General features: G+C 40.4%; 1 protein-coding gene, 1 long non-coding RNA gene and 1 other non-coding gene across 5 annotated transcripts; 2 read left to right on the top strand and 1 right to left on the bottom strand.

Annotated features, from left to right (window-relative positions):
* Positions 1 to 3,954: 3,954 nt before the first annotated feature.
* On the bottom strand, positions 3,955 to 38,673 carry LOC120409862. The gene is made up of 5 exons (XR_005601679.1): positions 38,308 to 38,673; positions 16,662 to 16,788; positions 11,955 to 11,985; positions 9,700 to 9,755; positions 3,955 to 6,840 (listed from the first exon to the last, which is right to left on the bottom strand). It is a non-coding gene; the product is annotated as an uncharacterized LOC120409862 (long non-coding RNA).
* Positions 38,674 to 41,148: 2,475 nt separating this feature from the next.
* On the top strand, positions 41,149 to 51,540 carry NPY2R (neuropeptide Y receptor Y2). Of its 3 annotated transcripts, none has more exons than XM_039551608.1 (3): positions 41,149 to 41,240; positions 41,476 to 41,651; positions 48,962 to 51,540. In XM_039551608.1, exon 3 carries the CDS (start codon positions 48,998 to 49,000, stop codon positions 50,153 to 50,155), a length of 1,158 nt encoding a protein of 385 aa, XP_039407542.1. In that variant the 5' UTR covers positions 41,149 to 41,240; positions 41,476 to 41,651; positions 48,962 to 48,997; the 3' UTR covers positions 50,156 to 51,540. The 3 variants fall into 3 exon arrangements, with proteins under 3 accessions (XP_039407542.1, XP_039407541.1, XP_039407539.1); XM_039551607.1 differs by lacking the exons at positions 41,149 to 41,240; positions 41,476 to 41,651 and adding exons at positions 45,934 to 46,047; positions 47,814 to 47,891; XM_039551605.1 differs by lacking the exons at positions 41,149 to 41,240; positions 41,476 to 41,651 and adding an exon at positions 45,934 to 46,047.
* A 13,484-nt stretch (positions 51,541 to 65,024) lies between these two features.
* LOC120409991 lies at positions 65,025 to 65,149 on the top strand. The gene has a single exon (XR_005601888.1). It is a non-coding gene; the product is annotated as a U6atac minor spliceosomal RNA (small nuclear RNA).
* The last annotated feature ends 48,742 nt before the right edge of the window (positions 65,150 to 113,891 follow it).

Genomic DNA, 113,891 nt, shown 5'->3' with positions numbered 1-113,891 from the left:
AGCTGGGATTGTTCAGCCTGGAGAAGAGAAGGCACCACAGAGAAACTATAGGAGCCTTCCAGCACCTAAAGGGGACCTACAAGAGAGCTGTGGAGGGACTTTTTACAAGGGCACATAGTGACAGGACAAGGGGGAATGGTTTTAAACTGAAAGAGGGTAGGTTTAGATTAGGTAATAGGAAGAAATTCCTTACTGGGAGAGTGTTGGGAACTGGAACAGTCTGTCCAGAGAAGTTGTGGATACTCCATCCCTGGAAGAGTTCCAGGAAAGCTTAGATATGGCTGCATCCCTCCCCGTGTCAGGAGGTGGCAAGTCACAACTATGAGATCTTTAAGGTTCCTTCCAACTCAAACCATTCTATGATTTTGTGCTTGTATCATGACTAGAAAATATCAGTGAAATAAATAGATTGCAAGCTTAAATTAGTTAGAAGAGCCCTCTCCTATATTTGAATACTAACCAGTTTTTAAATTAGTGTTCTACCAAATTGAAGTTCCTTTTAAATGGGAAATATAATAATGGTATTGAACCAGGGGAAATTGCAGCTATTAATTTTGCATATCTGGACACCTACCTGAAAACTATTAGTGTGACTTTGTACAACTGGGACAGAAGGAACCCCCCAAAATATGAGGCATAAAATTAATGTTTGATACAGTTAAAGGAACATTAACAAGCAAAAAGTATTAAACAGATGGTTATTCTTTTCGAATGAATAGTTGCTAAAGAGCAGAAGTCCAAGGAAAGTCACACCAAAGAATTAACCCCTCAAGCATGTTGTTCTATACTCTCATTTCATTTACTTTGCAAACATTTTATTAACTATATGTTACCCCAACTACATCTTAGTTGGCTAAATAACAATTAATGTAACTTTTACATTAAGATCATTAAAGCAGTTCTGTTGGTACAGCCTAACCTTGCACTCTTCTGGTCAAAATATCCCTGTGGCAAATTAGCCTTGAAACCTTAGCCCACAAACAGTCCAGTCCAGCGAGCAACTGAATCAATTCACCCCCTCTCCTCAAAAAGCTGTAGTAGTTTGCCTTGGTCACTGTATGTGTAATACACATACTCAGTGCACCTAAGTAACAAGACTTCATATCCTTAGCACAGCCAACCAGGTAATATTTCATCTTTGCTGATATTTGCTATCACTTTTCAAAGGCTGAATTAAATTAGGTGTCTGTCAGACTTCCACAGACAATGTACCTGAGCTATCTCATGCTTCTGAAGGACAAACCATAACTCTCAGCTAATTACTCTCTCCTCTTACACCTCTGACTCACACCTAATGGGACATGAATTGATAGAAAAATACAGGATTTAAGGAACAAGACATAGCTTCCCAAGCAGGTATCCAATGCCACTTTAAATTCCTAGGGTATCCTACCTGGCACAGAGCTATCACTGCAGAAAGTCATAGGCCTCCCATATGTTGTGTGTCATACCTGCCAGCTCCTTGCAGATGTCTTAGGCACTCAAGGGATTCTAAAATATCTCTGGGTACTTCAGCTTAGCCACTCACTTGACTTTGATATCAGAAAAATCTCACAGAAGTGGAAAAAGTACCTTTCTAGTTTAATGTTTACAAGTATTACTATTTCTGACCATCAACTAGATTTTAATACTAAACTCCTCAGAATTTTTTACTTGTTTTCATAGTGTTGTATTAGTTTTGAAATCTATCAGAATCCATGTTATTGTTTTTAATCCTACACATAATATTTTGAAACTGTATGGATTGACATTTCACTGTACTATAACTCCAAAACCTTAACATGTTTATGGTTTAGCTGCTGTTTTTCTGGCAAAGCAATGGCTGGAAACTAAAATAAAAAAAGGGATTTCACTTTTTAAGGATGCAAAGCTGGTTTCTAGGAAGACACACCAGAAATCCATTCAATCCCTAAGGTAGGCTAAAATGGAGATGGGAATGATAAATTTATGTATAGACATATAGGATTTATTTCTCCATTTCCTGTTTTCTTCAGTGAGATTTATGCTTGACTAAAGACTAATCATATACAGACAACATTAATCTCACTGAAATCAATCTTCCTATATGCAAACAAACCCATAGCACAAGTGGTCTGGGACATCAGGCAGTAGCTCTTAAATCTGCTAGGTCTCATCCGTGCAGGAGAGAAAGGTAAAAAAGGCACATGTGACATTAGGTTGTTCCAAAACCAAGGGAGATCCAATGGAATGTGCAAGAAACTTGGCATGGCAGCAGCAACTGTTGTGGAGTCACACCACCACGTGCTACCAGATCTGTGTGGCAGGGACACAAGGGTACGAGATTCATGGGGACTGCTCGGGCACCCCTGCTTGTTACTGCTGCTGCCCCTGAGAGCGTGTATGGAATTGCAGCATAGCACAACAATCTGGTACTCACAGGCACAGCTGTATCAAAATGAATTTTGTATTGTTGTTTGCCTACTAGCCAGTGTGGGTTGCAGTGTTGAGTGCATGCAATAAACAGAATGGGTTTGGAGGTACTGACTTCTGATTGCACACTTACATTCCTCTTACAGGATGGTCAGAAAGATTTTCTTCTTCCTCACCCTTATCACACCAGTACATCTCACAGAACAAACTTTTACATTTCTTTTCCCACAACATATCTTGTTGGTTTTTCTTCATTTTGTTTATGGTTTTGCTTTCAATAGGAGCAAGAATGTAATTAATTTCACATGTGCAGTTTATTTCCACTTCAACAAACAAATGATGTTCAAGCGCTGCACAAGAAGCCTCTAATTAAGTCATACAATTAACATCTATTACATACCGTAAGTTATTAATGGTAAGTTTTCAGGATTCAGAATAAAGTGACACTGAAGGTGTCTCATCAGGGCGAGTGTCACTAAAGTGACACTGAGGGTGTTCTCACTAGAAAGCTGTGCTGTCAAGGTCCTCTCAGACAGCAAAGGACATGCTGCACTCAGCTCATGCTTTGAACCCAACAAAGCAGAAGTGTCTCGATTCAAGTAAAAATGATGTGAACGTTAATGTTATCAAAGTACACCACGGTTTTTCCTTTATAGGGGCTACCTCATCGCTCTAAGAATTTAAATCACAGGAGTGTCTATGTCAATACAAAATTGCTTCATTTCCATAGGTCTACGTCATGTCTTAGATTTCTCATACAAATTCATGTACACTCGAGAATCAAGTTACTCTGCTGTTCCCAGTGAAATCAGTTCTGTTGAATGACTGTACTCTCGTACCAGAGACAATTTTGACTCTGTGACTTGCTTGCTCCCAGACACAGGCATAAATTGACCTTTTAATTACCTCTGTGGGATTCTGTTTAATATATCTAAAGTAGTGTAACCTACAATAGAAGCCAGTTTTGGCAAATCTGTACATTTCTGGCATTTCATGGTTGCTTATAACATGCAAGTTTATGAAACTGTGGGTGCACCAAAGCAAAAATTTTATTCAAGCCTTGTTAAAGTACCAGTTCTGCAGGCAAAATCCAACTTTGGCTCCTTTATTTGAAATTTTTGTGGTTTTTGTAAAAAGTTACTTAATATAATTTTTACAAGTTAAAGTTTCATTTATCAATAAAAGGAAGGGGTGCACTTACCCAAAATATTTTCCATGATTTCCCACTATAACTGGAAGATCCTCTGTTTAATAGTTGCTACAAATTGTTATCAGTACCATATATGTGTGTTCTTCTTTTCATTAATTTAGTAGCATGCAGTAATACTTTTAGCTTCCTTCCTCTCATCCCCTGTGATGATTTTTACCTAAAACTGTTTAGTCAGCAGACATAAAAACAGCTCTTTCTGCTTTAACATTATCTATTAGAACTCCAAGCCTATTCATGAAACAATTATAGGAAAAGCTGGCTTATGCCCTACATTTTGTCCAGTAGCAAAGATCTGTTCCCTGGGTGTTCTGGGTGCTACTGCCCACCCCCAGATCACCTGTGAGATAGTCTGCTTTAAAAAAACCTAACAAAATCATGAACAGAAGGTATTACTCCTTTTATACTCCTGGAATGGACTTCAGAGAGGAGAATGGGAGTTCTCTCTTTTATTCGTTCAAAAATGAAAGCTCATTTTTGCGGGAGACAGAGTCCTTGCTTTGACTTCGGTGTCAATCAAGAGAGAAGGGGCACTAATCAGTTCTGATTAAGCTTCGAGTTCTTTACAGGCTCTGAATAAATCACAGGAAAAACATGATGCTGTAAGATTGCTGAGAAAGTTTAATCATGAGCTATTCACAGCAGATTCAGGAACACACCACTCCCAGATATCTGTATTTGATATACCTCCTACAGCTAAGGCTACATCCAGACCTACTGCGTCTGTCTTCTTTTCCATCTGCATCCCTGCAGGCTCTGCTGAGCCCCCGTGCCCCAGCACCTCGGCACCCAGTCTGCTGGGGATTGTCTGCCTCAGCAACCCAAGAGAACTTGTCACGTCATCCAGCTACTTGGGCTTTATACTGTACAGCAAGGCAGGATATTTTGTCCTCCTCAAGAATGAGAGGAGGCAGGAGGGGCTCCCCTCACAGCACCAGAAAACCAGCATTAAGAGCAGCATTGTTCCTTGGTTTGTCTTACAGTTTTAAAAATAATCTCTTGATCAAAGTCAAAGAAGGAACAGGTTCAGTGTCACAGGATCTGAAATTCCTTGCGAACAGGAGTTTTGGTTAAAGCAGGAGCACTCCCTCCTTCCCACATATACACTTGCAGTGATTAACACAGCTGTGCCTCCTTGCCTGTACATCAGTCCAACACAGCTGCTACATATGCCTGCTGCTTTCTGAAAGCTGCCCCTGTCCAATAAGTACATTAAACCAGCCTCATCCCCCAGGTTTTTTATTTTCTTTTCAAAAGCAAGGGGCAGAAGGATGCACAACTTTCTGCCCTGGAAAAAAGCTAGGCAAAAATTGTCTGCTATTCCCTTATCATACCTCAGGGAAAAACTACTTAGGTTGCTGAAGAGAACCTTTCCAGAGCAGCTGTAACTGAGAATGCAACCCTGGAGATACAGGTAGCCATGAGAGTGCTCTTCCACATGGACCTAAAATCTCTGAGTACATTTGCATATCTCCCCTCATCACATCCACATCTCCAGCTGACATCCTCTCCCTCTGAGACTGGCAATGTTCCCTATGCCTCAAACTACAGATACCCCTAGTTCAGTTGCTGTTTCTGTTTGATGTTGTTTGCATAGAAGGTGTCTGGAACTGAATTTCTGGAGGTCTCAAGCTGTGAGTATGCTTGATCCACGTGTCCCTAAAACTGGCTATCTGTAAACTAAACTTAAAACTCAGTTTGAGGGCAGAGATGGTGGGGTTGCAGCTATAGAAATTTGGACCTAACATTAAACTGTTCCTGGATTTCATCAGATAAACACAAGCCCTGTAATGAATCCTGCTGGCTTGAGGTTTGAGGTGACTCTGACTCATATTTTGCTGAATTTCACTGCAAAGAATGTTATGCTCTTTTAGTCTGAGTTGTGTGTGATCGGAAAGCCTGTGCTACAAATCCTGTACCCAGTGGTCTTGTGAAAGCTGATAGAGCTAAAAGCTCATGGCTTTTGGTCTGCAACCTCCTGAAGAATCAGCCGTGAGAAGATCCACTCCATGCTTGGCAGACAACTGAGGACCTAATATCCAGGGCATCCAGAACCCAGGGCTATACAAGGGGCTGAAGCAGTGGTTCTGGACATCTGTTGGAGCAGGCTTGTGATGTTTCCAGAGAAAGCTACTGCTGTGATTCCTTCTTCATTTAGAGGAGCCAGCAAAACAACAGAACTTCTCTTGCATTTAAATGTCCTGTAGTTTTTGACAGACCTGCTGCTTATAGCAGGTAATAAAATGCAGAGAGTAGTATTTCATTCGCAGCTCCCAACTATTTTATTATTCACAAGACAGCTGAAAAAATCCACACAGGGGAAGATAAGGTTACTCTGGCCATGATCAGCCAGCAAATCAATAGCCATGCCAGAGATAGTAAATGTGTGTGCTGATTCACATGCACTATCCTCTGTCAGTGGTTGTGATGCCTTTCAACCTAACTGGGATTATTAAAATTAGAGGTGTGTAACAGAAGCAAATGATAGCTTATCTACATAATAGACCTGGAAAAAATGAATGTTTCAAAGCCTTTATGCTTGGGTGAGGACCATTACTGAAGTCCTACTTACTGCAGGGAGAGAATATTGAAAAAAATCACCAGTCCCCGCTCATTAATTTACCTTTTAATTTTATCTGTAGACAGCTTTAATTTTTAATTGCTAACATAATTTCCTTGTTTGTTTTTGAGGTGACGAATTAGATGTGACCAATCCTTATTTGTTGCAAGGGCTAATGTTCCTGACCCTTAATAAAATTATTCAATAATAATGTAACTGCTCATGGAGCCACCATCTACTATGTATTTCCTGTTTTTAAAAAGATCTTCTTTGACTTAGTATACAGGAAAGAGCCAAGTTACAAGTTATGTGAGGCATCTTTCAAGTTTAAATTAGGTTTACATCTTAAAGATAACACAGGTAAATCAGAATAAATTTAAATATAGCCCATGTATTGAGCCAAGCCTGTCCCTCATCACCAGTGACCTATGAATGCAGGAACAAGATTCTGGTACATCTTTCAGTCACCATGCACTCCAAAACTGTGGCATTAGGGCTAGAGTTTGGTGTCTTTCCTCTTGCCCTTTAAGTTGCTGGATCCAATTTTCATAGTTAGCTTCACACATTAGCATACACACCTGTATTCCTTCTTTGGTGATGTAAATCCCAGAGTCACAAAAATATTTTTTTACCTTTGAGAGGTTCAGGATATTGATCTTTACCTCATCTTACTTCATACACCCTGAAAGAAGGAAAAGTTTAATCAGAATTTATTTTAATTGTGGAGGAAGAGGGAGAATGGGCTGATTGATGGCAATTAGTGTGACTTTTCTTGCATAGCCTTCAATGGATATCTTCTCTCTCAAGTTTCAGTATTTTGATTATTTTTCACCCATGACTGTAAATTGTTATTAAAATGTCTTAATTTCACTGACCTATTTTAATAGAATTTTCTATTTATATCTATCTATCTATACATACTACTTATGTATCTATCTATACATACTACTTATGTATTCAAATGAACCCAAGAAATGTTTCTGATTGATAGAAAAACAATACATCTTGCAAGTAATGACTGCAGTTCCATCTGTTGAATTTGGGTGTGAAAGACATTCCCTTAAGAGTCATTGTAGTTCCTATTTGATATTTGAACCAGTTGTAGATTGACAAAAATCATAGATATTTGCACAATAATAAGGAGAAAAGCAGATTTTATGCAAAACCACAAGAACATGAGGCTCTCCACTGCAGAGGACCAGCTGTTTATTTGGAATGCATGTATTTTCTTGCAGAAGTGTTTTATATCATCAGATATAATATAGTGTTTCCTTGAGTATTTTCAATTGATACCCCAGAAGGTCATGTTGCAGGGATTGTGGTTGTAATGTTTTACCAAGGAAGAAAAAGCTTAGGAAGAAAACAGGTAATTGTTCTTGATCATTTTCCTGCTTTAGGTTACTAATTTTTGCTATATACACTATTTATTACTCATTTACAAAGAGTAGAATGAGAAAACAGTCTTGTATATTGTGTCCCTTTCAATCATGTTCCAGTTTAATCTCCATTTCCCTGACTAGCCATCCCACTTTATGCACTGAAAGGTGTTCAGCTGCTGACAGGAATCAGCCACGTGCTGTGTTGCCAGGGCAGCTCTGTACAGCATTGCCCTGCTCTCTATTTCTAAAGATAGCCCTATGTTGATCTCAAAATCCAAAAGCCTGTTATTTTAAAATGTCATTTACAACATCTATGTTCTGAATATTTATATTCTGGATGTTTTCTCCTATTGATTTAATAGCCAAAAAAATGACCATTTGCCCTTTGTTTCTGTCATGCTGAATTAATTAAATTTCTGTTAGAAGATGCATCTGGATTTGTGCAGAAAATCAGCCCATAAACTGTAACAAGCAACTGTGCTGAGTTACACTTTCTGACAACAAAACCCAGACTTTATCAAAAGAAAAAGTTTATGTACATTTAATCTCTAACTTGGCATATACTGAAATGCCAATCGAGAAACTGTATTTTCATGTTCTATTACGACTGCACTATGTTTCTGCGTATAATTGGATTCATCCTGAATCCAATTGGATTCGGAGGCTGGAGTTGTTGGAGGCCCTTGTGGAAGATAAAGCTTATCCAGTGTTGATCTCTAGCACCAAAGCAGCCGCTGTGTTGACAGAGGAAATTATATTTCACAAAGCCAAAGGTGAAGTGAGTTCCTTCAATCCAAATAAATTCATGTGATGCTGTGAAGGCCTCCTCCCTTTCCTGTTGCTAAACATGAATAAATATTCCCTTCTGGGATGACTTTATCACATGATAGTACTTTAAAATGAATCACTTTTGTACCCAAAGTCATTCAGTATATAAGCCTAGAGTGGCAGGTTTTACATAAGGCATGGATTTAGTTTGTTGGAAGGATAAATAATTGTAATAATAAATTGCACTGACCTTTCAAACAAAGAGGGAACAAGAACATCTACAGCCAAATAAAATAGGAACAGCAGAAAGTAAACACTGAAAATACTTGAGAATGTTGAAAAACAATTACCCAATAATACTAAAATCATTCAAACTGAGATTTTTTTCCATGCCTTGGCCTAAAAGATTAGTTTCATTTAATAAGTAGCATGGGATGTAAAAAACTTAAGTCCTGTGTCTATGATGGTTCACATCTGTTTCTGCTGTATTACCCACAAGTACTAAATTCCTTTCCCTTTAGACTTTAAACCAACATTTTCATCATTATCCTTTATTCCAGCCTGTCCCCTGATCATGACATTTCTTGGGAGATGAGGGCTGGGGATATCATTCCATACTAACTGTCTTCAAGAACAGACAGTTTCCCTTCAGCAGCAGTTACTGGGTGTATGCTTTGAAAACCAGTCACATCAAAACTGTATATCTGAGTTACTTAGTCCAAGCAGCTTAGATCTATCTCACTTCTAGTGGTCAGGTTAGCCAGAGGTTCTCAGGCTACACTGAGATTCACACAAAAGGTATCAGAGGCCAGGCCTTCATGTGGGTTCTATGTTTTTGCTAAGACTCAGCAGTTACAGGACTCAGGAGATGAAAAATCTTGGTTTACAGCTTATTTCGTCTTTTATAAAATAAGGAGTTGGATGCAGTTTTCTTAGAAATGAGCAAAGTTCTGCAATCACCAGGAACTGTTGTGCTAAGAGGAGACAATCACAGTCTTTTCTGCTGGAGATGGTTAACTTTCTACTAGTGATTGAATATGCATTGAGTCAGATTTTTAAAAAGTACAAAGAAGAGGTTGATTCTGTATACCAGAGAGTTATGTTCAAGCCTCTGACTAAATGAATTTCCAATTATTTTCTCAAAGTAAACAAGTACAACAAAAACATCAGGAAGAGCATTTACTCTAACTGCCCCAAAAGTATAGGCGTAAAGATGCTCTCCTGGCTCCTGGGGGACCAATGGCTAGTCCTGAGGTGAACTTCAGCACAGTGAGGGCTAAAAGAAAACCTTCCATCTCTGAAAATAGTGTAGCAATTAATGTCTCCGATTTTCTTAATCATGTCCTTTCATGCCTCCATGACAAGATGGCCAAGAATCCTCACCAGATGCTTACCTCTTCTTATGTTGCTGAGGCCCAACTGAACTTCCATGGCTTCCATGTCTCCAGGTCTAAAGAGCCCAAGGAATTCAAGTTATGAACTTTCTACTCTTCTCTTTCTCTTTCTCTTTCTTCCTTTTCCTGATATATTTTCTTAAGTGTTATTTTTATGCTTTTATATTGCTGTACTACTTTAGATAATAATAACCAAAATGGCTACATACATGCTTTCCATTGCAACCAGATTGCTCTAAAATAAATCCATCCACATATATATATAAAAATATATACACACACACAACCATGTACGTATTTATAAACACTGAACATTCAATGTCGTTTCACTCTAATCCACCCCAAGGGATCTGCTAACAAGGACCTGAGTTCCCCTTGCTTTCTGGGGTGGGTTAGAACATTGACACTCACTGTTATTCAAAACCTAGAACAGGAAGCTAAGAAGTGAGTTATACAGAGGAGGAGTTTTACAATTCCATGTGTAAGAAATTACTATTTTTTTACAGAACAATCCTTTTCCAGTCTTTGCTTTCCTTACGAAGCTTATCTTTTAATGCAGTTGAAACACGAATGCTGCCTGAAAGACTGTAGTTATGGGCATATGTTTGAAGAAATATGACTTTCTTAAAAGTTATTGTAAGAAGAAATTCTCAGTTGTCACCATAATAGAAATGCCTTGGTTTATACATAAGCAGTTGACAACAAATCTTTATCACTTCTTTGCACTACATTTATAGTTCTGTATTTGGCAGACATGTTTTACACATTAAATAAGCCCAAGCATGGTCAAACTTTATTCTGTAAACAATTTGGATGGGAATTTGGAAGAAGGATGGAAACTTGAAGAATATCTTTCCCATAAAAACATCACAGTTACAGTCTGACTCTGAAGAAAGAAACAGATCCTTAGAGCAAAACTGTGACTAATATATCCCCAGGAGCACATAGCAGCAAAATGTAAATCTTGGGATAAGTATTTTGTATATAAGTAGAAGTATTCTAGGTGAGTCATTATCTGACTCACCTAGAAATAGTTTTGGTACAAAAGCAATTACAATGTAAAACATATGTTTATATGCAGCTTTTTGTCTAAGTTATTAGGCACCACTAGTAGTGATTCAGAAGAAAGTTCCTTTGGTGTGCGTTATTTGTGGTCTCATTTGCAAACAGCATGACTCATGAATAAGTCATGAAGCTGTATTGGAAAGCTGCTTTGAGCATTTATTTGGTGAGATTGCTTCAACTACACGCACATGCATGTGCCACCACAGGAACATTAATACAACGCTACGCTTACCAAAGCCATGAGAAAAAAGCATGTGCTAAACAAATATAAAAATTCAAGAGTAACTAGCGGAATGGCAGTTCGTACTTGAATAAAGATTCTTGACCTTTCATTTTTCTGAGCCATTAGTATTCTTTCCACCTGGATTTACTGAGTGTTCTGTCACTCTTCCTCATGTGATATCATAATTTACTGTCAGAAGACCTTATTTTTTATTGTAGGGGAAATCTCTGGAATTGTAGGTGAAATCATGGCAGGCAAAATCCCTACCATGCTGTAGGATCCTGTGACTTCATCATATATAGGAGGTAAAAACCTGAGTCTCATGAAGTCAAGGGAGGAATTCAGGTTGACTTCAGAGGGATCCAAACAGCAAATGACTTCAGTGTTTGGTCTAGCAAAGCACGCACTGGCAGAACAGCAATGGTGATGGTTGGGATATGCTGAGTTGAACTTATAGTTAAGCACCTGTTCTGTCTTCACATATATTTCAGTGCCTCTCCTGAATCCCTTGTTTGAACTGTGCACTGCCCACTTTGAGGATGCATCTGCAAATATATTTGTACTTTCTCATGTGATAAGGGGCTGGAACATGACAGCAAAGAAATTGCTGTGGTATCTTATGCATTATAAAGGATATTTACCAAATTGTTTTACTTGTCAGAGTGCACATTTTAACTAAAAAATAAATCCACTAAAACTAAAGGTGTGGAAGATCTCATATTGTAGACAGTGGTTTAACATTAATGACTTGCTTTCTACTCCACCTTAGAAAGATGTGACTTGGTTATTGAGTTGGTTTGATTGTACTGAGAGATGATGGAGAGTAGACATGGAAAAATCTCAGCAGACAATTTCATGCCCTCTCGAAAACGTGAAAGATAAGAGTTGTATACATTGGTGCAGGCAGGCAGCTGGGACATCCACAAACTCACGGATAAAATACAAAGAGTAAATTTATTTTGATTACCTTGCTAACCAGGGAATCCCTGAAGCAACACCTGGGCAGAAATACAAAAGCAGAAACACAGGCACTGTTAAACTTGGTCCATGCTGGAGGATCACTGGCCTGCTGTTCACACAGGCTTATCAAGAGTTACTCCCAGCTGCAAGGTCACTGGACTGACTCACAATCTTTCTTGTCAGTCTTCTATATTTAACCCATTTCTCCCAACATTCCACACCTTGCTCAAGAGACCAGTTAAAAAAGCATATAGAAAAAAGTATAAACCAATGAATGGTCTGAGTTAAGTGTCTCTTGTCAGTGAACCAAACTTTTCAATTAGCCATGCACTACTGATATGTTGTATTATTCCACATATTCAGTCCTGAGGACATTGATTACCATCCTCCATGCCAGTTGATCCAGCAGTCAGGTTGAAGCAGCACATGCCTTCAAACTCAGGAAAGGGTTTATGATGTCGAAGACAGAGGTATTTCTTCAGTAATCAATGCTGTGAGTTTCCTTGGCACACAGCAGTTGCAGTCCTACCATGAAATCCATCAGTGTAAACAATTCCACTTTCCCTGTGGCTAATATTTTGGAAGAAATGCCATATGGAAGAATTTCAGTCCTCACTGTATTTTGGAGGATATATACTGGAGAGGTACAGTTGTATTATTTTGGCCTCTGATTCTTTCAGTTTCTTGCAATGCCCAAGCTTTTAATTTGTTTATCCATCAGAATGTAATGTATAATGAAGCATTGTAATGCCTTTTTCACCCAGTTGTCTGCCACAATCCCCACAAGACTATATAATCTAGAATTGTCACTTCTAATTTAAAAGGATTTCCCTGTCTAGAAGTGTATAATTGGGCATGCTCAATCAAAGCATTTTTGCAGGTGCCAGAGGCTTCTTTTTATTTCTTGATTCATTGCCAAGCAACATTCTTCCTGGTCCATTTCTCCTGTCTTGGCATTTTCCAGGTTGTCCCTCACTGTGGGGTGGCACATGGGATAGAGGGGAGAGAACTTTTTATTTGTAGGCACCAGCTTTTCCAATGAAAAAAACATTTCTGATGTTGTGATCCCATTAATTTCTGGCTGTGGGACACTATCTTGTATAAGATCATTTCACACTTGTTTGTTTGGCACCTGTGAGGTAACTTTTTTGGTTTTGACACCTTATATTCCTTCACCACCTGCACATCTGGTTCTGAAATTACACAGTGTTTGCTACGGCACCTAACAGTAGCACTTGTGACTTCTGGCGTAATCAAAGGTTTCAGAGAAATAGATGCCCCTCTCAAAACCTGCACTTTGTTACTTTTTGTTGCTGCTGTCCTATCCAGACTAGATACTGTAATTAGCCTATGAGCCATCCCCATCTGCCACAGTAAACTAATACCATTTCCTACTGTGCACTGATTTCTGAGGGATGACACTAATTCAGCAATTATCCACAAATTCTGTTAAAACATATCCATTGATATATCATAAGTGCACCACATCCTGCCCATTGGGACCCCTGCCATTTAGTAATTGAGCATATCCCTGGCTATAGGGCTTAATAGATTTTTTTTCACCCATTAATAAGTAGATTGCTGCAGTGCCACTATCCCAAGCTCACAAAATCCTTGCCAGGATGGCTTCCCTGCTCTTCTCCTGATAGATCTCTAAAAATTTCCTTAGCTCTTTCAGAGTCTGTGTGATCTGTATCCCTTCATCCAGCAGATTGCTCTGCTCCTCCATTTGTAGGAGGGGTTTGCTACTATCCCCTCTCTACTTGTTAAATCTGGCTCTGAGTCCAAGGACTAACCCCAGATGTTTTCACCCCATTCCTTGGGATCTGACAAAGATTTCACGGTGAGAGCATGAACTTGGGAAATTGAAACCTTACTTTTCCCATCCTGGGTCTTTGTTTGTGAGCAATACAGGCCACCAACTGTTCTGCAGTGCATTGTTGCTTATAGCACTGCTCTGCTTGAGTGGTGATTACTTTTTGTGGGATTGCCTTTACGTCTTGTAAAGTCCCAGCTTCCTTTTCCAGCTCTCTAACTTTGCTCTAGGGTGGTATAATTTTGTGGTCAGGAGCTCTAAGACCAGTAGCTAATAGCTATCCAAATCTCCCTGCTAACTCACAGGAAGACTTTGATGTCACTTTCCATGGAAATCAGCACACAGCCGCCTGAATCATCTGAGGGATAACCACCATCCCATCATCTCTGTCAGGCCATGCTTTTGGTGGAGTCATTGTAGCTAGGAAGGCAGCCAGGGGCATCCAGCACTCAGTTCATCCTGGAATGCAGGGCATCATCATCACAGCGTCACCAGTTCCCAACTATTCTGTTAGCTGTAGGAAGGCAATACTGCTATCAAATCTGAGAATAAACACCAGGAAATAAGAAACAAGCCTTGCTGCTCTCCATAAACATGAATTCCTGCAGTTCAGTGCATTGGTCTGTGAAAGAACTCATTTAGGTTTCTCTCTTGTTGTCATCATCAGTAACACATTTTAAAGATATTGGAGTTGTGCTGATCTCCCTTAAGTCATTGTGAAATTGCTATAATTTTTTCCTCCTTGTATTTGAAGCTGAGACACTTCTCATTATAGTCACTATGATATTTACTTCTATTGGTAACATCCTTTGGTTTTTGGTCAGTAAGTTAAATAACTAAATAGTATGGGTACAGCCATCAGTGTTTTATTTTCCTGCTAAATTATATTTAATAATGTTTCCCTTTCCTGACTTTCCCTCACTCCTAAATCTTTTCCTTCCAAGTCAGAGGAACGTTTAATTTAACAGCTTTCATTCCCTAAATTTCCCTAGTAATTACCCTGTCCAATAAGGCTGTGCTCTTCTTTCTCCACAGTGTTGCATGAAGATCATATGCTAGGCTTTAGTCCTTTGGAATCAGTTTAAAGAGCATGTCAGAGAAACGGGCAAAAGGGAAGACGTCAGTTTTCAGTGACACTATTACAGAGCAATTCAAACTTTTCAAGACAGCATTAGTAAAGAGTAATTCACCAGAGCCTATCTGCAAACACAGTCTGAGCTTTGCCCTCAAAGGAAAGTCAATCTAATTTCTACAGTAGATGGTTCTGGAGGGCTCTTCAGCCTAGTCTTGTCCTCTGCTGTTGGGAAATCTGGAGGGGAGTCACAGTTGGAGAGAAATGGGATGCTGCCCTTCTGTCTTGTACCAGTGGAACATCTTCCTTTTACATGTGATGAACTTGATAGTCCTGATGCAGAAGGGGAATCAGTACCCACTGTGAGCAGGAGTGAGAGTGCCTTGGGGCTGTGCACTGGCTCTCATGCTCTTCTCCTCAAACAACAGTACTTGAACTTCTTCCCCTGCACTCTAAGGTTTTGAAAGCCTAAAATATCCTGCTGAAAGACAACAGAATTTCACTGAAAAGCAGCTTTTCAGATGTTCTTTCACAATGTTTTTTCATAGTATGCATGAACCCCTGCTATTAGAAGAAGTCCTGTGGGCTGCTCCATCTGGAATGGGGCAGGCCAGCTCTGTTCAGCATGGTCTGCAGTGCTGATCACAAGGTGCCGGCGCTGGGGAGCCACAGAGCTATGGCTAGGTTTCAGAACTGGCTGATTGCTCTCTGCTGAGAACTTTGGCTGCTGGAAGTTTTTGTGAAGCACCCCCTGCATTGAAACCAGAGGTGGTGGTTGAGCACAAATATCTAGAGTTGCTGTAAAAATGTGACTCACCATTCACATGCACACCAAGGCCTCTGGGCCATGACCCCCCTTGAAATCATGCTGGCAGGGAAAAGCCACAGTGCGACAGGGCACATCACGCTGAAGACAGCTGCAGAGAGGGGAAGAAACACTGTGGTCTAGGAGTTTGCTTTTAGAAGAAGGTGGTTTGGAGAAGGAGCTTTTGACAAGCCTGGTAAAAGTGCATTGCCTTGATTCCTGATCTTTTATTCTTCTCACTGCTTTATGCAGTCATAACATGAAAACCTCAGCTAAGCAAGGCTCCCAAGACTGTTCCTCTTACAGAGTTTTGCTTTTCATTACTTATGTTTACATGACATGGCCATCCTGTGATGGTGAACAGAAATGCTGTTCAATCTTACCAGGTCTCAGAATTTTGGTGGAATCTCAGCCTCTTGATTTAATGTTCAATAGTTACTTGCAGGGGATTAAAAGTCAGGTCAGGTACCTCCTCATGTAAATGTCTAGAGTTTTCCACAGATAAAATGAAGTGCAGTCACAGCATCAGAAACAGGACTGTGGAGCTGTCACTCAAGAGAAGAGTTGACTTAAAAGTAACGTTATGAGGGCAAGAACATTTCTGGCCTCACAATTTCTAGAAGAATAGAAGGGGGACTTAAAAAATTTATTATTCCCTTCTTGCTGCATCATTCATTTGCTTGGGGCAGGATGTCTATTAAACAGTAACCATGAAATAATATATACATGATCCACAGAAATTCATGCTGAATGTTCTCTCTACTGGAAGGCAGAAGCAAGCTGGGGGCTATTTCTGCTCTGAGGCTCCTGTTCACTTCTCCAATAGACAAGCTACAGAAACAAGAACGTCACTTCCACAGGATTGAAGGGATAACTCAATGCCAGCATTTTCTCTTGCCTTTCTAACATAGTGCAATACTGTTGATTTATCACAATAAATAATTAAACTGTTCAACTCCTGACAACATGGTGATTACTTTGGAGAATTAACTAACTGAAACGATTTGTGGGAATTTCTTACCCTCAGCAGCAGCAGTTCAGGAGCATCAAGGAGAGAGTACTGTGGTTGACAGTAGAAGACACAGGATTTCAGGTGGGAGTCACAGAGAAAGGGTATTTTTCTTCCGACTTGCATGCTTTTATTGCACCTACATGTGGACGATAATAATTAATCTGCTGCCATTAACTAATACTTATCCACAGCTAGGTTAAGCTGGTCTAAAGACATCAATAATAGAAAACAGCAGAGGAGAAAAATGCTCTTGCCTGGAGCAACATTAGCTCACATGAAGACAGAGTTCTTAAATTTAAACTCTATGTGTTCAGAACCATATAGATTATGTGTAACTTTCCTGGGCTCGAAAAACAAGCTCAAAATTTATTCCATAGAGTTAAAAACCCCACAAAATAAAGAAAAAAAAAAGGAAAAAAAAGCTTCCTCAGTTGGTGACTAAGTCAGGTTTTACTATACACCTTAACTTTTCAGAAGTAGAAGCTTGGATATGTCTGTATCCTCCAGCCACAGTTCCTGACCTGCTTTACCTTGCTGCATGCTAAAGCACTTTGATCTATTCTGCAGCACAACACAGCATCCAAGTGCCAACATAGCAAGTGATATATTAAGAAACAGCTAATTGTGTCTCGAGTTTAGCACTTCACAATTTTATGTCCTATCTTGAATGATAAGTCATAAGTGATGGACCTGGGAATGAACAATGAGAACATTCTCCCTATGACGTTAATGGTAAGCAGGGATTTAAACTCCAGCTCACATCCACAGCCCTGCCTTTTCTTTACCACACCTCTTCCCTCAGCAATACTGGAAGGTGTTTACAAACAACTTGGTTTCACTATCTGGAAACAAAACATGTTATTCAACATGCAACATTTCACAATGGTTTTTATTTTGCAAATTTGTTATTTTGACTTTGCAATGGCAAATAAAACATCTACTCCTAGCAGGAAAGTACAGTGTTCTGCTTATCTAATTTCTAGAAATGGAATTAAAACATACTAGAGTCAAAGATGAGTTATGTGAGACATGCAGCATCAAAAGAGGTCTCTCAAATACCTCTCCAAATAACTTTTAGATAGATACAGCAAAAGAGAGACAGAAAATCAATTGAATTTGGACTAAAATGTTCTTTTTAGTGTTATATAATGAAAGCACCATTCTGCAGTCCTCCATCAGGTAGACAGGACAGACTCTTGAAAAACTATAGACTGAAAAAAGCTTTTCAGTGTGAAAAAATTCCAAGTTTCTCAGACACTTATCCACCATCTCAAGGCTCTCCTCCCAAAACTTTTCCTTGCTATTTCCTCAGGTTTTCTGCTTGGTAAATCTTTCAAACTGAAAACTGCATAAGGACTTTGAAGTTACAAGTCATAAAATGCAATTATCTCTTAATAAACATGTAAACTGTAATAAGCATAAAGGTATTTGAACCATTATTATCATGGTTTTCCTCATCAGAGACCATGAGCTGCAGGCACTGTGCACATGAAGCAGATGAGGCAGTGAGCTGCTTCCAGCACAAGCCCTCAGTACATGATGTGTTCCTGGGCATTTACTTTTAAGAAAACACTTAGCTGATGTATCAGAGCATTTGGTAGGACAAACACAGATCCAAAGCTTCACAATTCAGGAAAAATTTTAATCAGCATTTGGATCCCTGTTTTACTGTGCGTGCTCACTAAAATGAAAAATAAAAAAGCAAAAGCAGAAATATAGCACTTTCCCCACCTTCAGAGAGAGCAGTGGGAGCAGTTCCTTTTGTTCAGGAATCTGTCAGGTCCAAGCAGCCACCAAAGCAGTGTACGTGCTGTCAGTCCAAACCTTGGAAAAAAAACCTCCAAGGTTTTGGGTTTCATTTTAGACTCGACATGTAGATTGTATCTGAAAAGATTCTCAACTCTTGGCCGATCTTTCAATGGAAACTGATTATCAGGGAACTGATTTGTGATTGCACTTTGAAATTGTCATGCACTTGCATTTGTTTCTTTGTTTTTGACATGGAAGCAGGTGAGGCCCAGTGGTTTTACCTGGATTTTATTCAGAGGTTCTGTGGGTTTTGAACCTGAAAGAAATGCAAAGCAGCAGATGCATAAGCTTTTGTGAGATTTACACCACTGGATATATGACATAACACAATTGTTATGTAACATGCTATATTTTGTGGAATTTTCTGATACTTCAAATTCATAGTTTTCCTAAAAACAAGAATTTGTTAATATTCAAACATCTTTGAAATAATTGCAGTTTGTAAGAAGCCAAGGCATATGCCTAGTTTTGCTTTGCTTCAACAGAAATCTGGGATCTGGAAAGGACAGAAGCACACTATAATGGCATTAAAAATGCAACATGCTACTGAAAGAAATATGTTTCTAAAATATATCTATTCTATCTACTTAAATAAAATGTGCTGATTGCCTTTAAATAAGAAAGACTGCCACTTACTTACACATTTCTTTAATGATGCATGTTGCACATTAAGAATAGCATAAAGTAAGAAACTTCAACACTTGCTAGCTCATTAGTTTCTCTGTGTGCTTAGGATTCAGCAAGGATGTTCCCTCCCTGTGTTCTGAAATACAGACTTGGCTGCAGCCGGGATCCCCAGGGCTGGGGCAGAGTGGGAACACGAACTTCTTGTGGATGCTCCTGGGCCCAGTTTTGTCTTGTTAACAAGTAAGAATCTATTGAGAGCAGGGTGTCTCTGAGACAGAGACTGTCTCCAGCAGTAGGTTTGTTTGCATGGCACTGCCCAGCATGACAGGATTCTTGTTCCCTTGGCTTTCTAAGTACTTGTAGATAATAGCATTGCACTGAGAGTCATGCGCTGATACACAGAATAGGCAAAGGTTTTGTACAGGCTGCCTACATAATGCTATCTATCTACCCTTAGAAAAAGACTCAACAGCCAATCTGAAATGAAAATTTGTAATCTTATTATTGATATTTTCCTCATGCCTTCTGAAATAAGCAAATTCACTTTCTAAAGCTTATACTTTTGTCTGTTTCTGCATTTGTTCGCAGAAGTTAGTTGCTCATAATGAGTCATATTCAGTGATTGGCATGATGAAATTAGCTTTTTCTCCAAGACAGTTCTGATCAGTAGGTTTAATTAGTACCTGTGTTTGTTGAAAGGATTTACTTTGATGCTGTGTACCTGCTCTCCCATGCTATTACAGTGGCTTTAGTAATGAAGACAACCCTGGCAGAAACCATCCTGTAAAAAGCAGTATCATGAGGCAACAAAACAACTAAGTGACCTTTCTTGATTCCAGCTAAAATCAACAATTCCCTAACGTGGCTAGCATCAATAAATAACCCCCCTTCACTGAAGTTAATTTCCCTTTGATGTTAAACATCACTTGCTTGATTAGCTTTTAAGTAACAGTACTAGCAACCATGATCACCTATCACTGTTTTGTCTTTTTTTTTAAAATCTAAATTAGAAACTTCTGATTTTTATTTTATAAATAGCTTTGTTGCATTCCTGTCTGTTGCTATGCTAAAAACCAGAAAGATCACTACCTCATAAATAAAAATAGAAACAGCATAGCTATTCAAATGTCTCAGCAATATTGGTGAAGAGCCATCATTGCAACAAAGGCACTGAAGAAAGTCTCAAAAGGACTTGAATAAGTTGAAAAAGATTTGTTTTATCCATCCTGATCATTCTATTAGAAAATGGTAAAGCTGCATGAAAAGGGAACACATTACTGAGAAGAAAATATATTAGTCAATATTTGTAAGAAAGATGTCGGAAAAAGATTATTTTAAATAGCAGGGAAAAAAGAAAAAAAAATAAACACAAAAGTAGGCCTCCAGAAGAAAAAATGGTCTTCTTTCCCCAGGAGGATTAATAATTGACATGTAGCAGCTTCTGAGGCAGCCACTAAGCAGATGGATGGATAGGGTTATTCCCTGTCATATATTTACTAATGGAAAGTTCCCAGTATAAACATTAACGTAGTAAGAATTGTTTCATGCTCTTGAGATTTTTAGATCCATAAATATTTCTGGCAGCTTGGATAAGGGGACATAATTCTTTGGCCTTTGATTTATTTCATACTTTTAAAGCATGGTTTTTTCATTTCTCACAGAGCAGCACACCGAACGCACAGAGCCTGTTGCCTCTTGTCTGAGAACACTGGGCTGTCTCACTCCCGCACTGAAGAAACACAGTGCATGAAGATTTCCTGACTCTACTTGCCCATGCATTGTAAGAGCAGGATTTCCTGTAATATCCTTGATTAGAGGGGGCTCAGCACTTGCACTAAATATATGTCTGTATTTTTATAGTGTTTACATTTTGCATTTCATCTCGTACACTAGATTTTTCTGTGTTCGTCTACAAACAGGTAAATATTATTCTTCTGTTATTTCCTCATACAGTAGTATTTCTATTTTATTTCTATGATACTAGATTTCAATTGAAAAATATGTTCTAAAACAGTACAAATTGCTTGTAGCTTTCAGGCTGCTTTGGTGGAAACCCATATTTCCAGGGGAAACGACAGTTTTTGCAAAATTCTGATCTCTTAGACATCCTCTTTCCTCATACATGTATATTGATCAAAAAACCCTAGAAATACTCTTCCTTTCATTAGTTAAAGTTTAATTCAGAAAGTATTTGATTATTTGCAAAATTAATATGGATCCTATTAAATGGGACACTTTCTAATGTCTCACCGAGCCCCCCACCCCCCCAAAATGTATGGAGCGTGTTTCAAAACTCTAGCTCAAATAGCCCAATAGAAAAAAGAATGATCTAGCTCTTTAGCAAGAGAGGTCTTATAAATCTATGGATAACAGCCTCTACTTTGTCTCCAAGTCTCAGATATATAAATACAAACCACAAGCCTTTAGTCTATAATCTTATTGTTATCCTTCTACTGCTGATAAAAATCCACTCTCTGTTCTCTCAGCCTTCATGATGCATCAATTTTTTCAATGATTAGGTTTTCTAAAATACTTCCTAATTCGTGGATTGTAATATTATAAAAAATCAAGCAAGGTGTGCAAGGGCAAGTTGCACTCTGTTAAACCAAATGTGTAAGAACGCAAGATTCCCTCTTTTCCTAGGTGGTATCCATCTAGTCAAATATCTTGTACTTGATGGGGGCCACTACAAGAGGCGCAGGAAGGAGAGATCCAGCTCTTTCTGTTGGGGCACCCACAGTCTCCCAGTCTCTAGCAACTCATGTTGTGATAATGCCCCACGCTCGAGATGTCACCAGGACAAATGCCCATCTTCACTTTTTCCATTTGGCAAAAGACATCAGTTCCTTCCAACTCTCTTTGAAGCACAATTTCTTACTCATTGGATCACCCTCATGTGTCTCTCTTCTGTATTCTTTCTAACTGGACCCACAGGAGAAGACACATTAATGTTTTCTGAGCCGTGGGGAGTTAAGATGCAAATATCTCTAGTATTTTAGTAAAATTGCATGTGCAGTGTTTTCTTCTGTTAAACTAAACGTGTTCTCTTATATGGCTTGGGGTTTTGCACAACAGGGTTCACAAAGCAGGAGTATTCTTAAGATAAGATTGTCAAGTTTATTGTCAGAACAAGAAAGAGGCTCAGATTAAGCTATGAATAATTTATAGGTTTACAAATACCAGAATATAGATTAGGGTAAGATTTTTTTCCCTCCTTGCATCTAAGAAAGCATTGATCCATTCAATAAGGGGTTGTTACTCTGGTACTGATCCAACAGCTTCTTCCCCCTTTCTTTCATTCTTCAGCCCAGTGTTCTCAAAACAGACACTGCTGAGGGAAGTTCATACCCTGGAAGTTCAGTGTTTCATGTTTGGCCAAAGAAAAGTTAGGCTATTACAGTAAAACCTCTAGATAATTTGCTTTTTAATGATCTAACTTAATTGGACATAGGGCTTCAGACAGGAACCAGCTTCAAAGTTGGTAAGAAAAGTAATCGCAGCACAATGGTGCTATTGACATATTTTTGCTTTCAAATACTTTTCATGAATGTAATAATGATGATTTGAAAGTTTATAGGGATTTGCTGTAATTACTGACTGAAAGCATGGAAGTAATGGTGAATCTGCAACCTTAGGAAAGTCAGGATGGCCCCCAGCAATGGGTAACTTAATTGCAAAACTGGGAAAATATGGGCAAACAAATACTCCATTTCAAATTTTTGCATTTTACTGCTTTCAATTTTTCATACCAGTGTTGCATTAAATTAGGAACTTATGTACATAGTGCTTGGCTACTACTGAGGTGAATGTGTGCCTAACAGAGAGGTTTTGTGGTTGGAAATAATCCTTCTTAATAGACCAAGCTTTTTAATTTTGTTTGCTTGAATTTCAACCAGGCACTGAACTCATGGCATATTCAAATAACCTTTTTTTTCCAGTTCTGGGTTAGGTTTCCTTTGGTTTGCTTCCTTCTACTGAAGAAGTAAATATAAAATTGGGATGAAAAAATACCAGGCACCTGTAAAACAAGGAATATTCAATTTTCACCTTTCCTGCACACCTCTTTGTTTTTCTAATAAGGTATTTCCCTTGATTTAAATGACGATATATATATATATATATATATATATAAATCTGGGACTGCAGCTCGATTTCTTCAAACCATTCAAATAAAAAGAAAATGTATTATTTTCTTCATTTCTGCTTAGTGCTGGCTTGGGCTCCCACTTAGACCTTCCCTTCTACTTCTGGCAATATGTACAGAACATGTGGCATTTTCTCACATTAATGGCTGGGTGGGAAAACTATCAGCCCTTGGTTTTTTGGCATTTTTTTAGGGAAGAAAAGGCACTAGTAAAACCTCTTTCATTAAGCCCCAAGTCAATATTTGTTCTGCTATAGGCACACTTTTAGGAGAAAAATTTTATTTCTTTGATTTCCCTCTCTACTAGAGCATATCTAGTGGTCTAATGTCCACTACCCACTGTATTACCTTTCCCATGTGTAAAATTCTTGCCAAATGATAATCCCTTTCATTTCCTGCTTTTTAATGAATGGATTTTATATAACTGTTCATTAGCGTAATCGTTGTTGATTTTTCTTTTTCACTTCATTATTTCGCCAACAAAACTTTTGCCACAGCTACTTTGTTAGCAAAACAGAGGAAATTAATCTCAGCATCTGGGAAAACTGTTTATAGGTGAGCATAAACAAGGTGTATGGCACTCCTTACCTCAGAGTCCTTGCTTATGCTCACCCACAAACCAAGCTCAGGATGCCTGAGGATACATTTAGGGGATATTTAGCTGACATCTAGAGACATCAAGCTCTTTAATTTCTACAAGACACCTCTCTGACAAGACAGTCAGTTCACTCTAGAAGTGCTCTCTGATAGTTCGATAGAAACGGACTGGGAGGAGGAGAGCTCTGCTTTTTGCCACTAACGAGTTTCAGTAACTACCAGCTTAAATGAGAGCTGAAAGAGCAGTCTGAATTACTCCAGTGCTAACAACCTCAGTTACTCATTCCTTCCTAATTGATAGCCTTAGAAATTGCTTGAAAACTAGAAATAATTTGAGCATCAAGAAAGTACCATAAAGAAGCACTCTGTCTCCCTCAAGGCTCGTTACAATTTTCCCACTTGTTTTTGATTTACATATCAGTCACAGAGATGCTGGTGCTGATCTCCTGAGCAACTTCTGTGCAACTTCAGAAGAGTAAAAAAGGGATGGTAGGGCTGAAATAAAGGCAGACACTTCAAAGCCTGAATGTGAATAGCTGGGAGACCAATAAGATGAGAACGTATAAGGATGTCTTTATGTTAAGAGATGCTTAAGCTTCTGTGACATATTTATTATGCAGTTTGAATCTCCAGAATGAGCCTCTCATGGAGATGTCAAACCAGCAGCAGAAGCTCTATTAGAAGTTGTGGCTGTTTACTCTCTGTCGATAAAGGCCAGTCACAAATACCATGAATTTTACATTGTTGCTCTTTCTAATCTCTAGTAGGGGATTTAAGAGTTTATAAATGGAATCTATTTATGCATTTCTAGCAAGGCTATTACAATGGAAAGCAGCAATAGAGTTCTATTTCCTGCTTTATTTCTATATTTTCTCTATTTTTCTCTCTATTATTTCAATTTCCACTGACTTATTCACTTCTTATTTATTCTGTGTAAGCATCATTTACACATGCAATGCTGTATCTTGACTTGGGTATCAGATGGCATCTGAATACATGCCAAACCTCTTCCACTGCCTCAAAAACGACAATTATTTAAAGCAAAGTTAACTTTTACCAGAATAACATAGGTATTAAAAAATGGAATAGATTAATTTCTAAAATTTCCTTGGGCACTTTGTTAATCAGGATTTTCATCAAAATAGGATGAGTAATTTAAAAGAACTTCCAGCCATTACAAGGGTATGGTTAACCCTATTCATGCTGACCACTGGGTAAAACATTGCATTTTAACTTTGAAGCCTGGTATTGGACAGAAGACTATCACAAAGGCAGCGTACAGAAAAAACACTTGTCTTATGAAAAACTTTACAGGATGTCATTATTATGGGTTTCTTCTCTGTAAGACTGCAGTGACAAAGAAGGGTAGCACTGAAATTTTTAAAGACAGAAATACTGGAATAATCACCTTTGCCAATACAATTCTATGGGAGGGAGTGGGGAGGTGCTACATGAGGACTGTGAGAGTGGTGATGATGATGGAGGACAGGAGGTGTGGAGAGGAGGAATGGGTTTGAGTAGATGGAAAGAGATCACTAGTGACCTCAGAGGTGTGAGAGTGGGACTGGAAGGGGTCAGTGGAGACTTCAGCTTCCTGGAGAAAGAGAATGACAGTAAGTAAGGGTCAGAGAAGTCTGAAGAGCTCTGAGTGGATGAAGACAAGGTATCAGGGAACTGGAAGCTTGGCAAAGCAGAAAGACCTCATTGCCACTTTTTTCCTCCCCTCCTCACCATGCCTCTTCTTGGAATCCCTGTCTACTCTTCCTCTTCCCTAGACTCAAAAGCCACACATCCCACTCATCCCCATCCCAGCATTTGTCCTCAATCACCCTCCAGGCCTGCAAGATGCAAGGGACCTGCTGCTTCCCTGCATCTGGGCCCTCCTTGATCTGCTGCACACTCTGGACTAGGGGGAAGGGATGGAGCAGGGCTGGTTTGCCAGATGGAGACAGGAGAGTGTCTTTCTGCTGCTGTCATCCCCAAAGAAAAAGCTGTGACAGTGACATTTCTGCTGGGAAGGGCTAGTCCTGGTGCAGTTGCTGCTGCCCCACTCTTTGGCCCCTGCTTTAGCAGAAGCATCCAAAAAACATGAGAGCTTTGCAAGCAGGAGGTGGGATTGGCATAGGGAAAGAACAGTCTGTCACTGAATCCAACCATTCATGATCTATTAATGTCCACAGAAATCAGTAGCAGTTACTCCACATGTGGGGTAAGTGTAAGAATGGGAATACAAAAACCTGTCAACCCAAAATTATTTTTCTCTGCATGGTGCCTGTGCTTAGTGGGTTGAATATAATTAACGATTCCTGGGTATCTTCTACTATTTTATTTCCTGTATAGGAATGCCCAACCCAAAGAGACTTTTTGATGTTACTAAACTCCACTTTTCTGCTCCATGCTGAAATCTCTCTGCTCAAGCAAGGTCATTTCTGGCTGTGGAAAAACCTCACACTTCAGCATGGTTCAAAGAACTTACTGTGGCCCAGACTTAGGTATTCAGACGCTTACAGATGGAAACTGGCACAAAAGACTTCAAAGCCCCAGACTCCCACTGATTCACTGATACATTTTTAAATATCTCCAGATCAAAAAGACTAAATCCACCAAGGAACCTAGATCCTGCTTGCAAATTAAGATGTGTACTTTCAAAATTAAATTGCTAATAGAAATTTCAGAATTTTTAAGTAACTGCTTCCTTACCCCCAAGGTGCTTAAATTCTGCTGGTTTGCATCCATAACAGCCCCTCCAGGCCTCTTTCTATCTGGCACTCACAAAACTTTGGGCATGCCAAGGAGATCCAGATGTATTTACCAACTAAATATCCAAAATATTTCTTAGATTAGTTGTTCTCAGACTGCACATTACTCAGGCAAAAGAGAGGGGATGTGCACCTTCCACAATGGCACTCTCCTGAGGTGAACTAGTCCCCGTGGCACATGGGAAAAAACGGTTCAGTCCCTTCCCCTGCAGAGCTGGAATAGATGCTGAAGCTGCATTTGTCTTCACTCAAGTGAATACACAAACAGTGTTTTCCAGCCTGTGGCATTCTTTGGCTCCATGGTGATGCTGGGAAATCAACTGTCTGTCATGGCAATTTCTTCCTGATTTTTGGTTGACTTGGTGCCTCCTGGGATTTTCTTCTGCGTGCACAGTGTGGTTCCTACAGGTCACTGCTCTGTTTAAAGATTAGGCTTTGCAGTGCACATTACTGAGTTTTCCAAATCCCTTTCAGGCATTTTCCCAAGTGGCCAACATTAGCACTTCAGCTTCCTTTGCCTTTCAACTCCCAGCTTGAAAGTTTCTCAGGCTATCTTCTCCCAGGACCACTTCTTGTGGGTGTGCTTGGCCCTCTCCTGACTATCAGGTGGAGGGGTTACCAGGGTTATCTGACAATCCTGACACAGAGACACTGGAAGCCACCTGCCTCTTTCTCCTAACCCCTTCCAAAGAGTGAGACACTCAGTGTGGGAAATAGAGCTTTGTAATAAGCCTCAGCATTCTGCCAGGGTAGGATTTAGGGTTTTCTCTTCAATACCTGTGGGATTTGTCTACGGCCTCTGGGAGCTGATAAACATTTTAACTGCTGCAGCTATGTCCAGCAGGGATGATAAGTCAAGGCATTCTGCTCCCTAAGCTCATAGCACAGCCAGTCAATAATGCAAGCTGAAATCAATGCCCCAGGTCATGAACAGAGCACACAACCTGCTAGCCTTTCAACTGTCTCTGCTGCAGGAGCAATTACCTCTGCAGAGAGAAAGGATGCGCAGCTGGGGAGGATAAACTTTCAAACTGCTCTAACATGCATTTGGAAAGCCTATAAATCTGAACCCCTAAACACAAATTCTCTGCCATGAAGAGTAACTGCAAGTGCCCAACAGAGGGTTGTTTTCTGTACTGCAGACTGCCAAGGGCAGACAGATCACTCAGTCTTTAAAGAGGGACAATCAAACCTTTCGACCTGTGGCTCAGTGCAGTTTGCTTAAAAGAAACTGACCCTGGTCACTGTTAGGAGCACTGAATGGGATAAAAATGTAGGGATTGCAATGCTCTCCTCAGGCACCCGTTCAGAGCCATGTGCCAGAGGCTGGGCACATATTTCCTTCAAGTCAACAAGTGCACAGCTGTCCCTTCTCTCATCTTCACTCTTTTGGGTCAGAACAACCGAGCCACTGGCTCTGTAGTTGGATGAATGGCTTTTTGTTGCTCTGGTCAAGACATAAGCCTTGACCATTTCTGTCTAGATGAGGAATTCTGCTTTGGAAACATTTTCAGAACAAAGTGAGTTAATTGAGCTATCTAACTGCATTTGATGTCATGAAATCTGAGTTTTCGTATCAATTACAAATTTTTTGTTCTCTGCATGTGATGCCTATATAGGTGGACATATATTTATAAAAATGCTTTGTGAAATCCTGACATATCCCTTAAAGTAGTTTAACATCTAGTATTGGGATGTAAAGGTCCTCTGTAAGCAGTGAGGTCCTCTGACAGCAGTGATCAATGACATGTTAAGTTGTAGTCCCTGCTGTTACAGGCCTGAAATAAAAGGGTTAACATTGTGCAGGATCGCCAAGAATTTTAATTTCCTTGGGGATAAGGCCCAAACAAACTGTTCTTTAATGTGCTCCACACAATCTAATACAATATCAAAATTTTTACTTTGGTGCCTGTTCAATAAATTAGAAATATCAGTGCTTCAAAGGTTGCTTCATAGCTATAAAATATTAAAAAAAGTGTGGACTTGAATAGTGACTTTAAAAGAATATTATAAAGAATAATAGAGGAGAGGTGTTATTCAAGCACCAGTTCTATTATTTTACAGCTACAGTATAATTCTCATATCCAAGTGCACACAGAACAAACACACTGCGATTCCGTACGTAACAAACTCTTCCCGGTATATGTTTAGGAAATCTGGGTTCATTTACGTTGTTTGAATTTCTTTTTATTTATTATTAGTTGTACTGTCAGACAAATTTAATTCTTGATTTCCCCTGAAATCACTTGTTTCTTTTGGGGTTTTATCACATCTTTGTGCAGTCTTGTTTTCAAAAGGGCACCACTGTCTCCTGACTTGTCTTTCCTGGTACATAAAGCATTTTTGTGATGAAAGACCTAATAAATGAATTGCATGACAAAGTTAAACCAGGGGCACTCCACCCTCAATACAGATTAGTATGGAGGCAATTACAATGTTACTCTTAACAGTGGTAATTTATTTGATTTGGTTTTTTCTTGTGTGCAAAAATCAACAAAGCTATTATCATTTTTCTGAGATTAATTTTGATCTTAATTTGAACCATTCTTCTCAGACACCATGAAGTGCAATAAACACTTCTGATAACTTGCCCAGTCTGGGGGAATTGCTTCTGTCTCCATTTAGATATTGATCACCTCCATATAACAAAGAAGTATAATGTACTGCCAAATACCTCAGTTTATGAAAGAGATAAAAATGGCCTTGCTGAGTCCCTAAGGGCAAGCCTAACCTCCAATAAACATAATGTTTCCCAAAAGACAAGAACAAACATAACAAAATCACATCCCACCTATTTCACTGCTGGTAGCTTGAGCTGAGTTTCAGCCTGTTTCAAATGTCCATGTTCATAGACATTTCTTGAGGAGGGATGAGATGCAAGTCTGGGGCAGGTCTGCTACTGTAAATGAAGAAAACCTCTGCTACCAGTATTTGCCTCAGTGTCTGTCTCCATTAGTAGCCATCACCACTGTTGAAACAAACTACAGTTACTACTGTCTTCAATGGAAACAGGGCAGCTGGGAGGATGACCCTTGTAAAGGAAGAGTTGTACAACAGGGGGTAAGGGGTTATCCCTAAGCTGTGGCTTACAAGTGCTCAGTGTCCAGGAACAAAGTGGAATTCACCTCCACTGATAGCCTGAGGAGCAGTCAGGAGTCCTCCAAAGGAGGACCAGTGCACTGCATGGCAGTTTATTTTGCAGCTGATGCCAAAGGCATCCTGAAAGAAGAATCTGGGATACAGCCCAGCTGAATGGTTAATGCCTCTCAAACTGCACACGGGAGAACTCCTGCCCAGAAGCAGCTGAGTGTAGCATTAGTAGATTGGCAGTTTTCCTGGGCTATTGAATAGGGGCCATTCCATGCTCATTTGTGCAAGGTAAGTAACTTCTTTTGGAGTCCTGTTCAGGTTACAAACATAGAGGGGTCTTGAATCAGAAGAGTACCTGAACATAAAAGATTAAAGTAATTCTTAGTCAGGACAGTGTTTCCTGTGTTCTAAGTAGACACCAAACAGGTCTATTTTCTTCAACTGGATTAAGTCTATGATGCACAGTATTGCCAATCCCATCTTCAAAATTCATGCAGTTGGAAAAACATCACAGTTGTTTAAAAGTCACAAGACTTTAAGCCTTGCATTTTTATTTACTTCCTATTTTATTCTTTAGGCTACATTTCTGAAGCAGCTTCAAACCTTTGCTTGAGATCAGAAGGACTCAGAATGTACTCAGAAATGTACATTCCTTTGCAATGTCTTGCTGGTAGCATTTGGAACTTGAAGAGAAAGCATTAACAGTTGTGATACTTGCAATAACATTACAAGAATTGGCAAAGCTGCCTCTGCCTCTGTCTAAATTTCAACTTTCCCTATTTCAAGTTTTTCAGCCTAAAAGCAAAAAGAACTGGAAAAAAAAGACATAATCATTTCACGGGTGTGGATGTGTTCAATCTACGTTATAGATTTTGCTTCTGAACACTCTCAGCAACCACAGCTGGCTTGGCTAATGGTCCTTTATAATAGAATTACTTATTCTCCTTCCCATATCCACAAAAGCTATTTTAGAGGTATCTTTTCTTTCTTTTTACAAGATGCACTGAGTGTATTACCTTTTAAGAGAAGTAGATCAGCCGAAAACAGGTACATCATGTCATGGCTCATGTAAAAAAAACCTATGCTTTTTGAAGAAGCCTGTATATTCCTTCAGTCATCTGAAGTTAAAGCGAGAATGATAAAAGACAGTTTCAGTAGAGGAGAAGACAAAAAAATCAAAGGAAAGAACACAGGTTGACTGTACAATGGATATATATATTGACAGACTTAGAAAATTTGGGCTCAGGATTCACACAGAGAGAAAAGGAGGGAGAATCCATCTGATTGTAAGAATAATACAGTTTTATTGATCATTCCTTAGGATTCAAGCTGTGATTTCCACTCTGGACTGAATCAAGATCAGATAGGGAACAGGGAGATGTAAGAAAATTGCTGATGTCTTGTACGACCTACTGGGTTTATGAGCCCAAGAGCCAGCTACCTCCCTCGTGTAGTGTTGTCAAGGATGTAAAAGCACATGCTCTTGGCAGCTTCCTAAGGCACTCTGCCAGCACTGATGGGGAGAAAGCTGGAGAATGTTCACAAAGTGTGTGAGGGGGAGATGTTCCCCAATCGACTTCAGTAAGCTAACTCAGGTCTCTGCAATGATGGCTTGAGGGATGCAGCCAGTGCTATGGATACTGTCAGTCATACCCAAGAATCTGAAGGATATTGAGCCTTCAAAGGTGATTTAAATACTGGATGTTGCTGAATTTCCTCTGGGGGATACCAAAATCGGTATTTTTCAGTGCTGGTCCCAGGGGTATCTGTAAGCAAAGAATGTGAGGGATAAACATTTTGGCTTCTACAGCACTAGAGGTGCTGCTATTCTGCCTGTGGATTTGCTCCTGGACAGCTTAACTGTATTCTCTCTCATGTTTCATGGCAATGCCATGATTTATTTGGAATCGTGACAGAGGAAGATTTATGGTTATATTTCCGGAACATGCAGTGCAGAAAAAGCACTGAAAGCAAATCGGAGGAGTTGAGCTGTGCATCTCAGCAGCCTTTAGTCAGTCCCTCGTGAAGCTGAAAACAGGCATAGAGAACAGCTGCAGTTGCTCCAGCTGAATTCACTGCGAGATGTAGGGAGTGCTGTGGGAGGGGGGAGAGGTCTTTAAACTGGTTTTAGAGAATACTGGCTTTCAAATTTTGATTCCTTGTTACATGCTGGGTAGTGATGCCTCCGTGCTAGCAGTGGGAAACATCAAGCAGCTGAAATCAATCAGACGTGATCAGAATTATGATTTGATTGTCCAAGGACAGTGCCAGCAATGCATTATAAGAACACATCAAACAAGAAAACAAAAACGTTCATACCTTGAGTGATTGCTCCTCAACAATCTCCAGCTCACTTGATCCCAGATTTCAACTAACACATCCTGATGTACCCTCTAAATACCTGCTAAATTTCACAGTGCTTGAAATAAGCAGTGGATTTTTGAGCACATTGAAACAGAAACAAATTCCCATCTTTAATTACAGCAATTTTTTTCTCTCCTGTGTGTGGCTACAACAGACCAAGTTAAGGCTGCTGCAAGCAACAGAAGATTAAACTTAAAAGCAGTAATAATAATAATAACAGATAATAACTGATTTTGGTCCTTACTCTTGCTGTTATATGTAGGGATATATAGAATGTAAATTACATGAAGACCAAATTGTCATCCATTAATTCAAAAGGCAGTTAATTAGCCTGTGAGATTTTTCCCCCTCCAATAAGCTATTTGCTCTCCTACTTTCCAGGGGTAAAAAAAAAAAAAAAAAAAAAGAAGAATAAAAAATAGACCCCTCACCTATTTCAACCTTTTTCTCAAATACAGCACATTTCCAGGGGATGTGATTCGCTTGTCTTCTCTCAGCATTGTGATACAGTAAAGTGGTATCAAAACTGCAACTGATAATTGCCTCAAGAGGTTGTGATAACTGATGAATATAAATAAGTACTCAAGCCTCCCTTGGAATGGTTAGCAACATAGAAAATAAATATTTTTTCAGTATTTTCTCCAACACAAAGTCACCCTCTGGTGAGGGGTTGTGGAGAGCTCTTTGGCATTTTCAGCCTTTTCTGTGAGCTGGGAGAGGGAATGACAAGAAATAGGTAAAAGTGAAGAAACTCTCTGCTGTGTGGGGTGTTTGGAACAAGGTGGACGGGGAAAGACAAAAAGTTGTAGCTGAAAAGGCTGCGTGAGGAGAAGGCAGTGTTTGATACTTATGGAAACTTAAAAGTCCCAGGGTATCTCTGCTGAATGGGATGAGTTAGCAGAGGGGTTATACAGCCTCCAGGACTTTTGGTTTTCCTTTATGTAGGCCCAGCTTAATACCTTTATTCGAGCAACTCCTCATTCCTGAGAAAAACTGTTTGCTCACCATGCAAAGTACAACAGTAACACCATCAGAGAACCTGGGAAAAATACTCAGCTGCAGAAACTGGACTCTCATCCAGAAATTTTAATGATTGTAGCAGAACAAAGCCCTAAAAATATGTTCATTAAAAACAATTCTCTTTGTGCCTGCCTTACTTATTCTCTTCAATCAACATCTTATTTGACTGAATTTACATAATTTTTAAATTCCATACATTTATACAGAAGACCCATAGCTATTTGAAAACATCTGTTCACCTCCTTTCATTTTTGCAAAACCCCCATATTTTCCTTAATTCTACTGAAAAAAATGCCATGGTCAAACAACAAAAAAATATCCCTGCCATTGATAATTACCACACAGTTGTTCCAGCTGACGAATTCTGCACCCTTGACTGCCTACTGAGATGCAATCAAAATTAAATGGGTGGAAATAACTCTGTAGTGGCAGGTTTAAGCTCTAGCAAAGGAGCACAGGGTCTTATTTTCATGACAACATAGAAAATTGCCTTCTGGGTCAAACTAATAATCCATTTCGTCTCCAGAAGTGGCAATAGGACATGTTGTTTGGAGACAACTCATGATCCTGTCTCTCTGCAGTCCGTCCCCCTCATATTCCTCCACTACCCTCCAGTGCACCAAAGATGCCAGGGAGTATGTTCCTACCTCTTCATTTTAGTGTCCCTTTATGGATCTGCTGCTGTGAAATTTGTCTGCTTTCACCTTTTTAACTTGCTGGTTTCGGTGGAGCTCCACAGCCTTCTGTGACAGCAGATTTCAGAAGGGAGAGCGGGTAGCAGTATTCAAAATAGGATTTTCTTTTGCAGGTTTTAAACTGCTCTCCAACAGTTTCAGTGAGTGCCCAGAGGACACCACAAGACTTGGGAAACAGCAGTTCTGTATTTACTTTACACACTGCCTCCAAGATTTTATAAACCTTAACCATATCCCACTCAGCCTGAGGGAGGAATAAGATCATAAAAAGTCCCAGCCCTCTGATTCCCTGCAAAGGCAGCTGCTCCATCCCTTTAAACATCTTAGTTGCTTTTCCCTGCATTATCTTGAATTTCTATATGTCCTTCTTAAAATGTGTAAATAGGACTGTACAGAATGTTCAAGATGTGAATGCACCCAGATTTCGTATCTTCTGGTTTGCTCTCACCATCTTTTCTGAGAACACCCGAAATTTTTGTTGGCATTTTTGGCTGCTGTTGCATGTTGAGCAGATGAGTTCAGAGACCCTCAGGTCTCTTTCCTGAGCTCCAGCTGCCAGGTTTCAGTTCAGCACTGTGTAAGCATGGCTTAGATTATTCTCCCTAGATGCACTATATATCTAAGCAGGAACTCATCTGCCTCTTCTTTCTGCATTCACTCAGCTGTGTATCATCTCTCTAGAGCTCATTTCTATGTGTGACTGTGTCATCTGACTCCCTGCAGGAGCTCAGTATCATCTGTGAACTGGGACATACTCCTGTATCCCTTCCTTCCACAGGTCACTGATGAAGATCTTAAATAAGACTAATTCCCTAAGATACTCTACTGCTTACTCTTTATCCTGGAAAGTGACAAAGACTCTGTAGGCAGCTTTCAAATCATAGGCACCAGTCCTACAGCAGCTTCATTGCTTTAGTAGCTTTCTGCCAGGCATCTTATCATGGGTTTGTTGAAAACCCAATAAAATATATTTTTGATATATACAAGGTAACTTGTAGAACTTCAGAAAGCTTCAAAGCAGGATTTCCCCTTACAGGATTTACTTAGTGCAGTGAAAGCCACCACTTGTATACAGAAATGGTATTAAATCCTGCACTAATCCAAGTGTTGGCTGCCAGAAGCTGTTTCTGAGCAGTGAGAAGATGAGAGGGCTGGCTTCTTTTATATTGACTTCATCCTTTGAATGTCTACCTAGGGTGGAAAAGCTTAGACCACAACTGCCTGAGGGAAGAGATGCTACAAAATTTGCAATAAATTAAAAGAGATCTGCTTTGGATAGACCAAAACAAAATCCAGTGTCTGCAGGAGCCTTCTCAGTGTGGAAACCTCCTCTGCTACAGGCTCCAAGCTAGCTAGCTGGTAAAGAGCTCCAATTTTCAACAACAGCCACAAATCAATGTCATAGTTTCCAAAAGAGCAGGTAAGTGTTGAGTGGATAACTCTGTCCCCTGACCCTGAATATCTAAAAACCAGAAGAATTAAAGGCTTCCCCTTGCAGAGCTTCTGGGTTGGCCCCTCTGGAACTACTTCTGCAATCCCAGATCCTCATACATTTAGTTTCACTGGTCCCTTTTTGACTAGTTTTCTGCAGAAGAAGAGGCCGTTCATGAAAAGCAGACAGCACGGTAGCTGTCAGCCACAATAGGGAGTCTGGATCTTGACACTTTTCCCTCAGACTCAATGCCTTTTCTAAGCTGCAGGGCTTGCAGTGAAGTACTGCTTAACACCAAAGCCAAGGCCTCTTTCCTTAAACAAATGTGGATAGCAGAATCCAAGCCCTGACTTTAAATTGGCCTTTTTTACACCACCATCCCAGTACTTTCTAAACTATAACACATGTATATGGTATAAACTTTTGGGTAAAAAATGTGGATTAGCTTTGGAATCAATTAATAGCCCACCAGCGTAGGACTGGCAGATTCACTTATACAACATCAGAAGTTATTACTCAAGCAGAATTAAGCTTACCTGGGATTAGAAAAATAGTAATAACCTAAAGACTGCTGCATAATCACATAAGCCTGATTTTTAAGTATACAACTTTTTTTCTCCCCTTCATTAACCTTGGTATTATTTATTAATTTCCTGATACATTAAAGTTTTACTAATATAAACACTCTTCAGTATAAATGGATATATTTGACAGAAAGACAGATTTTTTTTATTTATATCCATAAATTGACGATTGTATTTGGCATGGGAATTATTTTAAAATAATGTTTAATATTATAGTACACTATACCTCTGCAGTCATATCTATAAATTTGTGATAGAGTATTACTGCACTGTTCTTCTGAGTTTACCAGAAAAAAGTCAGAGAACTGGGTGTGTCATTTATATTATTTTTTAACTAGGAATATTCTTACTCCTTCATTGTGTAAAAGTTCACAAAGAAGCCTAAACAAAAAGGGATTAAGTATTTCTCACTAGCAAATATTAGTACTTTAAAACAACATCTCAATAGTAAAACTATTGTAGGTTTCCTTAAGAGTCAAAATAAATTGTACATGTCCAAATAAAGATGGTACTGGAGATGCACGTGCCTACTGCATTTGGTAACAAGGGGAGATGTGATGGCTTGTGGGTGCTGTGAGCCACTGCTGTAGCAAGGGCTTGAAACCTTGAATTACTCTGCCTAAAGAGAAGTTTGAGTGTGGTGAAGCCCTTCTGTTTTCAAGCTCATGGATTTACTGCCTTGTATTGTAAAGTATCTGTGCAAAAGAATATTTGATACTCAGGTTTCTTTACAAAGATAACGTTTTCAGTGCAATGAAGGTAAGGAGGAGATATATAAGGTATGTTTAAGCGAAGAAATGTCGGGATTTCTACAAGGAGCAGGTTCATGCTTAGTCTTGCTAATACTTAGGTGCACGGCATAAGATACAATGTTATGGAGAAAAAATTTTGTTCAGTGCTTCTGCCTGTTGTCTCTGACAAGGCAGATCAGTTAACTATTGACTTTTTCATTGGTATCATTTCTTTAAAATGTCATAAGGTGGTAGAAAATCTAACAAAATTTACACAGGAGTTCATCATAATTCCTCTGTTAATTATATTCACTACTTTCCCACTATGTAGGCCACATACATTTGCACTGTGAAGAACAGAACTGTAGCATTAAAATCATACAAAACTACTTGGTAATTAATCTTTGCTGAGGGGAGAAACGAGATGATAAAGAAACAATGGGCTAAATTTCACTCTCAAATTTAGTAGAGACAGAAGACACAGATAAAGAAGATGTCTCTTTTCACACACAGATGTTAACAGCATTTTCTTCTGTTTTGGTGGTGAACAAAAGTTGCTATTAGGAGAGACAAGAGTGCATCCGATACTCTCAGGAGGAGAGGTTAATAGCAAAAACAGCTATGTACAGATGTTTGTTGGTGACACCATGCTGGGAGGAAGGTTATAGGAATGAAAGAAGACAGAAATGTATGAGAGTGTCCTGTGTTCTGACTGGCAGGAATCAATGCTGGAGGAAAGCCAGAATCACAGGGAAGACTTCAGAATAGAGGCGGAAGGTGAACTGGTGAGAGCCGCAAACTAGATTTTTTGTACCTAATAGAGAAGCCAGGGTAAGACAGATTGTGTGCAGATTCACAGAATGGGGTGGTCTCTAGTCACTCAACAAAACTCTGCTGCAGAATCTATAGAGAAATCTGCTTTTTCTGGTCTTCACTGCAACCTATTGATAGGAAGGTGTGATATTAATTTCATGTAATGGCAGATCCATCTAAACCTGCCACCATGTACACTGTTAGGTGAAGAATTAGTGCACTGTGTGAATGTGTAAGATTGCCAATATGACAAAAACTTTTATGGATATCAGTATGGGTTTACAGATGAAAACAATTGTTGGTTTGGGTTTTCTTTTGTATTTTTGGCAGTCTAGGTCTTGCTGTATAGGAATTTTTGCCTGTAACACAGTAAAGGATATTTAAGAGGAAGAGAGTCTGTATCTGGAACTTGTCTGAGAGAGCTATTTTGGACAGTTTCTGCATACAGACAAGCCCCTCCAAGCCTCTGTGAACAAGAAAGAGAATATCACACAGACATCCTATGAGGATAAATCTGATACAATCTGCAAAGCATTAAGGCTCCAAGCCTGTATAGTTTGTGTACCTGAAATCAATGGACACTACATGTTTAAACTTCACTGAGGATCTGGGGAAAAACTACTCATACACTGGATTCCAGTCCAATTACGATGGGGAGAAAATTTACTCGCTCATCCTTGTGATACCATTAACAACAGGTGGAATCCCTTTCACTGGAGTTTAGGTACCCACAGTGTACAAAGAACTAGTTGCTGAGGTTTCCACGAGGGTTCAAGAAGGTCTTGTAAACAGCTGATGGTGCTTGGGGTGCAATTCATCCAACCAAACATAATAAAGTTTTAAACTCCACTAATTAGACTAAGTAGGTCTCCCTTGACATTAAAGGAAGTCTAAGACAACTATCTCAGATGCGAACACCTCCATCACAGACAGCCACACACAGCCTCTTGAGATGTTTTTGCATTTCTGGGGGGATCATATGTGTCTTACCATTCCCCAGGACCCTGAGATGATCATTCTGCAGCTTGCATGACAGGGAGGTGATGCTGAAGAGCAGTTGAATCTTCCCCACTCCAACCTGCAAAAACAGCACTGCAGAAAGAGCTTCTTGCTGAAGGAAGGCTGTGCCAGCCAGACGTGCAAGGTGAAGGGAATAGATCTTCAGGGAATGGTAGCAAAATTTCAGTGGAGCATGAAGGAGGCTTTCAGTTGCTCTGGAAAAGCGGGAGCTGACACATTCCTTTGTGCTGAAGCCGGGCGGGATGGATCAGCTGTGTGCACAGATGGTGCTCTGGCTGCTGGTCTGGCTGTGTGCAATCACAGAACAGTTAGCCTTACAAACATGCCAAACCCCTACCCACTTTTTTCCCAAGCCTCTTCCCATTGCCTCTCCTCCATCCTAAAATACCCCTAGCAATTAAAATGCCATCACTCTCTGGAAAATGTGGGTGTGAATCACAGGCAATTAACAAAGGAAAGCAGAGTTCATGTAGAAAACTGCCAGTTCAGTTCTGAGTGGGAGGCAGACTTTTTGCATTAGAGCGCTTTTCAGCCTTATGAAGATAGGCTGACAAGCTTAACTTGTTCACAAACAGTGCTGTCAGTCAAAAATCAGGCACTGAAGTTTCACTACACTGGTAGGTGTGACACCTGTAATGGAAAGTATCAGCAAGGAAGAAGATGAACCAGTTGAAACTTCTCAGCATTTCTGTATGTTAGCGTTTGAGTCATCTGATTCCAGTTTGAGAAGGGGGCTGTACAGGTTTGCTGCACTTAGCCTAGAATTTAGACCTTCAGAAGTTCCAAAATTGTGACAGAGTGCACAAATGTGGCAAAAGTGGCAGTAACTACTTCACTTCTAAAATGAGTGATAACAAGTATAGAAAGTGCTCTTTTTCCACTTCTTCAGCGATTGAAGTAATTTCTTAAGGACAAAAAATACTTACAAAGGACATCCATTAATTTAATGCCATGTATTTTTACCAAAAGACATTATTGCATAAAATGTCACACAGAGGTACAGAATGACTCCAGATGAAGCCAGTGACAGGTTCAGAACAGCATGTAAATTCTGTGTAAATGTGGGAAAATTAACTGAAATAGTGTGCAAAAACCTTATGAGAATTAATTTACTTTCACCAACATGGGAGAAAGATACTCCCTTGGGTCCTAGCAAATGAAAAAAATAATTTCTTTATATAAGATGACACGGTTTCATGAATCACTGGAAACTGTTTTTAATTGCATTTTGTGTTTATGCTCACAACAAACACGATGTGTTTTACATGGCATTATATGTCAGACAGCATTATCAGGAGGGCTGTCTTCATTCATAGATGCCATTATTCATCAAAATAATTAAATTTCTGATAGGTTACTCTATGCATATTGATTCTTTGGAGCACCTCTTCAGGACCTAGATGCCAACCAGCAATCTTCTGCATCCTAATGAAGGCCGTCTGAGCAAGGTCAAAAGACGACCTGTTTCCTTGAGCTTAAGAGCAACATGTAAAGGTTTTGTCATGAGAAGAGTATCATATGATAACAAAAAACACTCTCCAAAACATATGGATATTTTTGAAAAATAAGCTCACTAAAATAAATTTCTGAGTAACGTGTAGTCATCTGTGTGCTCTATGCACTCTCTACAAGGAGGAAAGAATGTGTGTAAGTTTTGTGACCAGTTTTCTGTATTCTGAGATACATAACTTGGAGAGGAGGGAGCACATATTTGAAAGTTTTTCATCTTTCAGATTGAGTTCTGTTTGTCCCAAAGACAACTCATTCAACACTGCACAGATTTCATCAGCAAGTCAAAAACTGAGCTTGAAGAGCATCTGATTCAGTTTTAAGAACATCCATAACTTTTAAAAATTGTTACAAGAATAATTTTTAGACAAAGCAAAGGGTAAGTGGCATTGCTGCTTGTAACAGCCAAGGATCTCTAGAATTAGAAGTAACTGACATACAAGCAAGCATACAAGAAGCAGATATAGTTGACTCACTTTTGGAAAGCTTTTAGAGATACATTGCTTTCCCAGCTACCAGAAACTGAGGACTGAAGTGTGTGCAATATCCAAGCTCTAAGCCGTATGTGAGAATCAATTCCCTGTGATGAGTACTCTAAAATAAACAGAGTATGCTTGCCTTGAGAACATCTAAAAGCTCTCTAGAAATGGCAACAACTAGTTGTACACCAAGCTTTCAAGACCCTAATGAAGTGTCATTTTTACATTAGATTCTGGAGTTTTCGGAAATCTATTTAAAAAGAAATCGAACTAAGGAAAAATAGGAAGGAAAAAATGTCTAAAATGCAAGCAACAAAAATACAGTAAAGTTGTTTATTCCTGGTATTTTTAAATCCTATTAAATTTTGGCCAGTCTCTGTGGTGGTGCAAGTGGCTGTGACCACCCCGACCCCTGAAAGCACAGCAAAAACCAGCGTCCAGTGGCCAGGCACCGATGTTTAACATCACACTGCGTGGTTAGGGCGAGAGCCCATCATCCCCCGGTTTAGTGATTTGCACATTACTTCATGATTGGTTAATGTTTTCCCCTTCCTGTTTTATGTATGAACTTATAAATATTCATTTCTCTTGGTTAACTATGCATTGGTTCTGGAAAGTTCTATACTCCTCAACATCCCATTCGTTGCTTCTCTTGTTCCCTCCTATGTGTTGTTCCCATTGGTTCCCTCAGCTTCAACCCCACCTCCTTCCCTTTGTCCCATTGGCTGTATCCCTTATCCCCGCCTTTCCAACCCTCAGTATAAAATCCCTGGACCCTTACAGCTTTTGGCTCTTTGTTTTTAGTCCCTTGGCGTTGGTTTGCTGTGTGTGTGGAACCTATATGAGGAGTTCCCCTCTCTCCTTCTTTGCCTCCCCCAACACGCCTGACAACTAGCCAGGGAGTAGCTCCCTCAGGTGAGGAGCTTGCTCTCTGATACCTTTTTGTGTGGAAACCACGGTGAACCAGAGGGTGCAGCCAGACATCCGGGCTTCTTTAGTGTTTTCCTGGCCCTCACGCTGTCAAGTCTCCTTGAATTCAAATGACAGAAAATAGATCTCAATAAAGGTTGAGTATTTCTGACTGAGATGTAGTAATGAAAAGAGCATAGAAAACCCTCTGAAGAAATGACAATTTCTATATTCTCTGCAGAGAAAGGATAGCATGTCAGTAAAGAGAAGGAATAAGAAGGCAAAATATATACTGAGAATATAAAGAAATATCAAGGACCTGTTCATTGCCTAAGCACTGCCAACTGGGAGCACTGAATGAAGCTCTGGACCTTAGAGAAAAACTGCGTGTCTAGTTAATTACAGACTGTGTCACAGGTATGTAAATACAAATAGGCATGTGTTGGTGTTAAATGGGCAACTTTAAACCTGTCATTTCTTGGATGAACTACTTGATCTTACAGTGTTGACTTTGAATGAAGCTAGTGCATGCAATGCGCTAGGAGGTTTGGGAAGGCTGTGTTTGAAATGCAGCGTTCAGCTCTGCAGTCTTGCCTTGTGTGAAAACTCAGCCACAGCCTGGGAACAAACAGCCAGTTGAAGTGAGCCTTTGGTGCAATCATTTTTGAACGAGATGCACCAAACTGTTTGTTTAACCAGCACTGGCTGTGAAGTACTGCTGTTAGCAGCTCCAAGCTGGTATTTATACATATCTACCAATTCCTTTCATTACCTGCTGACTTGTATTTACCTCCTTCAGCATCTAAGGCAAGTTGATGATACATTTTTGTGCATACAGTTATATTACTGCATTAGGAAAAGAGAAAAAAGTAGAATTGAACCTGTGAGACTGAATCTAAACAAAAAGGGAATGATAACAGTTTATAAACGTATGGCAAAATGTTTACAGATCTATATAAGTAGAAAATTCACTCTTAAGGTATTTAAACACTTTTGTTCTGACCTTTTAAACAAAAAAAGTCCTTTTTCTATGTAATTTTACACCATATGATCTCTGTATGGGTACCATATAACAGATTCATGATAAATATTTTTTATCAAGGTCATTTTTCAGGGTTTTTTTTCCCATTTTATTTTTGACGGATTTGCCATGCTATGTAGAACACTTAAATTCCTGAAATCTGACTCACTCCAGGAAAATCTGTGTGAGTAGGGACTGGCAGAGTTTGGGTCAAGTGAGTGGCATGCAGCACAGCACTGCTTTTAAAGGTCAGTGATCAAGGGGCAGCGGTTTCTTTTATGTTCAACCCTCACAGTAAATAAAATAAAGAAAACTATGTCTGGGGACAGGAGATGGGATGCTTGCTGTTTTTTCTTGTTGATATTCATCAGGCCTTATTTGCCATTTCAGCAAACCTGATGCTGGACAATGTAATGGACAAGGACTGTCAACTCTTTCCTATTTCTGTGATTAAAACAAAAGTAATTACTGCTTCAAGTCTGCGCACTACATGCAGACCTTTAGTTTGCTCCTGAGAATTGGTAAACTTAGGAGGAGCTGGCAGAAATGTTTATTGTCCCATCAGAAAAAAACCTTCATATTGGACAGAATTTGACAAGACAATTGTCTAACAGTAAAGACAGTTGAACAGATACTGCCAGAGGCAAACTACATAAATCAGATATCTTATACCCTGCCATACCTCCCTAAGTGGGATTTACAGCAGAAACAACATAAATCCAACAAGCTTTTTTTCCCCAAGCTGTTAGGATATGTTATCTAATTTCATCTAAGTACGTATACATATTCACAGCAAAAGCTCATTTATAGACTTGCCTTAAATAGGAGGCTGAGATTTAAAGTTCATGTGGCTCATTTATTTAGTGCAAGTCAGTTTGCACAGTCTAACTTTACAGTCTGTATCAAGACATAGCAAGAGTGTAGCCAACAGGTTGAGAAATGACTATTCCCCTCTATTTTATCAGTTGTGACACCACATCTGTGGTCACAACTAGGTTCAGTTTGGGGCTCCTAGTGCTGGAAAGACATTGGTAGACTGGAGTAAGTCCAACAAAGGGACACCAAGATGATTGAGGCTGAGTTACATATCATTCAAAGTGGTGTTGAGGGAACTGAGTTTGTTCAGCCTCAAAGAAGCCAAGCCTGAGTGGAAATTTAACTGCTGTTCACAACTACCAGGAGGAACACAGGGCTGGGACAAGATGCATTTGGTACAGGCTGGAACAGGGGAAAGTTTGACTTGATACAAAAAAATAACATCTTACTGTGTTAGAGTTTCTGGCAGGATGGCCTGCCCAGTGAGGGCAGTATCCCTCAGTCAGAGATAATCACAACTCTCCTGGAGAGGAGACGTAGCCTGGCACAACCTGCTGCATCTAGACCTGATTTGAGCATAAGGCTGGACGTGAAGATTTTTGGAAGTTCCATCCAACGCACGGTTGTGTGATTCAATGACTCATGCCTTATCACGGCTTTTGGGACAGAAATTCGAGTGCGCACAAAGCAAAGTACCCCCAGTAGCTTTGGAGGTGATCCCGCAGCAGCACATTTCATGTTGAACTGCCCATTTGCAACTTGACTCTGTCTGCTCTTGATGTTAGTATTTTCATGGCTTTTGGTTCAAGGCGGTGTTTATGGGGCCATTAAATTCCACTCTTTTATGAGCAATAAAAAATGCTAGTTTTTATTAGAAATGCATTTCCATTAAACATTTCAGTTGTGCCTGAACACAGAATTGCCTTGTAACAGGGAATAACGCCTTCTTTCTCTTGCATGGGAAGCTGACCCTCATGCCATAACAGCTTCTAGGAAATTGCGCTTCTTCTTGGCTTCTTCCAGGAGTCTGGAAGTGTAAGTCAGGAGCATCCTTCCCTTAGCTATGGAATCCTGATCTGGGCAGATTATAAAGATTTGTAGCATTTCATTACACCCTCCAAGACATTAGGAGTAGCAAAAAATACATTAAATTAGAAGGAGTGTGCAGAGTAGGGCACAACAGCAACACCCCTGAGATCAGTGGAATGCCATTGCTGACTACTTACCAGAGAAGGAAAGGAAAGGATTGCAGGCTGTTACAGCCATGTATTATACAAGTGCTCTAATTACTAAAACTCATGGCATGCATTTAGGTCTGTTAATAGATCAAAAAGTAAATCCTACAATTGGATTGACTTGGGAAGTGAATAAAGAGGGGTAGGAGAATTGAAACTCCTGGCTCTTTATTTAGTCATCAAAGAAATCTATTTTGCAATAAGCTAGGGGCATTCCATTAACAGTCTTAGAAGTGCTGAAGGACTTAAGAGCAAGGCCCTTCCTGAAGAGATAGCCTGATTTAGTAAAGATCCAAGGGGGTTCTCAAGACATGTTTTGAATTTCAAAACCAACTCTAAATCACTGAAGTTACTCCTTGATGCTTCCTTAACATTCTCTGCTTTTGATAAGGACATAATATTGAGCTATAACGAAAGCAAGGAGCATTACCTTTGACAAGGGAAGTGCTTTTGTATTGAGTCTCCTTTGGAAGAAAAAGAGGACAGAAAAGGGAAGATAATGTTGCTGATCCCTGAAACTCCCTTAAATATGAATGCAAGTTTACCTAAGTGACAGGAAGTAAAGGAGTATTCCTGTTCTGGAGAGCAGCTTCTGTAAGGTTTGGGAAGAGGATTGTTTAAGCATCAGTGCTACAGACACAGAGAAAGCAAAGTCTCGTAGTTCCTATTCTTGGGACCTACAACCAGGGCTGAAGCACGTTTTGGTAAATCAGGTCCCCGAGATATGCACTGAGAAGACAGTCCCTTGAATCTCAGAAGTTATACCTAGAGAGAAGCTTGAGACACCCAGCAAAATACTAAGCAGAACCCATTGATGGATCGATTAACGAAGCTGGACCCTACCAGACGCACAGCAATGCTGGCTGGCACTAGAACTCAGTCAAGCAGGCTGGCAGGAGAGCTGTTTTGAAAGGTTATTGATATAGAACCAAATAAAAGCAGCAGCTGTTGTCTCTACCTTTCTAGCCTTGTAAATAAATATGAAATATTTTATTTTGGTCTTGACAGAATATGTAAATGCTTTATTCATCCTTACACCTGCTCTGGCAACAGCCACATCTGAGGATCAGAAAACCTGTGCAAGCTGCGGTGCTTGTAGGCAAGGATTTCAGCAGTTGTTTGGAGCAAAGGCATCCCCTTTATGCTGCCCCAGAAGGCATCTCGGGGACTGGGAAAGCTAGGAAGCAGGCTCGGCTGTGCGGCGCGTACACCAGCTCGGGTCCGGCACGACTCCCTCTTTCTCCAAATCCCTGCTTGAGGGCGGCAGCGCTGCCGCCGTTATCAGCCGGGCGAGGGGCAGCCGCACATCCCACGAGCACATCCCGAGAGCGCTGCCCGCAGCCGCTTCCCCCGCGCCCGGAGCCCGGCGGGCGGAGCCGGCGCCGCGCCCCGCCCGAGCCCGTCCCCGGCGGCGGGGCCGCCCCGCCCGTGCCGCTCTCCCCGGCGTGCGGGGGCCGCCGCCGCCACCTCCAAACTTTGTGCGGGGCGAGCGGCGCTGCGGCCCCGCCGCCGGGAGGGGAGAGCGGCGCGGGGAGGGCGGCGGGAGGGCGGCGGCGGCGGGACCGAGCCAGGCGGGGGAAGCGGGGCAGCCGCTCCGCTGCGGAGCGAGGGGCTCAGCTCCCCACCCCGCCCCGCCCCGCCCTGCCCTGCCCCGCCCTGCCCTGCCCTGTCCTGCCCTGGCACACCGGCTCCTGAGGCAGCAGCCGCCGTGCCTCGCTCGCCTGCCCGGGGCGAGAGGAAGGTAAGAACGGGAAGAGGGGACGGAGCGGCGCTCCCGGCACGGGGCGGCGGCGGGATCCCCGCAGCGCCCGGGCACGGGTGTCTGCCCCCGGCATGGGTATCACTCCCCGGGAACGGGGCTCTCCTGGCGGGATGGGTGTCTCCCTCCGGGGACGGCTCCGGGGAGCGGGAGGGCAGCATCCCAGAGGCGCGTTTGCTGCCACCTTCGCCTCTGGCAACCCCAGCCCCTTCTCCAGCGCAGGCACTGCGGTCCTGATGGGAATGCCGCTTGCTAATGTAATCACGTATTCCGCCCTTTTTGCTTACTTGCTCTCAGAACCGATGTAAATCCTCTCTGGGCCTTTCTGTGCCGAAAGTTAGACGCAATTTGATGCCTGACCATGAGGATATGACTGCTGGGGGAAAATGAAACTGGAAAAAAGCCCCCAGTGTGGTGCAGTATGCAAGGTGCGCTAGTAAATGCTATCACCTGGAGAGTTTATATCAAAAAAGAACAGAAAGGGTCCTGTCAAACACCACCTGGAGTGGCACCTCAGTTTTATCCCCATTTTTTGAAAGCAGCTGATATTTTGCCGACATAGCTGTCCCACTGACAATGTCAAACTTGTCCAATTTATTTCATTGCTTGCTGACACACCAGCTCATTCTGCTTTAAACCATGGTTGTCCCTTCTTTCTCCGTCAGCTTTGTCTTATTGAGAAGACCAAAGCATCTTTCATCAGCCTGAACAGGGCAGTAACAAAATAAAAGTGTCAGAACAAAAGAAGGCTTTGCTAAAACAAAGGAGTTGCAAGTAGGAATTAACAGAAAGTCAGGGACTAGGGAAATGGGTGAAGATACTTTTGGGAAGAAAGGGATGCTATGTTATTTGTCTGAGCTGCATCTTTCAGTCTGGATGTATGGCAAGAAAGGGGAAAAAACCTAAATTTGTCAGCCCTTTCACCTTTCTACTTCTATGTGTAGACGTGACATGCTCTTATTTTGCATTGAAAAAAATTATGAGATTTTGAAGCATCTGACAGTCCTGGGACCTCAGTAAATCTCTACTGTAATAATATATGGAAGCATAATTCCTGGGTGTAGGTATGGGTCAAAGGAAAATGCTCCTCAGAGTTCTGAACTTCTGCATAGCCTTGACTGTGTAAATTGTGGTGGATCTCTTACATTTTTAACCTGGTGGGCTAAAGGTGTATTGATAAGGAATCCCTTCCTGACATCCATTGCTTAGGCTAGTGGTTGAAAACTGATTATATTGCTAAAATCAGCAGGGTACACTAGTAGGACTAGCTGGCACATCTCAGCTTACACTATTAATTCTTGAGTAAATGTAGATTAAACAGTATGGCATAATTCTGACCGGTTTAGCCTTTCAGTTCATGCAGTCGATCTGCTGCTTTTGCAAAAATAGCTGACCCTGAGAAATTCTTTGGGATATTGTGTGGGATAGAAGCAAGCAAAAAGGGCTCAGTCTCCTGCTGGCAGACAACCCTCCTTTCTCAGTTTGGAAACCATACTGAAGGATGTCCCTCACTGATAGTTACTGGGTAGGGATAAAAATGTACCTCTGTTGCGCTGAAATGTTTCTCTGAAGATGGAAGGAATTAAATGGAGCTGATTAAAAAAAACAAGAATTTTTTAAAATGCCATGTTAATCCAAACACATCAGTAGCTGTTTCTTTAGGCAGACTTGAATCTGAGAAGGGTTAAGCTATGCGTAACACTTGAAGCAAGAAAGTGACATTTCTTCTCTACTCTTGCTTTCCTTAGGGAAGATATGAATGGGGAAATAGTGTGAGTAAATCAGGGCTGGCTTTCCTCTCAGTGGTGAACAGTGGTGTTTTATTGGTAAGTTTGCTTGGCACTGGTAATTTCTTAGAATTTTCCCAGGCCAGGGAAAGGAATCCCCAGGTTCATGGTTCTTGGATAACATGCCACCCATGCTTTGAGCAGTTTGCATGGGGATGTGTACTTTTTTACATTGGACTGAAATCCAAGACAGCAACTGATTGTAAACCATTCATATATTGTGCCTACTGAAGTCATAGGATAGCACAGAATTTGACTCAGCCTGTGTAAGGAAGGAAAAGAAAAAAACGTGATCTTTATGCCAGTGGTGAAATTCTTACTGACATCAGCAGGGGAATGATTTGGTCTTCCCTGTGACTGCAGTCAGAAATGAATGCCTGATTGGCAGTCTCCAAGGAGCTCTGTTTTCTGAAACATCACACAGAAACAAAATATTATATGTAACTGTGTTTCAATTGTTTCTTGAGTTGATTTCAGCATGAATAAGTTGTGCAGTCATTTCAAAGAAATGCTGTTATTCAATTCTGTTATGGGGGGGGGTATTTTTATTGGCATCATGGTAAAAACTGTTCTAAAACAAAGTTTCTTTAAGAAAGACCCCAGTAATTAATTAGTTCACTGGTATTAAGGAAGGGCATAAACCTGTAAGAATTTAGTAACTATTTAAAGGAAACACTTTTCATTAAGGAAAAGCTGGAAGATTATTATGCTAATAACAGTCCGGGGTGTGCTGGTCCATGTAGAATTCTCATAGATATTACTGGAAGACTTGTGCTAAATCAGCACTAGTTTTAGGTAGTGGATTGTAAAAAAATGGTATGCTGCCCAGCAGGATCTTAATCCTTCTGCATTTACTTAGGCAAACTTTGTCTTTGGAATGCTTTTGAAATCTGTTCCAATTTTCAGCAGGAGTCATGCCTAAATAATATTACTGGATCAGACTTCGAAATGTAAGGGCAAGAGAATTTAAATATATTAAGACAGATCTTCTCTTAATCCTTCAATGTAGCATGTGGGTTAGGAAAGAGATGTGGCTTTAGCTTGATGCTTCTTGTCTTAGCCCATGTGGACCAATTTCTCCACTTGTTCCTGTACTGTTTTGTTTTCAGGGACAGCTTTGTGGCTTAGACCAGGCTGCTGCAAGGATGGGGCCCCTGGAAGCAGCAGGTGAGGAAAACCAGACAGATGAAATGAAAATGGAGCTGTTCACGAAGCTGTACTTGACAAGGTACACCACACCACTCAACGAATTGGCTCTGGACCCTAAACCAGAACTGAAGGACAGCACAACGCTTGTTGAAGTGCAAATAATTCTCATCTTTGCTTACTGCTCCATCATCCTGCTGGGGGTGATTGGAAACTCCCTCGTGATCCACGTGATCATCAAGTTCAAGAGCATGCGCACAGTGACCAACTTCTTCATTGCCAACCTGGCAGTGGCTGACCTGCTGGTGAATACGCTGTGCCTGCCCTTCACTTTGGTTTATACGCTCTTGGGCGAATGGAAACTGGGCCCAGTCTTGTGCCACCTGGTGCCTTATGCCCAGGCCCTGGCTGTTCATGTGTCTACTGTTACACTGACTGTGATCGCTCTGGATCGTCACCGCTGCATCGTCTACCACTTGGAAAGTAAAATCTCTAAGCGGATCAGCTTCCTGATTATAGGAGTTGCCTGGGCAGTCAGTGCCCTGCTGGCAAGTCCTCTAGCCATCTTCCGTGAGTACTCCTTGATTGAGATCATTCCTGACTTCAAGATTGTGGTCTGCTCTGAGAAGTGGCCAGGGGAGGGGCAGCTCAACTATGGCACAATCTACAGCATCTCCATGCTCCTGATCCAGTATGTGCTGCCTCTGGCAGTCATCTCCTATGCCTACATCCGTATTTGGACCAAGCTCAAGAACCACGTTAGCCCTGGGGCGGGGAATGACCACTATCACCACCGGCGCCGGAAAACCACCAAGATGCTGGTGTGCGTCGTCGTGGTGTTTGCTGTCAGCTGGCTGCCCTTTCACACCTTCCAGCTGGTCAGTGACATTGACAGTCAGGTGTTAGACCTGAAAGAGTACAAACTGATCTACACGGTGTTTCATGTCATTGCCATGTGCTCAACGTTTGCTAACCCCCTTCTCTATGGCTGGATGAATAACAACTACAGGACGGCCTTCCTCACGGCCTTCCAGTGTGAACAGCGGCTGGACTCCATCCACCCCGAAGTATCAGCAGCTTTCAAACCCAGGAAGAAACTAGAAGCAAAGAGGATTCAATTCCCTGGGGACTCTTTCACACAACCTACCAATGTCTAAGATGTCTGACTTTAAAGAAGAAATGAATATGTTGTGGACAAAAGGATGAATCCATTTTGGTACATGCAGTTTTAATGCATAGTGTTGTTCATAAATGGTGAAGGAACAGTAGCAGGAAAGTCAAGGCAGGTATTATGATTTGAGGGGCGTTGATTGACATCAAGAGTATGTAACTGTACAACTGCATGGAAATAAAAGGGAGAGGCTTTGTTTATGGCTGTCTCAAACAGGGTAAATACCCTTCCATCCCTCCCATATCTTCTTGACGAGTCTAAATGACAAGGGCAGGGTTTGCTGGCTTGGCTGGAGGAAGGCAAACGGCTGATTTGTAGCACAGGAATATTGGTGGTGGGTGTGGGTAGTTTTTATGTTGGATGTGGAGATCAGGGAGTGCAGAAGTCTGCCAGCTTAAAGAAGCTTGTCTGGTGGGGGAATCAGCTGTGCTGGTTAAACCTCAAACTTTTCAGGCCCCTTCTCTCCCACAGGCATCTTTTGCAAAGACAAGGGAATTAAGAAGAGAAATATGTCACTTTTTTTGACTTGTGCTAAACTATTTCAAACTAGAGCATTTGAAATAGATTAGGTGGTGAAAACAGAAAAAAGAAAAACCAAACCCACCCAAATGCCAGATTCAGTGAGAGGAAAGGTCAGGTTTCTACATAAAATGAAATGTGGGTTTTGGCCAATCAAATGGGAAAAAAAGTTATCCCTTAAGAATTGGCAGTTGTTATGCTGGTGAGAAAATCATGAGCCTGTGACTTGATCAGTCATTCCCTGCAGATTCCTGCCTTTCATTCTGCTCTGGGAAGAGCTCACAAATGCAGTGCTTTAAAGTGGCATTTGAGGGCAGGGAATGCAGGCTCAGGTCTTCTGTGAGCACTTCATAAACTGCTAATATTTTCATTTTCAGGACCTGCTTAAATGTCTAATGTGTTATTAACTCCACAGGCTTTGCATTGTTGCTGCTTCTGCCTGGATAATAAAACAGCAGATAATTTTGATCCTCTGGAAAGGCTGCTAGATGGTAAAGTGCTTTTCCTTATTGTGGTTTTATGTCACTTACTCATCTTGTCTCGGAGCTTTTTCCATCTTTAGCCTTTGTAAAAATTAAGAGTATCTGAATGACTGTAACCTAATAACAGTATGCTATGTCTATGTGATAACTTATCAGTTATTCTGCATGCTGTAGTTAATAGTTAAATTCCTTTTTTGCTCAGGTATAAAATTTTAATCTGTTTACTGCGTTGTACACAGCAATGTTCAACTCTTCTATGTCTTTGTTCAGCCTCTTTGAACTCATTAAAGAGATGAAGAAAATTTCAATCCGTGTTTATTTCAAGCTGCCCTGTTGCTTATCTAGAATAAAAACAAGTGTGATACTTTCACTTGGAGTCTAGTTTGACAGCTACATTTCGGCAGCCTCATTTTTTCTTTCCATTTTTTGTTGTTCCCAAATTCATTGTGTTTTCTCTTACAAATTAAAACCCAAGAAAACTCCAGTGCTGAAATGTTTACTATGTAATGAATAGTATCAGGTTTTTATCAAGTGGAGAAATTCAGAGTATTCAGTATTTGTCACCATCCTTTAAATATCCATGAAATCATTTGGACTTGGATTTTCTTGAGCAGAAAATGGAGGTCTAGAGAATGAGCTAGTGTTTACTCGAGCAGGAAAAATATCCATCATTCCTAAACAGTTTTACAAAAATAGATTAATTCTCCACCATGTTCAGGACATGATATTGCCCACAGGTTATTTTTGTCTGAATATTAATAGTATCCAAAATGTAAGCTCGAAACTCTTACGGGTGAGGAAGGATTATAGAAGTGTGCAATTATTATGGACATCAATCACATGTATCACTTGACTCTGAACCCTTCATCAGAAGTATTATTACTACAAATAGCTTCCTTTATTTAAAACACAAATGATTTAAAAGTTCTGTTTAAACTCCTTTAAGCCTGTTAGAGTGTGGTATACAGACAGTTTTGAAGTAACCATGACAGTGTGTGCAAAATCTACAATTCCCAGGCTAATTCTCTGTAACCTTAAGTCTGCTTTATATCATCCCGTATAAAAGCAATTAATTACAAATCATCTTTCCATTTATTTCATGGAATCTTTATTTTATGGCTTTCTGAGCTTTCTCTGCAGCCATCACACTGAGCCAGAACTGGTGCACTGATTTGTTGCATTGCTTTCCTCCCTGCCTTGTGGAGGCGGTGCCTTGGTCAGTGCCGGCTTTAGGGTAACAAACCTGTACACAGTGTCCCTCTGCAAGGTGTGGATTTTCCCAGGGCACTTGAAGATGGGATGTGGAAGAGCCAGCACTCACTTGTGCCTCTTGCATGGCTTAGTCACTCCTGGGACTTGGCTCCTGCATAAGCACAGCTACACGCTCTGGTACCCATCATGTTTGTAGGAAAACATGGCATCAAAAGCAATGATGTAGCAGCATCCCTTGGGGTTGCCCCAAATCCCATCTGGCAGAAGGATCTGGAAACTCAGGGTTCATCCCCATTTCCCTGTAAGGGAAAGTTAACCTATAAGCAATATATAACCACTGGACTAAGGAGTCTGCAGGGGACCCTTTGTTTTTGCCTGATACAAGAACCAGAATCCAGATCTCCCCATTCACCTATTAGTGCTTTAATTATATTTTTAAGGCATTATATTCTTTCCTATTCTTTTCCTATTGCTTAGGTACAGGTTTTACACAAAGCCAAAGAATACCAGCAGCATTCACCCATTAAATAATTTCCTAGTAGGCAGCAGGCCACCCAAAAGGAAATGTCATCACTGATTCAGGGCAAGAATTTGAGCCAACATACCTCAGTTCTCATCAGTGTGAACTAGCCAGCATGCTGCAGCCTCTCCTGAGGCAGCAAAATATGTCTTCTTAGAGCTATTGTATTGTATATAAAATAATTAAACACTGAATATCATGGCTTTATGGGAAGGAGGTTATGACCTTCGCATGGCACCCAGGTTCAGGGACAAGGATATCAGAACAGATACAGACAGAGTTTAGGTTAGGACTCCTTCCCCATTCTCCACAAGTAGATCTACTGTAAAGATACTGCAATATGGGCAGGATGAGCTCACTGGGAGTAGTGCCATGCGGGTCTCTGGGTGAGTCTTGCTTTGGACTCTTATTTGGGATTGGCTTGTGAAGATGAGACCTATCCACCACATAGGTGCCATCAGATGTGATCTAGGATCCTAGCTGGTCAGCACTTAGCTCTTGGTCTCTGTGGAAGAACATGTTTTGATGCCCTGCAAATTTTACTGACAGAAATGCATCTTCAGGCTTCAGCAGCAGCACAGTCCTGAAAGGTCCATAATTACATAGGTACAGCTGCAGCTCTGTGCTCTCCCAGTGCTGGCTGGGCACCAGGCAGCTCAAGCCTGGAGGCAGAAGAGCTGTGCTCATGCACTTTCCTGAGGCTGTCATGCATTTGCCTCGAAGGAGAACACAGCGCTGTGCTTCTTCTGGACAAGTGTTAGAGTCACATTGCCTGTTAAGGGCACAGCCATGGGACTGCAAGTGGAGAAGCAATCCTGAGTGAGCTTGCTAGGGTTTTATGGGAAGCCAGTGAAGATGGGGTTTTGGTATGTGGGGACAGTGCTGAACCCTCTCACTGAGCCTGGTGAGTAAATAGCCTTCACTGAGAGTTGTGATCTCCACGTAGAGCTGCAGTCTGACTGAACAGAAAGTACATCATTGTTAATCTGAGAAAAAAACCAGATTTGAGGCCATAAGCAGTTAAAATAAAAGGACTAAGCTTTGACAGCAAATGGGTTTCATATGCCTATCTATTTATATCTAAATTGTAGTCAGAGCTGCACAAAAGTTGTTTTGTAGAATAAGTGTGTGGAAAATAGTTGTCTGTCAGTATAACCCTGCCTTCTATAAAGTGTGTGAAGGACATATATACCTTGTCAACATACTAATAAGTTAGATAACACTAAGAGTAATAACTGAATGAAAAATACTATCTGCATTTTATCTGTCAGACCACAAAAAAAATCACTGAATTCACAGATTAGTATAATCCATTTCCTTGCTCCATAGTTTCTAAACTCTCTCCAGGATTTTCTTACATTAGTCCAGATCATGACCTTAAGGGATGAATTTTGTCTTTGGATGCCTGAGTTATTTGCCTAGTACTGTCATTGTAAATGCCACTCCACAATAGGGGAACTACTTTGTGCCAAATTACAGGTTCTTTGCCCTAAAAAGCTATGAGATGTATGTAAATCCATGCAAGATTGGTTTTGCTAAAGACCTGTGTACTGCAGTATAAATGCTTATTTATGCAATCAGTAGTGATTTTCATATCTTGAATTGGCTGTCATTTTAAAAGGAAATTAATAAAAGTATCTGAGGAATTCTGAAGGTGGTAAAGCTGGAGAAGCAAGAAAGTCACAGGATGAGCTGCTACTTCAAGAAGGAAGAAAGAGAGAGCAAGAACAAGGCTAGTGAAGATGTCATTGATTTATAGACTTTCGTTCTTCCTTTGGTCTGGGCAGCAAGAGAAATGTGTAGAAATGAAACCAGGACAAATGAAGACATATGTACGAGGGACAGTGTTGCCCAGGGAAACTGAGGAGCTTTGAGAAGAAATTCCCGTGATTGTTTGAGCCTTAAAACTCACATCAGGTTCTCAAGCAAGTAAACCTGGATGTGTACATTACTTCACCTGAATGCAGTATAGCTGAACAGCTCTGTACTGATAAGATATCAGAAGGAATGGATGTGTTATTAATTCTAGCTAGGATATGGGATGAATAATGAGCTCCTCATAAGCTCATTTCAGAAGGGATATACAAAAAAATTGGTGCTTGCATTAAAATCTTTTCCCTCTCAGACCTGCCGTGGAAGGAAGACAGCTTTAAAACTTAAAGACTGTGGAATTACACATCCAATGGATGGAGGCGCAGTTTGGCTTGAAATATTATTTTAATTCTTGTTTTTTGCTGATCTGCATAAGAGTAAAAGGCTGTAGTTTTCCTCTTGGGCCTGCAGCTGAATATGCACAACTGGAGTTTATATGAAACGGACTTTTATTTGTACACTTCACAACCCTCATAATCTACTAACTCTGCTATACATGATATCTTTAACAGTAGAATCCATGCTTACACATTTATTGGGTCAAACTACTTCTATTCCTTCAAGTTTGCATAGAAAAAGAGAAGTTTAGGACAATTCTCCTATTTATTAGCATCCTCCAAAATAATTTATTTATAGTCAACTGAATTTTAAAGTTTGTTGGCAGTACTGTGACTTCTTAATTTATGTAAGTTAGCCAAGCTGGTGAAACAACTAGCCTTGCTCTCGTAGCACTCTGGCTTGGGGCAAGCCCGTCTCAGCAGAGCATGGCTACAGTTCCTCACCAAATCAAACCTGAGGTTTGGAGCTGAGGCAGACGCACCCTTTCCCAGTGTATTCTGAGGATTGCTCCCAGCAGCTGAGCTGGGGAAATATTTTTCAGTTTTTCAGTGCTTCGAATCTCAGTTTATGCCGCTGTGAGGACAACGCATGTTACGTTTGGCAGAGCTGCATCCCGCTTGCACTGTAAAGTGACTGACTCCAGAGAGTGTAAGTGTGCAAGTGCCACATGTCTGCTGCCTCTCCAGCTCAGTGTAGCCCAGCTTCCAGAGCTCAACTAGAGCTGCAGTATGTGTTCACAGGCACCCTTGCACTGAGCGCATGGAAGCTGCGCACTGTCACAGGGAGAGTGAGGGCAGTGAGGCTGAGCTGATGACAGGGTGGCTGGGGCAGTTTCCCTCAGGGAGCTCATCCTTAGCCCTGATTAAAACTTGCTCTCATACCTCCCACTCTCTTTAGCACTGATGTGGCCTGAGGCACCAAAAGCTGATGGTCTCTTCACATTAATACGTGGCGTGAGTAGCGGTAGACTGCCACTTCAGCAGTGCATTTCTTCTCCGTGCCTCCATCAGCTGTACTACTCACACCAGAACTGAACTGGCAGGGAGATCCATGGGGAAAAATATTTTACAGATAAGTGTTAAAGTTCTTGTACTGACAAGAACACTGGCTGACAGGTGGTTTTGCAAAATATAAATACTTTTAAGACAGAGCTGGGTGCGGTCATGGTGGGATGGGTGTGTGCAGCAGCAAACCTCTCCTCTGTCACCACAGCATGAGGCAGATGCTTACACAGAACCACACAGAACTTGTGCAGGCCAGTATGATGTGCAGGAATCAAGAAACCACTTCCAGTTAACATTAATTCCTGCTTCTGTAGGTGACAGGTGAAAATTTAGCAATAGGGATATACAGTTTATGGTCTTCAGTGTTGAGATCTCTCATGAGTCATATTAAGCCAGAGGAATGATTGCAAGGACAAGTAGGATTAAAAATTATGGAAGGGTTAAGCTATAATAAAGGCAGTCTCACTGTGCATAGCAAGTTTTCTTTCTTTGAAGTTAAAATTCTGTGGTTATCTCAGTTATTTGGAATCAAAGGTAGAGAAAAGAGAGGAAGAGATCTCATTGCATTCGGAATCCTTATTTTATTTGCTTGTTTTCTTCTAATGGGGCAGCAAAAGGGTTTATATCCAGCTCAGTGTATAATTGATTACCAGGACATAAATTGAAATGAAAAATCATGCTCTCCATAATTGCTATTCAAAAGCCTAAGCCTGCAATATACCCTGAAAGTACGCTTTCTGATTTATCTATCCTGTTCATCATCCTTTCCTTCTTAGTGCTTGTGCCTGTGCTATGAATTCTGATTTTCAACATCAGAAGAAGCTGCCTTTCTGACTCTTAAGTTAGCTGGAAACCCCAATGGTGTGTTGTCTTACTCTTGATAAACTACTGTCTAGTATCTCTCATGATGTCTTCTTCTGTCTTGGACTATAAGAGCAAGTAGCAACTTCCTCTAACCTTACTTTGTGGTTATAATTTAGCTATTCCTGACAAACTCCTAGAACACTTTGTAATCTCATATGCATCTGTTGCCTATGTATGATACAGCTAATTTCTTGCTTCTCTGGCTTTCCGATGGTAGAATATGGCTGTTCCAGTCCATAAAAAAAAAAATCCAATTCATCATTTTTATTGCTCAGTTTGCCTCTTCTCTGAGACATAGTACAGGTGACACCAGAAAATTTTTCTCTCTCTGTGAGATTGTATATATGTATGGAAAGCTTGGTACTGCTATAAAGGAAATTAGAGTATTTGGCTGCATAATGCTTAAATCTTGATTTCTGAATAAAAACCCAATCTACTTCAAATGACTTTGCAAACCCCAGTAATTTAGCATTAATAAAGCAGCAGAAAGTCCTGCCTGGGTGCTTGACAGGACAAGATGGCAGGATGAGGCAGTTATGTGACTTGAAAAATACTGAACTTTGGCTCAAGAAGGCATTTTCCTTAACTATTTTGTCCTGTTACACAGGAAGTTGCTTGTCCCTTCTGCTGGAAACAGGTGCTCATAGTGTGAGCTCTGCTGCTGACAGGGTAGGTTCCTGGTAAACAAAATACACAGACCTTTGTGTGTGATGCTGGCAGAACTATTCCTTGAATACCTCCTCTTTCACGTTTGGTTGCCCATCTTCCCACCCAGTTTGCTACCGAAGAGATTTTCCTCTTGGGATCTGCAAGTGACAATCCTTCATGGGCTGTTTACAGCCTGGTGTCTTCACAAATCCTAACAAGTGACATTTAAATAGTGGGAAGGAGCCAACAGTGCAAACAGGACTACAACTCTATTGCAGCAAGCCTTCCTGTTTGAAGCAAATGAGATGCTGACTCACCAAAGAAGAACAGGTAAAATGGGGAAGGTCAGAGCACTGATGGTATTTTTGTTCTTGTGCTCATAATTTCTGATTAGAAACCATATTTTTTTTTTTTCTACTGAAGTTACACCTACCCAGTATCACAGTTGCTGAGGTGAAAAAGAGATTAAAGAGGTAAACTATTTGGACTGCTTTTTCTAGTAGAAACAGACTGAAGTGCCCTTCTAATCTTTGGACCAATGTAATTCTTGGTGTCTATATTGAACTCTTGCTAGCTGATGTGCTTACTGCTGAACTTCTGTTCCCAAAAGAGCTAAAAGATAGAGAAAGGCAAATTTCAGTGGAAGGTGGTTTTGAATTTATGCTTCCAACTCCATTTTATTCCTTTGAAAATCTCCCCATAAGCCATTTCATGCCTTTACATACACATGCCCTTAGCTCACATCACCTGCATGGGAGGATTGGCAGCACCTGACTGCAGTTTTATTGGAGCTATCCTACCACTCCGACTGAAGGTGGCTAAGTAGCAGGCCTTCATTTTACCTGGATGATTTGCAGCCCTAATTAAGCATGTATGCTCTCAGAGACAGGCTGAAACACTCTCAGGGTGGAAAGCTTGCAGACATTCTACTGTCCTTGATAAAGTCCTGGTTCACCCATGAGGATCATCAAGTGTGAAAGATCAGGCCCTTGAGAGCCCTGTCCATCCATCTGCAGGTCTCCCTAAGACTAATATCTAGCAAAGCCTAATTTGCCACACTCCTTACTTTGGAGCCTACACCTTAGGATGTCAATGTAGAGTAGCTTTTACCAGTGTTACTTGGAAAAAATGTGTGCTGCTTTCTGTATCTCCACAGGTGTTTTAGAGACCATATTTGTCTGTAGCATCTGTTCAGAATCCCACACAATAACCCTTCTGAAAAGCACAGGTGTAAAGGCCCTTCATGTAGCCAGGTTTTTAGGTCTGCCCCATTTCCTGGGGCACTTCACTGATGCTTCCCTCCTGGCTTTCAAGAGGTCAGTCTTTAGCATTCAGGAATACTTTGGTTGGCTTAAGTTTCTAATCAAGACCACTCTCATTCTTCCTTCCTACCTCCTCCCCGAGAAGGATGCTGCTGACTTTCATTTCCAAAAAATTCTGCATCATCCTATCATGGAAAGAAAACAGGGAACTGGTTTCTTCAAAACACCGTGAAATTGCTTTTGCTATTTAAAAAACCCCAAAAAACTAGCTCAGCACAGGGCAGCATTTGAAATTGGAGTTTATGGGTTATCTTTTTATGCCTGAAAGACATATACAGCCACATTTAAAGACTTATCCTCTCAGAGACTGCTAAGAGCCTTTGCCTGATGCAGATTTCAGTTTCTCACTAGACACTTTTCAGATGGAAAGAGGTGAAAGCCAGCCCTGAACACAAAAAAGCAGCCTAATTTCTGCATCCAGCTTTAGAGGAGGACAAAATCTACACTGGGAGAATTGCCTATTAGAGTTCAACAATTCATTGGATTTTCATTTTCTATTAACACACAGAGCTTAATTGATTGTTAAAACAGCTCATTTTAAAAGTGTGATCCTAGGCAGTGTTCCTAGTATATTTTTATGATGTGACCGCAGGGCTGGTTAAAGGGAGATGTAAGCTATTAAGGCACAGATGTGTTCCCATTGTTGATAATCTTGAAAATACTTAATGCAGACCCTGCTGGATCTGAACGCTGTGGCACCTAGCAACTCGGGAGTACTTCACTCCTAATGTACCTTGGCAGATATTTTATTCAGATGAACAGCATGCCATTTGAGGTCATGATTGGTTTGTAAATCCATGCTCAGGAGCTCTACTGAACTCTGTGTAATTATACCAGACCAAAATATTCTTTTGCATGGAAAAACTAAAGACAAGCCTGATGTCTTCTCTTATTTTACCCTCAATTATTTGCTGTGTTTAATACAAAGTTGTTAGTTGCCTAACACTGAGACTTGTCTATCCTTTTTCTTTTTTTTTTCCCTGAGAGATGCTTGATTTGAGCGGAACAATATTAAAAAAAAGAAGAGAAAAAGGTCAGATGCTGGTAAATATATCCAGAAATGATGCAGTGAACCATTGGAAAAGAAGAAAAAGTGTCTTTCATGCAGAAATTTGTATTACACACTTTTTTTGCCATCACAAAATGTAGCTAAACACTCCCATTCCGTGTTTTCCAAAGCAAAGCAAAAACAGAACAGTAGGCATGTAAGCTGGTGACCAGATTCTCAGCTCCCATAAATTAGGTCAGTGTAGCTCCACTGCACATAGTAATACTCAGACCATTTATATTGCATTCTGGCACCAGCCTGAAGAGCTCTATCTTTCACCTGCTCAATTTCAGACAGAGGCAATAAAAAGAAATTCACTACATTAGCACTATGACAAAGTTTTTCATTTGTCCTACTTTTATCTCTTTGGAGCTGTGTTTGGATGGGTTATTTGTAAATGCAACTTGTGTCCTCCATCTGAAACCCCTCCTGAGGCCGGAGGGAGAACAGAGGAGAAAGGGGCTCTACAAGCCAGAGCAGCCAGGGCTGTGGTCACAGCAGCTGCCAGCAGCAATGGGCACACGGGAAGAAAGGCTGGTGAGTAACTGCTGGTTGGAAGTTCTTAGGGAGGACGTTGAAATGGGGATGCCTGAAAATGGGATAAAAAGGAGACGGGGAATTTTACTGCAAGAGAGTTTGAGATTACACAGTATGGGGGTAGAAAGGAGAAGTTGAGGTCTTAGAGCCAGGAGGTTAAATTTTATAAAAGAACAGCTGTATGAAATGGTTACAGAGTCAGGGAATAGAGCAGTGGTGGGTAATAAAAAGAGCCTTTTCCCAGGCCTGTTAATCCCATATCTGTTAGGTGCCCTTTTCACTCTGCTGTGTTTGAGTTGACAATCTGTGATAATGGTGAGATCCACTGATCTCCATATTTTGTAAGTATGGTTATGAAAATCGAAAAAAAGTTCAAGGGCATTTAATGACTTGAGCAAGAAGGTTTACTTGTCTTTGTGTTCTTTTTTTTAGTAAAAACAAATATTTTATTCTGAGTTTGTCCCAGAAGTCACAATATTTGAAGAGATCCCAGGGAAGAATATTTTCACTGGTTTTAAACCTGATGCAGTTCTCTGTTTCTCCCCACTGCAAGATGAAACCATTTCAAATTTAGCAACCCAGTGGACAGTCCAAATAAACCCTGAAGCTCCTCATCAGAAGCCAGTTACCTTGGCTTGAGTTTCAGCAATCCAGCTGATGGCTGGCAGGTGCTCCATCATCTGCTCTTGTTCCCGTAGAAACAGAGAAAATAGTCAAACTTAGGTAAAGCTTTTTTTCTTGCTTTTTTTTTTCTTCTTTTTTTCTGAAAGAAAGAACAGCAGCAAAGATGTTCATGAAGTGCTGCTTGTTTTCCATGACCTGGGGCTCTTTTTCATTGGAAATGGCAGAAAGTAAGCAGCCAGACACAGAACCATAAGATCCTGTGGAAGCTACAAGAGGTACAGGCTCAAGTGAGATAGAGATATTGAGGTTTTTTTTTCAGAAAAGCATACAGACTATGAGTCAACAGCAGTAAAAGATCAGTAAGAGTTTACGAGATGAAAAAATAAACAAAAAGGCGTGAAAAACACCTGTAGGTGTGAGTTTTTCTCTTTGTAATTTAATAGTATTCATTGACTCTAGTGAGTTAGGAGCAGACTGTATTGTTTGGGTTTCTTTCATTATTCCATGTGCAGACATGATCAAAACATTTGCTGAAATTGAATTCTTCCTTTTGTTGTAACAGTTTTCTGTAAAACTACAGCCTGGTTGATTTGTGAGTGCTTGTGCTCACACATCTTTTGGGCAATATGGTGCTTTCACTTAATTCTCCTGAAATTGTTCTGGTTCTCTAATGCTGCAGAGGAGCAGCAGTTAGCCCAGTGAGTGTGTTTTACAGCACACATTCCTGTAAAAGTAAGACAATTGCCCTTGGCCTTTACATGTGCCAAAAAGGAGAAGAAAGTATCTCTCCCAGGATGGCATCCCTCCTCCCTCAAAACTGGTGGATTTTATCACTACGGTGAGTGCTGTGCAGCCCTTCAGAAGGACCTCGACAGGGTGGAGACATGGGAAGAGAAGAACCATCTGAAGTTCAACCAGGACACGTGCAGGGTCCTTCACCTAGGCAAGGTCCTTCACCTGGGTAAGGTCTTGCACCTGAGAAAGAAGAACCCCCTGCACCAGTAGAAGCTGGGGGCCAACCTGTTGGGAAGCAGCTCTGGGGACAATGGACCAACAATGTGCCCTTGTGGCCAAGAAGGCCGATGGTATCCTGGTGCATTAGAAAGAGAATTGCCAGGGAGGTGATCCCACCCCTCTACTCAGCCCTGGTGAGACCTCACCTGGAGTGCTGTATCCATTTCAAGGGAGACAATGGAGCCCTGGAGCAGGTCCAGCAGAGGGGAAAAAAGATGAGGAAGGGATTGGAGCATCTCTCTTATGAGGAAAGGCTGAGGGAGCTGGGCCTGTTCAGTGTTGAGAAGAGACAATTGAGAGGGGACCTCATGAATGCCTATAAAGTATCTGAAGGGAGGGTGTCAAGATATGGAGCCAGGCTCTGCTCAGTGGTGCCAAACAACAGGACAAGAGGCAATGGGCAGAAACTGGTGCACAGAAGTTCCACATGAACCTGAGGAAGAACTTCACTGTGCAGGTGACCGAGCACCAGCACAGGTTGCCCAGAGAGGTTGTGGAGGTCCCTCACTGGAGATACTCAAAAACCATCTGGACACAACCCTGTGCCATGTGCTCTAGGATGGCCCTGCTAGAGCAGGGAGGTTGGACAGGTGACCCACTGTGGTCCTTTCCAACCTGACCCATTCTGTGATTCTGTGATCTTCCAGACAGACGTGTTACATATGAATGACAGTGCTCTGTCTGATTCAGACTAATCACAGAATCGTCACAAACATCCATCATCCCCAAAGGCTAACACTTTTTGGTTCTCTTAGTGAGACATTACATGAGCAGCTGGACATCCATTTGAAGCAAGTCTCCAGACAGATTTGGTAATGAACTGGAAAGGTATCCATTGCAAAAGTTACTGTAACGAAAAGCACCATTCTGGGAGCTAGTTTCCATATTGTGACATGATTTCACAACATTTTTGGTGAGTTTTCATAATAATTTAGAGTCTTATGTATGCAGACACTGATGGCAACCTTGAGATACTTCTACTGCAGCAGATGAGAGAGTTAACTGAGCTGGTGATTGTCAAGGTAATAAAATGGCTAGGGAAAACCAAACCCTCTTGTCTGCTCTTATGAGAAATACCTATTTCCAATAGCATTTTCACATTTTAATGTAGCTAGGAGGGATTTCTTGATGGTTTTCATTAGTAAGGAACATTTTAGGATTTTACTTTAAGTATATTTGCTAAAAAGAGCACTTCATTTTCTTTCATAATTTTTTTCCTTGCGGTGGAAAGCAGCAATTTTTCATGTTGTAAGAAGTCAAATAATGGTGCATCCTGCCTCTCCTTAAAATCTGGTAGACAAAAGTCTGCAATTTCAGTTTGAAACAGCTAAGAGAGTTTAAAAAATGAAATTTACTTATTTATTTATTGATTTATTTATATATAGGAGATAGATGAACCTAGGTTCTCTGCTTTACTATTATTTTCTTCTTGATGCCCTATACATCAATTCATTGTTTCCCTCGTAGCTGACTCAGAAGCATGAACTCTGAACATGGACTCAATGTAACTTATTTTTATTCTCAAGCTGAGACACAAGCAAGGTAACAAGGCAAGCTCTTACTTCATCATGTCGCCTGTATCAGAGGTCGTACCTCTTGTGTATAGAAGGCCAAACAGAAAATTACTTACAGAATGTAGGAGTTTATTTTTTAGAGCATCAGAATGAATAGACAAGATTGAATCAAAGGTCTGTCTAACCCCAAAAGGCCAGAAGGGGTGAATAATTGATGGGGAGAGAATAGTTACAGAGCAGGCATATGATGACAACTCCCCCCAGTACACTCTGTGTTCTGGAGAGCTATACACACTGCACATTGGTAACCTATATTAAATAAATCCTTGAATGCAACAAAATTGTTGTATTTCAATTCAAACTTGTCCAAGTAAACCTGTCTTGCTTTTTATGCTTATTCAAGCACTTAATACTCCCTGGCCAAGGATTTCAAGGTTTAAATATGTGATGCATGAAAGACTAATGCTTCTTGGGTTTCTTTGCATCTGAATCATTATTTTTTGCTGTGTCCCTCAACAAACGAAGGTCATGAGCTTCACTGTAAGAGTCTGGAATACCTTTGCCTTTTGCCCACTGATGAAAAGATCTGCCAACCATTTGCTTACCTAAAGCTGCACTGTAAGAGAAATAGGGACCTAAACTTCAGCAAATCCTATTTAAACCAGAAGCTGAACTGTCTCCATTAATAAATGATGATTTGGGTGAAGATAAAACAACTACTAGAAAATCAATATTTAATTATTATCCAAGGATACAGGGTGTTTTTATCTCTTTTCACATGAAATTACATAGTAATACATTCAGCATTTTGCTGATTGGCTTTTCATCAGCAAGTCATTTCTTATAAAAGCTAGCAATAGCCCAGCTATCAGCAAAAGGCAGTCATCATGCATCTCATTACTTGAGGCACTAGACTCTTAACAGGGAAATACTGCTGCTTCCAAATCTTTCCTCTGCTGTCTGTATTTAGCAGTGTTGCTGTGAATATGCTTGTGATGCTTTTGAAGGGTGTTGGGATGACGCCAACAGATGGCTGAACATAGAACTTGTCTTCTGCACCCCCAGGATCAGGAAGAGCAGTGACAGTAGGCACATGTCAGTCAGACTGATGCTACATGCTACTGATTATATGCCATTTTTCATAATCCAGGTTTCTCTGTGTCCTTCCATAGGACTTTTGTTTGAAGGAGTGCAGGCGTAGGATGTGTGCACATCTGCTCAAACCTCTAGGCAGGTTTGAAGTAGGTGGTTGAAGCACAACAAGGTTTACTTACTTGGATGTCTGGTCTTATGAATTATGGATGTGTTGATCATTTTGAATTATGACCTTTTTTGAGTGTTGTATGAAAGGAGAGAAGATTAGCACTCCCCTTGATAAGGATGGAAGAGGCCCTTACAGCCTATACAACATGGATACAGTTAAGGCACTGTCACCTACTTTGTGGCATCTAACCATTTTTAACCCAAAGGAACAGCATGAAATTGTGTCAGAGGAAGTTTAGGTTTGATATTAGGGAAAGGATTTTCACCCAGAAGGTGATTGGGCACTGGAACGGGTTCCCCAGGGGAGCGGTCACAGCACCAAGCCTGATGGAGTTCAGGAAGCATCTGGACAATGCTCTCAGGCACAGGGTGCAACCCTTGGGGAGTCCTGTGCAGGGCCAGGAGTTGGAATCAATAGTCCTTGTGGGTCTCTTCCATCTCAGAATATTCTGTGATTCTGTGACAAGGCTAAAGGCTAGTATTTGAAGTTGCTGCCTGTCCAGATTTATTGGTGGTTATTCAAAAATAATTCAGACAATTGAATGGCATAAGCATGACTATTCCAGCACTTGAGGTATACACACAAATGCAAAGAACCCCTTACTGCAGGTTACAGAACACTTCTAAATAGAGCTATCAGGTGTGCAGCCAGAGCTGATTCAAGGTTTCTTCACAATACAGGTAAAATTCAGGTTTCAGATGTGGTGTGGTAAAATTCCTTTATGCCTTCTTCTTGCAGGTGTTACCCTCCTTCCCTCAATGGAATACAGAGCTGTGCCCCATCACCCTGCACTCCCCTGCCTGGCTCTGAGTCCATGCTCTGGGAAGGAAAGCAGCAGGTAGTCCTGGCCAGAGCGGGGCTCAAAGAGCAGGAGTGAAGGTGCCAAAAGGGCTTCTGGTGAGCACAGAAGCCCTGCATCCATCCATCACTTCTGAAGCCTCCCTATGGAGCGCACCAGGGAGTTTGGTGTGCAGTGGCGGTGGGAAGGCCATACAGATTAGCGTTCCTTCTCCCTCAGTGCTGGGCTCTGTACCACAGCATGGGCTCTTTCACATCTTTTTTGGGGTTTATTCACTTTCCATACGCAACAAACAGGATGCTAGCCAGCTCATTAATATTCTGCTACGCCATGGCTGGATCCTGAAGCTCTCATTCAGGCAACAACTCTGCTGCATTGCGTGAGACCAGCAGCATAAGCAACAGCTGCCTAGCTCAAACCACATTATGAAACTTGTAGGCATGAAATGATTAACATAATTTCTAAAATCTAAAGAAAATTCAGCCATGGCTAATTTCCCCAGGCACTCTAGAAATACCTTTTTCTTGTTTAAGAGGTATATAGGTCAGTCAAGTGTTATCGGTAACTAGCACTTAATGAGAAAGCTAATGCTTTCTCTGCTTCAGTCATCAGTTTCTCTAAAGCTGACTCTCTGTTCTCAGAAAGCTGGGTTGCTTTTTTAATATATATAAACATACAAGCAAGCAGCACAATATACAGTACAGATGAGCAATCTCTGTCCTCATATTTCATCAGGAGCCTCTGTCACTCCTCCTGTATATAGCACTTGTTCTCCCATTTATTAATTCTTTAAGGACTGACCTGACATTTTACAGTTTATCATGATTCTAGAGCAAACCACAGCCAAGCTGTTTCAAAAGCACACTGAAGCACAGTTTGTACCCCAGGCCCTCCAATCCTTCTTTGACTGTGTGTATTGAACCAGATTAGGAAAAAGATCTGAAATATTCCAGTCCCACATGTATTCTGAGCAAGAAAGGGTCAGAAGGAGACAAGAGTGTGGGAGGTTCCTAAGCACTCACTAAAGTGCACTGATATACACCTTAATCAGTATGGGGATGGTCTGGCTTGGTGTTACGGGCATAGTTCATACTGAATTTCTGACTTCTCTGCCCAGTGTCTGGAAGATCTGTCACCTGTGTTAAAGATCCTGGCACTGTTAGCTTGGAAGTCATGCAGGGCTCCCTACCTACCTGCAGTCCTGCATGTAAGGGAGTAAAAAACCCCATGAGGTACGTTAGAGAGGTTTTGCTTCTGGTAAAAATGCTCAGCAAAAATTTTCTGTAGAAAAATGAAAACAGTCCCCACCTTCTGCAGCAGCACAAAAGGAAAAATCAATTCAAACTGTACAGAAGGCAGTATGGCTGGCCATGGACTTTCTGTTCTCAGCATTTTCTAACCCTTGAAGTAACCATTCAGCGCTGACACTCAAAGACAATGAAGCAAACAGTTCTTGAAAGGACTTATTAAACAGTACTGTCACATCATGGTCTCAGCTAATACACCTTATTATCCGTTTATTCAATATTAAAAATGTTTGATCTGATGTGATGGGGGGCTTTCCTTCCTTTTTTAAGGTTTTGTGGAGTAAATAATTAAATATCTGAATAAGGAAAAGGGAAAAAATCAGAACACTGAGCAAACAAGATGAGGAAAAAAATCAGGTTTGGAATGAATCCCATGTGATTTTCATTTATTCACTGAGTTGAAATAATTTCCTTGTAAGACATTACAGATTCACTACACAATGCTGCTCAAGAATGACACTATATTTATAGTGAGCTATGAAGTACTGTGAGGCACATTCTCTTCAAAGCTTGACAAAAGCTAAATATAATAGGGTGTCTTGAAAAAAGAGAAAAATAAATGTATGCAACTTATGCAAAAAAGATTTTGCTATTAAGGTAAATGTTGCTATTACCTGCCACATACTGGTACCATTTCTTCAAAGTAGTAAACAATATGCTATATGCTTCTGATAGGAAAAACACTCATTTAAATGGTGCATCTTTAGAAACAAAATTGTGTTAGTTTACACCTATTTTTAATTAGATTTTTCTGTAAGACTTAATTTTAGTTTTTTATTATTTAATATATGAGACCACACAGTTTCAAAATGCTGTCCCAGGAGCTGCTAAAATTTCCCAAAGTGGTGTTGAAGAAATCCCCTATTAACAGATATAACAGCATTCTTCAGTCTCAAATCATAAAATCAAAATACAATGGAAAAAATGTTTGATTAAAATATCAAAGTTACCAGTAGCTATAAATGAAACTGGATTAAAGGCATATAACCTCTAGGAAGAACTGATTAAAATGGCAGATTGCAAATTGATTGGAAGGTGAATTCCTTGCACAGAGCTGTGGCTGTGCAGGAAGGCTAAAGGACACGGACGTGGCCTGTGATGGGCACACGAGTACACAGGAACAGGCTGCAGTCTCCTGCTCCACAGACATCAGGGGAGGTAACAATGCAAACAGCCAGGCTGGCACTGCCATGGCTGTGGCTGGGCAGAAGGTGCCACTGAGAAGAGAAAACTTCTGAGGAAATAGAAAAAATTTTCTATTACAAAGACTTCTGAAACCTTTCCGAGTTCTCAAAAGCAAATGGCAAAACTTTCTAAAACATCTAAAACGACTTTTTAAAATTAAAAATTAGTAACTATCTTTCTGTGGCATTTTGGTTTTTCATTGGTCCAGTAATATGTAATGGTAGTCTCCTAACCTTATTTCAATACCAGAAATATGGAATTCTACCAGAATATGGAATAACTGGAAAAGTTGTCTGGCTTTGCTTTGAAAAGCCGTGGGAAGACTTTCCATTTTCCTCTGAGAATTAGATGAGAGTAAAGCAAAAGGATGATGAGAGCTGGCTACAGTAGAAATGCATTTGTTAGACAGAAGCAGAACTAGGATAAAATTGTGTTAAGAGTACATGCTTTATAGGGGAAAGACCAAAAGTAAAGAAAGTGTGGAAAGGGATTCTTTGCCTATCAAGCTAGGAGGAAGATAAAATGTGAAAACAATTGAGTGTCTGAAAGATTATAGTATTATCAACATTAAGAATGTGGGTTAAAAAGATTAGCATAATTTACAATATTTTCACATTGTGTAAATTTAAAGTGTAAAGAACTTCAAGAGGCTAGAAATGATAAACCAGTGTTGTCAAAAGAAAAAGCATTCTCTTCCTGCTTATGTGGACTTTTCAAATATGTTACATCATGACTTCTACAGTGAAACATTGAGATTTTGATTAAAGCAATTTTTATAGGCTGTGCCTGCTTTCTATTAAAAAAAAAAAATCAAATTTTCACTCAAAACAATCTTGGACTTTCATTATTTACCATGAAAATTGTAGAGGCTCTGCAGAAGAAGAGCCATTTTCTGATGCAGATACCTGTGGATATCCTAGAAAGAGGCCTGCAAGTGTATTAATGATGAAATAGCAAAGACAGGAATTGAGAGAAATGAAAGCAGCTTTGGAAAGGACATCTGTGGAAACAAAGACAAATGAGTGTTTTAAAAAAATATTTATGCTAGGCTGATTTGAATCACATTGTGAGGCTGGTGAGTCATGGAAAGCAAGAAAATAATAGGATTAAACAGAGAACTGCCTTGAGAGATGGCTAAACCTCATACCCTCCACCACCCTTCCCAAAGTGATGGCCCTCAGGATCCTGGGTGACCAGCTGAAGAGGAGCCATCCCCTAGCCAGGGGCAAGTTGAGTTATCCTACAAAGCTGTGGTAAAGCAGAGCAGGCAATTAACACAGGGAATCACACACACAGGAGCTTCCGATGTGCCTGCGTCTGCTTGCCCTAATAAGCAGGTGCTTAGCTCTGGCTCCATGTACCCAACCATACGAGCTGGAAGGACAGTACTGAGAGAAAGATTTGCAGTTAAATTGCCTGAGCAGACTAAACACAGAAAGAACATTTTAAATTAGCTGGGTTCAAATGTCAGCTCACTTCAGAAATTAGAATTAATCTGATCTATCACTGTCTCGCACATCTGTCAGCATGGGAAAATCACTAACTGGCAAGGAGACAGAACTGGCTGTCTGCTCTTGTCCAGAACAGCAGAGCTATCAGATTTCAGGAAGGTTTTTACTTCTCTTATGAAAGGAAACTAGGGGTAGAAAAGGAAACTAACTTTCAAAGAGGAAACTCCTTTACCATAATGATAAGAAAGGGAACTCAAATATTGTATTTTATAGTTAGGGGGAGAGAATATAAACATTATTAATAAGAATAGTCATCACTTACATCAAATAATTACATTCTTGTGACTGTTGCAGATTAATCCCTGTGAATACAAACACAGAATTACTCATTATTACTCCATATAACTGTAGTCATTGTTACATTCATGTTTCTTTATTTTGGTCCCAGTCTTTATTTTCCTCAAGAGCACTTCCCAGTGAAGGCATGGGCTGGGGTAAGGAGAGCCCATGGTGCTCAGCTGCAGCATGGACCACAGGGCACGTGGTTTATTCCTACCCTGTGTCAGACTGAGGGCACTCGCCGCAAGCGTAGCCGGAAGTATGGCACCATGAGAATACTGCTGTTTCTTCCTTCTGTTGCTGTCTGGGATGTGAGCTTTCCTACTAGGTGAGGCCATGTCAAAGACTGCCAATCAGCCTCAGGTAACTTCTTGTCTGGTTCCCAAATCCAGCTGTGAGCCCAACAGGGAGCCTTCAAATGCTCTTTTCCTTTTCCTAACAAAAAAGAATCACTCAGAAAATGAGGATGATGTGTGCTGGGTTGTCAGCAGGCTGCCTGGGGAGTGACACACTGCCAGCAGACGGTCAGTCTGGACACACGCAAGAGATTATTCCTTTCCTTTATTTGTCTGAAGCGAACTTGTTGCTCAGCTCTTAATTGCTCAGCAGACAAAAGGTATGCAAGCCTCTGTTTCCCTTTCATCATGGGTAGATCAGATATAGCCTGTGGTGTCCAAGCAGATGAGGAGGAAAAAAAAGTGTCTGCTGGCCTTGATCCCCTTGGGTTTTTAGGCCAGGGTACAGAGAGGGATGCTGGTAGGGAGTAAATCTATGCCAAGTCCATGTGAAATGACACAGAGGTCTAACCTCAGACATATTACAGATTATTGGACTTGATGACCTTAAAGGTCTTTTCCAACCTAAGTGATGACCTATATACCAGCTTTGGAGTAGCAGCAATCCCCTTCCCTCATGAACTATTTTTCAAACACCCCAGTCACTCCTCCTCAAGAAGCAAAGGGAAGAAGTCAGTGCTGCTGAGGTCCCTCTGACCAGAGATGTCAGACTGAGAGGAGTGGGTCCATCCAACACATGAAGTGTGTAACCAGCATAGATCAATCCAGCCCTAGTTTTTGTACAAAACCAATATACTTAATTTATTCTTCTTGCCTTCTCCTCTGCAGTATGCACTTAGAGAAAGTAATCAATGGAAGAACAGTGGCTCCAATTACAACCTGTTTCCTGACTTGCTCCAGGGTAATACTTAGACTGAAACAAATGGCAAAGCTGTAGCTTCCTCCCAGTCTTTAAAGAACCCATTTTTTCTGACCTTTAGGCAAAAGTTAAACTGCAGTTCAGGATGATTTGGTGCTAGTAGCTGATTGCCTGTCTTCAAGTGATTTTTAGCCACTGTGTTGCATTATTACTATTTTGCATTTTGTGGCATGGAGCTAATTCTACATTATCCATAATATTCAGGGAGAGAAGAATGAGATCTGTATAGCAGAAAGCAAAGCAAAAGGACATCTATACATCAGGCTGGTACACTAAGAACAGAAAACAAAGGTCACCAGCTCTGTAACGTATTTAGGCTCCAGCAGGGGCTGATGTGAGCTGGCATATCCATAAAACCTCGTGCAGTATGGTGCCAAAGTACCAGTTTCTGGAAGGACAGAGGTAATTCACTAGAGACCTTTACCAGTTGACTGTGTTTTCCTTTCTCCTTCCACAGCCAATTACAGGATGCTTGTAATTCAAGGATCCCTTGGCCTCCTTTCTCTTTCCCTGGTGCCTCCAGCCATGATTCAACATGATGAGCTGCACATGCAGTGACTCCAGCCGTGACCCCATGCCTGGGTGCTTGTCCCCAGTTCCGTGCTCTGGGGCTGCCAGACAAGAGGAACCCACCTGGGGTGAGGGATCCCCCACACCAGAGCTGGTATTTTTGTTCAACATTGGTCATTTTTCCAATCTTGTTCCTGGCAGCGTGGGGTAGAAAGGAGTCAAGTATAATATTTTTGCTGTCCAGGAAGATCACACTGTGTTCAGCATATGCCCTGGATCTTTACTGGTGACTTCTAGAAACAGGAAGTCTTGTAAAATATTCAAGTATTATCGTGGGACCAGCCTGAGTTACAGCAATATAAAGATGCAATGTTGACTAAATTTATTTTTCAGTTTCCATTAAAATTCAAACTAGCAGCTTTTTATTTCTGCTAACTTTCAACTATCATACAAATCATTAAAATTTAATTGTGCCCTGTTCATGAAAAATGTAAGTGCACAGTTTATGTAGCAGTACTTTCAAAGCTAATTCTTACTTTCTCCAGAGGTGAACATTTGTAGTTGAAGAGTTTAAATTTACAGAACTGATCTGTAGCAATAACTAATCCAAGTACTTGAAAGGATGAGAAATTGCAGGGAAGAATTTGTCATCGGTGAACCTGGATGATTAAGCTAGTAAGAATCTTGATTGTCATGTTCCCTAATGAGAAAATGATTCGTTTGTGGAACAAGCCCTTCATTATAGATTATTTCTTCAGCTGTGGTATTTTCTGCCTGCACTGCAGTCAGCTGTGGTCAGAATACTGTGGTGCCACAGCCCCAAATAGCTTTGTGCAAAGAGACATACTAACTGCTAGTTCTGATGTGACATTACTTTTTAACAGTGAAAAAAAATCTCAGATTGGTCAACAATGCCTTTTATGGTTAATTCAGACACTATTGCTTCCCATGCCATGGTCTCCAATTGCTACTTTTTTAAATTAGCAGCCTACAGTACAATTATCTCAAATACCAGGTACTAAATTATACAAATTAGAAGTACATTAGTTGAGAGGGTCATTTATTAGCCATAAACATTCAAATTGATAATGCTTTATCTCTAATTGTTTGTTAACTTATGTGTTTCAATCCCCTTTATTACTGTGCTTTAATAGGTTGATTTTGGCGCCTCTGGGTATTTGTTTTCTCTCCAAAGATGATTAATAATTTATGCAAATCATGATACATAAGCCTTGAAATATCCACAGCTTTATATAAGCATGTGAGATTTAGAGGTCCATTTAATGCTAATACAAATTATCAGCACATTATTCCCTCACAGCTTGCTACTATCTGCCTTTTCTCAGCTATTCATATTTCTAGAAGAATCTCTTCTAGCTCAATCTCTTGGTCATACAATCACTCAGAGTTACTAGGATTTAATCTCTGACAGCAAATGGGAAAACAAGGTAATTTTTTTTAACTCTAGTGAAATTATTTAATTTTTCTTGATCATACCAAATGTTATTTTTCTATAAAAAAAGTAATTAATTCAAGATGAACATTTTGTGAAGGACAAAATCGAAATGCAGGCAACAGCTCATCCCCAGAGATGATTCACTGTAAGTTGAATGGGAACTAAGAACCTGACTGTAGTGAAAGTTAATGTATTCATGCAGACAAAGACCTAAGTAAAGGCTTTTCATAGATTACAGAAAAGTGAAGAAATGGGCCATCCTTAATTACTGAAGTCCTCAGAAGCAATGGTGCCCGGGAGAACATGAATCAGTCCAGAAATCTGAAAAAACAAGCAATCAAACAAACCCAAAAAAACCCCCACCATACAAACCCAATCCCCCCAAAATCTCCAAACCCGCTTTACTTCTTTGGATCAGGTTAGTCTAGCAGCAGATGTCTGGAAAAAGACATAGGTACAGTTTGACCAGGAAACACCATAAAGGCAGCATAAGAAACCCATGGGTGAACATACTTAGAGGACTGGTTTGGGTATTGACTCCAGAGCACAGTAAAATGAGGGCATTATTGAAAAATGTAACTGGTGACAAATGCTTTGTGCTGCCTGTGCAGGGGCACTCAAGGAATTCACAGAAACAAACTGTATCAGAGATCTCTGGGACACGCAGCAAAAATAAAGGCAGGAGAATAAAATAACAGAATTGGTTTAGAATTTATTTTATGCTTAAGCCCCCAAACACTGTTCATAAAAAGATTTCTTAGTTTGAATAATGAATCAAACATGGTATTGAGTTGCAGAAGTTAAGGATGCAACTGTGCTACAAAGACTCTCCAGAAAACAGGTTTACAATGCTTATCTCAATGCAAAGAAGCTCGTTCATTTACATAAGTGTATATGGCTCCTCAGCCATTGCCTCTGGACAGATTTGTGAGGTGTGTAAATGCAATAACCAATGTTACACTTGGTCTATTTTGTTCACTTGAGTATGTGGATTTGCTGACCACTCAGTTCTGTCTGTGGGTTTTTTCCTAAGTCTCAGGGAAAAGAAAATTAAACATAGAAGAAACTCAGAGCTGAGAAAATTAAAAGCTCAGTGTCTGCTGGTGATAAATATGGAAAGAGTAGAAATGAGCAGATGGTACACTGTACACCGTCATCCTTCCAGAGTATATACACATATAAAAAATATCTCTAGCTCCATAACAAAATTAAACCTGCCACATGTAACTCAAATATCCTCTCCCCTAAAGATTATCTCGTTTGTTGATCCTGCAGAAACTCAGAAGCTCTGTGTGAGAAACAGACTGGGATTTTTTTTCAAAGGTACATTACATTTTTAAATCATTAGGTGGACCACAATATTCTTTCAGATTTAGACTAAACTTATTTTATGCTACTAATGCAGTATAAAGATAAACCAAGTTAGCTTCAACAGTTTGCCTGTTAACTGCATCTAATATAATTCATCATCACTTTAATTCATATACTTGAATTGATAGAACTTAGTGGTTTTAGCTAATTTTCAAGTCATTGTGAAGCCTGTTATAAAGTTATGGTATTTTTTAAGTTCACCTTGTCTTGGTTTATCAGTAATAGGGAACGGAACAGGGAAACAATTTGTGTTAAAATGAAGAAAATTCTCCATTTCTGTAGCTCCAGTTTCAACAGGACAGATACTGATTGTCTAAACAAGCAGTTAGGCAGCTAAAATAAACTTTAGAATTATCTGGTGGGGATTCCCAACAGACTGATCACAGCATTACTCTAAGAATAAAGGAACACACAACACAGTGGGACATGTAAAGGCTATAAAATCCAGTCTTTCACTTCACATTTGCATCTGGTGACTATGAATCTGCTACTAGAGCTATGACTCGAAATGCTAGTAAGTAATAGGAGTATTCATAACAAAAATTATTATTGGATAAGCACAACACTGTACCCTCATATCAAAAGCAGATATTCAAAATCCCCTCATGATATTTATATTGACCAAAATATACTTAAACACATATGCTCACCTTTTCTTTCCAGCAATTAGGTTACCATGAAAATATCCTTTTCAAAGCTGGGATGACAAAGCAGTGATAAACTAGAGTCGAGTCTACTCATGTCTTGTTTTGCTAAGTAGGCTTTTATTTGCATCTAATATCCAAATATTAGAAATATTAGAAATATTTCATAACTGATGCTTTTCTACTGCCTGTTTTCAAGTACAATCTTTGTGTCAAGATGCATAATCTAGCTGGTTTAGAGGCTAAATAGTCTAACATTCAGTAAAATAATAACCATTTTTTCTACAGAAATGCAATATCCAATATATTTTTTCATTATACAATGAATTCAGACAGGACAACTGGAAGAGTAAGACCCATTCCTTTAGATGCAGTACAAGTCTTCAAAAGTAAAATGTGTTAAATTTTCTATTATCTGAATTCTTCTGTGGTCACAGATGTTCTCTCTATTTTCATTTTACTTATTGATGAGAGACAATAATGTATTTAGCCCAGTCACTTTATTGCCTTGTTTTTGTCATGAAAAATATGCTCATCTGAAGTCATTCTTTTTGAGTCTTGCCAAAAGCTGTTCCATGAAATTAGAAATAGTATAGAAACCTTACTTCAGCTGTCCTTTTTGAGTTATTTTATATGCCAAAGACAAAGCATAACTAGCCTTATGCTTACTATAAGCATGTCTTAAAGTAATAGTTATAGGGCTGAGTAGAGGGGTAGGGACACCTCTCTTGATCTCCTGTCAATGCTGTTCCTAATGCACCTCCTCTGTTCTTCAGAAGGGTTGCAAGACAACTAGGTGATGGGTATCCTCAAGGTCTAAGTAAGGGTTCAAAATCATGTAGACTTTGGTGTGCTTATGATGGGGGCTATTTATTCCAGCAGTGTTTCTATTCTGTAGCCTCCTGTAATACCCTTTAATTCCCGTTTCAATTTCCTAATATGGAAATGCAGCCAAATTAAAACCTTACCATTAATTTTCCTCACTGAAGGGAATATGGCCTAGATAAATAAATTAGTACACATTAAAAGTTCACAGTGGTGCTGAAGGAGCAAAACAGACCATTTTTTCAGTGCTCTTAGCAATACTAATACTAAATTCTTACTTAGAAACCTTAATAAAGAGTCCAGGAACAGCTGGATCCTGAAGTGCAAAAACAATGTGATTTTCCAAAAATATTAATAGAGCTATAATAATGCATGAAGGAATGACGAAAAGCACAGGTTCTATGTTCCTGATGGCTTCAAAATGGTGGGTTTTGACACATTCTGTGATTCAGAAAAGCACCCAAATGTAGTTTAGAAAACATCTGTAAGTAAAAGCCCCCAAACACAACATCATATGCGTATCTGCAATCACACACAAGACGAAGACAGGAATAAAAGATGAAACGAAATCTCAAAACTTAGCCAAAAATTGCAGGATTTGACAAAAAGAAGCTGCTGCAGAAGTGTTTGATATACAGTCTGTTGATTGTTTCAGCAATGTTAAGGCATCCTTTGAATTTGAAAAGGTTGAGAAATGCTGGGCTTGAGAGCTATGTTTTATCAGGTAGAGCTGTGAACTCTAATTCTGCTGAAAATTGCATCTTCTCAGAGTCAAATGAAAGCCAAGCCCCGCCATGGTTGAGAAAGAAATGGTCTCCTGCTCTTGGAGCCCACAGCTCTGGCTCCCTCTGGAAATGGGCAGCCAGATTATTTGTAAATCAGGTGCTAATGCAAGAGGAACTATCACCATAGGACCCTTAAACTGACATAGTCAGTAAAAAAAAGTACTAGAAAGCAATATGCTTTCTCCTGTTTGGGCCAGCCACTGCTTTTCTTATATGCCCCATACCATATATTAAGAACATCGCTTACTAATTTAAAGCAAACTTGAAGAATAAATAAGACTCACCACAAATTGTATGATATATCTAAGGAAATTACTATATTCCTTTCACTCCTTAAGCTGTGTCTCAATAGTTATTGAAAGCTGCTGTTCTTGAAAAAGGAAAAAAAAAAATAGAATAATTCTAAACCCCCAAGTGGTTAACATAAATTGCTGAAATTGATTACTCTTAAATATAAAATTTAAAATTCAGTGGGCTAGGAACACAGTGAAGACCTGACTTTTTCTGTACAGAATATAAAAATGCCTCCAAGCCCATTAATATATTTTATGGCATTAATGCATAAATATTCTGAAATGACCATTTTTCTCATGGCTTGTTAATGTTTACAATGTGTTAGCATCTGGATTAAAGCCAGGTCAATGTCGAAGTGTGATTATGAAAATGTCCACTTCCCTAAAACAATTGAAAGCACAGTTTAGTTTGAAGTCCATGAGAATTTGGACCATATATACGTGTCCGTATGCCAAGGTCTTGGGGAAGAATAATGTGTAAGAAGAAAGTTTTACAGACTTTGCTAGTGCTTGAAAAACATCTATAATCGTACAAAAATGAAAGAACAATATTTAGTTGCAAATGGTCTCTGAACAAAAAAATCAGTAAAGAAATTTATGTCAATTTACTTTTTTCTCTAAGCACAGAGAAGAATGAAAAAGAAAGAAAAAAGGCCTCAGTAGCTTTTCAAGTACTACTACTCAGAAGAGCAAATCTAGGGTCAACTCTCTTTATACTTGAAAGAAACAGTTGAGGGTGAGAATTTGTTTTTAACGAAAAAGCTATTCATTTTAAAACAAACACATACTCCATGGTTAAATTAAAGTAGCTCAAAAGATTCAGTCAAACAACTTAATATCAGTTTCCATTGGGTCTTCTCACTAGAATTTGGTTGTTGTGTGGCAGAGGTCAGAGACAGAAGGGAAGAAGTTGTATTTAGTGATCACTGAAGTTTCCTGAACAGAAGAAACCCACGAATGATCTCAAAAGTATCAACAGATGTGACCATAACATCCAGGACCCTGATTTCCCAGATCAGCTACTTTTCTGAAGATTATCTCAATAGTATCGGAGTATTCTAAAGGGTACCTCTGGTCTCTTCAGCAAATTGATGTAAATAATTTCACAGATTTTCCTTTCCAGGAAGGAAAACCTTGTATTTCCAGGGGAAGACAAGAACAATATCAAGTTTTGCCTTGGTTCAACAAAGACATGTTTGTGGCCGGTTGGGCTTTTGTTGTTGTTGTTTTTTTTTTGTTCTTTTTGTTTGTTTGTTTTTTCTAATGTCAAGTACCTTTGAAAAAGAATAAAATCTTATCCTGATCAATATATTTAATTTTATTCTCAGGTAATATGCTGGATGCCCAGCCATCGTTCTGCTTCTGTTCTCTGATCAAACGAGTCTGTCTCTTGAACCAGTTTTGTTTCATACTGTTTCCCAAAAGCTTTGCAGAATTAGTTTCACTAAACTGAGCGCATTATATTATTCTCCTTGGTACTTAAAAAGGGCGTCCTTAAACTTAAATTTTCTTGCCTTACCTTCATTCTGCTTGATCCTGCAGAAACAGGATATCCTAAAAGCCAACAACTGGTCCCTGAATCCTACCACTGTAGGCTCTTGGGCGTGATTGGGTATGCATGGGTGTAACTGCACACTTCAATGAAGAGAAAAATGGGGCTCAGTACCTACCATAGTTTTGCTGGTAGGTTCTGCCCAAAGAGAGAGTAGGTTTATCCTGGAACCAATCAAGTATCAAAGCAGGGTGATAAAGTTGTTTATCTAATCACTACGCGCAAGTCTAGCAAGTCTCCTTCAAGGCAGGGAAATCCCTCCGTTGGTGGGTGAAACAAAGTATCATGTTATTTCCTTACTTAAATAAAAAGTGCAAGAAAAATGGGATTTCAACCAGCTGTGCTTGCAGCTCTGCACACTTGTCAAACCAGCCTGCAGATTCTGGGAGGTAGGAAAGCCAAACAGAGTGCAAACTTAAATGCAGATAAATAATGTACCTGCAGGACACTTGTGGTGGTCTCGGCTACATTTACACTTAGCAAATGTGCACAAAGCTTTGATTTGGGAGGCTATTTACTTATCCATGCATGTTTCCTCCTTTCTCAATGCCTGTTTCAATAACGTGGGAGGTTAAAAGTGAAAGAACAGAGCAGGTGCTCAAGTAGCCACTAAGTGATTGTCATACAGAATAGTTGCTTCTCACACTTGAGAGTGGGAAGCCTCACGTCAGCAGGTACAGAAGAAAAAGTTCATTTAAACACACTGTGAAACCATTAACCAACGCTCCTTGTTCAAAGGTTTTCCTTCCCCGTCATTATCAGTATTTCTCACAAAGTGACATTAGATGAACTATGGTCACTTTGAGTTTCCTCACTGAAAAATCAGTGATCCCCCACAAGGAAGGGGACAATTCATTTTTCTACAAAACAAGTAAGGAAGGCACTGCTCCTCAGGAAAGGTATTCTTTTGAATACCATGGCTGCACAACATATTTCAGTGCTCATTGTAAATAAATCACATGCCTGAAGTCAAACAGATCAAAAAGCACTCCAAGAAATTGGGATGTATTTATCTGCCTCAAAATTTTTTCAAAATAAAAAGCAGCTCTCTCAGAAGCACCTTGTTGTCATCTGTTCCAGAGTACTATTGTAGTAATTAGCAACTTGTTCAGAAACACTTTTTGGTCTGTTCTTACCTCCAGGGAAAAGGAAGGCGCTTCGGGCTAATTTGTTCAGCACGGACAGGCTGAACACACAGCATTTTCAAGGCAGCTTTGACAGGAACTCAGCCTGTGATGGAAGTGGGCACTCAGAGCACTCAGCACTTCTACACAGCTTTGCAAAACCCATGTCTAGAGCTAGGCTCTAGGAATGCATTTATTTTTTTTCCCCTCAGAAGAACAAAATAGTCTAACCCAAAACAATGCTACAGTGTATCTTAAATTCTATGTCTTTCAGTAAAAGATGCTGTGATGCACAGAAGGTCTACTACATCTCCTCTTTGCAAAACTTTCTTCAGTGACTTACTGGACAGAAACAGGAGTGAGATACTAAATCATTTCCTCAGAAAAGTGATGAAGGCTTTTCCATTCCAACACCTAATTAGCTTTGGAAATATTCGCTGCAGTGAAGCATGCAGCAATTGGAGTGCAAGGTAAAAATAACATCCTGTCTGTGATGGAAAAATAAAGTTCACAAATTTAGTCTCTCAACAAATAATGCTACCACCAAAAGAGATTGGTATTCAGTGTTTTCATGACAAACAGATATTGAGACTGCCTCTGGTTCTATACACAGCAGTGCTCAGGGAATGATGTTAGAGGAGACTGCAGAGCATAGGGAAAAAAACCCTTTAGTCCATGATAACAAAAGGAAGGTGAGTGAAGGAAGACAACCTTAGTCATCAGTACTGAAAACAGAGCAAATTTGTGAAAGGACAAAGTTAGTGAAGGGCATGAGCAAAGCAAGGTGGCAAATGTGTGCATGGGGCAGATGGAAGACTGTTTACAAGGCAGCCTTTCCTCGTGAGCCTGCAGAGGTGATCCTGGCCTTGAGACTCATTTTTCTGGGCAGAAAACTAATTACATTCCTCATGCATTTGTCCTGTTTTGGCAGAGGTTAGCTGAGCAACCAGTGCAACCCACCTGGGTATCTATACACTACAAAGCCACTTCAGAAGGAAGCACAAGTGTCACTGAAAGAGGAGAATCCCATTGGAAATGTTAGGGTGGTGATAAGCAGCAACAAACATCAGCAGCAGGCTCATAAATGTTCAGGCTCCAGATGGAGAAGAAAAATCATCCCAGAACAGGTCATCATGGCAGCAGCTTCCCTGGGTCTGTCAGCAGCAAGAGCACTGTATGGGACACAACCAGCCAAGGGCAGCAGACCAGAACTGCCTGCAGGAAAATAGAGCTGGCCCTTGGGATGTGTGGGAGGCAGCACTAAATGGCATGTCCATTCAAGCTCACCTTGCTGGATGCCACAGCCAGAAAAATGAATGCTTGGGATTCATTTGCTCATTGCATAAAGGGACAGTGTCTGCACTAACAGAAGCTGTAGTGATAAATACTGGTTTCTCCTTTCTGGCCATGACTATTTCCTTTCCATCTGTTCCCCAAGGTATAAGCCACTTTTCTGGAGAGCTGCTGGTCTGCTGTAAATACAAGATGGCATCACCAATGGCACAAGTGACAGTGCTGCTCAGTCAGTTGTTTGCAACAAACAGCACGGGAACAGATGACTTCAATGACCCTGCCAGTGATGGTTTCAACAAGATGGAAGTGTTAGGTAGTAGGCTCATCTGCTTTCCTTTTTTTCCTCAGATTTCTGACACCAGAAACAAAAAGGACTAGCAGAGTGCAAGTGCACCCACTGCACACTCTCTTTATGACAGTTTATAGGGACCTCATCAAAATGTGCCTGTAAAAGACACCATTAAGGTGACTGGAGCAGAAAAAGGGAACGTTCTGGGGGTTTTGTGTTTGCTTCATGTATTGGACAGCATAAGCTCAGGAAGTAATCTATAAATAGCTTACAAGGACTTGTGTTCATGACATTATGGATCAGTGTCAATCAATGTCAATCAGTTACTGATCAAAGCAGACTTAGCTTGTCCATATATGTTTTGTCTCTGCTCAAACTGTATCACTTGCATGGACTGAAAATTAGAGATATGCAACTTTTACCTTATAACTGTTTTGCATTATACATATACCATTAAAGCCTTATCTTAAATTAGCAGGTCTCCAGCCCTTAAGGGAAATACATTGCTTGAACTCTGCCTTCATTCTGCAGTTAAATAAATTTGCCTTTGAAGAACAGAAATAACTCTAAAGTCTGCTGGCATTGTAATTCATATGTGATTTTAATGTCTTCTGAAGTTACTCTCTCAAGGTTTTTTGTCTCTTGCTGAAGGGACAAGTCACACTTCACACCAGGGTCTCTTCACACTGGAAACCCATCTGTGCTTGAATTATGGGACCCATGACATACATCTGACAGTTCCTGAAGAATCTAAGACTAGATTTGTTTCATATGGATATATTTATTGTACTCATTCCATAGAAGTCTAAACAATTAAGAGCATTGCAGTCCAATGCTCTACATCACTGACACTAGTCAGTGTTGCTGAATTGCCAGTTGCCTTCCTAGACACCACCAAAACAGGAAGCTGAACAAGAGATTAATCCATAAATTAATCCAGGCAACCAAATACAACTGTCTCCTCAAAGGTTAAAGACCTGCTCTTATGCTTTCATCTCTGCCTCAAAGTCCAACTATAAACAGGTTCCCTACCAGTTAATTCAGAGGGATTAATAATTGGGTGTCTTTATAATTCACTTCAATAAGACTGGGAAAACAGATCAATAAATCTTGTCTTTTATCCACCTGCTTGTTCTGCAGTCTGTTCTGCACCTATGAATGATTAGCATCAGGTGTAAAATATTTCCCTGAAGGTTGCTACTGGCAAGTCCCATTCATTCCTGGATCCTCCTGACAGCAGTTCATTAATTCTCCGATATTTCAGACCTAAGTCCTGACATTAAGGGTACATCACATCTCTTTCCACTAAGAGACCTTCAATGATCTTAGGCAGTAATTCAAATCTTCAGCCATTTTACCAACTATTCAATACATGTTTGGTTTGGATTTTTTTTCATAAAAGACCACTACAGACCATCAGATGCCACTGGCCTTTTTTTCCTTTAAAAAGACAATATTATTTTCAATGTACATCTTCCTGGAAAAGATACCGCGGGTTGGAACATTGCAGCATTTTGAGATCCTGTGGCCCAAGGGAGCTAAATTTATGTCACCAATGCAAGGTGCACTCTACCTTGCAAGTAAGTGTGTCTAACACCTCTGATACTACACCAAAAAATAATATAATTATTAAAAAGATCACATGTGTCTTAAAACACTAAAAATGGAAGTCTATTTGATGGAAAAAGAACTAGAAGAAATCAGGTGGTAAAGAGGAAATTGAGAATGTCATCAACATAATTCAGTGATTGCTCAGTCAGAGCTAGGATTCAGTTTAATATGGCAAAAATGGGCTCAATTCACTCAATAAATGACTTGTCTTTAGATACAGCAGTTAGAACCAATTCAGCATTGCAACTGAGGCTGATGCGTGTCCAAGGAATAAGACATCAGCTTACAAAAGAAGAGCATCTGAGCATCGGTGTGAACTACGGCTTTGAGATAGCTCTTCCTTAAAGACACACCTTGACGTTACAGGTATTTCCAGAATAAGGAAAAAAAACCCCAAACAAATAAAAGTTCCGTAGGCGAGTACCTCAATCTTTGAGAAAAAAAAAGGTATTTACTTGTAGTGGGGAATTAAAACAAGTATTGCACACGTACTAAACATGCAGATCACACCCTTGAATCTTTACACTTGGCCACATTTGACAGCAGCAGCATGAAAAGGAGCATATTACAATGCTGCTATGACCTTTCAGCTCTCTTGGTCATCTTGATCATATATCAACTTCCAGTAACTTGCAGCAGTGTGGGAAGAACTGACATCAGCTGAGGACGTTTGGGAAAATTATATTAACTGTAATTATTACTACAGTATACAAAATTAAACTCTCCCCTCTTATCACCAGATGCCAGACGGGGTTACTGGTTTAATCATAGCACCTGTCAAGAGGACTGCATAGCAGACCTTAGAGAGCGAGAAAGAGGCTTTATGGGCTGCTTCTTCCCTTCCTTCTCCTGACTTGTTATATGCTTACACAGGCATCCCAGGGGGCTTAGCTGCCGATGTCTGAGATTGCCTGAGGCATCAGAGAGGAGCACGAACTAGGAGTACCTCATTTTTACAAGATTTTCTTCAGTGTCTAGGTTCTAAACAGCAGCTTTTCTAATAATGAAGGTTAAGTCTTCCCATGTGACAACATTTGTGGTTTTTATCTGTGAGCAGATTAGAACAACTGCAGGAAGAGCAATTCCTCCTATACACACAGATGCTGGCATGAGGACAATTTTTATGAGCCGATTTCTTAGTGAAGTGTAGAGCACTTCTTCATCCTAACTTCTAGCATCAGTCAGGTGGTTGCAACTATTTTATGCTCTTAATTTCTTTTTTACTTTTGAATGAGTACAACTGTGGTACATAAGCACAGACTAAGTTTTACCAACATTTTCTAGTGATAATGAGATAAAATGTGTCCAAAAGTTCTCAGACTGTGAAGCTGCCTGTGAATGTGATGAAGCATTAAGTGAAGCTACCACTCTGTTGATCAAGAACAAAACCCTTTGGTGAATCTCAAATCAACAAATACCTTTTTTTAAGATCTGCCAAGGAAAACAAGCACCTTTGTTGTACTGTACCTAGAGAAATGTTGTCTCTCTCCACAAGATCTCCATGGGAGCCTACAGAAGTTTCAGTATCCACTCATTACTGTAAGCATGTTTACTTATATCAGTCCAGAGCAGATAAAGAGAAGATGGGCAGCAGCACACAGCAAAGTAAAAAAACACTTAAGCAGAAAGAATATCACTTTCAACTGCTATCTGTCTGGTTTCATGCTCAAAGCCTCTGATTGCTTCAGGCAGTTGTTCACAATGTGATTAACTGTCATAATGAAAGAATCTGAAAAATTAATTATCTGGAAAATGTGCAAAAGAACATAACTATTTCAGTCCTTACTAGGATTGATCCCATTTTTAAGTCTGACTCAAACATTAAGTTCAGAAAAAAACAATTCAGTTATCCAGTTTAACAGAATACAGGCCACACGAGCTCATCCCAGAATTTCTGTGGTAAATACACAATTGAATATGAAGACAGAAAGACACAGAAACCTTCCAGCATCAATAGTGCACTAAGTTGGTTACCAAGAGAGGTGTTAAACTTTCATCTTCTTTGAAGAGAGATATTTCTTGTGCTTTGCAGTAACTTGTGGGGACAAGTAAATAGCTTGTCAAATCCGTAACAGTCTTCATACAACACTCAGCTCACTATTTTCAGTGTGGGCAAACCAAAAGTCCTGAAAGGGATTCTGATACGTCAGATCTGTCCTGATAGGAGCACAGTATGATGTATCCTTCTAGTATTGTATATATGATGTCTATAAGGAATCCCCTTTGTGCTTGAGTCTCATAGCAATAGTAAGAAATTTGAGTCATTTGACATTCCAGACCAAGTGCCAAATGAAAAATGGAAAGAAAGAAAGAAAAAACCTATTTCTCAAGATGGCAAGAATATTCTTCCCCCTACTTCAGCTATAAACGAAGTACCAGGACAGAACTATGGCTTCCAAGCAACTTGACTATTGAGAACAAATATCTAGGCTCTAAGAGTAGTGACTGACATTTATTCTTGATGAAAAAGACACCATTTCATAGCAGTAATGATCAACACTGGGTCCTTACTCAGAATTAATGGCTAGCATGAGGTATTTTTTGTTAATGTCATTTCAGCTGGTGCATTGAGAGCTTTTATAGAGCATTATTGAGTCAAAAAAAGACTTGCTCACTTGCTTGAACAATCCCTCAAAGTTGCTCTCCACTTCAGATGATCTGTGCTATCATGTCACAGCTGAGATGGGTGACCTGTGTGTTTCCATTTCTGTCCTCACCTGCTGCAAAAACAATTGCACTCCTACACACACGCAGTTCTGGTCAGATATATAGGTTGCATGACTTCATCTAGACAACAGTCTCAGTCCTACTGAATTTTCCCTTCCACTTGGTTATCCATAGCTACATTTTTCTTTGCTTTCTTCCTATTCATAAGTAGTATCAGCTGTTTTTAATAAGAAAATAGTTACTTTTCTAAGTATAGAATTTTGTTCAAAAGAATTCCAGAGCTCGTGCTCTGAGCTTATGGCTGAGATTGGATCAGGAATTTTCAAGAACACACTTTAACTCATGTGAAGAAATTGCACAAGGAATGTGCAATTTACATGCAGTGTATTTTAGGAGATATTAATGTAATGTTGTAGCAGGTTGGGTTTGTAACCGGGCGGAAACACCCAATTTAGTGTAGTGGTTTGGTCCAAAATACTCATTACTGTTTATCTTCTGTGAGATAAGAATTAGGAGAAACGCAAAGCAGGCACCAAACTTGAAAGAATATAAAGAAATTTATTAACAGACCTAAAAGAAGGGAAAAAGAAAAAAAATTATACCACCTTCAGAACTCTCCTCCTCCCCCCACCTTCCTCCCGTCTCCCACTGACAATGTAGAAAGACAACCCTTAAGATGTTCAGTCTGTTACCACTTCCATAATAACCTTGTTCAGTCCATTTAGAAAGAGAAGTCTCTTCTTGCTCGTGCCATGAAAACATTATCACAACGAGACAGCCGCCCGTGTTGGTTCTCTGCCCGCATGTGAATCCCTTCCCCCAACTTGCAGCTTTTCCCTCAACTGCTTTCGAGGGTCCACTCTTGAAGTTTTTTTTGGGGTACAATTTTAAGGTTGAGCCATTCAGAAACAAAACCAGAGGCCCTTCTCCTTCCCTGGGAGCAAAGGGTCTTCCTCATCTTCATCGTTAGGACTATCTCTGGGAGCATCTCTAGGAACTGAGGTTTTCTCCTTTCCCATTTGGAGCAAAAGTCCTCATCTGGTCCCTCTCTCCCTGTCCAAACTTCTCATGAAATTACAGCTGCGTCAGCATCTGCCTATCTCGGCGCAGGTGCTTTTGCTCACGAGTTGAACACTCCACCCCCCATATCTTCATGAAATTACAACAGGATACTCTGATATATCATAGCTTCACAACAGAATTTCAGCTTTAAGCATCTCCTCTTCCTCTTCCCTCAGGTTTTCAGCTCTTCACAGCAATAAAAGGGTTAATCTCACCTCGGCCTTGCAGCTGTGTGCCTTATCGCTGTTGGTCACCCGGCCTCTGCCGGACAGAGGTGCCTCTTTGCTGAAATCTTGGCCGCAGTGGAGGGGCAGGGGGGTTCCGAGCCGCTCTGGCTGCCCACAGCCCTGCTGGGGGGCTCATCCTGGAGCCGGGGCCCGGCCTGGCCTGGCCCAAGCAGGGCCTGGCTGGGCCCGCTGGCCCCCACACGGGCCCCGCAGCCACCTGTGCCAGCGCCGGAAATGAGAGAGAGCTTGGAGGGGGAGTTTATCTATTCCTAAGTGTGGATCACAGAGGCGGTCACAACTTTAAGTGGCTTAAAGAATTGTCCATATTCAAACTGGCCAGCTGATAGGTTCTGTTAGGTCCCGGAGGAAGCTGTAAGCACCCCTTAGCAAGGACATCCCTTCCGGGACCATGCTTGCTAACCCATGACAAATGTAAATACTTAGAATTGTTCATTGTTCTTGTATTCACTTTTTCCTCTTGAAGAGCTCTAAGAGCAGTTTGAAAGAAAAGAAATCTGGTGAACCTCGAGTGACAGAGAAAAATGAAGGATTACTACATGAAATGCAGAATATCCCTTGGAGAAACAGTTTCAGCATGAATGCAAAACTGTTGCTTTACGTTTCACATTATAAATTCTAGCAGCAAACCTTGCAGCAACTTGCTTGAAACAGTCCAGAAAGATTCTTTCACTTTCTGAGGCAAGGTCAAAAGGTGAAGTAGTCTACTTCCAAAACTCTAGGACTGTACACAATAGGGAGTTATGATATTATCTAGAGTTCTGCTGCACCAAATGAAAAGTCAATTGACATTCACTCCCTAGTCAGAAAAAAGTTCAGAACAGACTGACCAAGTAACAACAAAGAACATGAAACAGAAACACAGCCTTTCATTGCTCAGGAAGACATTTGAAATTCCACACACTGTTCTCATCTTTAACTTGGAAGGTTGTAGCAAAGAACAGGCTATTAAAAATACATGTGTGTTACTAGGGTTTTATATTGAATTAAAAACCCTGGAAAAGGACACTTAGATTTTGATTTGCACAGTACTGTGCTCATGTCCATTGCAATGCTACGAACAAGTAGGATTTCCAGACATGAACAACCAATTGATTTTCATAAGTTATACATTTTTTGAGACCTTTGCTCCTTTATTCGAATGAATTTAGAGGAAGGGTCAGTATTAGGAACATTTCAGCAGTAAGGCTAATTTATGAGAGGATCCTTATTGTCAGGTGTGTGTATAGCAGGATGCACTGCCCTGGATTGTGGGCAAGCAAGTTGGACCATGCCCTATTTACAAGACTATCAGAGGTGAACTGAGAGGAGCATAATGGTGGTTTTGGTGTTGAATTATGCTAAAAACAGCCTGACACATCAATCCCAAATTAACATCCTGATAGTGAGGCAAAGACTTGGCAGATAAGCTGCTAAGCTGATCTGGAGACATATGACTGGCAAACACTTTGCACTATAAAAGTCCAGTCCATTTTCATATGGTTAGGTTCTTCTAACATATCCCTTCTTGGAGTGCATATGAAGATTCCTCCTTTGGCTGGGGACGCCCCTCGAAATTCCTTCTCAAGGCTGAGCAAAAGAAATATGGCCCCAGATGTTGGCATGGGTGAGTTACATCAATCTCTACTTTAATAATTGTTTCTTTTTGCTATTACAATTGCTTTAATAGAATTTAATATAATTACAAAGCTATTACAATTGCTTTAATATAATTGCTTTGATAATGTGCACTATCCTATCATACTTTACTAGTAATTTTAGCTCCTGTACTGTGTAGTAAATAATTCTGATAAAGATCTCTTTGTCTAATTATTTACCATAACAAATCATTCATTTTTATATAAATATATCTGACTTGCCATCCTTAATCCTGAAGCTGTACAAAGGTTCAATTACACTCTCTAATTTCTTAGACTTGAATTGTTGACAGTATGAGGTTAAGATTGGATCCAGCCACTCCCAGGCTCCTCTCTGAGAAGCAGTTTAGAAAGCAAGAGGGTCCTTTCTGCACCTCGTGACTCAGAGGGAGAGCTTCTCTAATAAACTGAAGGTAGCTCCCACTCTCCCCCATTACGCTGTGCTCCCTAGCACTAGGTTAGCTGTTATGCTGAGAGCAGTGGAGTGTGTCCCTGCTCTGAAAAAACATAGATTAAGTGCTATTCAGTAAAAGTTAAGCCACCTCTGAAGTGTCTATAGAGGAGTGCAAATTTCCAGTTTCATGTTCTATTTTAAAAATAAGAAGCATTTCATTTTCATCTCACCTTCACTGACCTACATATCTTCTCATCACCCAAAACTCTGAAAATTTCTTAACTACCTTTCTCCCAGAAAAATAAAGAATAGAACAGCCAGGTTTTATAAGCCATGCTGAGAGATGCAAGAAAACTCTTCCAGACAATAAGAAGTACTTCATAAAACCAAATATCAGCTGGAGGTAACAAGCTGGAACTTCTTCTCACAAGATAAAATGTCAAGCCATAGAAGAGACCAGAATGTCTGTATAACAAAAAAATGGTCTCCTTGTGTAAATATGCAGCTCCAGTTAAGCCCCATTTAAAGATACTTGCAGTCTGGCTGACTCTAAGCACTGAGCTGATTATATATTCAGTACTTATCATGCAGAAGCAAACATTTATATTTCAGTTACAAGGGAATTTATCTTCAGATGTAAGAAACAGATCGCTGATGTGCAGAGTGCCTAGATGCTCGGGAAATAAAAGCACTCAATGGCACATTCCCATCTGCCTGCTCCCTATTGTCAGTAGAGCCTTGCACTGGCCATTCCACATGTGACCATGATGCACAGGATGCATCCCTGAGGGTGCCCTCACCAATTCCACACCTCTGCATGTGGGAGGGATTACTTTATACCCACAGGACCACAGATTATTTCAGATTTCTTCCTGTGTCCCTTTCAAATCTGTAGGCAGAAATGAGCCATCACGTACCACATTTGTATTTTAAACAGTTGAAATGGAGGAATATGGGGCTTTTTTCACTTCAGTTTATTGTCGAGACCCTGAAATGTTACTTTCCTTTATGTTTTGAGAGTGGAAACCTATGTGAGAGGAAGCAGCATGAAAACTGGCTCTGACTGAAACTCAGCTGCAATGATTTACATTGTAGGTGTCTTGCTATGTAGCAAGATCTTTATTTTCATGTTTTCTTGAAAGATATTTGTCACATATTTCTGCCACAGAACACGTTATCTCTAAGCCCTCCAGTGAGTCTGTTAGTACTATTAAGTGTCTGTGAGTAACTGAAACAATGTATTTCATGTTTACTTTCTAAAATCTCTTCAATGATTGATCTCACCTTCCTTGACTTTAACATGTTTGGAATTATGTCTTTGACTTACCTTGCTAAAGGCCAAAGTAAAATCTGTTATGACGTACAGCCTGTTATAGTCTTGGGCAGAACAAGAGATCAGAGACAGCTGTTAACACTGCGTAGAAATTCACATTCCTCAGAAGATGTGCATAGGTGTGTACATGAGCTACTAAAACTTAGGAAACTTGTTCTCAAACAGCCATTGTTGGGTTAGCTCACAATAAATACCTTCTCACTCTTGTTACAAATTTGTGCCCGAGACCACTGGGCCACTGACTTTGGCTGAAAGTACAAAGCAGATTGTACTGGCAGAGCTCTAGCAGCAGCATTGGACCTACTTTAGTGCAATGTGTGTGTCTATCTAGACAGAAGTAGAGCACACAGCAGTTCAGCTATGCACATGTACTGAGCTGAAAACACTGCCTCAGCATTGCTACAGTGTCTGATTTTAGTCTCAATACAAGACATTTTTGGGAAAGATTAAAAGCTTCTCACTGAAGATCAAGAACCACCCTCAGTTATCCTCTGTCATTCCCACGCAAATAGTTTTCTGCTCTCTTGCCTATTAGAACAAAAAATAAAAAAACCTAAGTAAAGATTAGGTGCTTCTGAAATATTACCACTGCTAAACATTTGACCTGATGATAGAAATTAAATTCCTACCAGTTCAAGTATTATAAACAGGGTGCCAAATATGTTTGACCCAGCCTGTATTGTTAATAGATTTGACGCAGGTTTTGTGTTATTTAAAGCATGATATAAAACCATAAAATATAAAACCGTAAGAGCTTTATCTGCTATTGTTACAAATGAAATCCAAGATGACTGAAAGGGAAAGTCATTAGAGAAAGTGTTTCTTTTTTCAGCTTATTTACTCAGTACACTTGACAATACTTTCTGTATAGGCAGATTCTTCACGCTGGAAAAGATGAGTTTGTACAGATGCACAATTGTTATGACAAAGCTTCAGCCAACACAGGCTCTGTGTATAACTCCTGCTCTCTTTTTACCTGCCTCCAACCCCATTTAAGGACATGATACCAAGTAGCCTGTATTCACATTAACTTGGTCATGCTCTAGTCCTGAACACTGAACTGGGGGAATTTGTGGAAATTTACTGCATGGATGACAGTAAAATGTGACAGCTGTTACTCACTGGATGTCCATTAAGCAATTTCACTCTACTTTAAAGTCATGGCTGAATAGGGAAGCTTGCCTGTAAGAGCCTTTGGACAGCCAGAAACCCTCAAGAAAAAAGCACAACTTCACCTCATCACAAAAATTACTCCAGAAGCACTTACCACGTGTCTCTGGGCAGAATACATTGCTCTCATTTTAGGCGTTCTCCTGATTTTGGGAGTTCTCCTGATGTGATCAGTCAGAGCAATGGCCTTTCACAGGCTGCCCCACACTCCTCTGGGTGGCCAGAAACCCCTCTGTGTTCTGCCACTGCCTTCATTTCTAGCTCCACTCTCTACATGCAGACCCAAAGCTCTCTTGCTCCACTCACACCTGCCACCTTGCTAACCCACTTTGATTTGCTATACTTAGCTCATGGGTTTAAAAAGCAGCTTTCTGGTAACAAAGAACTGTTGGTCCACCTATCCAGCCTAAATTCAGTTCACAAATAATTTAGGTGAAAACTTGTTCCCATTTCATATTAATTTCCCTTGAAATCTGTATTATGCCAATTTGTTTCTTGGCAATATACCAAGAAAGTTGCCCAGTGCCTGTGGGAGTAAAGGCAGCCAAGTACCCGTTGTTTGAAAGCACAAGGTTTTTCTCAGTAACACTGCAACCCACACCTGGTCATCTAATAAAAATCTAATTAACTGTCAGCTCCAACAGTTAAATTATCAATAGGTCTGAGCAGATTTATCTGCAATAAAGGGTTTGATTTTTTTCCATTTAAATCAAAATATTAAGACTTAGAACCATAGGAAGGAAATAATACAGAATTCAAAGAATTACCTTTAAAATGAAGGGACAAGGAGAAGCAGTTCTTGAGTTTTTAACTAAAATCTAACAAATTCTAGAGGTATTTCTATAACTGACTCATGGAGGATAAGACCCATGAGAATTTGCCATTTTGAATCTCCCAGCATTCAGTCTGTTTTTAAGAAAAATTAGATTATTATATGTGAATTCACTAATGTAACTATACTTTTATGAAAATGTGTTCCAATAGTCAAAAGGGTCAAATCACTGTCTTACATCAATTTTAAGAAAGTTATTTTACTACTCTGCTACGGTTGTATTCATGCACCTATTTATATTCATACTTGCAACATTAAACATTGTAGTCTCCTAAGAGAGAAAAAGCACAGTCCACTTTCTTGTGTCATTAATCCCAGGTTTTGCCTAGTTACTATCTTCAAAAAGACAGAATTTATGTTAGTTTAAAGTAATTAATGGCTGATGACTCCTACTGCAGTACTTAATAGCAGGTGACCCTGGTTTCTCTTCTCAAACATAAATCCTGACTGTAGAAGGAATAATGAAAATCACAGAAGTTACTACTTGGAAGCAAGAAACTTCTCTGAGTAAAATACTTTACCCCACACGAACTTAGAAATGAAGCATGGAAAAATCATATGATTATGAGAGAACAGTGACTCAGTTGCTTCATAATCACTAAGACATTTCCCAGAGAACATTTAAGAAAAACATTTTTAATAATCCCCCAAAAAACAACTAGAAATAATCATTACCCGACTAGAAAAAAATGTTTCACTTTTGGAACTTCTAATTACTCTTGTTAAACTTGGTAGAAGAGGACAGGAGAAAGCTGTGTCACTTCCCCTTTGAAAACTTCAGAGGCTGCAATGGTGTTTATGATTATGTATTTAGCTAACATTAGAAATACTGAGAGGAGACATAGGATAACTGATTAGTACAACCAGATATCTAGGAGTTTTTACAGATGCATCTCTACTGGAAAGCAAAAAAATTCTTCTGTTAATTTTCAAAGCACAGTCAATAAGCCTGTCAACTCTAATGCAATCCATGAAGATATTTAAATTCAGAGCAGCTACTTACACACTCTTAGTGACTCTGGAAGATTGCATGGTGATACCACAATGATCTAAACTACTGCTCACCTGTCACACTGCCAGTAGTTCAACCTCCCATGCATTTTGATTCTGTAATTCTATAGTGTTTCCTAAAAACAGTCTATGGCCAAATTTTCCAGCCTTGGTACCATTAAAAATGTTTGAATCACCTCTTGATGCTGAAAGTATGTATATATGAGCAAGAGTTTAACATTTGGCACTGGGATTTTCTGGGAAGGTACTCAGGTTTTAAACCTGTGCTGTTCAGCTGAAGTCCAGCATGGTGTTACACTTGGTTACATCAGCTGGGAATCTAACCAGCTTTAGTCAATACCTACACTTCTTGTTAGGATAGTTATGCCATTGTGTTTGGGCCTTCATTATAAGTCAAGATTTGGTGTTTGCTAGTCTTAAGAAGGAAAGGAATCTATCTGATGAGCCAGTGCTGGCTTTGCGATGAGAGTTCTGCTATCACGGCTGACGATTTCAAGAAAGCAAATTCCTCAGAAATAGTTTTTCCATTCTATCTACCATTTTGGTACATTGTTGAAAATATTTTCATCAGCATTCTCTGTGGAAGAAGCCTCATTTCTGTCTGAACTCGCTCATGACAAAACCAAGGTTTGCTTTCTGCTCTTTTACAGGGAGAATTCAGTACAAATACAGGGGAAAGGATGACAAATGGCACTGGGTAGCCAAAACCCAAAGAACAGGATCAGACAGACCACTGACTTTTAGTGCCCACACAAATACAGTAAGAATACAAAGAGAGTCCTCAACAAATCAAAAGGCTAAAATAGCTGCACATACTTTATTGTGTATGCACCTTAAACTGGTGGTTATTCTCAGATTACCTGAGAACAAGTACACTGTAGATTGCTGGAAAAGACATTGCTCACAATTTTGTTCTATTCATTCATATATGGAAATCTCAGGCTAGAATGATTGCTTTGCCTCCTTAGCAATTTGCCTTGGCCTTTATGACTGCTGCTTTTTTTTAATGCAAATTCACTTCAAACAATTGTCTGTGTTCATAGGTAAAAATTAGTACACTTAACAAATATATACATCCAAAAGACAATCAGATAATACTGAGCAGCAATATGTTTCTTTCTCTTCTTCATATTATGTTAAGGGAAGGGCAATTTAAGCAACTTGTGATATTGATACAGTTTAGATTTACACATAATATTCTTAATATTCTACTGAACAAGTTACTTCATTAACACCCTTCGACACCTGTCAGTTATTGACTGAATATATGCTATACCACTTGAATGTGTGAATTTATATTACTGGTGTCACTGCTCATTCAGTAGAAATCTTCCTATAGCTTTAGCCTGCCTGATTCAGGCCTTCCTTGTACCCTTAGAATTTTTTTTTTAAGTTCCCCCAAAATGAAGGGTTTAGTGTTAGGTAAAGACAATGATAACTGCAGTGAAAATGTTAGTAAGTCACCAACCACCTGACCCGCTCTCTCCAAAATAGCAGATCTCTGTTTTGAAAAACTATTTATTACTTGAAAAGTGAGCTATTATTTCACTGCATTAGTCATTGGACACAGGGTAGGATGCAGGAATGTGGCACCTCTGGATGAGAAAGTATTTAGAAATCTAAAGAGGTTTCTCCAGTTTTTCATAATGACCCAGTTTTTCCACAAAAGTATAGCACACAGATTTAGTATTAGTGAGGACTGAGCAACACGATCAACTTAAGCAAAGTGTTTGATCTTGATACAATACGTGCATATTTTGAAAGGAAAAGGAGTTTGCTTAAATATTCAAAGCGATTCATGTATAACTGTCAGAATTTAAGCTTTCAAGCAGGCATTGTCAGAAATAAGGTGCCACAATGATATCCGTTTCCAGCACTAAGTTCCATTTTGTACTTGGTACTTAAAATGTTTTACCTATATTTAGGTCCATTGTTTTCAATCTGCCTCAGGTTTGTTTCCATTTTCCTAGGGAACAAATTAGTGGACCTGGCACACAAGTTGTCCACATAATTAGATAACATTTCTATGCATTTTACTATGGGAAAAGCCTCATAGAAATTGTAATAGCAGAAATGGACACCACAATATTAGTTAACCTATCTTCTGGCCCAGAGGGAGAATTGTCATCCCTAAAATTCATCATAGAATCACAGAATATCCTGAGTTGGAAGGGACGCATTAGCATCATCAAAGCCCAACTCCTGGCCCTGCACAGGACAGCCCCTAGAATCACACTGTGTGCCTATTGCGTGAGTCTGTTTGTAAACAAACCTCCCAGACTGAAATGCCATAATCTCACTGTTTCCCATCCAATATCAGTGTAAGAGTACTTTTCTTACTTTTTCTAATGACTTGCTTAAGTCTGCTTGCTATCACTTGAGTCCATTACTACTTGCCCTAACCGCAGCACGTGGCAGGGAATTTAATTCTGTTTATTACACTGTTCGGTGTAACCACAGACTTGGATCTCCTCAGTATTCTCGTCACCAAATTGACGTTACTGTTCCCTCACCACTATGGATCCTGGCATTTGAGGTACATCCCTCCTGATCTGCAGAATTCAGTGCTAAAAAGAGTTGGAGACTCCTATTTCAAGACTCTGTTTGTGATGATGCATCCACTCTGGTGTGTGTCACTCCAGCAGCATGACACATTGAGTCATATTTAGTTCACAAACCTCTATAATGCTTAAATCCTTTCCTGCAATTCTGCTGTCTAGGCAGTCTTGTCCCTATGAAGCTGGCATTCATTTCAAATGATCTGTTAGATAATTCTTCAAGAGTCTGATAACCTGATCATGTCTTCCAATGTGTTTACAGCCTTTTGAATAAATACCTTCTGCATAGGTAAAACATTATTCCTTCATTGAAATCACTGATGAAAGTAATGAATAGTACTAGACTCAAGAAAGGTCTTTGAATCATGTTTGATGTACTTTTTTTCACCTTTTGATTTGACATTAAAGCACTAATTTTCTATTCCAGAGTAGATTTTTCTTACCAGTTCTGCATTTCTTGATAGTTTTACCTACTGCTTATTTTGCTAGTTCTTTGATAGAGTGAAGGAGCATAAAAATCTGTACAAGTCAAATTATTTGACTCTGATTCCTTCTCCCATATTCACTCTGTCAGAGAAGAAAACTAAATCAGTTTGACACGACTTGTTTCTGGTACATCCATGCTGGTTGTTACTCATCTCCTTATCATTTTCCAAGCCCCTAAAAATTGCTTTTTTTGAGTGTATGCTGGTATTTTTTTTCAGGCTCTAAGTTGCAATGACATCTGTGTCATTCTTTGGCTGTTATTTTTTGCTGTTTTAGCACAAGTACCATGACAGCAGTGGACAGGCCACCACTGCACTGGACTCCTCAGTCACCACAGACACATGCTGCAAGTGATGACTGTCACAGAGCAGGTTGGTGTGAGAGGGAACAGTGCCTCCGAAATGGGGCTGAGGGGAGAGGCTTTTGGGAGAGGCAAGGGGCAGGAACCAGGGACTAGACACTGCAAGGCACAGCCCAGCTCAAGCAAAGCTCAGCTACAGAACAGTTGATCCTGATGGATGTTGGTCCTGGTCTTGAGAGCAGAACTTTCCCCATTCCATCTCCCTTCGTGAGAGCTAGCAGATAGATTCTCAGACTTACAGAATTCAGCATTGCAACAACTAAGGTGTGATTAAGCAGATGAAGGAGCAACTCTGAAGAAAATAATCAATTCTCTATTTCACCTTTTTCTGAGGAAGATAAACTTCTGTGGTAAGAAAGTAATTAGTATGCAGGTAACCATGCCACAAACATCCTCTTAGGCAGACATTACTATTGCCTTCCTAGAAGCCACATTTACCATATTTGTATGTATTAATGTTGTCAACAACTGATTTACCTGCATTTTGCTTGCAGAAGACAAGCATAAGAATTTAGCTTGGAGATGCTGCAGCAGAAGATTCTATCACAGATGCAGCAGACAAACTTTACAGATAACAAACATCATCTTTCACTGACTCTTCCAACTTTGTTATTTCTTTAGCAAGTGTTTTGAAACACCAAATCCAAATTTCATAACACCTTGCAGTCTTTCCAAGTCTGCAAAGATGGAATCAAATTCTCTTTATTATTTACTACAAAAATCTTGTTGTTACCATCTGCCTTGAAGCAACTGGTCTCAAAACCAACAAAATATCTTACTTCACACCAAGTTCAATCTTATGGACTGCAGAGGTCTTGTCATGCTATTTGCATTTTTATTAGTGTGTTGAGTAATACAGGAATGAGGCAGAAATGTATATAATCTCTGACTTACTTTCCTTACTGTGGTTGAGTGTCAAACAACAAATCTGGACTGTTCCAAACATCTGACTGTTACACTGAATCTCTGTTTGAGGGAGCAACAGTCACTGTGTATCTCTAGCAATGAATGTAAAATTGGAATTTTAAATGTTATTCCAGACATCAAAAGACAACATTATGTCATCTGCTCCATCAAAGCTTTAAAAGCTCTGCTGGAGAAATTAAGGAATATATCCTATTTAATTTAATACCTCCTATGATCACACAGCTGTGTGATATGATACCACCAAAATAACTTCTCAAGCAATGAAAACACTCCACATGTTAGAACTCAGCAGTAATAAATCTTAATGATTCAACTTGCTACATATGTTGGATATTACAACACAGACCACAGCTCTGCATAGTGTAAGAAAAAGAGGACACGTGACAAAAATGCAATTTGTAGTTTTCTAAACAGTTCTGATGAACTTTTTTTAAAAGGTGAAAAAGCTACATCTGACGATAGACTTGTGTTTTATTTAATCCTAAATTTTTTCTCTACTAAGATCCCCCATGATCTTTTTTCAGATCATGCTTCAGGCTGCAACAAACCTGATTGCTGTTACAAATCAAGCAAATAATTTGGAGGGTATGCTTCAATTTAGCTGCCATAATCTGTCCTCTTTAATCTTTCTCTGTCACATCAGGTACTAGCCACTAGTGCAAGTGGAATACAGGTCTGTAGACTCAATGTACCTTGAAAGACCCTTTGTTTAGGATTATCCCTCAAAACTGATCTGAGCAACCAGATAACACAATTCTTGTCACAGAACATATGCTTACCAACAGCTAGTGATGCCTCCCCTGCATCATCCTTCTGCATTTAGGAAGTGTGGTGCTAGATTTGTCTTTAAATGAAACAAAGGTGTCAGGCAAGTATAAAGAATTTGTGTAAACAAAGAATGGATTGATGGTTGAGTGCCAACTGAACCATCTGAAGGAGAATATTTTCCTTACATTAAGGTAATTACATGTTTATAAGCTATTAGGTATCAAGGCATAAGAAAGCTCTGTTTTCCATCTCGAAAGAATGTGGTTATGTCAAATAGCATATTTCCTAAAGCCTTTTTAATCACTGCTTCAGGAGTTAAGAGTTAAAATCAAAGGTGGTTAAATTATGAAAATTCAGGCCAGATGGTGAACAAAAGAAAGGCAAAGAAAAAGAAGAGTTCAAGAGGCCAGATATCTAACTTAGCATTTTTAAAATATATTGATAGCAAAAGGCAGACCAGAAAAAACATTGGCCTTTTACTTGATGAGGATGCTCGTCTCAGAAACAGGGACACAGAGCAGAGGTATTCAATCCTTTCTTTGCCTCAGTCATAAATACTGATGACAGGCTCAAGGGGTCCTCAAGCAGCAGGACCATGACTGCAAGAATGGTAAACACCCAGTCAACCCTGAACCTGTGGGATTTGCTTCTCCAGCTGGATCTCTGTGAGTCTATGGGGCCTGATTGGATTCATGCCAGGGTACTCAAGGACCTGGCTGAGTCATTGAAAGACCTCCCTCAATGATTTTTGAACAGTTTTGGGAATCTGGAAAGGTGCCTGCTGACTGGGTGCTGGCAAACACTGTCACAATTTTCAAGAAGGGCAAGAAAGTTGAGCCTGGTAACTGCAGACCTGTCAGCCTCACTTCAGTGCCTTGTAAAATCATGGAGAAGATTATTCTGGGAGGTATTGAAAAACACCTGGAAAACAACACAGTCATTGGTCAAAGTAAGCACACAGTGTGATTCTTGAGGCTGCCCTGTGCAAGGCCAAAAGGTGGATCTGATGATCCTTGTGGGTCCCTTCTGACTCAGGATATTCTATAATTCTATGATTCGTCAGATAAAGCTCTACCCAGAATGGGAGTGTTGCCTGAGTACCTAATGTTCTGCAGATCTCTGTGTATATCTGGATAAATGAGGATAGACATTTCTTGGAAATGATATGAAATATACAAAGATTTAGACATGCTGATATTTGTATATCTTCCTGTAAGCCTCGGGAATGTGTTGCTCTTCTGCTGAAATCCCTCTCCTCTGCTTTGCTTCTCTTTTCTCTTGTCTCATATTTTTGCCTCACCCAGTCTTAGTGTGCACTCTGCTCTCTTTCTGCAAGAGGCACTGACCAGAAGGCTGGGTGGACATAAGTACATTTAAGAAGCTTCAGTTAAGGATACGAAACTGTTTTCTATTGAATGAAAGAAGATGTATCTGTAATCTGGATACGCAGTTATAACAGATTGTCTTAATACAGGTTATGCCTGTTATGCATAATAGATTATGCATAATATAGATTATGCATAACTATTTATTACATTATATACTATGCATAATATAGAGTATGCATGTTCTGCTTTGTTACTGAAGGCCAAATGTAGAGCACTCAGGTAATGTTTTACAGTCAATTAAGCAACAAATCACTTGACATTAGCTTTAAATGAACCACATATTTTCAATCCTAATTTCTTGGGAATCAGTGTTATCTTTCCAGATTTCTATTTAAAAACTTTAAAGAATTTGATTTTTTATTAATGGATAATTCAATCTTTTTATATTTGTGACTGTAAAATATGCCAAACATGGCATATGACAAACTAATTGTTCCAATTGCTACAGAAAACACACAGGAGCATGTATTTTAAACCACTTCCCCTGTTCACTCCAGTCTATACCCCAGAGGCATTAAGTTTTATGTGCACACAGAATTAAGTAACCCATGTCCAACTATGGTAGTATGGAAGACAGTTTGTCCAGATGGGAAAAGTTCAGTCTCAGTGCACAGTCAGGGTTTCAGCCCTTTACCAAAAACACAGTAAAACCATCCAGCCACCACAATAAACACCCCAATGAGTATCTGGAAACCTCTCTGCAAGATACAAGACTGAGGGAAACAAAACTGACCGTGCACATACCACTGAATGTTGCCAATATGAAGAAATATAGCCAGAAAGAATACAGGCACCTAGGAGTTAGTCACTATAACATCTGATGTTCAGGCTCATAGTTAATAGAGTGGGGTTTGCAGGCTGTATTAGATGCCTAGGCCAACAATGATACCCAATGGCAAGCTGGTGTCTCACCCAGGGATTTTATACAGACATCATGCCAAGCAAATTGTCATCTGGATACAAGGAAACCTACAGGTTATAGGAAATACAGATTTTTGCAACCACTCTAGTAAATCCTAACGTTCAACAACTGTGTTAGAAGGTTGTGTCTGCTTATTTAACAGTAAGTAAACACAGCTGAAGTATGGGATGCTGATAGGGAAAACCTGGCCACTATTCAGCCTACTCCCACCGTACTCCCAGCACCCAGCACTCAGCAGGCACATCACTGCCTATGGTTCCACAGAACTAGCAACGTCAGCATCACCTTCTGGAGTTGCAAGTGCCAGTTTTGAGCTCAGCATCCCACATGCACAGATTATTTTTTCTCTAGAGCCACTTCACTTTAACAGAGTAATCTATATTGATGACTGTGTGCCTTTTTTTATTCCCTCACTTGGACCTTTGAGGTCCTTTTGGAGCTGCCTGCCTTTAGAACAGCATTTAACTAGCCAAAGGAGCCAAAAGACTCATTAACTAAAAAGAAAGTTTTAGGCAGCATAACAGAAAAATGTTGATGCTTAGTAGTTAGGACACGTACTAGGGTAAGACCTGGTTTCTGCCTGGAATTTGTTTAAAGTCCTTTGGTATCTGGCCCAATGCAGCCTGTTTCAATTTCAACAGAATTTGTAATAAAAATGTAGTCCCATTATCAGTGCACTGAGCCATTTACTTACTCCCACACACAAGTCAGATGCATGGCAAATCAGTTTACAGAGATCATTTAATCACTCATGAGCGCACCTTGGGCAATATATCCTAATTCTCATAAATTATCTACAGTTTCTAGTGTTTATTCAGAAGAGAAGCATTTCAGGAGGTCAGAAAGGATCATTCATCTGAAGCTTAGAAATTGCTCCTCTGTCAGTTTTACATCCAGTAAAGGAATACACAGTAATTTTCAGACTTGCATCAGGTTTTATTATTTTTCTGATAATGGGTCAGGGTTTTTTTCCACAGAAAGAATAAATTATCATTTACAAGATTTCTGATCTAGTATTTTCTTTCATATTTAATCCAGTACTGAGCATCATTTTATGCAATCATCCTAGGACTGTGAACAATTTTTACTTATCCCAACACTCAAAATTTGATTGCTTTTGTATGGATACATTTTATTGCAATGTGCATAATGTGCCTCCCCCTAAACATGAGAATGAAAACTAATCCACATTAAATTTTGGACACTCATGAAGTATCACACTATTACCCTGAATATAAAGAGAATCTAATTTTCAGCATTTTACTACGGAAAATTTAGAATGGTTCTATTTACAAGGATAGAGATGTTTCCACATGAATGAGAAGAGTGAGGTGGAGCTCTTTACCTTGCCTCTCCATCCAGGTATGCCATGCAGGAAGGAAAGGCACATTTTCACATGGTGTGCTGGGGAGCAGCCCCACGACTTGGGGCGCATTGGCACAGGGCATCCAGTCACGTCACTAAAGGTAGATGAGGAGCAGCACTGCAGCCACAGGGAAACCCTTGAGATCCTGCCCCTCTACGACCTCCTCCTTCTCCTCCCACTTCCCTGCTACAGCTCTGCAGAGCTCCGGGCAACACATGAAGCTCCCGCTGCCAGACAGAGAAGGAAGAGGGGGAGAGGTAGGAGCTGCAGCTGCCCCAGCACTGTCTGCAGGAGAAAATTAGACTCTGCTACACCTTACACCTTACAGAGAGCAAGGTCTGCCCAAAGGCTGCCTTTGTATAACTGGTAGGCATTGATTTTAATGTCATGACTCACTTATTGTGTCTCTCTCTATAACTAAAAGATGCAATAATAATGATTGCAGCCCATTCGGCAGCCAAATTCAGAGACGTGGTGTTCTGAAAGGCTGTCACAGACAAAGACTCTTTGGCTTGGAGCATGTTTCAAATCTTCCCATCTCCCAGGAAACATTTATGACCTGCTTAACACACACTAGTGCAAATGCAAGTCTTTCTAAAGTCAAAATTATAGATGCAGATAGGGTATAACTTAGTATATCTCTACTTTCCTATAAATAGATTGAAAAATGACTGCAGTTAAAATCTTCCTTGCTTAGTTAAAAAAATTATCTTCAAGCCCAAGATAAACATGAATGTGAGCATTAACTATTCAGATTCCTGGCATTTCAGTGACTGATGACTGAAAAAAAAAACGCCAAAACAACAAAAAAAAACCCCATGAAATATGAACTCCTGACAATAAAAAAGGATTTGGAAAAGAGACAATGAAAATGAATAAAAATTGAAACAGGAACACCAAAACCAGGACAGAAGCCATTGTGGCTCTTCCCAACCACAGCACTAACAAATGTGAGGGCAGCCTAAATATCTGCACAGCTCCACAATTCTGTGCCATGTGAATAGCCTGTGAAAGCTCCCAGAAGCTGCCTGCTCTGTGGATTGCTTGTCAGTGCTGATCAGTACTGCTGAGTGCATATCTGCAGGTTCCAGGGGTATCAAATGACCTGAACCTAAGAGCAATGGGCTTTAATCTGCAGATAAATTTAAAGACCCCAATTCCCTGCTGACTTAAAAGGGGATTCAAGAATCTCTCCAGCTCCAGACATTCACTAGTAAGAAACATCAAGTCAGAAAAATTAGGGAATATTCCTTGCTGTAAGCCCAAGCTCACTGTTACCTTCTATCAGTCCAAAGATCGGGGTGGCCTTAAACACCCTGCAGCAAATAGACAGAGAGCTTTGTGGTAAAATGGGCATTGGCATTTGAATGAAATATACTTAAACAGGTAGACCCCAGCATCTCAGTTTCTGATTTATTCTTTTCCTCTTCAAATCACCCTAATAACAGATACTATTTTTAAGGGTAAAAAACTTTAAATTTTCCCTGTAGAAAGAGCTTCCCCATTTTTTCATATTCTTACTCCCTTCTCTAGAAGGGAGTCTCATTCTTTATAATTTCTACAACTGGAGTTTGAACAGCTTTCCATAAAATTAATGACTGTACTCCAAGCCTTTAATCTGGTCTTTTTTGACTGATTAAGAACAAATAGAGCATGAGCTACAAAGGAAGAACTTTTCTTCTTCAGCTGACAGAAGGCAAGTTACTCTCAAACTCCCAAATATGAACTGCTGGTTTATAAATAACTTCCAGAAATTCAGTCAGTCAGTCACATCTAAGCCTCCCTAAAAGAGAACTGAGGGAAAGAGACATGTTTGGACAAAATTCCTGTTCTGGATCATTTAATCATTAAATTAAACCAGGAATACAATTTTCTGGTTGTACTGCATAGAAATACTTGAGCAATATCTTTTTTTATCAGAAAATCTGACACAATTGTCCCTCTTCCATTTTTGTAATCACAGAATCACAGAATGGCTTGTGTTGGAAGGGACCTTAAAGATCATATAGTTTCACCACACCCTTACCTGGGATGCCAACCTCTAGATCAGGTTGCTCAGGGCCTCATCCAACCTGATCTTGAACACTTCCAGGGATGGGGCATCCCTTGGCATTGCCTCCAGTTCACCTAGATTGAAAATACTTTCAGTATTTTACTTGCACACTCCGGGTGCCCTTCATGTCAAACAAGCAGTGTAACAGGTAGGAAGGTGTCAGGAACAGACCTTTGTGCCCTTGCAGGGTGACATCACATATCCACCTGTGCTGCAGAGAGAATTGAGACTTCCACTAATTTAGCTTCCTGCTGCTTTAACATAGAAAATGCGAGCACCAAGAAGTTGTTGTGCAGCAATACTTAAAGAGGTACTTGTTATTTCATGTTAAGCACCAGGACCAGTGATCTTACCAGCCTATAACTGTGCTCAGCAGGAGGGTGATGGGCAGGGAAGATGATGACAAAGTCAAGAACAACACGAATGTAGCTGACTGAAGATGCTGGCAGAGACTGGCAGAAAATTTACTTGAACTGCTCTAAATGAAAAGCATGGCTTAAATGGACACCTCTATCAGAAAGGAACGTGCTAAGGTGCACTGAGTCTTAGTGATTTGCACCTGAAAACCAGCCTGCTCAGTTTTTTGCCACTGAATAACTCCAATAATAATATGTGGGGCAGGAGGGAGAGAGGCACCTCGAGAAGTGCAGATTCTCAGTGTGGTTCCCCATGTCTACACAGCAGCATTTCTAATCTTCTCCCATACCGAAGTGTCTTTACATGCAGGAGCCACACAGGGGAAAAGGCCCATACAGTTATGACTGATGTGATTACACATTTAAAGATCAGTGTGCAGCTTCCAAGTTGCTTTGAAGAGCTGAAGGAAAAAGGGGAGCAGAGATGCTTGTTTCCATAGGGCTCTGCTCAGGCCTCTTCACTGATGTAGCCAGAACTTACCCCTCAAGATGTAGGTCCATTTTAGAGCTGAGGTCCAGGGCACATCTCCAGTGAAGATCTTGAGGCTTCCCATTTCCTCACAGGATACCCCTGTTTTGTAAGGTACACACCAGATTAAATAAAAATCACTTCAAAAGAGGACACTGTCTCTTGGGCCATGTTTTACAAAATACTTTAAACAGATGCACATAACTTCCCCTGACTGTGAAAATTTTCTAACCTTTCTGATGTTAAAGATTTCTATTAAACAACACTTCAGTGAGTGAGAATCTATTTTCAAGTGGCAGAGGCAGTTTCCAGGGTGCCATGTTGTAATTTAGCAGTGCCAAGTACTAGTTTGAATTTTAAAGCATGCTTTTAGCAGTTTGAACTGCATTTTCCACAAGACTATTTCACCACAGATGCTCTGAGTTTGCTGTTACACAGTCGAAGAGCCATGCTTTTGAGAACGTTTAAACATCACAATCAAATTACAACTGCCTGATATCATCACAGTTGCTGCACCATGTCTAGCAAAAACAGATTATGGAATGTCATACCGATTAGCAAAATAATCTTGCAATAATACTATTTCTGGAGAGCAGACATAAACATTTGCAGCCACTATCTACAGCTCCTCCAGCAAGCATAAGCATGAGCAATCCTAATTTTCCCCAAGACTTTTTGTTGTTGAGAACATAACTCCAACCAACCTTTTCTTCACTGTGTTTAGTCCACTTTCTGTCACCTTTTAATTACAGTAATGTTTTTGTCAAAAATTTTTCTCCATGCTTTTGTTTAGGTGCCAGAATTCAGCTTTTCTCTTACTGGCTCTGTATTTTCATTTAATTAAATCTTCTTTTGTTGCTACATATTTATTTGTAACTTTTGTATTTTCATGGCAAGTACTCACTCTGGCAAGGCTTACTGCAAGAGTTACTGCACCATATTTCTTTCCTAGCACTTGCCAGGTATTTACCATGGATTGTCTGTCCCTTTCCCATTTGTGTGCTTCTTTTTTTGAAATATAGGAATTACACTGAAAGTGCACTGAATAGATAGTAAATAATAACAACAACAGTGATAATAATTATTATATTTATTCAGGGGGAATCTGAGTCTCATTGCCTTTCTGCAATAATATATAAAAAATCACTTCCCCTCAGGGAAGCCTATGTAGAAATACAAGGCTGTTGCTAATTACAATGGCCAAATACCCAGCCCTAATGTGGACAAAATGTTCAGAAAAAAAGAATACAGATGGGAACGGGTAGAAAGGACCTGTGACTGCTACTTCATTCTTTTCACGGGTGCTGCCTGTCCCACCACTCCTTAGTAACCTCTCTTGTTAGCCTCCATTTCTCATTCCCTGTGTGCAGCACTGGCATTATCCACACTTCCCTGGGCATTGCCCATTCAGATTTCCTCCTCTCCGTAGGCCTCCCACACCACTCACATCAGGCAACATCCCTGTGCCCCAAGCCAGCAATCAACACCCAGAAGTAGACAGCCCAGAGGCAAGTCAGGAGTGATCAGGATCCTCACCACAAAACTCCAAGCACGAGGAGTGGAACTCAGGGTTAGAGTGCACCTGAAAATACAATTGAAAAGCTCCTTTTATTCCTCAGTTCCCACAGCTGGGATACTGCTCAGGACGTTGCCACAGGTTCCCCATCTTCTGAATTTTCTTTCGAGCAACACCCTCCTCCCCAAGTTTCTGTTCCTCCTTCACATATGTGAATCCTCCAGCTTCTTCTGTGTTCACATGACCCCATAAAGCATATCTGGGTGACCTCACCTATCTGTGCTGCTGCCAGGCCATGAGGGTCCCTCGGGAGAGGCAGCTGGCAGAGCACGTGTGGGCTTGGCCAGAGGGATTCACCGGGGTGATGCTGAGCATCCGTGTGCCAGCTGCCTCACCAGGCCTTCTCAGCAGCACACTGAAGGCAGCTTCAGACCTCCCAAGAGCTGCTCTGTAAATCACACATAGGCCTGGCTTACAACCCTTCCCTCCCACTTAGAGAAGCACTTTTCAACCAGCTTTGTGCTTGCCAGCATTTTAGCAAGGATACCAGGCACATTAATACAAGATATGAGTTATACTGCACCACAAGCCTGTTAGGTGCAGGAGTCAGAATTTTGGACACACATCTAGAATATTTTCAGTGCAATAATAAAAGATCTGTCTCTAGTTTCCCTACTGTTTTCAGCAAGTTTCTTTGCTGTAAGACCACAGCAACACCTATTTTTTCAACAAACCAATATAAAGCATGAATGAAGAAAACAAGCAGTTCCTGATACCCTACACAAACTCAGTGGCAAATATATGTGTGCACTTGTGCTCAAGGGAGTTTAGGTTTCCAAGGTCTACCCATACCAAAGCTCCTTTGGTAAAACATTCATGCTAGCTTCTCTGTGTGTTACTGCTGTCAAGAACGAGAGCTAAATATGAGTGAGCAGGGTGTCCCTGAGGGATCATGCTGGTAAAAGGAGACCCTCAGGGCAAAGAGAGATTCTCTGCTCACTGGGTACAGAGGAGGCTGAGTGGGATCCCTCCTGGATGCTCTCCAGGGGCACGGTAATGCACCATCTGTGTCCTGTTGTTGCTTCTGCCATTTAATGCAGCCTCCTTCATTAGCTGGCAAAGAGAATCTCAGCTGAAAATCAGCTTCCCAAGGGCAGTGAGGGGAGGAGAGCAGCACTTATCCCAGGCTGTAAGGCAGCAAAAATAACACATTTCCAAAGCTTTCTCACTTAGAAAAGTAAACTAAGCTATTTCGAGAGTTTCAGTTAAAACAGACATTCTCTACCCATAATTGAATATGGGATTTGGGTTTACTGAGCTGCCCAAAGTGCTTTGTTCCTCACTGTCTGAGCACCAGCAGGCAGCAGCACTTAGCCCTGTTTGAGCAGTCGCCTGGGAGAGCTGCTGGCCCTATCTGCTCTGTCAGCCCTGGTCCCTGGTCACGCAAGGTTTTGTGTAATGGACCGCATGCCATTCAAGTGAAATATTTATCATAATCATATTTACAAGAGGCTTGGCTCCCAGGAGGGACTGAAGGCCTGAATACCACATCAGAAGTGAAATAACATGTAGTGTAGTTTGTTGGGGCTGTTAGTTTTTTTTTTTTTTCAATTGTATTCAGAAAGTTCAGAGCCAGGCAAAAAAATGGTTTGTTTGGGTCAGTGGCCACAAGAAATACTTGAACATGTCTGATGGGAATCAGGAAAAAAAGTAACTGAGCAGAAGTAATGCTTATCAGCAGAAAGCCTCTCTGCTTGCAGCAGGCTCCATGCCACCTCTCCCTGCTGCCATATTGTTTGCTCTATCCCCATCCATCCCAGAGGTACAGCCACACTGGCAGCTGCAGCAGGGCACAGTTATAAATGTGTAGTGAATGATTTTAAGGCTCCCCAGAAGGTGTGCGGTTTGCGAGTCTGTGCTGTGATCTTATGTGTCTGGTAGGCTATGGGAGAGACAAAAGAACTGTGGAGGGTGGGAGTGGGGACATGTAGGGAGCAGGGCCAGACAGGAGCACAGCTGGTGGCACAGCAGTGGCAGGGCATCCAGCAGCCTGAACTCCAAAAGCAGGTGGCTGAAAGTTGCTACTCCATCTGGAACTTAAAGGCTACGGAAAAGGTGAAAAGGTAATGGTTTTTGCTAAAGCTTTTGCCCATGTGCAGCACTGGAGGCAGGTTGGGTGCTGGTCACAGGAGGCACCCTGATGTCCATGCTACAGTTGTGGTAAGGAATTGTGCTTGTCGGCTTCATGAATGACTGTCTGTAAAAGGCAGTGTGTTCTCATGTGTTTAGGTGGAGGGGAAGTTCAGGCTATGACTTCTTGGCTGTAGCTGGCAGCCTGTTCCCCTAAAACACTTTTAATACATACTTGACTCAAACACAGAGTCAGATGGTTCAACAGTCTCCTCTAATTATGTCCAGGTACTTTCTATTTTTCAGCTTTCCCCTCAAGTCTCAGTGTGTGTCTGTCTATCACACTGGTTAACAGTCCATTGGAATGAACAGTTTTGGGTTTTCTGTACTTGCCCTGTTTGAGGTTTGTCTCCACACTTCTCTTCCATGAAAACTCCCATGAGCTGGTGTTGTGAGACGTAGTAGAGCATGACACTGTGTCACCTTCCTGTAGCCTGGCGGATCTGCAGCCCACTAAGTGCTCATGTTCTCCTGAAGGTGGGTGATAGAGGCTACTGGCAACACTACCAGAATCTGGGGCTTAGAGCATCTTTCAAGGCACACTGAGATGGTTGCTGAGCTTTGTGCAATGCCTATATGTAGCTCTTCGATGTATTGCACTATAATTATCTGAAATATAAGTTGAGATTCCCATTCTCCTCAACAACCAAAGAGTACGTGTGATGGACAGGTTGGGGGGGTGACACAGTCTAATGTGGCAGAAGCTGAAGCCTTTACGAGGACCTTTGCACAACTAAAACTTTGTAAGAAAACCAGCAACATCTGCAGGGCACCATACAGGTGTGGGAGTTAAGGATGTGTTTTCTGACCTCTGATTCAGTCGTGACTCAGGGTTCAGAAGCCACATTTGCCTAACACAGGGGATCACGACTAACCTCTTCCCACGGGACATTGGGAGGATCTCTTTAATGATTACCCTGTCACACTATGTGTTCTAATTTATTCCAGGTCTGGCTAGACCTGAACACAAGTGAAATCTCTGGGAAGTTCAGATGCTTAGCCCCTGAAAATCTTTGTTTTACAGAGCTAGAGTTCAGGATTCATAAGGCAAGATAGATCTGTCCTTCAGCTGCTAAGATTTTAAGTGTGGCCAAAACAACAAGCCTTGCTTTTTCCCTTAAATATTCTTCTTTGTTTTCCAGTGCAATCTAGGTCTCATACAAAAGCCACAAATATGTGTGTGCTTATTCTTAGCTGCCAATTTTGCTAAAGAAGAGTAAGACTCACTTATTGACCATTGAGTGTTTTATTGTGGCAACAGCTCATTCATTTTTTAAAGGAATTATATATTTAAACTGATGAAAGCAGAGACTTGCCAGCCATGACTATAATACATCCTGCTCATAGTAAATCCTGCTCTGGCATGTGTGGGCAGAAGCTTGTTCAGGGCATTGTCAGGGCAGAAAAGGGACATTTGGCCTCTATAAAAGACTGAAATCTGCACAAATCCCCACTGGCCAGTCTTGTCCTTGCTCTGTTTTACCCATCAGTGGCAAGACAGTGCAAGAGCTTGGGATGTCATTGCAGCCCTGTGGCATGGCCCCACAAACCTGATAGCTTTTTGGCACTAAACTGCTGGCAAAGGTGTGCAGAAAATGGCAGCTGGGAACCAGGTCCGGAGGCATTCAGTGCAGAGGCTCTGAGAATGGGCTGCAGGCTAGCAGACTTCACTTCCTTCCCTAGTTGGCAGTACTTTTGGATGGTACAGTCTTGCTAGTTCAATTTTATTAAGCAACTTATGTTTTGCATCCATTCCCATTTTCAATTGTACTTCTACATGTAGCTCAGACTGAGAGCAAGAATTTTATATAGACAAAAATCTCTCCCTACTCTTCTTCTTATGCGTGCTCCAACTAGTGCACAGGATTATTAAAAAAAAAAATCTGTGTGAGAACCTGTGAAAGTGAATGACAAAGAGAAGAGTGTAAAGGATATTTGAGTTGGAAATCAGTAGGAAGTCTTTGTGAAACACTTAATGTGCACTTGCTGTGCTGAGTCTTCAGCCATTAATCCCGTTTGTTTCCTCCTGTAATGTGGATGCTAAAAAGCAGGAGCAGAGGAATTTTCCTCTGCTCCTGCTTTTTAGCATCAATTGTCCTGATTTATTTGCATATAACCTCTCTTTCTAGTGATACTTCATGATCCAAATGCTTGAAAATTGGGGGTCATTATCAAGAGCCCTTGCTTTGGATAGGTTACAAATGCATAGCCATTTGCAAAGAATATTTCTTCAATGCAGCATTCCTACCTTTTATTGATTCACATGAGGGATAGAAACTTCAAACAGAATGTCAATTTTGTTGCAGTGAAATTTAACAGCTTGATGCACTACCATCTGTTGAAGGGAAAATAAGAATCAAGCTGATGTTAGGGTTTAATGCTATAATAAGTTTTTAAAGTGTACAGCAATACTGATGGCAAATTCATTCCTTGAGCAGATTGATCTCTTTTGGAGGTGCTGTATGACTGCAAGAATGGACAGAATTATTTGGTCTCTTAGGCAGGAAAGTCAGGGAATTTGGTACATGAGAAGAAAGGAAGCCAGAGAGAGGATGATTAACCACATAGTCAGCAGAAGAGTCAAAGGGAAGATCAGCACATTGGCTTTCCTGCTGAAGGCAAGATAGCAAACAAGGACAGTAGCTGGTGGACTGTGAAACCAAACTGCCAGGAGCTGTTGATACAATTGTACCACAGCTGCTGTTCAGCAAGTGATACTGCCTTCCTCATTCTCCTTGTGCTTTTAACTAAATCTCTTTACATATTTTCTGGGATGGGGGGCCTTCTGTGGCAAGTCATCTCTACATTTTTCTTGTGCACCATCCAGCAGCATGTTCATAACCACTGATGTTTCTACAAATGATAAATTTAACAATGACAGTACCATTTGCTTCTATTTTCTCACTTCTATTCATTTTGCTTGCTGATCTTTTGCAACATAATCTTTCTGGCTCCCATTTCAACTAAGAACATAGTCCAGCAGCTAGGCTCAGTGCTAAATCACCTCTGCATATCCTCATTATACTTCAGTATTAGATGTGCTAAGAAGCATAGAGGAATTCAGGGTAGCTAAGAAAGTTTTTTCCCAAAGTGTCATTTATTTGCAATGATTCCCCAGATGCTTCTTCAAGAAAGTGAAATAGATACAGGACAGCTAAAATATTTTCCCTTTCTCTCTTTTTTATCCCGTTGTTTTTCCTTAATTGTTTGGTTAGAAAGCAGCACATGGGAATGGGTGCTCAGTGCATTACAGCATGTTAAAAGGCACAAAGAAAAATAAAAGTTAACCAGGGTTTTATTGTTAATACTGATGCTCCACCTGGACGTTACAATAGTTAAATGCTGAAAGTTATTGATGCCGGTAAACGTTATCCTCCTTGCTATCCTCAAGCACCAGACAGCCCAGTTTATATTAATGAACACGAACATATTCATTTTGTATTTCTATTCCTGAAAAATGATTAACATATAATGGGAGTTCTTGCTGCTTCCTTAAATGAAAAATTATATGAAAAACTTTCAATTCTTGTAGTCTGAAGCTATCCAGAAATAAAAGCATCACAGAGGAAGAGCATTCATAAAGGAAATAGTAGTAAAAGAGAAAAATACCTTGCAGTACTAAGAGCTTTTAGTAGAACTTTCCCTCTGAGTGTAGGTGCTAAAATTATGTGCCATGTTGAAAACAGCTCAACTGCCTGAATGCAGCCTGCTAGTAAGAGCAGACTTCTCCATGCCCCAGGCTGAAATAATCAGGTAAGAATTTTGCAATTACTTTATTATCCATTAGGGGAAAATCTATCTAATAAATGTTATTAAAATCTTAGAAATTGTTTTTTAAAAGCCAGCAGGTCATTAGAAATCTGAAGGTGGAAGTGCTAATGCCCTAAGAGGTGCTTGGAACTCAACCGTAGCTAATGGATGGTTACAGGGATGAACTAGTCTGGGCTGTGAAAGCTGATGACCGCCTGGCTGCTGTGAGTCTGAGAATGTGAAACTTTTAATCAGGTGAGAAGCAGCCAAGGAAATAGAACCACAACCTTGGCCTTGAGGAAGGAACATGATGGGTTGTTCAGGGATCTGTTTGGCAGGACCTCACAGGAGGCTGCCCTGGGAAGCAAAGGCACCCAGGAGTGTTAGTTGACCTTCATTGACATCCCCATCAAGGCACAAGAGAAGTCCATTTGACATGTGGGCAATCAAGCAAGTGTGGCAGGCAGCCAGTGTGCATGAACAGGCACTGTTCATGAACTGAACTGCTAGAGTTCAGAAAGTAGGCAAGCACAGAGATGGTGGACAGTGCTTGCCACCCAGGCACAAAACAGAGACATTACTTGAGTGAACATGGAAGAATTTACTAAAGCCAAAGCTGAGCAAGAGTTAAAGCTCATACGGGACTCAAAGGGCAACAGAAGGTGCTTCTGGAAGTACACAGGCAGTAGAAGAAAAATGTGATCCTGCTCCTCAGGGGCCAGGTGACCTAATGACACAGGACATGGAAACAGCTGAGGTGCTTAATGTCCTTTTTTGCCTTTTTTTTTTTTTTACTGTCGAGGTCTAGCCTCAAGCACTGAAGCACTGAAGAGAGGAGCACTTCAGTTACATGGACATAACCAAATCCATGGAGCCAAGCAGGGTGTTTCCAAGGAAGCAGGAGAAGGGGGTGGTGGGAACTTTTAAGGTCAACAAAGACAAAATAAGTCCTGCATATAAATAACCTCATGCCAACAGCGGCAGAGCCTGAGCCCCAGTGGTCAAAAAGCAGCTTTGCAGGAAAGTACCTAAGGGTGCCAGAGGAGAAGCAGCAGAGCATAAGCCAGCCATGGGCTCTCACAGCAAGGAATGCCAATGGCATTGTGGGCTATAGCAGTAAGAGTGTTCTCAGCAGGCTCATGGAAGGGATTGTTCCTCTCTGCTTGGCATGTGTGAGACTGTAGCTGGGAGTGAGACTGCATCTGGAGCATCATGTTCAGTTTTGGGCTCCCCAGAGCAAGAAAAATACAGACACGCTGGAGCAAGTCCAGGTTTGATGGGCAGCCAAGACTGCCATCAGCGTTCACAGCCCAGAAAAGTATCCCTGTTAGTTTGAGTCAAGTAACTCAGTTAAATACATAATTAACCA

Source organism: Corvus cornix, chromosome 4, assembly GCF_000738735.6.
Source record: "Corvus cornix cornix isolate S_Up_H32 chromosome 4, ASM73873v5, whole genome shotgun sequence".
NCBI lineage: Eukaryota > Metazoa > Chordata > Aves > Passeriformes > Corvidae > Corvus > Corvus cornix.
This window is presented reverse-complemented; position numbering and strand designations above follow the sequence as displayed.

Excerpts from the sequence above, each read along its gene's own strand:
- NPY2R (XM_039551608.1), top strand. The coding sequence starts at position 48,998 with ATGGGGCCCCTGGAAGCAGCAGGTGAGGAAAACCAGACAGATGAAATG.